This window comes from Macaca fascicularis, chromosome 1 (assembly GCF_037993035.2).
Source record: "Macaca fascicularis isolate 582-1 chromosome 1, T2T-MFA8v1.1".
In the NCBI taxonomy this organism is placed as follows: domain Eukaryota; kingdom Metazoa; phylum Chordata; class Mammalia; order Primates; family Cercopithecidae; genus Macaca; species Macaca fascicularis.
The window spans coordinates 130,800,982-130,924,737 of NC_088375.1; the positions used below are offsets into that span (position 1 = coordinate 130,800,982).

At 35.6% G+C, this 123,756-nt stretch overlaps 3 protein-coding genes, 2 long non-coding RNA genes and 1 pseudogene across 12 annotated transcripts; 2 read left to right on the forward strand and 4 right to left on the reverse strand.

Moving 5' to 3' along the window:
• Positions 1-22,161: 22,161 nt before the first annotated feature.
• On the reverse strand, positions 22,162-30,373 carry LOC102123076 (pancreatic alpha-amylase). 2 transcript variants are annotated; one of them, XM_005542560.4, is made up of 10 exons: positions 30,192-30,373; positions 29,699-29,845; positions 28,689-28,886; positions 28,009-28,239; positions 27,139-27,272; positions 26,231-26,353; positions 26,036-26,135; positions 23,943-24,061; positions 23,707-23,832; positions 22,162-22,383 (listed from the first exon to the last, which is right to left on the reverse strand). In XM_005542560.4, the coding sequence occupies exons 1-10, from the start codon at positions 30,357-30,359 to the stop codon at positions 22,194-22,196; spliced, it is 1,536 nt and encodes a 511-aa protein (XP_005542617.3). In that variant the 5' UTR covers positions 30,360-30,373; the 3' UTR covers positions 22,162-22,193. The 2 variants fall into 2 exon arrangements, 1 of the variants encoding a protein (XP_005542617.3); XR_012429021.1 differs by lacking the exon at positions 23,943-24,061.
• Positions 27,406-33,378, forward strand: LOC141409288 (uncharacterized). Its single transcript, XR_012429032.1, has 2 exons — positions 27,406-27,575; positions 28,098-33,378. It is a non-coding gene; the product is annotated as an uncharacterized lncRNA (long non-coding RNA).
• A 10,540-nt stretch (positions 33,379-43,918) lies between these two features.
• On the forward strand, positions 43,919-112,556 carry LOC107126868 (uncharacterized). Of its 2 annotated transcripts, XR_010588498.2 has the most exons (4): positions 43,919-47,468; positions 47,655-47,753; positions 49,437-49,635; positions 112,308-112,556. It is a non-coding gene; the product is annotated as an uncharacterized lncRNA (long non-coding RNA). The 2 variants fall into 2 exon arrangements; XR_001483849.4 differs by lacking the exon at positions 112,308-112,556 and having other exon boundaries at positions 49,437-52,098.
• On the reverse strand, positions 63,521-72,591 carry LOC123567609 (pancreatic alpha-amylase-like). Of its 2 annotated transcripts, XM_045366280.2 has the most exons (10): positions 72,410-72,591; positions 71,917-72,063; positions 70,902-71,099; positions 70,219-70,449; positions 69,362-69,495; positions 68,451-68,573; positions 68,256-68,355; positions 66,173-66,291; positions 65,937-66,062; positions 63,521-63,742 (listed from the first exon to the last, which is right to left on the reverse strand). In XM_045366280.2, the coding sequence occupies exons 1-10, from the start codon at positions 72,575-72,577 to the stop codon at positions 63,553-63,555; spliced, it is 1,536 nt and encodes a 511-aa protein (XP_045222215.2). In that variant the 5' UTR covers positions 72,578-72,591; the 3' UTR covers positions 63,521-63,552. The 2 variants fall into 2 exon arrangements, 1 of the variants encoding a protein (XP_045222215.2); XR_012429023.1 differs by lacking the exon at positions 68,256-68,355.
• On the reverse strand, positions 72,577-115,277 carry LOC101866053 (pancreatic alpha-amylase). Of its 5 annotated transcripts, none has more exons than XR_012429016.1 (10): positions 115,096-115,277; positions 114,603-114,749; positions 113,596-113,793; positions 112,914-113,144; positions 112,044-112,177; positions 111,134-111,256; positions 110,940-111,039; positions 80,989-81,123; positions 80,295-80,315; positions 73,418-73,645 (listed from the first exon to the last, which is right to left on the reverse strand). XR_012429016.1 is itself a non-coding variant. In XM_045366267.2 (10 exons), the coding sequence occupies exons 1-10, from the start codon at positions 115,261-115,263 to the stop codon at positions 107,090-107,092; spliced, it is 1,536 nt and encodes a 511-aa protein (XP_045222202.1). In that variant the 5' UTR covers positions 115,264-115,277; the 3' UTR covers positions 107,058-107,089. The 5 variants fall into 5 exon arrangements, 3 of the variants coding, with proteins under 3 accessions (XP_065404901.1, XP_073883476.1, XP_045222202.1); XM_045366267.2 differs by lacking the exons at positions 73,418-73,645; positions 80,295-80,315; positions 80,989-81,123 and adding exons at positions 107,058-107,279; positions 108,606-108,731; positions 108,842-108,960; XM_065548829.1 differs by lacking the exons at positions 80,295-80,315; positions 80,989-81,123 and adding an exon at positions 72,577-72,623 and having other exon boundaries at positions 73,511-73,645.
• Positions 115,278-116,079: 802 nt separating this feature from the next.
• On the reverse strand, positions 116,080-117,434 carry LOC135971985 (actin, cytoplasmic 1-like; annotated as a pseudogene).
• Positions 117,435-123,756: the final 6,322 nt, after the last annotated feature.

Genomic DNA, 123,756 nt, shown 5'->3' on the forward strand with positions numbered 1-123,756 from the left:
AGATAAGGTCTCTTCATCCTAGAAAATATCAATAGTCCCTTTCACCAGAAGTTTAGCTGACAAAGAGACTAAACCACTTAGTCTTCCTTCTAGTCTTACTCCTGGGCCATTTGCTGATAAAGAGATTGAATAGATTGCAGACCAACTGTTTTAATTACTTCCTCACACTGCTGATTGAAGTTTGTTCAACAATTGCCAAGCTGATCATCAAACATATTCTTTGTTATTGCTTACAACACTTCCTGACTTCTAAAATTAGATTTGCATATAGCTTTAAGGCCCACCATATCCCAGTAGCTCACTGTTCAAAGTAATAAATATTTGATTAGGTCTTTAAGGCTAAAGACCTCAAAGTTTCTAAGAAGTTTGTGCCATGGACAAAATTTGTTGGTTATTTTCTTTATACATCAGTCCAGATTTTACTGTATTAGTATTTCTATACTGGTTCTTAAAATGTATTTGGATTGGAAATTTCATAGTTTTAACATAGATGAAGGGGTTATTTTCGTATAGATTTTGCTCTTTTTGTTATTTTCTGTTTTTATTAAAGAAAGAGTTGGAGTGGAAATACTTTTGCTCTGCATCTTCAAACATAAAAAATGAAACACTTCAAAAGACTTACCACGCCATAACTAAAATTTCTGTGGTTTGAAGAAGTCTACCAAAAAAAAATTCACTTCAATTAGATATGTTTGACTTTTGTGACTTAACTAAAACTTTTGTAAGACTCTATATTAACTTTGGAAAGATGCAAAAAGCTTTTGAAAAGCAAATGATTATGTTTTTAATTATGGTTTTGGATTCTAAAAGTATATGAATGACATAGGCAAGTATAAGGGTAAAAAAGGGGGTAAGAAAAGGAAAAATGAATCTTTATGTTCACTTTTAACTATTTAAATAAGAATCTATGGAGTCAAATTTTATTGTCAGTAATAAGGAATTTAACTCACTTCAAGGGCACAGCGAAAAATGCTGCATTAGAATATGTGGGTCTTTTAAAAATACATACTTTGGATTAATATTTTTATGTATTTTGGATTAACAAGAGAATCAAACTTAAAATTATCCTAAGGCATAAGAAATTATTGGCCAGTTTCCACTAAATGATAAGTTTTCTGGAGAAATACAATACCTAATTTATCTTTTTACCTCTCATATCTACTATTACACCTTGCTGGTGGTGTGCATTGTACTGCTGTCAATTTGTGATATAAATATTTAAACAATGTCTTTCAATTAATATACTCCCAATTAATTAGCATATCTCAATTACAATTTCAGTGTTTTCATTTGTATCACGTCATTTATCACTAAAGACTGTGAATATTCTTTCCAATGAGGTTAAAAAAAAAAAAACTATTCTCTATTGAAACATGAATAGCAAATTTTCAGCAAAATAATACTTGTCAAACACAAAGACAGAAAAAGAAATCCTAGTCAATTTAAAATATAGAGGACTGACATTGATGAAACACAGTGTCTAAAATAGAATTATACAGAATTCCTACAGTAACACCCAATTTTTGTAAAATATACCACCAGGAACAGAGGCTACATTTTAGATCTCATTGTGTCTGAAAAGCAATCTTTCTTAGCAAAGTTCCAATATTCCTCTCCAATTTCAATATGACATTGTATTCTAAAGTTAATAGGTATTAGTAATATATCGAACCACAGAATATTAGCTACAAAAGAATAAACATAGAGTAGATAATTCTGTGCCTTTGATTTTATTGTAAGAATATCAGAGGAATCAGTTTGAATTGACTGTAAGATCTTCACACTTTAACACATTCAGTTCTAAATAAGGAAGTGCCATTGTGAAAAACTTTGATGAGTTCAGGTATGATAAGGTAAGTTACTAAATATTAATAATAATCACAGTACTGCATTAAGGCATATATCTCAAAATGTGTCTTGACATTTAAACATTGTAACAAGTGCTATATATTCTGACAAAATAATAAATACATTTGGATGACTGAGTGAAACATGTCAGTTCCAGCAAAGTTATTTATATGTGTGTGCTGGAGGACAGGGAGCTTGGAGCAGTGTTAGGCACTAAAGCAAGTTTAAAGCAACAACCCAAGACAGTCCAAAAAGGAGACAAAAAATGTATCTTTTTTAGTCTGTTTGGGCCACTATAACCAAATGCCATCAACTGAGTGGCTTATAAAAGCAGAAATTTATCTTCCACAGTTCTGGAGACTAAGTTCAAAATCAAGCAGATTTTGTGTCTGGTGAAGGCTAACTTCCTAGTTCATAGAGGGTAACTTGTGGCTGTGTCCTCATTTGCTGGAATAGGCAAGCATCTTATTCATAACAGCACTAAAAAGAGTTCCACCATCGTGACCCAAGTTCCTAATACTATGACCTCAGGTGTTAGAATTTCAACGTATTACTTTTGGGGGTGTACGTTCAGACCATAACAATGTTTGATTATTGAAATAATTCTAATAGTGTGGTAATTACTAGCAGCTAATGATGGATTCATTGAGAAATCTGAAGTGTTCCTGCTTGCCTACATGGTTTACTGTAATATATATATACTGTATATATACTGTAGTATATATACTGTAATGTATATAGTAATATATTTCTTGTTGTGAGAATAAGACAAGATTATGAGGTTGCATCCTAGAACTAAATTTAATGCATATAAGCATCCAAGAAACTGAATACATGTAATCAGAAATGGTTTATTTATTTATGATGGAATTCTCGACATGATCAGAAGGTGTACTGATGATGTAATTCAACTAATGAGAAAGACTGCAAGAGGCAAGAACTTTCTTTTTCTCAAGAGATTGGGAAACCGTGTGGAAAAAACTCATAAAGAAAGAAAGGCAAAACTTTACCAAAGGATAAAGGACAACAAATGATTCTGAGATCTAAATATTTCCTCTAGACCTCAGACTTTTTGTTGTTGTTGTTTAACAAGTCCACAGATTGATGGTTAAGGTCAGAGAAGGAAATTATGGAAATTATACAAAGAAGCTGAAAATCTTTGTGATAAATTTGGATTAAAAGGCAGCAATGATTTGAGAACTAATGTAGCACATCACTATCAAGGGAAAGAGATGCTTCACAAACAAAACAAGACTTTGGCATAGCAAGAGCTTCCACACATCAGTAGGTACCTGAGTTCCATCAGTGGTTTTGTCGTGAAAGAAGAACTTCAATACAGCATGGCCTTTTTACAAAAAGCATTAGCATCAGCAGGAAAGAGACTGGTTCCTATATTGATTAAAAGGCAATTTCACCTGACTGCTTAACAGGCACCTTGGAAGCCATAATATACTGAAGGAAAAGAGCTGGTACTGCATGATTCTAAGGAATATGTTCACACATGAGATATGGCACCCAGCCTTTCAGATAGAGACTTTGGAGACATCGAAAGCAAACTGTAAGTGCCACAGTAATAAATGGTGTCAGTCTTAGACACACAATGAAGCATGAAATTTGGAACTCATTTTCACTTAAATCTGGAAGTTAATATCTAACTGAAGAAACAAAGCTGCTGTTTAAAGAACACATTCTATTCAATAAGGCTGCACTTTCAGGAAGAATAACGAAGTAATTACTCATGAGTCCAGGATATGATGACAAATTAAGATTACATAGAAATAGAAGACCCCGGAGACATAAAGGGACAAGTATGTGTCAGAGAAGGTGAAAGTGAGTCTAGAGAAAAAGAGTTTTGGACAAAGAATACAAAACAAAAAGAAGAAATTGGTTAGGCAGGGCATGGTGGTTCATGCCTGTAATCCCAGCACTTTGGGAAGCCAAGGCAGGCGGATCACCTGAGGTCAGGAGTTTGAGACAAGCCTGACCAACACAACGAAACCCCATCTGTACCAAAAATACAAAATTAGCTGTGCATGGTGGAACATGCCTGTAATTCCAGCTCCTCAGGAGGCTGAGGCATGAGAATCCCTTGAATCCCTTGAACCCTGGAAGCAGATGTTGCGGTGAGCCAAGATCGGGCCATTACACTCCAGTCTGGGCAACAAGAGTGAAACTCCATTAAAAAAACAAAAAAGCAGTCGGTGTTAGGAAAAATGCTTTAGTTTTTCAATAACAAATACAATCGAACTGACTGAAGTCCAAAGACAGTTTGTTAGCCTTTCTAACTGGGATATGAAGGGATACAACAGGTGAGACCTAACTCCAATACACAGCCTGGAGTAAAGTCCAGGCAAACTGCAATATGAAGCCGAACTGCCCTTAAATAACCTGAATATTTGAGAGTAAGAAAAAAATATATATTGTTTAAAGTTATGGAGAATTTAAGGTTGTTATGTAGCATTATTGCAGCATAAAATTGAATATTAAACATTTTTATACTACTTATGAGTTACATTCAACTCATTTTCAATCAAATGTACAAAAAAAAAAAATGCTTGGGGAAATAGTAACAAAATTTCCACATGTGATTACATTGTTTCACAATACTCTTTTAAAATTTTTAATTTTTTTAACATTTCAAAAACATTTTCCATATAATATATTAAAATAAAATGTATAAAAAATATCACATTTTAAAGCTCTTTTTCTATACCTGAATTTAAAAGCAACATTTTATGGCTGTATAAATGTTATCAAGTCCCCTAGGACAGGGAGGAAAAGGTGGAACAGGCATTGATCTCACCTCCATCCATTGAAACTTAAGACAGAAAACCCCACTGATAGTTTTTGTACATTGGGTTCCACTTAACATGTCAATTTTCCACAGGGCAAGAAGGTGAGATTATTTTTCTATGTTAAAAAGCAAGTTTGTAACCTTCTTTACTATATGGTCATCTTACACAAGAAATTTTTTAAAAATCTTAGTACTAAAAGTAATTTGTGTATATCTTAATTAGATCTTAATATAGTTTAAAAACAATAATTATGCTAAATTAGACATCATAGAGGAAATATCTCCTTTCCTCATAGCCTAGATAATCACAGTATGAATAATGCTTTTTCCTATAACTCCTATAATCATATCATTTCCAGAATATGTCCTGTGTTAAAAATTGTCAGTGTAATCTTGATAACAAATTGCATATTTTAGTCCACTAGAGAAAGAGAGATCTATATCTCCTGCCATCTTTGAAAGTATATATCTGGAATTTTTTCTTTCCAAAGCTGTGATTATTTCAACACACTATGATAATTTAAAAATTACCAATGTGAAATATTTCGGTTCACTGGGAAGGACACACCTTTTAAAATTTTTAATTGTTGTTGGTACCTAGCAGGTGTATATGCTTATAGGGCATATGCCATATTTTGATACAGGCAGATAATGTGTAATAATAATATCAGGGTAAATGGATTATCCATGACCACAAACATTTATCCTTTATGTTACAATCTAATTATATACTTTTATTTATTTTAAAATATATGATTAAGTTATTATTGACTATAGTCACCTTGTTGTGCTGTCAAATACTAGGTCTTATTCATTCTTCTGTTTTTTGTACCATTGAACATTCCCTCTTGCTTCCCATTCCACCCTTCCCAGCCACTAGTAACCATCTTTCTACTCTCCATGTCCATGAGTTCCATTGTTTGGATTTCTTGCTCCCACAAATAAATGAGAACATGTGATATTTGTCTTTCTGGACCTGGCTTATTCTTCTTCACATAATAAGGTACAGTTCCATCTAGGTTGTTGCAAAGGACAGGATCTCATTTTTTTTTGACAGCTGAATAATACTCCATTATATATATATGTACTACATTTTCTTTATCCATTCATCTGTTGATGGACATTTAGGTTGTTTCCAAGTCTTAGCTATTGTGAACAGGGCTGGAATAAACATGGGAGTGCAGATACCATTTCAATATACTGATTTTCTTACTTTAGGTATATAACTAGAGGTGGGATTGCTGGATCAAATCATAACTCTATTTTTAGTTATTTGAGGAACCTCCAAACTGTTTTCCATAGCAACCATACTAATTTACATAACCACCAAAAGTATATGATGGTTCCCTTTTCTCCATATCCTCACCAGCATTTGTTATTGCCTGTCTTTTAAATAAAAGCCATTTTAACTGGGGTGAGATAATATCTCATTATAGTTTTTATTTGTATTTCCGTGATCAATGATGTTGAGTACATTTTAATATGCTTGTTTGCCATACGTATGTCTGCTTTTGAGAAATGTCTATTCAAATATTTTACCCACTTTTTGATCCAATTATTATTATTTTTTTCCTATGCAATTGTTTGAGCTCCTTAGATATTCTGGTTATTAATCCATTGTCAGATGTGTGAAAGGAAAATATACTGGGCTCCCAAAATCACTAAGGAAAACCCAAATGGGAAACTGCTTAGAACTAACTTTCCTCCCATTCTACTCAAAGTCACCCCTCTGCTCATTGAAGCACATACATATCTTATTTTCTTCCTTTGTAAAGGTGAATCAGAAACCCAAAATACCAGGGGATTTCAAGATTTCAGTCTAAACCTTCACCTAGTAAGTGCTTTTTGTCCCCCCAGTGACAGTCATTCATGGCACTGTATGAGAAGATATTTCACCCTGAGTGAATACCCTCCTCTCTCTCCATTTTGGTTGCTTTTCCTTCATGTAAAAACTCAGCACTGCTGAATGAATTTAAACAGTTTAATAATGAGACAAGTTAGTTTTCTACTGCTGGGAGGCATGTATGGTGACAGCCTATTAAACCCCAAACCTCTCTTTCTAACTTCTGCCTGGAAAAACTTTAGAGTCACATATTTTACCTAACATTACAGACCCTACAGACCCTCATGAGACAGGATTTTTTTCTCAGTAAAGAGTCTTTTCGGTCCTTTGCCAAAAACTTCTAGTACCCTGATTTCCTCCGCTTTTGTGTTCCTCTATCAGCAAGCAGTCTCTATGCCCCATTTGTAAGGAAAAACTCCACATTCAACACTTGGGAGGAAGTGAGAGACAAATTCTAGCCTCAGTGCTGTTCCCATCTGATGGAGGACAGCCATTAAATCCATATGTTGTTTTGAGACACCTCTTCTGCTTCCAACTACATTGACATTTAAAAAGAAAGAGAATTTTATGTTTAAAAGTCAATGGGTAAAATTTCCTGGGAATGCATTGCTTTTCCAGGGTCGTAGCTAGAGGAGGCAGGAATAGAGTGAAAACCCTCCCTCCGTTAAAGTGTCTCAGCCAAGTTAAACACTGTACAATCTCCTGGGAGGCCTAGGATCCCAGAAGAGCAGTGAGATGAGGCATTGTGCTGGGAAGCATGACTACTCCTGCCAGCTAGCGCCTCCAGATCCATGGGTGCAATTCATGCTTCAATCCATGGGCAGTGTCTATGATGGTTGCCCGGACCCAAAGGAGATGGGAGGAAAGAGAAAAGGAACACCCCTGCAATCTTTCTCTTCATCCTGGGTCACTTCAAAAGGAGAAAGGAGGCTAAGGAACACCTTCTACTCCCCTCTTTTACTGCATGGGTAACAACCCTTCTTCAAGCCCAAATTTCCCTTGAGTCTAGCCTGGCTATTCTTTAAACTTCAGACCCTGAAGTTCACTCTGGGCAAGCACAAACTTCACTCATATATAGAGGCCTTCCAGGATATAACCCATGTATTTAAACTCTCCTGGAAGGATGTTATGTTACTCTTAAACCCTAACTGCTGCTGAGAGACAGGCAGCCCTACAGGTAGCAGAAATAATCAGAGATGAACAGCATGTCTCCTGTAGGCAGTCAAAATGGGAAAGAGGGTGAGAAAGAGGAAGAATCCCCATTTCCAGTAGGAAAAGAGGCAGTATCCCTTGAAAACTCTAACTGGAAACCTACTAAGCCCACACATGAGTGAAAAAGAAAACACTTTCAGATGGATATGGTAGAAGGATTACAGAGGACCAGAGTCAAACTTGTTAACTACTCTAAGCTATCCATGATAGATCAAAACCTAGATGAAACTCCCTCTGCCTTTTTATAAAGGCTGAGAGAGACTTTGGCAAAACATGCTTCCCTATCTCCTAATTCAGTTGAGGGACAGCTAATCTTGAAAGACAGGTTTACTCAAGCCACTCCTGATATTTGAAGGAAGCTACAGAAACAGGCTGTAGGACCAGAAGGCACCTTAGAAAACCTTGTAAGAGTATCCACCTCAGTGTCTTACAAGAGGTACTAGGAGGAGGCTCAGGAAAAGGACAGACAATACAATAAAAAGTCAGAGAGAGGGTACCTTGGAATGGAATCCAGGCCTGGGACTCCATAAGCCCACTGTTCAAGTCACTCCTGTAAACTGGTCAGTAACAAACTTTCCTGAAGGCCTCCATCTTTTTTTACATCCTTGAGCATAACCTGTAACCATGCGGCAGTACTTTTTTTTTTAGCCATTGCCATTTTACAATGGTGACCCAGGTTCAATCCTGGCTTGGGTAATGAATACTTTCAAGTTAATAGCTGTGTGACTTTTAATCATCTCTTCCTCCTCCATGAACAACTAACTTCCTGTCTTAAATCTTCCTTTCTCTAAATTGCCTTTAAAAGTTCTAGATCTGGTAAAAGCTGCTTACCACCACTTATAAAATATCTTGTATAGTCACAGTTAATTTATAACCTAATTGAGAGTTGTTGTTTCACCTGTGATGTTACTTTTGGTAAAGTTCAAAAGCCAGAAATATTAACTGCTTGGTTTGGCTAAAGTCACGTAGCAGAAGATTTCAAAGGATGTTCTTAAAGAGTGCTCAGCTTGATTAAAAGTGGTTAAGTTATGGTATATTTAAAAGGCCTTTATGTTTTTCTCTTCTTGGAGGATCGTGTTTTTCTTGAAAAGAACTTTCCATTGACTAAATTACTTTTCTCCACTCTGTATTTCCACTCTTAATGCACCCAAGATAACTTCTGGTGGCCTGAAACTTTTTGGGAAGAACAGAAAAGGCACAATTGGATTCCATTTTGGGAGAAACCTCTGTTTTCCTCATGGAACCCCAGAACTTAGGGGCTGATAGATCCCACTCAAAATCTGTTTTTGTCTTACAGCTATACAAGTTTATTAGGCCCTAGAAGTTTCATGGTTTTCGATCCTTGCTCTTAAAGGGCTCCACTGGGAAGCCAATAATTCAATTAGGAAATGGGACAAAAAAAAGTCTTAAAACTACTGGATCTTCTTCTGTTTGATTATGTAGTGTCAAACACTACATAAATGTGTTGTTTGTGATGTCTGTAACAAGAACTCTAATTGATTACCTTAAATAAAAATAAGCACTTAAATCAAATATTTTAGAGAAAAGTTAAAAATGCCTTTTGGTTTATGTGAATTTAATCTTTAAGAAATAAAAATTGCTTTAAAGATTAAATTGATAAAATGCAAATGTCATCAAAATGTAAACAGGAGGTTAAAATCATGTAAGTTAGATACCAGGTTTGTTAAATATTTCAAGGTTGTACGCTGCCTACTTTACAACTTTGTAAGATGTGGGGATATATGAAATTAATCATGCCCCTAACTATACTGAAAAAAGTCATACTTTATCTGCATCTAGTACATAATTAAAACAACTTACCAGGTTTTACATTAAAGTTAAAAATTGTTAAGAGTTACCACTAAAACATGTAAATAAGAGAACTAAAAATAAATGTATATGCAAGGTAGGTAAGAACGGTAAAATGTGTTTGTGGTAAAAGATTATAAAAAGGCATAAAAATGTAAACTTTGCCTATGGAAAGAGGATTATTTTGAAACCAATGTAAGGGTAAAATTTGGCTTTCTTTCCCTTGTACAGATTTTTCATGTAATAGAGAAGAATAACGAAATATTTTGTTTACCTTGTTGGCAGACTGCCAAGGAAAGAAAAGAGTAGACAGGAGACAAACTCTTTGGAAAGCTAAATCCTCCCTCTTAATGAGTAAAGTTTGTTTCCTAGTTTTAAAATTTCTGAGTCATCATTTTGTCAAAATAAATAACTTATGTGTAACCGTGAATTGTATTTCATAATATCAAGTGTTTTAAATCTCTAACATTTGACAAGCTTCCCAAAATCAAACTTCGCATTCAAAATTGTCTCTCCTGAACCCTAGCTTCTTTATGCTGCAGAGGTCCCTGAAGCATCCAGAAGAGAGGTAAACAGAATTTTTTGACTTGTTTAGGCAAGTAGGATTGCCAAAATTATGTTTAACTTTATTCAGGTTATATTTTAGTGATAATATTAATATATGTTCCAAAATTGTATGGGATTTTAAAAATTCTAATGCTTGAGTATATACCATGAATCATAATTAGGATTATTGTATTAAGTTACTGCAAACCACAGAAATAACCAAATATCATTGCCAATCATGTGCTTGACTGTAACTAACCTGAACACTTTGCCATCTACAGATAATTGTTGTCTTGTTTTAATCCTCTGCTAAACATGCTTTACAATCAGCTGTAGGACTTTAAAACGTGCCATCAAATGCAGGTTTCCGATAACTTTGGAAATCATGACATGGGAATAAAAGAAAATGTACAAGAGTCATGAAGAGCTTAACCGTTTATGAATATAAGACAGGGGTTAACTGCATGAACTAAACTAATGTAAGTCTGAATTAATCTTTTTTACTTTTTGCTTAAAACATTGCTATTCTTTGTTTTGTTCTTCAGAGTTAAGGAAATTTTTGTTTTAAGCTATCTATAACTTTTAAGAATTAAGTAAGATATACCCCTATGAACAAAATTTGGAACATATTTGTTTCTTCTGCCGGGTTACTCTGGAATTTGGGAACTATTTGGGAATATTCTTATTTTGTGGCAATATAGTGGCTTGCACCAGTGCAGTAAGAATCCATTTTCTTTTGCAACATGACACAATTGGAGAAACTGGTTGTTTTACCAAGGCTGTGACTGGAAGGGTATGCTTCTCTTTGAGGAATCAAGCTTCACTTACAGAGCCAATAAAAGCCTATTGGGAAATGAGGCCTCCTACCTTGTCTACACAATCTGTGTACAGTGTTTCTAGTATGTGGTGAGTAAAGAATGTCACTATCTAACAAGCCCTGGAACCACATATTCTTGTGACCTTAAGAAGAGAGGAATTCACACAACTCATAGGTATTTGAGGCTACAAACTCATGGCTGGGCTTGGTTTTAAAAATAGTCCTATCTGAGATCCCTTGTGAAACAGAGTTCCATCAAAGCTAACTTTAAAAGACTATGCAAAAATAATTATTTTTTGCTAAACTTTATGCAAATAATCAAGCCAAGTGTAAGCCTAGTTTATTTTGCAAACAACTCAGTCATACCTTTTTTTTAAGAAAACAACTATCATGATTTGTTTTGAACAAAAATGAGGCCTGGAGAGAGAAAAATTTGATTCAAAACTTATCATACACTTGTCATTAAATTCTAATCTCATTAGTTGTTTTTAAGTTTTGCCTATTCTATTAGTCTGTTCTCATGATCCTAACAAAGACACATCTGACACTTGGTAATCTATTTTAAAAAGGATGTTTAATAGACTCACAATTTCACATGGTTAGGGAGGCTTCACAATCATGATGGAAGGCAAAATCATGGAAGTAGACAAGAAAGAGGATGAGAACCAAATGAAAGGGGTTTCCTCTTATAATACCATCAGATGTCCTGAGACTTATTCACTACAATGAGACCAGAATGCAGAAAACCACCCCCCATGATTCAGTTATCTCCCACAACACATGGGAATTATGGGAGCTACAATTCAAGAAGAGACTTGGATGGGGACAAAGTCAAACCATATCACCTACATTTAAAACTAACCCTGCTTTTTCCTGTAAACACACAAGCAATCTCTGAGTGGAACTCACAATAAAAAAAGGATAAGTAGTGTAAAAATCTGGATCAATATTCTAGCTTTGGGCAATTATCCTGCAAATCCTACCAGGTTATGGGAGTATACAGGTACCTATAACACAGAGGTTTCTTTATTTGGGAAAATAAAACCAAGGAAGTAAACCAAAGCCAAGCCTCATGCACCCAGATCTTAGCAGGCATAACTATAGATATGATTCATCTGGGCATGGCTGAAGCCTTGAGATTTTTGAGCTATCATTACCTAGTCCCTTGTTTCATTTTTCTACGTGTCCTCTAATAAACCATTTTTTTTCTTGCCTAACGTGTATCACGCTACAAATGTTGATGCAAATGAAACCATGCATGGAAACACATTTCTTCCAAGGATCCTTAGAAAGGTCCCAGGAGGAATCCTAGCTGCTGTTCCCCCACACAATGCCCCTTTCCAGCAGGAAATAGCAAGAAGAATCAACACCCAACCTCACTAACAGCAGTTAGGGTCTCCACTCCTGTGGGGAAAAATGAAAGAGGAGAAAGAAACAAACCAGTCAGATAGGCAGTTAGGGTGGGTCTTCAGTTGAATTCTTTCAAACAAAAGAACAGCCTAAAAAATTCAACTATAGTCACAGATAAGTAAACTTGCATAGGGGGGTTTGACTAAGACATGCGCACAGCCACACAGATAAGAAAGTCTATACAGGTGACTTGTGCAGACACACTCACAATAAAAAGTTCCATCTCCCATGATATGGTTTGGCTGTGTCCCCACCCTAATCACATCTTTAATTTCAACATGTTGTGGAAGGGACCCAGTGGGAGATAACTGAACCATGGTGGCACGTCTTTCCCATGCTGTTCTTTTCTCAGGGTAGTTAATAAGTCTCACAAGATCTGATGGTTTTAAAAAGGGGATGTGCCCTGCACAACCTCTTTTCTCCTGTCTGCTGCCATGTGAGACATGACTTTTACCTTCTGCCATAATCATGAGGCCTTCCCAGCCATGTGGAACTGTAAATCCAATAAACCTCTTTCTTTTGTAAATTTCCCAGCCTTTGGTATGTCTTTATCAGCAGCATGAAAATGGACTAATTGGGTAAATTGGTACCAGGAGTGGAATGTTGCTAAAATGATACACAAAAATGTGGAAGAGACTTTGGAACTGTGTAAGAGACAGTAGTTGGAACAGTTTGGAGGTCTCAGAAGAATACAGGAAAGCATGCAAAAGTTTGGAACTCTCTAGAGACTTGTTAATGGCTTTGAGTAAAAAGATTTCATTTCTTGTTGTTCCTTCCAACAATAGCTAAAAGAAAGAAAAATTTAGAGAAACCCTCTGAGAGGGTTGGTAGAATATCAGTGGCAAGAGGGTGCAACCTGCATCTCTATCTGACCATCTACAAATTCTCAGGGCATCCAATCTGATGATTGACTGTCTGTACAGCAAGCCCAACATCATGTACCCTGCCACCAGGAGGAAAGCCAAGCCAAGCACTCAAGACACAGAATGAGACAAACAGGAAAGCAATGGCTGTCCCTGGGCGTGAAAGGGTCAATTAGCAATGAATATTCAAGAGAAAATTCACCAGAATCACATTCCAAAGAACTAATTCTTATAGTTGTTTTTCTCCTGCATATCTGAATTTGGGAAAGAAAAAACAGAGTCCTGTATTTGTATTTTTATAGGCAAAATTCCAGGATCTGGTTCAGTAAAAATTTTTACATCAGCTTTGTCAGATCTCAATTCAGCTGCACCCTCTGGAGCAAGTGGGATACCTGCCTGTCCATTCATGGTTGCCTAAGCCACAGGAAAGGAGAAACACTTTTCCTCTTCCCTCCTGGGTTCAGTGTCTGGGACCCTACAAATTAAACTGACCACAGACAAGGAGAAACACTTTTTCTCTTCCCTCCTGGGTTCAGTGCCTGGGACCTTACAAATTAAACTGACCACAGACACGTTAACAAGAAAAAAAATTAATGATGTGCATACACATGGAAATTCACAAAGAAATGTGATGCAAAGAGGCAATTAGAATTCGGGGCGTATATCTTAGATTAGCCCTAGAAAAGAAGTCTGGGGCTGCTTGATGCAGGAAGTAAGTTATGAGAAAGCAGGGGGAAGAAATATGTTCTAAATAAGGATTGTTTAATAAGCCTTCTTATGCAGATAAGTCATCAGCTATTAAGAGTTGTCTATGGAAGGCCGGGCGCGGTGGCTCAAGCCTGTAATCCCAGCACTTTGGGAGGCCGAGACGGGCGGATCACGAGGTCAGGAGATCGAGACTATCCTGGCTAATACGGTGAAACCCCGTCTCTACTAAAAAAAAATACAAAAAAACTAGCCGGGCGAGGTGGCGGGCGCCTGTAGTCCCAGCTACTCGGGAGGCTGAGGCAGGAGAATGTCGTAAACCCGGGAGGCGGAGCTTGCAGTGAGCCGAGATCCGGCCACTGCACTCCAGCCTGGGCGACAGAGCGAGACTCCGTCTCAAAAAAAATAAAAATAAATAAATAAATAAAAAAAAAAAAAAAAAAAAAAAGAGTTGTCTATGGAGTAGTTTTCTCATAAATACGCTAGAGGGAGACACCTTTACATATTGAAATTTATGTCTTGCTTTTAAAAAGGGGAAAGTCAGAGAGCGAATTGCTTTCTGCTCAAAAAAGTTATTATGCCAAAGGGACATATTTTGGAGGGGCATATTTTGGTCCACTTCAGGATATTTTGCTGGATGCAATTCTATATTTTAATGTGTTATAGTGATAGTCATCATAAGATAGGAAAACACTTTATTTCTTCTATCAAGATAGCAGTATCACTAAAATCATTAGTTCCTGGTAGAATATGGGGCTTTGTTTAATTTTATAGCATGCTTGAGTTGTCATTTGACTGGCAATTAAATCAAGGGATAATTCTTTTTTTCCCATCCCCATGATATAAAAATAGTAAGCAGGAAGCAGGTTGTCATAAAAATCAATTATTTCAACATAGGCCAATAGAAGCCTGGAGTGAGAATTGACAAATACAGGTTCATGCAAATCTAAAGCCATTCAAAGGTTGGTAGTCCTTCGTGCTAGTGAGTGAACTATGATGGAGTTTACTTTCATTTAAATTGTAAAGCTGGAGGCTGGGGGAGGAGGGAAGCAAAGTATAAGCACAGTGTACACTAAAACTGAATAAATTAATTCTGTAGTAATATTAACAAAGGGACTGATAATTACTTCCTAGAATTTCTCAGTGATAACATATAACGATCTTGCGTAAATAGAGATATCTTTCATATTCAGAGATGACGTTGCTGGTATGAACATATCAAATCTAATAGGAAAGTCGTGATAGAAAATGGATCCTTCTGTTATTGGATACATTCTAACTTTTCATCATATTTTTGACTAATATTCCATAAATGTGCTTCTCTAGCCTCACTGATTAACTGATCTATTCCCTGTCACTCATTTCATTAATTCCTTTGTGCTTTTATCATGCTTTTTCTTCTTTGGGAATAAATTTCTCTCCTTTCTCTTCCTTACGAATCTCCCTTATCCATCTCGAGACCTTCCTTTATCATTAAGCTTTCCCAGGCCATTTCAGCATGTGTACTATCCCCTTCTGTTGAAACCAAACAACCTATTTCCGTACTTTATTATGCATCGCTTTAACGATTCCTCTGTATTCTTATTAACACATCATATAGTTATATTTCGCCTTGCCAACTATCCTCTGAACTTCAACATGGGTTACATGTTTCTAAGCATCTAAAAGAGTGCTGCAAAAAATAAATATGTGTTTCATTGGTTGATGTGGGTCTTCACTGTAATGTACACATTTATTTAATCCTTGCTTGAGGCCATAGAGCACACATAAGATATCTGGTCATAATACCTAAGCATAACAAACCTGATGCTAAAGTTTAAGAATTAGACTTTCCTATAAATTTCATGACCTAGAACTAAATTAGAAACAACATTAAAGTTAAGACAGCATTTTGTGTCATCTAGCTTTCAGCTAACAGCACACACAGACTGAATATGGCAAGACTTCAAACAAGAATACATTATTTTCTGCTCCAATTCCAATGCTTTGTGATTTTTTTTCTTTGAGTTAGATTTTAGGAGAGTATCAGTACTGTGCTGGCCCAAAGTGCTGAGAATAACAGTTACATGTATTTTTATTATTTATTATTTATTTATTTATTTATTTTTTTGAGACTGAGTCTCACTCTGTTGCCAAGGCTGGAGTGCGGTGGTGCTATCTCGGCTCACTGCAATCTCCCCACCCCATTCAAGCGATTTTCCTGCCTCAGCCTCCCGAGTAGCTGGGACTACAGGCATGCACCACCACTACGGCTAATTTTAGTATTTTTAGTAGAGACAGAGTTTTGCCACGTTGGCCAGGCTGGTATTGAACTCCTGACATCAAGTGATCCACCCACCTCGGCTTCCCAATGTGCTGGTATTACAGACATGAACCACCATGCCTGGCCAACAGTCGTATCTCTACTGAAGAGATGGTGAAGTATGCATTTAGCGAGAACCAGTGGTTAGCATATTATATGTGTTTTCTCATTTAACACAACAAACTGAGAGAGTATATGTTGTTTCCATTTTACAGATGAAAAAGCTAGGTTCAGATAAGTTTTTCAAAAATGTCTACTGAATTGATTGTGAAAAATAATAATTATTCAAAAATATCTTTTAAAATATTAAATAAAAAAGAGTGACTTACATTTGGCGAATTTGTAATTATAGGAAAATAATAAATACTACTTCGTTGAAATCTAAGTGGTGTTTGTCTTACCTAAGAACTTTTCAACACCCCTGTTTCTGCCTAAAAACGGATTACATGAGTGACCCTGAGCCACACTTCTTTCTTTTATTTTCAGAGTTTATGTTCAATGTTACAGGACAAAATGAGCAAATAGATCATGTATACTGTGCATTTGTCCATCTGTTCAATTTCTTGTGAAAGGTCTTTAAAAGTCTTTTAATATACCACTTTTCCTACTGTTTTCTTGAGTATCATTTTTATTGGCACTCATAAATGATTTTTTTCTAAACCTTTATGATTTCTTACCAAAAAATTGTGAATTGCATCTGTTATGTCTAGATTTTTTTATATCTACCTTTGTGTGTGTGTGTGTGAGGAAAGTTGCAAGAGCAAATAAAACAGAAGAAAAATTGAGATTCACTTAAACTAGCTCTTAGTAAGACCCTGAAATTTTTTCCAGTCACTTTCAAAATAAAAGAAGGAATTTACTTTGATATATTCATAAAAATCAAGTGTTCTAAAACCCTTGATTAAAGTGACTAGAGGTTTTTCTATCTTTTCCAGAAACAATCTCATCTTTCTAAAATGGAAAGTGGTCTCTTTAAAGATCTGGCTTATTGAAAATCAGTGTCATTTTGGAAGCTATCATATTGATCTAGCATTTAGGTGCACTTTTTAATAAGCTGATTGATAGTAATGATACTAATTATCATAATGATGAGCTCACTTTGGACAGGTACTGAGCTAATGCCCCAACCATTCTCTGTGGCTAGTCACACTCTATGATTGTAAAGTTTGTTGGTTCAGTTTGACTTATAAATGAAGGTCTAAGTATACATAGTAATGATTTTCAACACAAAGAGTTATTTTCCCTTCTAAGAATAGAGAAATAACTCAGTAATTTCACAGGCAGAATTAGATCTGTAGATAAAATGAAATATCTAAAGGATGAAACTGTTATCACAATTTGGTTTTACAAAGTTCTAAGAACATAGTAAAAATGAATTTCAAATTTATTATATTCAGATGAATGTGGCATCATTTTCCCAATACCATATTAAGAATTCTTCATTGACTTCGTAGGAGTATAGCTCACCAAATAATTTACTGCTGTTATGGTTTACAAATCCTGAAAACACAATGGGTTATTATCAAAGTACTTGACTTCCCCATGATTTTTACGACCTGAGAAATCAGGGTAAACCAGAAGTTAATTACATTTTGGAAGAAATAGGAAAAAAATGAGAGAAACATCTCTATTCCAGGGCTACATCTTCATTAAAAATATTCTCCTTTTCAAAAATAGATACATTTTTCTCTTATTTGTCTCTTTTATTATTATCTCAATTCATTTTACAAATAACTACTGATCTCTTCATAAGACATTCTGGATAATGTCCTGAGACTAAGGATTCAATAAAGAACAAACAGATATTTCCTACAGTACTATGCTGAGTGCTAAGAAGTACAGAGAGTGCTAACAATAATCAGGGGACTTGACCTAATACTAAATAAATATTCATGCAGGATCAGCATTTGAATTAATGTTTGAATGATCAACAGGAGTTAATTAGGAGAAGAAGTAAGAAAATGACATTCCAAGAGAAGAATGTCTCTTGCACTGAAATTAAAGGACTAAAAAGATCTTGTTGAGTTGCAGTAACTAAAAGATTATCATGGTTAGAGATCAGAAATTAGAAAAGAGAATTGAGTGAGTTAGGACTTCAAGTACAGGGTAACAAGTCTTGTTAAAAATTTTGGCTTTTTATCCTAAGGTAAGCGGTAGTGGTCTTCTGATTTGAAAAGATCACTCGGATTCCATGGTAGATAATGGAATGGATGGAGAAAGGACTGAAGTGGATGCTGATGCTGCAGTGAACCCCTCAATAATCAGCATAACTGCATGTAAGCTATTCTAAAAGTTAAAATTTCAACTAATAGACATGCTTGATGTTTTATTCTCTAAGAAAAGCTCTGTAACCTCTTGCACCAAAAAAAAAAAAAAAAAATACCCTTGCAGGAAAGCTGATATCCCATTATAAAACCCCTTTCAAATATCCTTTTTGAAGCTTGAAAGCTTATGTCACTAATGTTTATCTTTTCACTCCTGCTGGGGGTAAAGATATATGTTTACCACTACCTGTTTACCAAGGGCACTCTCCTCTACTCCTCTGCTAACCACTGAAAATTCTTAAAGTGGTTCTCTGGTTACTCTCTTATAAAAATGAAAGAATGTAATTCTGACATATTAAGAAACTAATATGACGTGGTCCCAGTTCCTGGCTTGTGATTACATTCTTTGCTTACATTCTGCAATGCATTTGTTATAAACAATAAAGCCTGGCTTTAAATTAAGAGTCAGTAGTCTTTTTACCATATTGCTGGAGGGGAAATAGGAGATTTTGGTCATTTAAGAAAAGGATTACTAGATAGTAGAAGTAGAAAGAGAAAAGAACCCTGTAACCCCAGAACTTTGGGAGGTCGAGGAGGGCAGATCACGAGGTCAGGAGATCGAGACCATTCTAGCGAACACGGTGAAACCCCACGTCTACTAAAATACAAAAAAAATTATCCGGGCGTGGTGGCGGGCGCCTGTAGTCCCAGCTTCTCGGGAGGCTGAGGCAGGAGAATGGCGTGAACCCGGGGGGCGGAGCTTGCAGTAAGCCGAGATTGGCCACTGCACTCCAGTCTGGGTGACAGAGCGAGACTCCGTCTCAAAAAAAATAAAAATAAAAATAAAAAAAGAAAGAGAAAAGAACATAGTGAAGAAATAGTTAGAAGGCAACAATCTAAGGTATTCAGTGCTTGATTTTTCCTGGGAAATGTAAAAGAAGAGGGTTTCAAACGTGGGCATCAGATTTCTGAACTGCAGGACTGAATAAATGGTAATACTAGTTCCTGAGTTTGGGAGTACTTATAAAAACAGGAGCCAACCATGCTAAGAACTGAGTTAAGAGCATTCCAAAAAAGTGGAAAAACACAAAGAGTCCACAACAGAAAATAAAAATACAGGGCATATTCAATAAAATGATGAAAGATCAGAACACCTAAGGCTATGGGATTGTCAAGGGAAAAGAATAGAACTGAGGCTGGAGAGCTAGGTTCATATCTGATAAGGTGTGGTTTTGTAGGCTACCATGAGTAGTTAGAATTATTCTGAATACAATAAAAATTTAACAGTTTTAAGCACTAACATTTTAGTTGGATTTAAATTGTATGAATATGATGTTGTGGTCTTTAGTAAAATGAAGGGAGAGAGTTAAATAATGGATATAGGAGACCAGTTGTAGGGTCGTTTTGGAATGCAAGGAAGAGACCATTGTGACCCGGATAGAGGGATGACAGAGGATACAAAAGAAGTGCAATAAATCAAGAGATATTTTGAAGATACAATTAATAGTTCATGCTAAGGTTTATATGAAGAGATAATGTTGTTGAGCTAAAGAGAGAGAAGTCAGAAAATCTCCTAGGTTTCTAAGCAGTAAGAAAATAATGTAGTAAAAGGTTTATGCAAGGAAAAAAGTGAAGGCTTCATTTTGAATATGTTAATTGTAAGATGTCTGTGGAACATGGAAATGGTGATAACAAGCATCTGATGGAAATATGAGGCTAAAGTGCAAATTCTGAATTGAAGATACCTAGGTATTCACCGAAAATATTTCATTACAATTCATGGAAATGAATTAAATCACCTAGAGAAGAGAAGATAGAGAAAGAAGATAAATAGATAAAAGTTAAGACTTAGATGGAACAGAATAAGATGACCCAGTTAAAAAAAAAAAAAAAAAAAAAACCTGCAAAAGAGCAATCACTGAGAAAGAAGGAAACCAGGAGAGTAGAATACCACGAACAAAGGAAGATAGAAAGAGAAAGTAACCCACCATCTTGAATATTGGTGTGAAATGGTTTAAGGTGAGGATAGAGAAGAATATTGGACTGGTAACATAAATGTCATTCATGATGTTGATAAGAGCATATTGAATGAAGTAATAATGGTGGAAACTGGACAGTAGAGAGATGCACAATGACGGAGGCTGAGGATGTGGAGACAGTGTGATAAAAGGAGATATTTAATTAGGAGAGGGAGCAAGAAAATAAGCAAATAAATATACCCAGAAGAATATCTGAGGGTGGTCATTGATGTTTTTAGTTGGAAGACTGTAATACATGTAATCTGGGATGACTAATGCAGAAGAAAGGGAAAGACTGCTAAATCAAAAGAGGAAGGATAATCCAAAGTCCTCCAAAAGATAAAAATGGAATGGTATCATTAACATAAGCAGAGAAAATGGCCTTTCTTAGAATGAGGTGTACTTTCTTCATTATAAAAGGAGAAAAAGAGGAAAATGCTAGGAGAAAATGCAGGACAGCTCTCCAAGTGGCCTTGGACCAACCCAGTTTTTCCCCTTCTCTCACTTGTGCTTCTCAAGAATAGCTGTAGAATGAGCTGGGAATGCAACATCCTGAGATAAGGCTCAGACTCTCTTACTGTGTCTCTTAGAACAGCTTTTCCTTGAGTGCTTTAGCCCAGTGATCATGTGATGCCTGGGTTATAAAATACAGGGCAGGCCTCTTTCAAGGGTTCCTCAGCTGTGGTACAAATAGGGCATGTGCAAATGAGACTTTATCACCCTGGGCAAACTGTTTGAATCTTGGGAGGCTGGCTCCTCATGAGCCCCAGGCTTCTGTGTCCCTTGATGCCTATCTGTAAGCAATAAACCTGCTTCATGCAACTTTATTCTTGTATGTTCTAAATCACTGGACTCATTCAAGTAGTAGAAACTGCAGCCCAAGATACAGTGAGCCAAAGTGGTACCAACGCATAGTGAATCTGCTTTGTGGCAGGAACACTTTATAGGTGAAAAGAATAGACAGTTTCTGAGTTGTGGCCTCTATGCTCTCATTTAAGTGTAAACAAAACAGCTGAGAGTTATAAGGAAACCTAGATGAGAGCCCTAATGAATTCCATATTTAAAGTCAAGATGAAGAAGAATGAATAGGTAGAGAATTGGGAAGAAAACTCAGACTACAAGGTGTCGTGAAAACCCTAAGTAAATATCCATATTGTAGAATAAGAAAAAGAACAAAAAGTCATAAACACCAAGTCTAAGCAGTGAGAAAAAAAATGAAAAAGAAGAAAGAATATAAAGTAGGAGAAAATTCCAGCGAGCTCAATAGAATTAAGAACTGTAGATTGTATAATTTAGGTTTCTTCTGTTGTTTAATGTTATTAACATGAAAAGTACTTGCATATTATAAAAACCATACAACCGGGCTAACTTTGCATGGGAATCAACATTAAACCAGCAATTCCTAACTAACTGATAAAAGCACTCTTTGGAAGAATTACAGAATGACAGAAATTAAACGTACACAGCTGGATAAGTGATGCTAATGACAACAAACATATTGGTTAAGATGCTTTTCTGAGTTCATACGTTAAATAGGTTAAAGTGAGTCCTCTAAAGCATAACAATGTGCTGACTTTAATTATCTTATAATTATTTAATAATTAAGTGGGATTTTCATACTGTTGATCTTTTTCTGAATTTTTCAAGTTGACTACTAATTAGAGTTTTGACTAAAAATTAATGAAATATAAATATTGCTGTATATGTAAGAAAAGAAACACACTTGGCTATTGTTTTGAGGATATGCATTTAATTTTAAATTTTATAATTTAGATTCAACATGAATTGCAATAAATGGATCTTCAGCAGAGTTACTAATAGAAAATTGAGCTTTGCCATCATTAGAAACGTAGATTTTAATGCCTGTGCAATTGCCATCAATTTTATCTCCAGAAATGACATCACAGTATGTGCCAGCAGGAAGACCAGTTTGCAAAGTTAAAGAAAATGACCTGGAAAATAAAATTTAAGATTAAACTTCAATACATTGAAAAACAGGAATACTGACTAACCATTAATAAACAATATAACTTTATGTTGTAGAATCCTAAGCAGTCAAGGTCTCACTAAGAAGAAAATCCATATGCCTCTCTAGTAGTTGTAAATAGCTTTCTCAGGACCAAAAGTCACCTTACAGCAAACAGAGCAAGTTCGTGGCCATGTGGTGCAAACATTACGAAAAAATCAAAGTTGAAGAATATCAGTGAAGATTGGCAGGAACGGTCACACTTTGATAAAAGTGCCACCTTAGTAAAATCAAATTTGTTCTCAACTGAACTTAATACCAACTACATTTAATAATTTCAAGGGTATTATTTTTTTAACCTCCTTTTTTCCCCATGAGGATAAAAAGAATTTGGGGTGTACATGCAAACAATCTGGCATTTCTATGAAGAAGTGATTTTTTGAAATATAAAGCTTTTTCACAAAAATTTTTTTGATATTTTCATCCACAAAAGAAAGAAATTAAAGAACTAGACATGGGCTTTTTTGGCAGGAAAGAGATCGACTTGACTTATATATTTATGTATTTATTTTTCATCAGTGAAATATAATTTATACTAGAATGAGCTAAGTATGAGTATCAGTTGGCCTTGGACAGGGACAATTCAACTGTTTGCAAGGAAGTCTTCTGAGCTATATGTTAGGGAATCATTTATACCACAGGCAAAGGATATAAAAATCACAGATGAAAGGCCAATAATGAGAAGTTTCAGAACTAAAACTCAAATCTCCTGAAGCAAGTCATTAACCACAAGATACATATTATTTATACATACACTTTAAAAATGTTGTTTGTCACAAGGAGAAAGAGAAGTGAAGAAAGTATACCAAAACACTAGGTAGAGCAATCATTGAGGAAAAGAGTTAGAAATAAAGACACTTTAGTACTGAGGCAGCATTTTCCCATGACTAAAAGAGCAGGACTACAAAACACGTTCTTTTAATGATTTCACAATCCTTACATTAATTGCTTTGTGTATTTTGTGGCATGTGTAGGTGAGCATATGCATGTTAATTCTATGTATGTATAAGATACTGCAAGGGTACACAGAAAGGACTCTGCTTACAACAGAAAGCCCTTATGAAAAGAGGAGAATGAAGGAGTAAGAACCATCATCCTTTAACTTCTGCCCATTTTTGATCTCTATTGTCTTCTTGCTCCACTGACTAAATGATTTTTCAAATATGATAAAAGTAAATGAACAGAAAAAAAAAGAATGAATCAAGAACATACTGATACAAAATATTATTTCTAATTGATATTTACTTACCAGTCATCATTGTTGAAAACAATGAATCCTTTGTTTCCTCTTCCAAAAGCCACTTGGTTGCTCCCATTATCATACCAGTTTGTAAAAGGCTCACCATCCACTACATTGCGGAAAGCAACCATGTTCCTACAAACACAGTAACATAAAAAAGTTGATATTCTTAAACTTCAGCTGTTTTAAATAAAATGCTAAAGAAAGTTTCCTATTAGAGGACATGTCAAAATAAATATTCTCACCTTATTTGGCGCCATCGATGTTCACAGACCCAGTCATTGCCACAAGTAGTGTCTGGATTAATAGTAACTTCTTTAGTTACTCCATTATTATTTGGTGGCCCAACCCAGTCATTAACATCCTTAATTGGGGGGGAAAAGCCAAATTTTAACATACATGTATTTACCTTTTCCTTCTCCTTTACAACAAATCCAACCTATCCTGTTATTTGTGTCTCTGTAGTCAGTGACTTGATCCAGAATCCAATGCCTTCAGTAATTTTTATAGCCCTTTACTGGGTCTTCATCATTTCTCTATTCTCTGATTCTCTTTTATCATATTTCAAACTAAGGTAACAAATTTTTATCCTATCCTTTTCATTCCAAGGACCCGCAAAGGCTTCTTTGCTCTGTCACCCAGGCTGGAGTACAGCGGCATGGTCATAGCTCACTGCAGCCTTGATCTCCCAGGCTCAAGCGATCCTCCCATCTCACCTCCCAAGTAGATAAGACTGTTGGTGCACACAGTCTTGTTGGTTGTGCACCAACAGTCTAATTTTTTTTTTCTTTTTTTTTTAAACGAGGTCTTGCTAGCTTGACCAGATTTGTCTTGAACTCCTCAGGTCAGGTGATCTTCTCGCCTGGCCTCGCAAAGTGCTGGGATTACAGCTGTGAGCCACTGCACCTGGCCTGCAAGGGCTTCTTAACATCACTGTAAGCCATGTAATGTCATTGTAGTGGGCAGGGCATTAGTAACAGAAACACCAAGATTCAAACACGGGCTCTATTACTAGTAGCTAAGAAAACTTAATCAATATATATAATTCACTGTGTCTCAGTTTTGTCATTTGTAAAATGGGAATATTGTTTATCTTTGCTCTAAAAATTAAGTAGTATATCTGAAAATGCCTTGAACGTGACATGTGCTAAATAAATCTTAGAGTCCTTCATGCTTCTTTTCAGATAAATGTACAAAACAATACATCTGAACATTTTTTATTAATTGACCACATTTTTAATATTATGTTTTTCTGATTGACACTTTAAAAAATATTAATTAAAAAAAAAAAAAAACAGAGTAACCCTAGGAAGGTTTTCAGTGTTGACCTTAGAATCATGTCATATGGTGAAAAGTGAACAATACTTAGAGTTTTTAGCATGCAGCAGTCCTGGCAAAGTGGAAACGTTATAGTAATAGGAAAAATAAAAATACTCTCTGACTCCTAACGTCAGAAATAAGACCAATTAGTAGAAATTATAAGAAGTTGGCTCGATATAAAAGTACACCTTCTAAATATTAAAGCTGTTTAACAATAGAATCAGCTGCCGTACAAAGTAGCCGACTTCTCAAACTGAAAGGAATCTAAAAGAAGCTAGCTAGATATCAGTGTGACTCATAGGAAGGAGGAATTTCTGCTTTAGACATGAACTCTCTGATGCTGTTTCTGAACCCTTTGTTTAAAAGAAAACCTTCTACTAGCTTTTCAAATATCTTTACACTCTTATTTCTCTGTTCCTTTTTGAAACTACTCGTCAGATTAATGTCTTCACCACACTCCCCAAAGTTTTTCTCATTCTTACCTTTCTTGGAATACTCTATAAATTTCTATTCTTTAGTACATATAATTTCCATCCTCTTATAGGACACTTTGCCTGTTTAACTTAGCTCAACTGACTCATTTCCTTGTATTCCATATAACTTTTTAAAAATACTTAACAAACACGTTGTTCTCACTACGGGCAGATGATGTTTTAAGTTCTCTACAAGTGTTGGCATATATAATCTTGCTATCAACGCTGAGGTAGATACTTATTAGAAATATGTTGTTCACTCCCTGTGTCTAGCTCTTATTTTTAAGTGTTTTTTTTTCCTTTTTCCTGTTGGCTAGGGGGATGTTTGTCATATCTCTGAAACAGCTTGCATACTCTTTTTCAATGAGGAATATAAATTTTACTCCTTTAATATAACCTGCCTAAAATCAGAGCCCTGTATCAGGTTTACACATAATTAAATATTTGTTGAATAAATACATAATTAATAGTTGTCATATTAAGTTAGAACAAGATTGCCTCTTTTTTCTGGAGAAAGGGATATTTTGAACAACTCCAAAACTTACTTTTCCATTTTGAAAATTTCTTGGCCAACGGTAGCTTGACATTACTCGTGTAAATCCATAAGGATGAGCAAGCATAAATCCAACTGCCATTTTATACAGCCTGAAAGTTACATAATTATATGATCATAGAATATCAGAATATTCTTACCATCATTAAAAGATGTGTTAAAAAAAATAGAGAACTTTGTTTTCTACCTGGCGTCCCAGAAGGTAAGAATAGAGGCTCCTCCAGCCCCATGTCCTCGTTGATTGTCATGGTTATCCACAAAGACAAGTGCTCTGTCAGAAGGCATGAAACCCCAACCTTCTCCCCAGTTCCTATTTTTGAAAAATAAGATATACTTTGATGTATCATTTCACAATCGTTTTAGAGTAACTTAACTGTGCATCTCTTTCTGTAGGGCATGGCATCTGAAGATTAATTCTCTCTCTAATTAAATGGTTAGTCTGCAAGATATATATTTACACACACACATATATATATACACACACTCCATACACACTCATGTGTGTGGTCTACATATATAGACCATATTTGTATATACATGTTTGGAATACTTATGTTCATATTACTAAGATTTCTGATATTTAAAAAGGTTCTTTTAGAGGTTTCAGCACATTATAATTTAGAGGCACTCCAGAAGGATCTATGTCCATATCACATTATACAGAATGTCAAACTAGATTAAAATAAGGCTTCAATACTGTATTGTTACCATATATATATTTTAATATTTTAAATTAATATATGTAAATTCTACAGTATGGACACATTGTGCATACTTTGTAAATGATAGAATCATTTTAATAATAACCTGGCTTTAAAGATTATATGCAAACATCAGTCAAATCTAGCCTGTTCATCTCGTACTTAGATGAAAATTCCTAGGGAATGTTTAGGGTTCCTAGGCATGCTGTCTTGTGACAGACACTCTAAATACAAAAGATGATTGATTCGAGTTTAGGGCACTAGAATACTTATCATTAAAAATTGACTCCTTGATAGTTGTCTGAATAAGAATGATCCAGAACATAACTCACACTGGGGTAGTATGACTAATAGATCTATGAAATAATTCAGGGGAAAAGTTGTATTTAATTACTTTAAGTAAGACATCTTCTCTCCATTCCACTTGCGAATAACTGTGCCGAGTTTTGCACCATACTTGAATTCTGTCACCCGGCCATTTCCAAAGTACTCACTGCTTTTAATTGGCTCACCACCCAGGTCAATTACCTAGTAGAAATTTAGGAAAAAATAACATTTTGCATGAGGACTTTAAAGCATTTTAACCAACAAGTTAATATTATATAACAAATAGCTTTAAGCTATTATTTGTTATTGTTTTGTTTTGTTTTTTGGTGACAAGGTCTTGCTATATCGTCCAGGATGACCCAAACTCCCAGCCTCAAGCAATCCTCCTGCCACAGCCTCCCAAAGTGCTGTAATTCATGAAATCACAGCATGAGCCACCACGCCCAGTGCTATTTGTTATGTAAAATGCTCAAAATGGTTTTCTTATTCTTATTATCTCAACAGGTAATATTCTTATATTCTTTTTTTGATACAGTATACACTAAAATATTGAAAGACACATAATGTCAAAGTTACCTGCTGTCCTGTGAGAATACTTACCTAATTTTTAGTCTTGTACATCAATGATAATAAGAGCTCACACTAATACAACATTTACTATCTCATTGACATATCTTAATAAATATAAACTCGTTTCTTTTTCCAAAGAAAATAAAGACATAACTATTATCAGTATCCTACATTCTGTGTACCTCCATAAAACCTGTTGTGATAAAGAATTAGATATGCTGTATCTGAAGAAGAGGAGGTTAAAGAACAGTGTTTTACATAAATGATTCAGTCCTTATCCTACAGAAATTGCATTTTTAATTGAATCTGCCATTAATTTTCTAATGAATAAGATGATATTTTATATGCATATACGTATTGAATGTACCTCCTGGAAAATGAAAGGTTTACTTCCTTGAGGAAACCAGTTACTGTTGAGATTATGCAGTTTGTCCAAAATTGCCTTTATGTCTCCAGGCCACATGTGCTTGGAAGCATCAAGTCTGAACCCTGCAACTCCCATGTCAATGAGCTTGTTCATATATTCGGCAATCTTGGAACGCACATAATCCTTCTCCAGCGCAAGATCAAGAAGACCAGTCAGACGACAATCTCTGACCTGTTGAGGTAAAAATGTTATGACTGATTCATAAAACCTCACTTTTCACCTGAGAATCCATTTGCTTATTCATGTATTCAGTAATTCCTCAATAGATGTTCTACAGGGACTTCCTTGCATTGGGCACTGGGGATGCTCACATTCTACTATAGATGTATCTTTGAAATATTTTGTAGTAGAAAATAGAGAATTTAGGAAATAAAGGCTATGAGCTTTTGAATTTGTTGGGAGCTTTTTAAAAGGGGGAAAATGCGTATTGATTAAAAACTTGAAATTAATATTTAAAAGTTTTTAAATATGGATTTGAGTTTCTTAAAGTAGTCAAACTTGTAAACCTGTGTCCCTAAGAGATCTAAATTAGTATTTAAACTGAAGTTCAATTAGTTACATGTCTATAATAAAAGGCATATATCACTCTTTATTCAGATCATACTCTCAAAAAAAATTACCTGAGTAGCATCATTATAGTTCTCAATATCTCCACTTGAAGTTTTACATTTACCATCGTTAAAATCCCATCCAGAATACGGGACTGCTGGAAAGTCCCTACTTCCAGGGTTGAAGTAACTTCCACAAGTACTGCTTGTTCCTGCACTCACGGCATTACCACACATATGATTAATTACAGCATCCACATAAATACGAACCTAGAAAGCAAAGTTTCTACTTCAGTGTGACTTACAGAGAGGTAGACGCTTAAAGCATTATTGATTAAAGTTTATAGTATGTTAACAAAACTCCATAATATTTCATTATATCTTATAACTATTTTCCTACAAGATCAAAAGTCAACTGTGAAAGGAAAGTAACATGAACTAAACACCTACATTCATTCTAGACACTTGGTCAAATATTTAGAGTAATGATAAATTGAGAGAACCAGAAACTACCATAAATAGGAGGAAACACAAAAAGCCCATTTCGGGGAGACAAAACACAGATGACACTGGAAAGATGACTGTTTTGGAAATGTCAGTGGGTCACCAGGAGAAAGCCTGTACTCCCTACTTAGTGTTTGAAGACAAATAAGGTAGATATTAGTCTCAAATTATGCTGCTCATTAAATAGAGAAGCGAGGTATTCACCACAAAAAACCCAGGAATTAATGATGGAGACACAAGTCACCTAAAAATTATAGCAAATATTGTAACTGGAATTATAATTCCTAACCAGAAAAATCTTTCCAGGATATATGGATAGTTATAAGGGTTAAAATTTGATGTTTTGCTTTAGAAGTAAATTCTGCTCTAATCTTTAACTTATCTCTCTAGTAGATAGACAGCACATACACAAATATTTACAAAAGTTGAACATAAGGCAACAGTTAATTTTGAGTTTTAAAGTATGAAGTAAAATTTTAAAAAAAATATGGAAAACTGTCTACTTAAAAGGAGCAAGAAAGAAGAGAGAGAAATCATTTTCCTATCTGTTATTTTAAAGGAAACTAGAATTCACTTACCCCAACATTGTTACATCTAGTCACCATGTTTCTAAATTCATCTTCATTTCCAGATCTTGTGCATAATTTATAGCTAACTGGTTGGTATCTTTCCCACCAAGGTCTTGAAGGATTGTAAATTGCAACATTTTCATTTGGTGGAGAGACCTACAAATGTAACAGTCTTAATAAGCACCAAATTGTGTCTTACTGTATTTCATTGGATGTTCTAGAAACTAATCAATAATATAAAAATATTCTTGAATCTTTGTATATGCAGCTATCTTTTGAAAATATTAACAGTACATTGGAGGATTCTCGTTGAAGAAAGATTATCTCAGAAATAAAATATAAAGTTGCCAACAATACTACATTGTTTTGCCCTCAGAAAACTGTTTTACTTAGAATATTTAACTGTGAAGTAAAATGTTGCCCAAGCTCAACAGATAAAATCAGAATACTCTTTACTACAATCACAGTGAATTCTGCAATTTATATTATGAATAATACCCACCTGAACCCCTCCAAACCCCTTGGGAGCTAAATATCGCTCACATTCAAGAGCAATATCAGCCCATCGCCATTCAAACAGATGAACGATAGATGTCCGTCCTTGTTGTGTATTTGGGGAATACTGAGCCCAGCAGAACCCAATGGTTAAAAGCAACAGAAAGAACTTCATTTTGCTGTGAAGTTGTCAGTGTCCTTTCCAGAAACTATTTATATTCTTGTAAGAAGCACATTTTACAAAGTAAATATTAACATTAATAAATACTTGAGAGCAAACTGTTTATTAATAATATGAAAAGGATTATCAATCATAATCTTAACAAGTGAAGAACCATAAAATGTCTCTCACGGAAATAATCTAAATGACCTTTTCGAATTAATGTTTTGTTTTGTTTTGTTTTTTCTTATATCAGCACTTTTATTTTTCCTTACACAATGGTGTGTTACTGGGCCCTAATGTTCTCACATCACAGTAGAAAACCAAAATATGTTTTCATCTCTTTAAAGATTGAGAATTGCATATGAAAAACCTTTAAATAAATTAAAAAGAGGAATACATTTACAGGTATAAATTGAACTGCTTCCAACTCAAGGCAAGTAACAGCCCACAGGGTTCTGGCAGACAACATAAGCTAAGAAAGGAAACTGGGTCCTATGGCTTGGACTTTCCAACCCTGACAGATTGACAGACAGAAACAACTGGTTCAGGAGTTCTTGTCAGCCTCTAGACAAATCCCAGAACACTCAGCCCTGACACATTAATAACCTGCACACATCAGAGACTGCTGGCCATGCAGACTCACCAAGCCACAGACTTGTCTTCCACAAGCACGTTTTTAGCCATGAAGTGACCAAGCCACATGTACTAAAGACTGAAATCCAAGATATGTACAGATACCAAGGGGAACAGTTAACTTGAATGCAAGCTCAAAATCAGCAACCATTTCTACAGTCCAGTGCTGATATCAGATACAAGCTTCAAGGACAACTTCTTTTCGAAGGCTTATTCCAGTTTGGTGATGCCAGCATGAGGTGTATTTTTTAATTAACCTGATCAAATGCACATATGGAGAACACTTTCTTTTTTTAATTGTCTCTATACAAGCAGAAGTTGAGTCTTTTAAAGGATTGAAATAAAACAGAATATTCTAATTGGACCAAGATCATATAGTATGCGCTTGTTAATATGAACATTTACTTCCCAATATTTTGTTGTTATAAGAAATGTTATAATGAATATCTGTACACATGTTTACACATGGGTAGGTAATTCTGCAGGCTAGATAAACATATGTGAAACTTGAAGCATATTTTTATATTACATATTATGCAAAATTGCACTTACAAAGGTATCAATTTTTACTCTCTAGTTGCAATATACTATAGATCCTTTTGCCACACTCATACCAAAAATTAATATTTTCATAGGTCTAATTTTTGCCTAGTAGATTAAAAATGATTTGATTTTTCCCAATTACTCATGAAGCTGAACATCATTTCACATTTTTTTGGCCTTTGGAGTTTTGTTCTGAAATTTGCTTCTTCCTTTTCCCATCTAGTTTTGCTTTAATTGTTATTTTTTATCTTACTGAATGTTTGGAGTTCTTACGTTGTTATCATTTGTCATGTATTGCAAATATATTGTCCTAATAGATCACTGTTTTTGAAGTCTTTCCAGTGCAAATTTAAGCAATCATGAATGCTGGTAAGAATTAGGACAGTGCCAAAGGTATGCCTGCATTATTATTTTTTGTCCAACTACAGTCATGCATTGCTTAATGACAAGAGTATGTTCTGAAGAGAAAGCCCTTAGGTAATTAAGCCACTGTGCAAATGTCATCGAATGGACTTCCGTAAACCTGCATGGCATAGCCTATTCCTCCTAGGCTACAAACCGGTAAAGCATGTTATTGTAGTGAATACTACAGGCAACTGTAACACAATGTACTGGTGTATCTAAATATATTTTAACATAGGAAACTTCCGATAAAAATGTGGCATAATAAACTTAACTGGATCACCATCATATATGTGGTGCAAAAGATTTTAATTTTTATAGTGATTTTTTTTAAACTACAGTGGTTCCTTGTCCCTCCATATCCATGAGGAATTGGTTCCAGGACCCCCCATGGATACTTAAAGCAATAACTGCTTGAGTCCTTTATATAAAATGTAGTATTTGCATATAACCTTTACATCATCTCAGATTACTTATAATAACTAATGCAACGCAAATGCTATGTCAAACGTTGTTATACTATGTTGTTAAGAAAACAATGCCAAAAACAAGTCAATACATGTTCAGTATAGATACAACTATCCTTTTTCTTGTCTTATCCTTAGATCTTGTTTAATAAGATTAGATTTAAGACTAAGTGGTAAGGAGGATGGGAAGAGAGACAGAGGAACAATGTATTAATGACAGCTTTTTTGTTGTTGTTGTTGGGGTCTCCCTATGTTACCAAGGCTGGAGTGCAGAGATGCAATCATCGTTCACTGCAGCATCCAACTCCTGAGCTTAAGTGATCCTCCCTCCTCAGCCTCCCAAGTTGTTGGGATTACAAGCATGACCCATTATGCCCAGCAGTGGTAGGGTTGTTTTGTTTTTTCTCAAAGTTTAATGTCATTATTCTTTTATATTGAAATATATTTTAATACTTTTTTTGAAATATAACTGATTACTTAGAACCCCAATTCTGGAAACCTTTGAAAAAATTTATTCCAATAGTCTCTTTCACTGTTAGCATTCTCTGATCCTATGACTTATTCTTCTCTTGACTTTCTACATCCTAATGGAAATATGAAAATCAAAGAGCTTAAGGAAATTTGTGGCTGTATCCATCAGGACAGAATAGGTTACTCTGCAGTAATAATAATAAAAAAAAAAACAACTAAAATTTTTCAGTAGCTTACAATAACCAAGTTTCTCATATTCAACTAGGATCAACAAAGGCACTCTTCTTAGTCACTTTGTAATGTCACAAAAACTTCACTTTGACACATGCTTTAGCAATCAGGAAGTCCCCAAAGTAAAACATTATTTTTGCTCACATTTCACAGCCAAAGCAAATCACATGGACATTCCCAAATTCAACAGGATGGGAGTATTTCATTTGCAGGGAGGATCAGTAATATTTGTGAACAATAGTACACTGCATATATGAGGTCAGAAAAAAACAGGAAAAATAAAAGAATTTTCATTGGAGTGAACATTTGAAAAACAAGAAATGTGAGTTTAAATATATATTTTTTTAAAGAAAAATACAATATATACAGAGCTTCCCACACTCAACATCAATCTCTTACACCTCCATCCTTTCCTTCGATAGCAAGACATTCAATTTCTTCCGCATTTATATGATCATTTGTATGCATGTTTTTGTGAATTACTTCATCTAATGTTTCCATAAACAACATATAATGGTATTTTATGTAGTTACCTTTTTTTAAGCTTTGAAAAGTTTCATAAAATTGCTCACATCTTCTTAAATTTTGGATATTCAAATATCCTTGCATATAAATACCATATTAAGTGCTATTTTATAATTTACACAAAATTAAAATAAAATTTCTTATGTAAAATATATATATATTTTTAATCTTACTCCATCACCCAGGTTAGAGTGCAATGATGCAATTTCAGCTCACTACAATCTCCCCCTCTGGGTTCAAATGGTTCTCCTGCCTCAGCCTCCCAAGTAGCTGGGACCACAGGCACGCACCGCCATGCCCAGCAATTTTTTTTGTATTTTTAGTAGAGACAGGGTCTCACTGTTGTGGTCAGGCTGGTCTCAAACTCTCAACTTCATGTTGATCCACCTGCATTGGCTTCCAAAAGTTCTGGATTACAGGTGTGAGCCACTGTGCTTCACCTCTTTCCATTTCTAAGTGATACCTTTTAAATGGATATAACCACCTCAAGTCTATTCGGGTCTCTTGCTCATGTTTTAATCAGGTTGTTTTCTGATTATGAGTTTCTCATATATTTTAAATATTAACCCATTATCAGATACATGGTTTGCAAGTATTTTCTACCATTCCATGGGTGACCTTTTTATTTTATTTTTGTTTTACTGTGCAGCAACCTTTTAGTTTGATGTAGTCTCATGTGTTTATTTTTGTTTGTTGCCTATACATTGGGATTCATATCCAAAAAAATCATGCCAAGGTCAATGCCATGTATGATTTCCCCTGTTTTCTCCTAGGGATTCTTTGGTTTCAGATGCTATGTTTAAATTCCTTTTCAATTTTCAGTTTATTCCTGTGCGTAGCATAACAGTCCAATGTCATTCTTTTGCATGTGGGCCTCCAGTTTTTGCAATGCTGTTTATCCTGTCTCCATTAGGTGTTTGGGCATGTTATTGAAGATTCTTTGACCGTAGTGGTGTAGGTTTATTTCTAGGGTTTATATTTTGTTCCATTCTTCTATGTGACTGTTTTCATGCCAGCATCATATATTTATATATATCTATTTATATATGTGTATATATACACACATATATAGCATATATATGTGTATATAAATGTATATTTAATTACTGTAGTTTTGAAATATAACTTGAAAGTAAGAACTGTGGTAACTCCTGCTTTGCTCTTCTCGCTCAAGATCACTTTAGGCAATTAAGGTCTTTTGTAATTTCATACAAATTTTAAGGATTTATTTCTGCTTCTGTGAAAAATGCCGTTGAACTTTTGATAAGGATTACATTGAATCTGTAGACTGTTTTCTATAATAGCATTTTGACAATATTGATTTATCCCATTGAATACAGAATATTGAACACAGAATATCTTTCAATTTCTATTATTTTTCTACTCTCTGTTTATTTTGCTTTGATCTTTCTTATTTTCTGTCTTATATTAACTTTGGGCTTGATTCACTCTTCTTTTTCACTGGTTCCTTGAGGTTTAATGATACATTGTTTATTTGAGGTCTTTCTTTTTTTGAATGTACGTGTTTGTCATTATAAATTTTCTTCTTAGCACTGTCTTAATGCTTCCCACAAGTTTTGGTGTATTGTGTTTTCACTTTTGTATCAAGATTATTTTTATTTTCCTTTTCATTTCCTCTTTAAACCACTAGTTGTTAAGAATTGTGCTATGTTCACTTATTTTTGAATTTTCCAGTTTTCCTCCTGTTATTGACTTGTGGTTGTATACTATTGTGGTCAAAAAAGACACTTGATACAATTTCAATCTTCTTAAATGTATTAAGACATTTTTTGACTTAAAGTATGCTCTACTTTGGAGGATGTTTCCTGTTAGCTTGAGAAGAACACCTGTTTTCCTGTTATGGATGAAATGTGCACATACATCTGTTAGGTCCATTTGGTCTAAAGTGTAGATCAGGTCTAATTTTTTTTTCCTTACAGATTATCTGTCTAAATGATCTATCCATTGTTGTAAGTGGAGTATTGATAATTGCAACAGTATCAATAGGGTTACCTATATCCCTAATATTATTGATTGCTGCATATCTCTCCCTCCAGATATTATTGTTTGCTTTATATTTTCAGGTGCTCCAATGTTAAGTGTGTATTTATTTAGAATTGTTTCATTCCTTTAATCAACTCATCCCTTTATCATTATATAATGACCCTCTTTATCTCTTCTTACAGCATTATCTTAAAGTATATTTTGTCTGATATAAAGATAGCTATCCATGTTTTTTTTGTTTGTTTGTTTTAATTTGCATGGAATATCAAATTTTCTCATCTCCTACATTCACACCATATATGTCCTTGAAGCTGAAATGAGTCTCTTTTAGGCAGCATATTGTTGGGTCTTCCTTTGTAATCCATTCAGCCATTCTGACTTTTGACTATAGAATAGATTGAATTTATCTTCAAGGTAATTATTGATAGGTAAGAACATACAATTGTCATTTTGTTCATTGTGTTTTAGCTTTTTAACATATTACTTGTTACTTTATTTCTCCCTTGCTGCCTTTCTTTGAGATTTTATGATTTTCTGTAATGTCCTGCTTTGATTTCTCTTTATCTTTGGGTATCCACTATAGGTTTTCACTTTTTGATTAGCATGGAGCTTATATACAATATCTTGTAGTTGCAGAAACCTATTTTAAACTGATAACTTTTATTATATTCAAAACTCTATACTTTTTTACTCAGTCCACCATATTTTATATATTTGAGGTCACATTATTTATTTTTAATATTGTATATTTATTAACAAATTATTGTAGCTATAATTATTATTACTTTTGTATTTTAACTGTCATACTAGCAGTGAAAGAGATCTAAACACCACTATTACACTATTTGAGTGTTCTGTATTTTTTATATATTTACCTTAATCAATGAGTTTCATACTTTCATGGGCTTTCATGTTGCTCTTTAGTAAACTTTTGCTGCAAATTCAGAAATTCTTTAAAACAATTATTTTGAATTCTTTGTCATGAAATTTATAGATTTTTTGTATTTTGTATAATTTTTCATGTCAAATAATTGTTTTAAAGGAGAGTTATGAGGTACAAGAGAATAAATAAGCAATTCAACTAAAATGAAAAAAAAAAAAAAAAAAAAAAAACACAAACAAAATGAAAAGTTCAATAGAGAGATGGAAAAACATAGAACCCAAACTAAAATTCTGGAGCTAAAGAATAAAATAAATGAAATAAAGAATATAAAATGAAGAATCAACAGAAAAATTGATCAAGAAGAAAGAATCTGTGAAATTGTTTCAGCCAGGAACAACCTGCAAAGGGTATTATAGAGATAAGGGCTCTTCATCCTAGAACATATCAGTAGTCTCTTTCACCAGAAGTTCAGCTGACAAAGAAATTAAACCAGTCCATCTTCCTTCTACTCTTATTCCTGGGCCATTTGCCAACAAAGAGTGTGAATAGATTGCAGGTCAACTGTTTAATTACTTCCTTACATTGCTGAATGAAGTTTGTTCAACAATTGCCAAGCTGATCATCAAACATATTCTTTGCTATTGCGTACAACACTTCCTAACTTCTAAAATTAGATTTATGTATAGCTTCAAAACCTACAATATCCCAGTAGCTCACTGTTCAAAGTACTAAATATTTGATTAGGTCTTTAAGGGTAAAGACCTCAAAATTTCTAAGAAGTTTGTGCCATGGACAAAATTTGTTGGTTATTTTCTTTATCTATCTGTCCAGATTTCACTGTTATTAGTATTTCCATAGTGGTTCTTATAATTTATTTGGGCTGGAAATATCATAGTTTTGACATAGATGAAGGGGTTCTTTTTGTATAGATTTTGCTCTTTTTGTTACTTTCTGTTTTTATTAAAGGGGAGTTGGAGTAGAAATACTTTTGCTCTGCATCTTCAAACATAAAGAAACGTTTCAAAAGACCTACCGTGCCATAACTGAAATTTCCGTGGTTTGAAGAAGTCTACCAAAAAAAAATTGCTTCAATTACATATGTTTGCTTTTTTTGTGTGTGTGAATTAGCTAAAAGATTTGTAAAACTCTATATTAACTTTTGAAAGATGCAAAAACCTTTTGAAAAGCAAATGCTTACATTTTTAATTATTGTTTTGGATTCTAAAACTATATGAATGACCCAGGCAAATATAAGGGTAAAAAAAGAGGGTAAGAAAAGGAAAACCAAAACTGATCTTTTCGTTTGCTTTTAACTATTTTAAACAAGAATCATCTATGGAGTTAAATTTGATTGTCAATGATAAGGAATTTAATTCACTTCAAGGAGACAGTGAAAAATACTGCGTTAGATTATGTGGGTATTTCAAAAAATATATACTTTGGGTTACTATTTTTATATATTTTGTATTAACAAGAGAATCAAATGTAAAATTATCCTAAGGCATAAGAAATTATTGGCCATTTCCACTAAATGATAAGTTTTCTGGAGAAACTGCAATACCTAATTTATCTTTTTACCTCTCATATCTACTATTATACCTTGCTGGTGGTGTGCATTGTACTGCTGTCAATTTGTGATAGAAATATTTAAACAGTGTCTTTTAATTAATATTCTCCTCATTAGTTAGTATATCTCAATTACAATGTCAGTGTTTTCTTTTCATTTATAGCATGTCATTTATCACTAAAAACTCTAAATATTCTTTCCAATGAGTTAAAAGAAAGAAAAACTATTCTCTGTTGGAACATGAATAGCAAATTTTCAGAAAATAATACTTGTCAAACACAAAGATGAAAAAAGAAATCCTAGTCAATTTAAAACACAGAGAGGACTGATATTGATGGAACACAAGTGTCTAAGATAGAATTGTATGGAATTCCTATAGTAACACCCAATTTTTGTAAACTATATGTCCAGGAACAAAGGCTCCATTTTAGATCTCACTGTGTCTAAAAAGCAATCTTTCTTAGCAAAGTTCCAATATTCCTCTTCAATTTCAATATGACATTTTGTTCTAAGGTTAATAGATATTAGAAATATGTCCAATCACAGAATATCAGCTACAACAGGACAGTAAACATAGAGTAGATAATTCTGTGGCTTTGATTTTATTACTAGACTATCAGAGGAATCAATTTGGACTAGATGTAAGATCTTCATCCTTTCACACATTCAGTCCCAAATAAGGCAGTGTCGTTGTGAAAAAACTTTGAGTTTAGGTATGGTAAGTTATGCTACTAAATATTAATAATAATCACAGTACTGCGTTAAGGCATATACCTCAAAACATATCTTAACATGTAAACATTGTGACAAGTGCTAAGTATTTTGACAACATAATAAGTACATTTGGATGACTGAGTGAAACATGTCAGTTCCAGCAGAATTATTTATATGTGTGTGCTAGAGGACAGTGAGTTTGGAGCAGTGTTAGGCACTAAAGCAACTTTAAAGCAACAACCCAGGGGAGTCCAAAAAGGAGGGAAATACTGTGTCTGTTTTAGCCTGTTTGGGCCACTATAACCAAATACCATAAACTGAGTGTCTTACAAAAGCAGAAATTTATTTTCCACAATTTGGAAGACTAAATTCAAAATCAAGCAGATTTTGTGTCTGGTGAACGCTAACTTCCTAGTTCAAAGAGGGTACCTGTGGCTCTGTCCTTATTTGCTGGATTAGTCAAGCATCTTATTCATAATAGCACTAAAAAGAGTTCCACTCCCAAGTTCCTAATACTATGACCGCAGGTATTAGAATTTCAACATATAAATTTTTGGGGTGAATTCACCCTAACAATGTTTGATTATTGAACTAATTCTAATAGTGTTGTAATTACTGACAGCTAACGATGGATTCACTGAGAATTCTGAGGTGTTCCTGCTTGCCTACAGGGTTTACTGTAATATATATATGTATATATATATACACACACACATATATAGTATATAAACTGTAGTGTGTATATATATACACACACACTGTAATGTATATAGTAATATATTTCTTGTTCTGAGAATAAGACAAGATCATGAGGTTGTATCTTAGAACTACGTTCAATGCCCATAAGAATCCAAGAAACTTAATACATGTAATTGGAAATGTTTTATTTCTTCATGGTGGAATTCTCGACATGATCAGAAGCTGTACTGATGGTGTAATTCAACTAATGAGAAAGACTGCAAGAGGCAAGAACTTTCTTTTTCTCAAGAGATTGGGAAATCATGAGGAGAAAAAACTCATAGAGAAAGAAAGGCAAAGAACTTTATGAAAGGATAAAGGACAACAAATGATTCTGAGATCTAAATACTGCTTCTAGACCTCAGTCTTTTTGTTGCTGTTGTTGTTGTTTGACAAGTCCACAGATTGATAGTTAAGGCCAGGAAAGGAAAGTATGCAAGTAAACTGAAAATGTTTGTGGTAAATTTGGATTAAAAGGCAGCAATGATTTGAGAACTAACGTAGCACATCACTGTTGAAGGAAAGAGATTCTTCGCAAACAAAACAAGACTTTGGCATACCAAGAGCTTCCACCCATCAGTAGGTAGCTGAGTTCCATCAGTGGTTTTGTCGTGAAAGAAGAGCTTCAATACAGCATGGCCTTTTTACAAAAAGCATTAGCATCAGCAGGAAAGAGACTGGTTCCTATATTGATTAAAAGGCAATTTCACCTGACTGCTTAACAGGCACCTCGGAAGCCATAACATACAGAAGGAAAAGAGCTGGTACTGCATGATTCTAAGGAATATGTTCACACATGAGATATGGTACCCAGCTTTTCAGTTAGAGAATTTGGAGACATTGAAAGCAAGCTGTAAATGCCACAATAATAAACGATGTCAGTCTTAGACACACAATGAAACATAAAACTTGGGACTTGTTTTCACTTAAATCTGGAAGTTAATACCTACTTGAAGAAACGAAGCTGCTGTTTAAAGAACACATTCTATTCAACAAGGCTGCACTTTCAGGAAGAATAACAAATTAATTACTCGTGAGTCCAGGATATGATGACAAATTAAGATTGCGTGGAAATAGAAGACCCTGGAGATATAAAGGGACATGAGGGACATGTATGTGTCAGAGAAAGTGAAAATGAGTCCATACAAAAACAGTTTTGGAAAAGACTACAGAACAATAGAAGCAATCGGTTAGGCTGGGCAGAGTGGCTCACGCCTGTAATCCCAGCACTTTGGGAGGCCGAGGTGGGCGGATCAACTGAGGTCGGAACTTCAAGACCAGCCTTATCAACACGAAGAAACCCCGTCTCTACCCAAAATACAAATTAGCTGGGCTTGGTAGTGCATGCCTGTAATCCCAGCTATTCAGGAGGCTGATGCAGGAGAATCCCTTGAACCTGGGAAGCGGACTTTGCGGTGAGCTAGGATTGCAACACTGCACTCCAGCCTGGGCAACAAGAGTGAAACGCAATCTAAAAAAAAAAATAAATAAAAGAAAAAGAGCAGTCGGTATTCGGTGTTAGGATAAATGCTTTGACTTTTGAATGACAAATACAATCGAACTCGCCAAAGACAATTTGTTAGCCTTTCTAACTGGGACGTGCAGGGATGCAATAGATTAGATCTAACTCCAACACACAGCCTGGAGTAAAGCCCAGACAAACTGCAATATGAAGCAGAACTGCCCTTAAATAACCTGGGGATTTGGGAGTAAAAAAAATTGTTTAAAGTTACCAAGAATTTAAGATTGTTATGTAACATTATTGCAGCAGAAAATTGAATATTAAACATTTTTATACTACTTATGAGTTTCATTCAACTCATTTTCAATTAAATGTACAAACAATGCTTGGGGAAATAGCAACACAATTTCCACATGTGATTAGATTATTTCACAATACTCTTAAAAATTTTAATTTTTTAATCTTTCAAAAACATTTCCCTTATAAGATATTAAAATAAAATGTCTAAAAAACATCACAATTTAAAGTTTTTTTTTCTATACTTGAATTTAAAAGCAACATTTTATGGCTGTTGAACAACTCTAACTTCCTTTCTTAAAACTTCCTTTCTCTGAATTACCTTTAAAGATTCTAGATTTGGAAAAAGCTGCTTACCACCACTTATAAAATATCTTGTATACTCACGGTTAACTTATAACCTAATTGAGAGTTGTGGGTTTCACCTATGATGTCACCTTTTGTAAAGTTCAAAATCCAGAAATATTAACTGCTTGGTTTGGCTAAACTCAGGTAACAGAATATTTCAAAGGATTTTCTTCAAGAGTGCTCAGCTTGATTAAAAGTGTATATTCAAGTTATAGGTATATTTAAAAGGCCTTTATGTTTTTCTCTTCGTGGATCACGTTTCTCTTGAAAAGAACTTTTCTGTTGACTGAATTACTTTTCCCCACTCTGGTCTTTCCACTCTAAATGTACCCAGGATAACTTCTGGTGGCCTGAAACTTTTTGGGAAAAATAGAAAAGGCATGATGGATTCCATTTTGGGAGAAACCTCTATTTTCCACATGGAACTCCAGAATTTACAGGCTGATAGATCCCACTCAAAATCTGTTTTGTCTTACAGCTATACACGTTTATTAGGCCCTAGAAACTTCACGGTTTTCTATCCCTGCTCTTAAAGGGCTCCACTGGGAAGCCAATAATTCACTTAGGAAACAGGACAAGAAAAAAAATCTTATAAATGCTGTATCTTCTTCTGTTTTTCTGTGTAGCGATATGTGTTGTGTGTGATGACTGTAAGAAGAGCTCTAATTGATTGCCTTAAATAAAAATAAGCACTTAAATCAAATATTATAGAGGAAAGTTAAAACTATAATGTGTTTAGTTTATGTGACTTTAATCTTTAAGAAATAAAAATTGTTTTAAAGATTAAGTTGGTAAAATGCAAATGTCATCAAAATGTAAATAGGAGGTATAAATCATGTAAGTTAGATACCAGGTTTGCTAAATGTTTCAAGTTGTACACTGCCTGCTTTACAGCTTGGTAAGGCCGGGAGACATAAGAAATTAACTATGCCCCTAACAATGCTGAGAAAAGTCAGACTTTATCTGCATCTAGTACATAATTAAAACAACTAACCAGGTTTCACAGTAAAGTTGAAAATTGCTAAGAGTTACCATTAAAACATGTAAATAAGAGAACTAAAAAGAAATTTACATGCAAGATGTGTAAGAACAGTAAAATGTGTTTTTGGTAAAAGATTATCAAAAGGTATAAAAATGTAAACCTTGTCTATGGAAAAAGGATTATTTTGAAACCAATGTAAGGGTAAAATTTGGCTTCTCTCCCTTGTACAGATTTTCATGTAATAGAGAAGATAGTGAAATATTTTGTTTGCCTTGTTGGTAGACTGCCAAGGAGAGAAAAGGTTAGATAGGAGACAAACTGTTTGGAAAGTGAAGTCTTCTCTTTTAATGAGTAAAGGTTATTGCCTAGTTTTAAAATTTCTGAGTCATCATTTTGGCAAAATAAATAACTTACGTGTAATCGGGAATTGTATTTCATAATATCAAGTGTTTTAAACCTCTAACATTTGACAGGCTTTCCAAAATCAAACTTCATATTCAAAATTGTCTCTCCTGAAACCTAGCTTTTGTATGCTACAGAGGGTCCTGAAACATCCAGAAGAGAGGTAAACAGAATTTTTTGGCATGTTTAGGTAAGTGGGATTGCAAAAATTATGTTATATTTTAGTGATAGTTTTAATATATCTTCCAAAATTGTATGGGATTTTAAAAATCCTAAACCTTGAGTATATGCTGTGAATCATAATAAGGATTATAATATTAAGTTGCTGCAAACCACAGAAATAACCAAATATCTTTGCCAATCATGTTCTTGACTGTAACTAACCTGAACACTTTGTCATCTACAGAAAATTGTTGTCTTGTTTTAATCCTCTTCAAAAGATGTTTTACAATCAACTGTAGGACTTTAAAAACATGCTCACAAATGCAGGTTTCTGATAACTTTGGAAATCATGACATGGGAATAAAAGAAAACATAAAAGAGTCATGAAGAGCTTAACTGTGAATATCAAACAGGAGTTAATCTCATGAACTAAACTAATAGATGTCAGAAATAATATTTTTTACTTTTTGCTTAAAACATTGCTATTCTTTGTTTTGTTCTTTAGAGTTAAAGAAACTTTTAAGCTGTCTACAGCTCTTAACAATTGAGTAAGGTATACATACTCCTGTGAACAAAATTTGGAGCACATTTGTTTCTCTCTGCTGGGTTACTCTAGAATTTGGAAACTATTTGGGAATATTCTTAACTAATGATAATATAGTTATTTGCACCAGTGCAGTAACAATCCATTTTCTTTTGTAACATGACACAATTGGAGAAACTGGTTGTTTTACCAAGGTTTTGACTGGAAGGATATGCTTCTCTTTGAGGAATCAAGTTTCACTTACACAGCCAAAAAAAGCACACTGGCAAATGTAGCCTCCTACCCTGTCTACACAATCTGTGTACAGGGCTTCTAATCTATGGTGAGTAAACAATGTCACTACCTAACAGGCCCAGGAACCACACATTCTTGTGACCTTAAGAAGAGAGGAATTCACTCAATTTGTAGGTATTTGAGGGTACAAACTCATGGCTGGGCTTGGCTTTTAAAAAGTCCTATCTGAGATTCCATGTGGAACAGAGTTTCATGAAAGATAATTTTAAAAGACTATGCAAAAATAACTATTTTTGCTTCACTTTATGCAAATAATCAAGTCAAGTATAAGCCTAAGTTTATTTTGCAAACAACTCAGTAATAGTTTATTTTTAACAAAGCAATTATCATGATTTGTTTTGAACAAAACTGAGGCCAGGAGAAAGAAAAATTTGATTCAAAACTTATCATACACTTGTCATTAAATTCTAATCTCATTAGTTGTTTTTAAGTTTTGCCTACTCTGTTAGTCTGTTCTCATGATCCTAACAAAGACACACCTGACACTGGGTAATTTATTTAAAAAGGAGGTCTAATGGACTCACAATTTCACATGGTTAGGAAGGCTTCACACTCATGATGGAAGGCAAAAACATGGAAGCAGACAAGAAAGAGGATGAAAACCAAATGAAAGGGATTTCCTGTTATAATACCATCAGATCTCCTGAGACTTATTCACTACCATGAGAACAGTATGGGGAAAACCACCTCCCATGATTCAATTATCTTCCCTAGATCCGTCCCACAACTCATGGGAATTATGGGAGCTACATTTTAAGAAGTGACTTGGGTGGGGCAAAGCCAAACTATATCACCTACATTTTAGACTAACCCTGCTTATTCCTGTAAACAAATGAGCAATCTTTGGCTGAAACTCAATATAAAAAAGGGATAAGTAGTGTAAAAATCTGGATCAATATTCTAGTTTCGGGCAATGATTCTGCAAATCTCACCAGATTATGAGAGTATACAGGGTACCCACAACCAAGAAGTTTCTTTGTTTGGGAAAATAAAACAAGGAAGTTAACCAAAGCCAAGTCCCTTGCACCCAAATCTTAGCAGGTATAAATATAGCAAACATTTATCTGGGTATGGCTGAAGCATTGAGATTTTTGAGCTATCATTATTTATCCCCTTGTTTCATTTTTATACATGTCCTGTAATAACTCATTTTTTTCTTGCCTAAAGTCTATCAAGCTACAAATGATGATGCAAATGAAACCATGCATGGAAACACATTTCTTCCAAGGATCCTTAGAAAGGTCACAGGAGGAACCCTAGCTGCTGTTCCCCACACAATGCCCCTTTCCAGCAGGACATAGCAAGAAGAATTATCACCTACCTCCTTAACAGCAGTTAGGGTCTCCACTCCTGCAGGGAAAAATGAGAGAGGAGAAAGAAACAAACCAGTCAGGCAGGCAGTTAGGGTGGGTCCTCAGCTGAATTCTTTCAAACAAAATAATAGCCTAAAAAATCCAACTATAGTCACATAAATGTAAACTTGCATAGTGAGGTTTGACTAAGACATGCCCACAGCCGCACAGATAAGAAAATCTACACAGGTGACTTGTGCAGACATACTCACAATAAAAGGTTCCATCCCCCATGATATGGTTTGGCTGTGTCCCCACCCTAATCCCATCTTTAATTTCAACATGTTTGGGAGGGAACCAGTGGGTGATAATTGAACCATGGTGGCACGTCTTTCCCATGCTGTTCTTTTCTCAGGGTAGTTAATAAGTCTCACAAGATCTGATGGTTTTAAAAAGGGGAAGTTCTCTGCACAACCTCTTTTCTCCTGTCGGCTGCCATGTGAGACATGCCTTTTACCTTCTGCCATAATTGTGAGGCCTTCCCAGCCATGTGACACTATAAATCCAATATTCCTCTTTCTTTTGTAAATTTCTCAGTCTTGTGTATGTCTTTTTCAGTAGCATGAAAATGGACTAATACCATAAATGGGTACCAGGAGTGGAGTGATGCTAAAATTATACACGAAAATATGGAAGTGACTTTGGAACTGTGTAAGAGACAGAGGTTGGAACTGTTTGGAGGTCTCAGAAGAATATAAGAAAGTGGGGGAAAGTTTGGAACTCCCTAGAGACTTGTTAATGGCTTTGAGTAAAATGCTAATAATGATATAAAATCCAGGCTGAGGTGGTCTCAGATGAAGATGAGGAACTTGTTGGGAACTGGAGCAAAAGTGACTCTTGTTATGGTTTAGCAAAGAGGCTAGTAGCATTTTGTCCCTACCCTAGAGATTTGTGAATCTTTGAACTTGAGAGAGATGATTTAGTGTATCTGGCAGAAGAAGTTTCTAAGCAGCAAAGCATTCAAGAGGTAACTTAGGTGCTGTTAAAGGCATTCAATTTTAAAATGGGAAACAGAGCATAACAGTTTGGAAAATTTGCAGCCTGATATGATTGAAAGAACAAATCTCTTTTTCTGAGAAGATATTCAAGTCAGCTGCAGAAATTTGCATACGTAACCAGGAGCCAAATGTTAATCTCAAAGACAATGGGGAAAATGTCCCCAGGGCATGTCAGGGGTCTTCACAGCAGCCTCTCCTCTCACACGCCCAGAGGCCTAGGAGGAAAAAGTGATTTCTTGGGCTGGGCATAGAATCCCTGTGCTATGTGCAGCCTAGTAACTTGGCGCCCTGCATTCCAGCCACTTCAGCCATGGATAAAATGGGCTAAGGAACAGCTCAGGCTATTGCTTCAGAGGGTGGGATCCCCAAGCCTTGATATTTTCCATGTAATGTTGAGCTGGGGGTACACAGAAGTCAAGAATTGAGGTTTGGGAACCTACCCCTAGATTTCACAGGATGTATAGAAACACCCAGATGTCCAGGCAAGAGTTTGCTACAGTGGCAGGGCCTTCATGAAGAAACTCTGCTAGGTTCATGCAGAAGAGAAATATGGGTCAGAGCATCCACACGGGGTCCCTACTGGGGCACCACCTAGTGGAGCTGTGAGAAGTGGGCCCCCCTCCTCCAGATCCCAGAATGCTAGATTCCTTGACAGCTTGTCCGTGCACCTGTAAGAGCTGCAGACACTCAACACCAGCCAGAGAAACCAGCCAGGATGGGGCTGTATTCAGTGAAGCCACAGAGGCAGAGCTTCCCAAGGCCATGGGAACCCACCACTTGCATCAGTGTGACCTGAAAGTGAGACATAGATTCAAAGGAGATCATTTTGGAGATTTATGATTTGACTGCCTTACTGGAATTCGTACTTGAATGGGGACTGTAGTCCCTTTGTTCTGGCCAGTTTCTCCCATTTGAAACAGCTGTATTTACTCAATGCCTGTACCCCCATTGTATCTACGAGGTAACTAACTTCCTTTTGATTTTACAGGGTCATAGGCTTACCCTGTCTCAGTTAAGACTTTGGACTGTGAACTTTTGAGTTAATGCTGAAATGAGTGAAGACTTTAGAGGACTGCTGGGAAGTCACGATTGATTTTGAAATGTGAGGACATGAGATTTGGGAGGGGCTGGGGCAGTGCGATAGGGTTTGGCTGTGTCCCCATCCAAGTCTCATTTTGAATTTCCAGGTGTTGTGTGAGGGACCTTATGGGAGGTAATCAAATCATGGGGGCAGGTCTTTCCTGTGCTAATGAATAAGTCTCATGCAATCTGATGTATTTAAAAACAGGAGGTTCCCCACACAAGTTCTCTTCTCTTGTCTGCCAACATGTGAGATGTACGTTTCACCTCTGTCATGATTATGAAGCCTCCCCAGCCACATGGAACTGTAAGTCCAGTAAACATTTCTTTTGTAAATTGTCCAGTCTCAGGTATGTCTTTATGAGCAGCATGAAAACGGACTAATACACCTTGACACATGAGCAGTAAAGGGAACAAAGCAATATGGAGTAACTAAAGCTATGGGTCACATGTAAATTAGGACAAGGTGAAGCTACCAGAAATTTCTACTGTATGCAAATGAGATGCCTAGCCCTTATCAGGTTTTTGATAAAAGGGTTTGCATTCAACTGTAAAGATGACAACCTTCTTTTAAGCCCCCTTTCCACAGTGGAGAGCTTTCTTCTTTTGCTTATTAAACTTTCATTTCTACCTCACTTTGGTGTCCACACTTCTTAATTTTCAAGGTCATGAGACAAAGGACTCCAGGTGATGCCTCAAATAAGAGACTGCCACATGGTAGTGCATTGGTCGAACTGTAATATTTGGAAACCCCTTGCCCTTTGTTTACCTTTTCAATTACTTAAACCCAGGATACACTTAAAGGTTCTGTATGTTTGTGTGTGTGTATAGATGTGTGTGTGTGTATAGATGATGTATGTGTGTGTATATACATATACACATGTATACATACATATATGTATTCATATATATACATGTATTTTTATATATATATATGTATACACATGTATTCATACATATATATGAAAATCTGTAAGACCATACATTCAAAACATTTCTATGTGGTCTCTCTTAAATTAATCCCCTGCAAAATGCAGTTTGATTTTACACAAAACATTCCCTTTCTCAGAAAAAGTTCTGGTAATGTATTATTTTCTCGTTTTATTTCTTCATTTTTAAGCTGTTTGTGATAAAAGGATACAAATTAAGTTTTTGATTCAATATTTTAGAAGAAAATGCAGAAAAATGTTTATACTAAGTAATGTTTTTCTCTCTGAAACAAAATTTTTAAAAATTTGGCCGAGTGTAATCCCAACACTTAGGGAGGCTGAAGCAGGAGGATTGCATGAGCCCAGAAGTTCAAGACCAGCTTTCCCTATTTAAAAAAAAAAAAAAGAAAAAAGAAGTTTATTTTAAAAAATATTAACAAATAAAAACATAAATAAAAAACTTACAGGCTTATTTTTCATTGAAATAGTTGTAAGGGAGGATAAGTTACTTTTTCTCTACCTTCTTTGGTTTAATGGTGGGGATATATGAATCAAATAAATAAAAGCTTAATAAGAGAGGGAAAAACATATTGAATTATGTAGATAGCCAGGAACATAAGAGGCATCCACAAAGAGTGCAAAAATGAAATCCTTAAGCTATGGAGTTTCTCCCAACAGTAGCCAAAAGAAATAAAAATTTAGACAAACCCTCTGAGAGGGTTGGTAGAACACCAGTGGCAAGAGGGTGCAACCTGCATCTCTATCTGACCATCTACAAATTCTCAGGGCATCCAGTCTGATGATTGACTGTCTGTACAGCAAGCCCAACATCATGTACCCTGCCACCAGGAGGAAAGCCAAGCCAAGCACTCAAGACACAGAATGAGACCAACAGGAAAGCAATGGCTGTCCCTGGGAGTGAAAGGGTCAATAAGCAATGAATATTCAAGAGAAAATTCACCAAAATCCCATTCCAAAGAACTAATTCTTATAATTGTTTTTCTCCTGCAAATCTCAATTTGGAAAAGAAAAAACAGAGTCCTGTATTTGTATTTTTGCAGGCAAAACTCCAGGATCTGATCCAGCAAAAATTTCTACATCAGCTTTGTCGGATCTCAGTTCAGCTACAGCCTCTGGAGCAAGTGGGATGCCTGCCTGTCCATTCATGGTTGCCTAAGCCACAGGAAAGAAGAAACACTTTTTCTCTTCCCTCCTGGTTCAGTGTCTGGGACCCTACAAATTAAACTGACCACAGAAAGGGTAACAAGAAAAAAAAATTAATGATGTACATACACATGGAAATTCACAAAGAAATGTGATGCAAAGAGGCAATTAGAATTTGGGGTGTGTATCTTAGACTAGCCAAAGAAACCAAGTTTAGGGCTGCTTGGTGCAGGAGGTAAGTTATGGGAAAGCAGGGGGAGGAACTGTATTCTAAATAAGGATTGTTTAATAAGGTTTCTTATGCAGATAAGTCATCAGCTATTAAGAGTTGTCTGTGGAGTAGTTTTCTCACAAGTACGCTAGAGGCAGACACCTTTACATACTGAAATTTAATTATTGCTTTTAGAAAGGGGAAAGTCAGAGAGCTAATTGCTTTCTGCCCAAAAAGTTATTATACCAAAGTGACATATTTTGGAGGGGCATATTTTGGTACACTTCAGGATATTTTACTGGATGCAATTCTATATTTTAATGTATTATAGTGATATTCATCATAAGATAGGAGAACACTTTATTTCTTCTACAAATACAGCAGTAGCACTAAAATCATTAGTTCCTGCTAGAATGCGGTGCTTTATTTAATTTTATAGCATGCTTCAGTTGTCATTTGACTGACAGCTAAATCAAGAGATAATTCTATTTTTCCCTACCCATGGTATAAAAATAGTAAGCAGGAAGCAGGTTGTCATACAAATCAGTAATTTTGACATATGCCAGTTGAAGCCTGGAGTGAACATTGACAAATACAGGTTCATGCAAATCTAAAGCCATTCAAAGGTTGGTAGTCCTATGTGCTAGTGAGTGAACTATGATGGAATTTAGTTTCATTTAAATTACAAACCTGGAGGCTGGGGGAGTAGGGAAGCAAACTAAACGTAGTATACACTAAAACTGAATAAATTAATTCTGTAGTAATATTAATAAAGGGACTGATAATTACTTCATAGAATTTCCCAGTGATAACATATAATTACCATGCATAAGTAGAGATATGTTTATATTCAGAGATGACGTTGCTGGTATTAATATATCAAATCCAATAGGAAAGTCTTGATAGAAAATGGATTCTTCTGTTATTGGATACATTCTACCCTGTCATTGTATTTTTCACTAGTATTCCATTAATGTGCTTCTCTAGCCTCACCGATTAACTGATCTATTCCCTGTCACTCGTTTCATTAATTCCTTTGGGCTTTTGTCATGCTTTTTCTTCTTTGGGAATCAATTTCTCTCCGTTCTCTTCCTTACAAATCTCCCTCATCCATCTCAAGACCTTCCTTTATCATTAAGCTTTCCCAGGTCATTTCAGCATGTGTACTATCCCCTTCCATTGAAACCAAACAACCTACTTCCTTACTTTATTATGCATCACTTTAACTATTCCTCTGCATTCTTATTAACACATCATATAGTTATATTTTGCATTGCCAACTATCCTCTGAACTTCAACATGGGTTACATGTTTCTAAGCACCTAAAAGAGTGCTGCAAAAAATACATATACGTTTCATTGGTTTGATGAGGGTCTTCACTGCAATGTACAGATTTATTTAATTTTGCTTGAGGTCATAGAGCACACATAAGATATCTGAGCACACATAAATACCTAAGCATAACAAACCTGATGCTAAAGTTTAAGAATTAGACTTTCCTATAAATTTTATGACCTAGAACTAAATTAGAAACAACATTAAAGTTAAGACAGCATTTTGTGTCATCTAGCTTTCAGCTAACAGCACACACAGACTGAATATGGCAAGACTTCAAACAAGAATATATTATTTTCTGCTCCAGTTCCAATGCTTTGTGATTTTTTTTCTTTGAGTTAGATTTTAGGAGAGTATCAGTACTGTGCTGGCCCAAAGTACTGAGAATAACAGTTACATGTTTTTTTTGTTTGTTTGTTTGCTTTTTTTTTTTTTTTATTTTTGAGATGGAGTCTCACTCTGTTGCCAAGGCTAGAGTGCAGTGACACTATCTCGGCTCACTGTAATCTCCCCGACCCATTCAAGTGATTCTTCTGCCTCAGCCTCCCAAGTAGCTGGGACTACAGGCATGCACCACCACTATGGCTAATTTTATTATTTTCAGTAGAGACGGGGTTTTGCCATGTTGACCATGCTGGTCTTGATCTCCTTACTCAAGTGACCCGCCCACCTCAGCTTCCCAAAATGTTGATATTACAGGCATGAGCCACCGTGACTGGCCAACAGTCATATCTTTACTCAAGAGATGAGGAGGTATGCATCTAGCCAGAAGCCGTGGTTAGTGTATTATATACGGTTTCTCATTTAACACAACAGACTGAAAGAGTATATATTGCTTCCATTTTTCAGATGAGAAAACTAGGTTCAGACAAGTTTTTCAAGAATGTGTACTGAATTGATTGTGAAGATATAATAATTTTTCAAAATATGTTTTAAAATATTAAAGAAAAAATAGTGAGTTACATTTGGCAAATTTGCAATTATAGGAAAATAATAAATACTACTTTATCGAAGTCTAAGTGGTGTTTGTTTTACCTATAAACCTTTCAACACACCTGTTTCTGCCTTAAAACAGATTACATGAGTGACCCTGAGCCACACTTGTTTCTTTTTTCAGAGTTTATGTTCAATGTTACAGGACAAAATGAGCAAATAGATAGTGTATACTGTGCATTTGCCCATAGGTTCAACTTCTTGTGAAAGGTCTTTAAAAGTCTTTTAATATATCACTTTTCCTACTGTTTTCTTGAGTATCATTTTTATTGGCACTCATAAATGATTTTTTCTAAAACTTTATGATTTCTTACCAAAAAATTGTAAGTTGCATCTGTTATGTCTAGATTTTTTTATATCTACCTTTGTGTGTGTGTGTGTGTGTGTGTGTGTGTGTGTCTGTGTGTGAGGAAAGTTGCAACAACAAACAAAACAGAAGAAAAATTGAGACTCACTTAAACTAGACCTTAGTAAGACCCTGAAATTTTTTCCAGTCATTTGCAAAATAAAAGAAGGAATTTACTTTGATATATTCATAAAAATAAAGTGTCCTAAAACCCTTGGTTAAAATGATTAGAAGTTTCTCTATCTTTTCCCCCAAAAATCTCATATTTCTAAAATGGAAAGTGATTTCTTTAAAGATTGTCTTATTGAAAATCAGTGTCAAGTCAGGAGCAAGATGGCCGAATAGGAGCAGATCCAGCCTCCAGCTCACAGTGCAAGCATCACAGAGGATGGGTGATTTCTGCACTTTCAACTGAGGTACCGGGTTCATCTCACTGGGGAGTGCCAGATAATCAGTGCTGGTCAGCTGGTGCAGCCCAACCAGCAAGAGTTGAAGCAGGGCGAGCCATCATCTCACCTGGGAAGTACAAGGGGGAAGGGAATCCCTTTTGCTAGCCAAGGGAAACTGAGACACACAACACCTGAAAAATCGGGTAACTCCCACCCTAATTCTGTGCTTTACCAAGGGTCTTAGCAAATGGCACACCAGGAGATTATATCCCACTCCTGGATGGGAGGGTCCCATGCCCACGGAGCCTCCCTCATTGCTAGCACGGCAGTCTGAGATCTAACTGCAAGGCAGCAGCAAGGCTGGGGGAGAGGCACCTGCCATTGCTGAGGCTTAAGTAGGTAAACAAAGCCACCGGGAAGTTCGAACTGGGTGGAGCCCACTGCAGCTCAAGGGGGTCTGCCTGTCTCTGAAGACACCACCTCTGAGGACAGGGCATAGCTAAACAAAAAGCAACAGAAACCTCTGCAGATGTAAATGACCCTGTCTGACAGCTTTGAAGAGAGCAGTGGATCTCCCAGCACAGGGGTTGAGATCTGAGAATGGACAGACTGCCTGCTCAAGTGGGTACCTGACCTCTGAGTAGCCTAACTGGGAGACATCCCCACTAGGTGCACACCGACACCTCACACCTCACACTGCGGGTACACCACTGGGATGAAGCTTCCAGAGCAAGAATCAGACAGCAACACGCACTGTTCAGCAATATTCTATCTTCTGCAGCCTCTGCTGCTGATACCCAGGAAAACGGGGTCTGGAGTGGACCTCAGCAATCTCAAACAGACCTACAGCTGAGGGTCCTGACTGTTAGAAGGAAAACTAACAAACAGAAAGGACACCCACACCAAAACCCCATCAGTTCATCACCATCATCAAAGACCAAGGGCAGATAAAACCACAAAGATGGTGAAAAAGCAGGGCAGAAAAGCTGGAAATTCAAAACATCAAAGTGCATCTCCCCCTCCAAAGGAACACAGCTCATTGACAGCAACAGATCAAAGTTGGATGGAGAATGACTTTGACAAGTTGAGAGAAGAAGGTTTCAGTCAGACAAACTTCCCGGAGCTAAAGGAGGAACTACGCACCCAGTGCAAAGAAACTAAAAATCTTGAAAAAAGAATGGAAGAATGGATAACTAGAATAATCAATGCAGAAGGCCATAAACAAACTGACAGAGATAAAAACCATGACACTAGAAATACGTGACAAATGCAGAAGCTTCAGTAACCTACTCGATCAACTGGAAGAAAGAGTATCAATGATTGAATATGAAATGAATGAAATGAAGCGAGAAGAGAAGTCTAGAGAAAAAAGAGGAAAAAGAAATGAACAAAGCCTCCAAGAAATAAGGGATTATGTGAAAACACCAAATCTATGTCTGATTGGTGTGCCTGAAAGTGAGGGAGAAAATGGAATCAAGATGGAAAACACTCTTCAGGATATCATCCAGGAGAACTTCCCCAACCTAGTAAGGCAGGCCAACATTCAAATTCAGGAAATACAAAGAGTGCCACAAAGATACTCCTTGAGAAGAGCAACTCCAAGACACATAATTGTCAGATTCACCAAAGTTGAAATGAAGGAAAAAATGTTAAGGGCAGCCAGAGAGAAAGGTTGGGTTACACACAAAGGGGAGCCCATCACACTAACAGCAGATCTCTTGGCAGAAACTCTACAAGCCAGAAGAGAGTGGGGGCCAATATTCAACATTCTTAAAGAAAAGAATTTTCAACCCAGAATTTCATTTCCCGCCAAACTAAGTTTCATAAGTGAAGGAGAAATAAAATCCTTTACAGACAAGCAAATGCTTAGAGATTTTGTCACCACCAGGCCTGCAATATAAGAGACCCTGAAGGAAGCACTAAACATGGAAAAGAACAACCAGTACCAGCCACTGCAAAAACATGCCAAAATGTAAAGACCATCGATGCTAGGAAGAAACTGCATCAACTATCGAGCAAAATAACCAGCTAATATCACAAAGACAGGATCAAGTTCGCACATAACAATATTAACCTTAAATGTAAATGGACTAAATGGTCCAATTAAAAGACACAGACTGGTAAATTGGAGAAAGAGTCAAGACCCATCAGTTTGCTGTATACAGGAGACCCATCTCACATGCAGAGACACACATAGGCTCAAAATAAAGGGATGGAGAAAGATTTACCAAGCAAATGGAGAACAGAAAAAAGCAGGGCTTGCAATCCTAGTCTCTGATAAAACAGACTTTAAACCATCAAAGATCAAAAGAGACAAAGAAGGCCATTACATAATGGTAAAGAGATCAATTCAAAAGGAAGAGTTAACTATCCTAAATATATATGCACCCAATACGGGAGCACCCAGATGCAAAAACCAAGTCCTTAGAGACTTACAAAGAGACTTAGTCACCCATGCAATAATAATGGGAGACATCAACACCACACTGTCAACACTAGACAGATCAACAAGACAGAAAGTTAACAAGGATATCCAGGAATTGAACTCATCTCTGCGCCAAGCGGACCTAATAGACATCTACAGAACTCTCCACCCCAAATCAACAGAATATATTTTCTTCTCAGCACCACATCACACTTATTCCAAAATTGACCACATAGTTGGAAGTAAAGAACTCCTCAGCAAATGTACAAGAAAAGAAATTATAACAAACTATCTCTCAGACCACAGTGCAATCAAACTAGAACTCAGGACCAAGAAACTCAATCAAAACCGCTCAACTACATGGAAACTGAACAACCTGCTCCTGAATGACTACTGGGTACATGACAAAATGAAGGCAGAAATAAAGATGTTCTTTGAGAACAAACATACAACATACCAGAATCTCTGGAACACATCTAAAGCAGTGTGTAGAGGGAAATTTATAGCACTAAATGCCCACAAGAGAAAGCTGCCATCTAAAATTGACACCCTAACATCACAATTAAAAGAACTTGAGAAGCAAGAGCAAACACATTCAAGAGTTAGCAGAAGGCAAGAAATAACTAAGATCAGAGCAGAACTTAAGGAGACAGAGACACAAAAAACCCTCCAAGAAATCAATGAATCCAGGAGATGGTTTTTTGAAAAGATCAACAAAATTGATAGACCGCTAGCAAGACTAATGAAGAAGAAAAGAGAGAAGAATCAAATAGATGCAATAAAAAATGATAAAGGGGCTATCACCACCAACCCACAGAAATACAAACAACCATCAGAGAATACTATAAACACCTCTATGCAAATAAACTAGAAAACCTAGAAGAAATGGATAATTTCCTGGACACTTACACTCTACCAAGACAAAACCAGGAAGAAGTTGAATCCCTGAATAGACCAATAGCAGGCTCTGAAATTGAGGCAATAATTAATAGCCTACCAACCAAAAAAAGTCCAGGACCAGACAGATTCACAGCCGAATTCTACCAGACATACAAGGAGGAGTTGGTACCATTCCTTCTGAAACTCTTCCAATCAATAGAAAAAGAGGGAATCCTCCCTAACTCATTTTATGAGGCCAACATCATCCTGATACCAAAGCCTGGCAGAGACACAACAAAAAAAGAGAATTTTAGACCAATATCCCTGATGAACATCGATGCAAAAATCTTCAATAAAATACTGGCAAAGCGGATCCAGCAGCACATCAAAAACCTTATCCACCATGATCCAGTGGGCTTCATCCCTGGGATGCAAGGCTGGTTCAACATACACAAATCAATAAATGTAATCTAGCATGTAAACAGAACCAAAGACAAAAACCACATAATTATCTCAAGAGATGCAGAAAAGGCCTTTGACAAAATTCAACAGCCCTTCATGCTAAAAACGCTCAATAAATTCGGTATTGATGGAATGTATCTCAAAATAATAAGAGCTATTTATGACAAACCCACAGCCAATATCATACTGAATGGGCAAAAACTGGAAGCATTCCCTTTGAAAACTGGCACAAGACAGGGATGCCCTCTCTCACCACTCCTATTCAACATAGTGTTGGAAGTTCTAGCTAGGGCAATCAGGCAAGAGAAATAAATCAAGGGTATTCAGTTAGAAAAAGAAGAAGTCAAATTGTCCATGTTTGCAGATGACATGATTGTATATTTAGAAAACCCCATTGTCTCAGCCCAAAATCTCCTTAAGCTGATAAGCAACTTCAGCAAAGTCTCAGGATACAAAATCAATGTGCAAAAATCACAAGCATTCTTATACACCAGTAACAGACAAACAGAGAGCCAAATCATGAATGAACTTCCATTCACAATTGCTTCAAAGAGAATAAAATACCTAGGAATCCAACTTACAAGGGATGTAAAGGACCTCTTCAAGGAGAACTACAAACCACTGCTCAGTGAAATAAAAGAGGACACAAACAAATGGAAGAACATACCATGCTCATGGATAGGAAGAATCAATATTGTGAAAATGGCCATACTGCCCAAGGTAATTTATAGATTCAATGCCATCCACATCAAGCTACCAATGACTTTCTTCACAGAATTGGGAAAAAACTGCTTTAAAGTTCATATAGAACCAAAAAAGAGTCTGCATTGCCAAGACAATCCTAAGTCAAAAGAACAGAGCTGGAGGCATCACACTACCTGACTTCAAACTATACTACAAGGCTACAGTAACCAAAACAGCATGGTACTGGTACCAAAACAGAGATATAGACCAACGGAACAGAACAGAGCCTTTAGAAATAACAGCACACATCTACAGCCATCTGATCTTTGACAAACCTGAGAAAAACAAGGAATGGGGAAAGGATTCCCTATTTAATAAATGGTGCTGGGAAAATTGGCTAGCCATAAGTAGAAAGCTGAAACTGGATCCTTTCCTTACTCCTTATATGAAAATTAATTCAAGATGGATTAGAGACTTAAATGTCAGACCTAAAACCATAAAAACCCTAGAAGAAAACCTAGGCAATACCATTCAGGACAGAGGCATGGGTAAGGACTTCATGTCTAAAACACCAAAAGCACGGCAACAAAAGCCAAAATTGACAAATGGGATCTCATTAAACTAAAGAGCTTCTGCACAGCCAAAGAAACTACCATCAGAGTGAATAGGCAACCTACAGAATGGGAGAAAATTTTTGCAATCTACTCATCTGACAAAGGGCTAATATCCAGAACCTACAAAGAACTCAAACAAATTTACAAGAAAAAAAACAAACAACCCCATCAAAAAGTGGGCAAAGGATATGAACAGACATTTCTCAAAAGAAGACATTCATACAGCCAACAGACACATGAAAAAATGCCCGTCATCACTGGCCATCAGAGAAATGCAAATCAAAACCACAATGAGATACCATCTCACACCAGTTAGAATGGCAATCATTAAAAAGTCAGGAAACAACAGATGCTGGAGAGGATGTGGAGAAATAGGAACACTTTTACACTGTTGGTGGGATTGTAAACTAGTTCACCATTGTGGAAAACAGTATGGTGATTCCTCAAGGATCCAGAACTATAAATACCATATGACCCAGCCATCGCATTACTGGGTATATACCCAAAGGATTATAAATCATGCTGCTATAAAGACACATGCACTTGTATGTTTATTGCAGCAGTATAGACAATACCAAAGACTTGGAATCAACCCAAATGTCCATCACTGACAGACTGGATTAAGACAATGTGGCACATATACACCATGGAATACTATGCATCCATAAAACAGGATGAGTTCCTGTCCTTTGTAGGGATACGGATGCAGCTGGAAACCATCATTCTCAGCAAAGTATTGCAAGAACAGAAGAGCAAACACCGCATGTTCTCACTCATAGGAGGGAATTGAACAATGAGATCCCTTGGACATCGGAAGAGGAACATCACACACCGGGGCCTATTATGTGGAAGGGGGAGGCTTGAGGGGGGAGGGATGGCATTGGGAGTTATAACTGATGTATATGATGAGTTGATGGGTGCTGATGAGTTGATGGGTGCAGCACACCAACATGGCACATGTATACATATGTAACAGACCTGCATATTGTGCACATGTACCCTAGAACTTAAAGTATAATAACATAATAATGAGCTCACTTGGGACAGGTACTGAGCTAATGCACCAACCATTCTCTGTGACTAGTCACACTCTATGATTATAAGTTTGTTGGTTCAGTTCAACTTATAAATGAAAGTCGAATTATATGGTAATAATGATTTTCAACACAAAGAGTTATTTTCCCTTCTAAGAATAGAGAAATAACTCAGTAATTTCACAGGCCGAATTAGATCTATAGATAAAATGAAATATCTAAAGGACGAAACTGTTAGTACAAATTGGTTTTACAAAGTACTAAGAACATAGTAAAAATGAGTTTCAAATTTATTATACTCAGATGAATGTGGCATCATTTTCCCGGTACTGTTTTAAGAATTCTTCATTGACTTACTAGGTTTATAGCTCACCAAATAATTTACTGCCATTATGGCTTAAAAGTCCTGAAAACATGATGGGTTATTGCCAAAGTACTTGACTTCCCCATGATTTTTATGACCTCAGATCAGGGTTAACCAGAAATTAATTAAATTTGAGAAGAAATAGGAAAAAATGAGAGAAATATCTCTATTACAGGGCCACATCTTCATTAAAAATGTTCTCCTTCACAAAATAGATACATTTTTTCTCTCAATTTTCTCTTTCATTATTATCTCAATTCATTTTACAAATAACTATTGATCTCTTCATAAGACATTCTGGATAATGTCCTGAGACTAAGGATTCAATAAAAGAAAAAAGCAGATGTTTCCCACAGTACTACGTTGAGTGCTAAGAAGTACAGAGAGTACTAACAATAATCAGGGGACTTGACCTAATACTGAATAAATATTCATGCAGGATCACCATTTGAATTAATGTTTGAATGATGAACAGGAATTAATTTGGAGAGGAGGTAAGAAAAGAACATTCCATGTAGAAAGAGCGTAATGTCTCTTGCATTAAAATTAAAGAACTAAAAGATCTTGTTGAGTGGCAGTAACTAAAAGATTAGTATAGTTAGAGATCAGAAATTAAAGAGGAGAATTGAGTGAGGTAAGACTTCAAGTACAGGGTTACAGGTCCTGTTAAAAATGTTGGCTTTTTATCCTAAGGTAAGCGGTAGTGGTCTTCTGATTTGAAAAGATCACTCGGATTCCATGGTAGATAATGGAATGTTTGGAGAAAGGACTGAAGTGGATACTGATGCTGCAGTCACCTCCTCAATAATCAGCATAACTGGATGTAAGCTATTCTAAAAGTTAAAATTTCAACTAATAGATATGCTTGATGTTTTATTCTGTGAGAAAAGCTCTGTAACCTCTTGTACAAATACATTCCCTTGCACAAAAACTGATATCCCATTATGAAACCCCTTTCAAATACCCTTTTTGAAGCTTGCTAGTTTATGTCTCTAATGTTTATCTTGTCTCTCCTGCTTGGGATAAAGATACATGTGCACCACTACCTGTGTATCAAGTGAACTCTCCTCTACACCTCTGCTAACCACTAAAAATTCTTAGAGTGGCTGTCTGGTCACTGTCTTATAAAAATGAAAGAATGCAATTCTGACATGTTAAGAAACTAATATGAAGTGGTCCCAACCCCTGGCTTGTGTTTACATTCTTTGCTTACATTCTGCATTGCATTTGTTATAAACAATAAAGTCTGGCTTTAAATTAGGAGTCGGTAGTCTTATCACCATATGGCTGGAGGTAAAACAGGAGATTTTGGTCATTTATGGAAAGGATTACTAGATAGTAGATGTAGAAAGAGAAAAGAACATAGTGAAGTAATAGTTAGAAGGCAACAATCTAAAGTATTCAGTGCTTGATTTGTTCTGGGAAACGTAAGAGAAGAGGGTTTCCAACGTTAGCCCCAGATTTCTGAATTGCAGGACTGAATAAATGGTAATACTAGTTCCTGAGTTTGGGAGTACTTATAAAAACAGGAGCCAACCATGCTAAGAACTGAGTTAAGAGCATTCCAAAAAAGTACAGAAACACATACAAAAGTCCACAACATAAAATAAAATACATGGCATGTTCAGTAAAATGATGAAAGACCAGAATACCTAAGGCTACGGGATTCTCAAGGGAAAAGAATAGAACTGACTGGAGAGCTAGGTTCATATCTGGTAAGATGTGGATTTGTAGGCTACCATGAGTAGTTAGAATTATTCTGAATGCAATAAAAATTTAAAAGTTTTAAGCATTAACATTTTAATTGGAATTAAATTATATGAATATAATGTTGTGGTCTTTAGTAAAATGAAGGGAGAGAGTGAAATTATGGAAATAGGAGACCAGTTGTAGGGTCGTTTTAGAATGCAGGGAAGAGATAATTGTGACCTGGATAAAGGCATGACAGAGGATACAAAAGAAGTGCAATATAACAGAGATATTTTGAAGATACAATAGTTCATGCTAAGGTTTATATGAAGAGATAATGTTGTTGAGCTAAAGAGAAAGAAGTTAGAATATATCCTATGTTTCTAAGCAGTAAGAAAATAATGTAGTAAAAGTTGAATGAAAAGGAAAAAGTGAAGGTTCCATTTTGGATATTTAATTGTGAGATGTCTGTGGAACATGGAATTGGTGATAATAAGCATCTGATGGAAATACGAGGCTGAAGTCCAAGTTCTGAATTGAAGATACCTAGGTGTCCACAGAAAATATTTGCTTAAAATCCACGGAATTTTTTCCAATGACCTAGAGAAGAGAAGGTAGAGAAAGAAGATAAATAGATGAAAGTTAGGACTTAGATGGAACAGAATAAGATGATCCAGTTAAAAAACAAAAACAAACAAACACAAAAACCTGAAAAAGAGTAATCAGTGAGACAGAAGGAAATCAGGAGACTAGAAAAACAGGACTAGAGGAAGATAGAAAGAGAAAGTGACCCACCATCTTGAATACTGGTGTGAAATGGTTTAAGGTGAGGATAGAGAAGAATATTGGACTGGTAACATAAATGTCATCGATGATGTTGTCAAGATCAGATTGAATGAAGTAACAATGGTGAAAACTGGACAGTAGACACATGAATAATGATGGAGGAAGAGGATGTGCAGAGAGTGTGATAAAAACAGGTATTTAATTAGGAGAGGGAGCAGGGAAATGAGCAAAGAAATATACCCCGAAGAATATCTGAGGACGGTCATTGATGTTTTTAGTTGGAAGACTGTAATACATGTAATCTGGGATGACTAATGCAGAAGAAAGGGAAAGACTGCTAAATCAAAAGAGGAAGGATAATCCAAAGTCCTCTAAATGATAGAAATGGAATGGTATCATTAACATATGCAGATAAAATGGCCTTTCTTAGAATGAGGTGTACTTTCTTCATTATAAAAGGAGAAAAAGAGGAAAATGCTAGGAGAAAATGCAGGACAGCTCTCCAAGTGGCCTTGGACCAACCCAGTTTTTCCCCTTCTCTCACTTGTGCTTCTCAAAAATAGCTGTAGAATGAGCTGGGAATGCAACATCCTGAGATAAGGCTCAGACTCTCTTACTGTGTCTCTTAGAACAGCTTTTCCTTGAGTGCTTTAGCCCAGTGATCATGTGATGCCTGGGTTATAAAATACAGGGCAGGCTTCTTTCAAGGGTTCCTCAGCTGTGGTACAAATAGGGCATGTGCAAATGAGACTTCACCACCCTGGGCAAACTGTGTGAGTCTTGGGAGGCTGGCTCCTCATGAACTCCAGTCTGCTGTGTCCCTTGATGCCTATCCGTAAGCAATAAACCTGCTTCATGCAACTTTTTTCTTGTATGTTCTAAATCACTGGACTCATTCAAGTAGTAGAAACTGCAGTCCAATTGCAGTGAGCCAAAGTGGTACCAACGCATAGTGAATCTGCTTTGTGGCAGGAACACTTTATAGGTGAAAAGAATAGATAGTTTCCGAGTTGTGGCCTCTATGCTCTCATTTAAGTGTAAAAAAAAACAACTGAGAGTTATAAGGAAACCTAGATGACAGCCCTAATGAATTCCATATTTAAAGTCAAGATGAAGAAGAATGAATAGGTAGAGAATTGGGAAGAAAACCCAGACTACAAGGTGTCGTGAAAACCCTAAGTAAATATCCATATTGTAGAATAAGAAAAAGAACAAAAAGTCATAAACACCAAGTCTAAGCAGTGAGAAAAACAATGAAAAAGAAGAAAGAGTATAAAGTAGGAGAAGATTCCAGCGAGCTCAATAAAATTAAGAACTGTAGATTGTATAATTTAGGTTTCTTCTATTGTTTAACGTTATTAATATGAAAAGTACTTGCATATTATAAAAACCATACAACCGGGCTAACTTTGTATGGGAATCAACATTAAACCAGCAATTCCTAACTAACTGATAAAAACAATCTTTGGAAGAATTACAGAATGACAGAAATTAAAGGTAGACAGTTGGGTAAATGATGCTAATGACAACAAACATATTGGTTAAGATGCTTTTCTTAGTTCATATGTTAAATAAGTTAAAGTCAGTCTTCTGAAGCATAATGATGTGCTGACTGTAATTATCTAATAATTATTCAATAAGTAAGTGGGATTTTCATACTATTGAGTTTTTTTCTCAATTTTTCAAATTGATTACTAATCGGAGCTTTGTCTAAAAATTAATGAAATATAAATATTACTGTATACGTAAGAAAAGAAACACACTTGGCTATTGTTTTGAGGATATGCATTTCATTTTAAATTTTATAATTTAGATTCAACATGAATTGCAATAAATGGATCTTCAGCAGAGTTACTAATAGAAAATTGAGCTTTGCCATCATTAGAAACGTAGATTTTAATGCCTGTGCAATTGCCATCAATTTTATCTCCAGAAATGACATCACAGTATGTGCCAGCAGGAAGACCAGTTTGCAAAGTTGAAGAAAATGACCTGGAATAAAATATTTGAGATTTAACTTCAATACAATTAAAAGCAGGAATACAAACTAACACAAATAAACAGCATAACTTTATGTTGTAGAACCCTAAGCAGACAAGGTCTCATTAAAGAGAAAACCTGTATGCCTCTTTAGTAGATGTAAATAGCTTTCTCAGGACGTAAAAGGACCTTACAGCAGACTGAACAAGTCCCTGGTCAGTAGTGAAAATATTACCAGAAAATCAAACTTGAAGAATATCAGTGAAGATTGGCAGGAACGGTCACACTTTGATAAAAGTGCTACCTTAGTAAATTCAAATTTGTTCTCAACTGAACTTAATACCAACTACTTTTAACAATTTAAAGGGTATTATTTTTTAACCTTCTTTTTTTCCTCATGAGGTTAAAAAGAATTTGGGTGTACATACAAACAATCTAGCATTTCTATGAAGAAGTGATCATTTGAAATATAAATCTTTTTCACAAAAATTTATTTTGGTATTCTCATCCACAAAAGAAATTAATTAAAGAACCAGACATCAGCCTTTTTGGCAGGAAAGAGATTGACTTGACTTATATATTTATTTATTCCTTCATTTTTCATCAGTGAAATATAATTTATATTAGAATGAGCTAAGTGTGAGTATCAGTTGGCCTTGGACAGAGACAATTCAACTGTTTGCAAGGAAGTCTTCTGAGCTATATGTTAGGGAATCATTTATACCACAGGCAAAGGATATAAGAATCACAGATGAAAGGCCAATAATGAGAAGTTTCAGAACTAAAACTCAAATCTCCCGAAGCAAATCATTAACCACAAGATACATATTATTTATATATATGCTTTAAAAATGTGATTTGTCAAAAGGAGACAGAGAAGTGAAGAAAGTATACCAAAAAACTAGGTAGAGCAGTCCTTGAGAAAAACAGTTAGAAATAAAGGTATTTTAATACTGAGGCAGCATTTTTCCATGATTAAAAAAGCAGGACTACCCCATCAAAAAGTGGGCAAAGGATATGAACAGACATTTCTCAAAAGAAGACATGCATACAGCCAACAGACACATGAAAAAATGCTCATCATCACTGGCCATCAGAGAAATGCAAATCAAAACCACAATGAGATACCATCTCACACCAGTTAGAATGGCGATCATTAAAAAGTCAGGAAACAACAGGTGCTGGAGAGGATGTGGAGAAATAGGAACACTTTTACACTGTTGGTGGGATTGTAAACTAGTTCAACCATTATGAAAAACAGTATGGCGATTCCTCAAGGATCTAGAACTAGATGTACCATATGACCCAGCCATCCCATTACTGGGTATATACCCAAAGGATTATAAATTATGCTGCTATAAAGACACATGCACTCGTATGTTTATTGCAGCACTATTCACAATAGCAAAGACTTGGAATCAACCCAAATGTCCATCAGTGACAGATTGGATTAAGAAAATGTGGCACATATACACCATGGAATACTATGCAGCCATCAAAAAGGATGAGTTTGTGTCCTTTGTAGGGACATGGATGCAGCTGGAAACCATCATTCTTAGCAATCTATCACAAGAACAGAAAACCAAACACCACATGTTCTCACTCATAGGTGGGAACTGAACAATGAGATCACTTGGACTCAGGAAGGGGAACATCACACACAGGGGCCTGTCATGGGGAGGGGGGAGGGGGGAGGGATTGCATTGGGAGTTATACCTGATGTAAATGACAAGTTGATGGGTGCAGCACACCAACATGGCACAAGTATACATATGTAACAAACCTGCACGTTATGCACATGTACCCTACAACTTAAAGTATAATAATAATAAATAAATTAAAAAAAAAAAAAGCAGGACTACAAGACACGTTCTTTTAATGATTTCACAATCCTTATATTAATTACCTTGTGTATTTTGTGGCATGTGTAGGTGAGCATATGCATGTTAATTCTATGTATGTATAAGATACTGCAAGGGTACATAGAAAGGACTCTGCTTACAACAGAAAGCCCTTATGAAAAGAGGAGAATGAAGGAGTAAGAATCATCATCATTTTGCTTCTGCCCATTGTTGATCGCTATTGTCTTCTTGCTCCACCGACTAAATGATTTTACAGATACCATAAAAAGTAAATGAACAGAAACAAAAAGAATGAATCAAGAACGTACTGATACAAAATATTATTTTAATTGATATTTACTTACCAGTCATCATTGTTGAAAACAATGAATCCTTTGTTTCCTCTTCCAAAAGCCACTTGGTTGCTCCCATTATCATACCAGTTTGTAAAAGGCTGACCATCCACTACATTGCGGAAAGCAACCATGTTCCTACAAACACAGTAACATAAAAAAGTTGATATTCTTAAACTTCAGCTGTTTTAAATAAAATGCTAAAGAAAGTTTCCTATTAGAGGACATGTCAAAATAAATATTCTCACCTTATTTGGCGCCATCGATGTTCACAGACCCAGTCATTGCCACAAGTAGTGTCTGGATTAATAGTAACTTCTTTAATTACTCCATTATTATTTGGTGGCCCAACCCAATCATTAACATCCTTAATTGGGGGGGAAAGCCAAATTTTAACATACATGTATTTACCTTTTCCTTCTCCTTTACACCAAACCCAACCTATCCTGTTACTTATGTCTCTGCAGTCAGTGACTTTATCTAGAATCCAATGCCTTCATTAATTTTTATAGCTCCTTACTTGGTCTTCATCATCTCTCTATGCTCAGGTTCTTTTCTGCCGTATTAAAAACAAACGCAACAAATTTGTATACTCTCGTTTTCATTCCAAGGACCTGCAAAGGCTTCTTTGCTCTGTCACCCAGGCTGGAGTACAGCAACACAATCATAGCTCACTGCAGCCTTGATCTCCCAGGCTCAAGCGATCCTCCCATCTCAGCCTCCCAAGTAGCTAAGACTGTTGGTGTGCACCACCACACCCAGTGCATTTTTTTTTTTTTTTAATTTTCGATACAGACAAGGTCTTGTTAGCTTGCTCAGATTTGTCTTGAACTCCTCAGGTCACGTGATCTTCTCGCCTGGCCTCACAAAGTGCTGGGATTACAGCTGTGAGCCACTGCACCTGGCCTGCAAGGGCTTCTTAACATCACTGTAAGCCATGTAATGTCATTGTAGTGGGCAGGGCATTAGTACCAGAAACACCAAGATTAAAACACGGGCTCTATTACTAGTAGCTAAGAAAACTTAATCAATATACATAATTCACTGTGTCTCAGTTTTGTCATTTGAAAAATGGGAATATTGTTTATCTTTGCTCTAAAAATTAAGTAGTATATCTGAAAATGCCCTGAACGTGACATGTGCTAAATAAATCTTAGAGTCCTTCATGCTTCTTTTTAGATAAATGGACAAAACAATACATCTGAATATTTTTTATTAAATGACCACATTTTTAATACTATGTTTTCTGGATTGGAACTTTAAAAAATACAAATTAAAAAGAAAACACAGTAACCCTAGGAAGGTTTTCAGTGTTGACCTTAGAATCATGTCATATGGTGAAAAGTGAACAATACTAAGAGTTTTTAGCATGCAGCAGTCCTGGCAAAGTGGAAGCGTTATAGTAATAGGAAAAATAAAAATACTCTCTGACTCCTAACGTCAGAAATAAGACCAATTAGTAGAAATTATAAGAAGTTGGCTCGATATAAAAGTACACCTTCTAAATATTAAAGCTGTTTAACAATAGAATCAGCTGCCGTACAAAGTAGCCGACTTCTCAAACTGAAAGGAATCTAACAGAAGCTAGCTAGATATCAGTGTGACTCATAGGAAGGAGGAATTTCTGCTTTAGACATGAACTCTCTGATGCTGTTTCTGGAACCTTTAGTTTAAAAGAAAACCTTCTACTAGCTTTTCAAATATCTTTACACTCTTATTTCTCTGTTCCTTTTTGAAAGTACTCATCAGATTAATGTCTTTACCACACTCCCAAAAGTTTTTCTCATTCTTACTTTTCTTGGAATACTCTATACATTTCTGTTCTTTAGTACATATAATTTCCTTCCTCTTATAGGACACTTTGCCTGTTTAACTTAGCTCAACTGACTCATTTCTTTGTATTCCATGTAACATTTTAAAAGTACTTAACAAACATTTATGTTGTTCTCACTACGGGCAGATGATGTTTTAAGTTCTCTACAAGTGTTGGCATATATAATTTTGCTATCAACCCTGAGGTAGATACTTATTAGAAATACATATTTTACTCCCTGTGTCTAGCTCTTATTTTTAAGTGGTTTTTTTTTTTTTCCTGTTGGCTAGGGGGATGTTTGTCATATTTCTGAAATAGCTTGTGTACCCTTTTTCAACAAGTAATATAAATTTTACTGCTTTAATATAACCTGCCTAAAATCAGAGCCCTGTATCAGGTTTACACATAATTAAATATTTGTTGAATAAATACATAATTAATAGTTGTCATATTAAGTTAGAACAAGATTGCCTCCTTTTTCTTGAGAAAAGGATATTTTGAACATCTTCAAAACTTACGTTTCCATTTTGAAAATTTCTTGGCCAATGGTAGCTTGACATTACTCGTGTAAATCCATAAGGATGAGCAAGCATAAATCCAACTGCCATTTTATACAGCATGAAAGTTACATAATTATATGATCATAGAATATCGGAACATTCTTACCATCATTAAAAGATGTGTTAAAAAAAATAGAGAACTTTGTTTTCTACCTGGCGTCCCAGAAGGTAAGAATAGAGGCTCCTCCAGCCCCATGTCCTCGTTGATTGTCATGGTTATCCACAAAGACAAGTGCTCTGTCAGAAGGCATGAAACCCCAACCTTCTCCCCAGTTCCTATTTTTGAAAAATAAGATATACTTTGATGTATCATTTCACAATTGTTTTAGAGTAATTTAACTGTGCATCTCTTTCTGCAGGGCATGGCATCTGAAGATTAATTCTCTCTCTAATTAAATGGTTAGTCTGCAAGATATATATTTACACACACATATATATACACACACTCCATACACACTCATGTGTGTAATCTACATATATAGTCCATATTTGTATATACATGTTTGGAATACTTATATTCATATTACAAATATAAGATTTTTGTTATTAAAAAAAGGTCTTTTTAGAGGTTTCAGCATAGTATAATTTAGAGGCACTCCAGAAGGATCAATATCCATATCACATTATACAGAATGTCAAACTAGATTAAAATAAGGCTTCAATACTGTATTGTTACCATATAAATATTTTAATATTTTAAATTAATATATGTAAATTCTACGGTATGGACACTTTGTACATACTTTATAAATGATGGGATCATTTTAATAATAACCTGGCTTTAAAAGATTATATGCAAACATCAGTCAAATCTAGTATATTCATCTCGTACTTAGATGAAAATTCCTAGGGAATGTTTAGGGTTCTGAGGCATGCTGTCTTGTGACAGACACTCTAAATACAAAAGATGATTGATTCGAGTTTAGGGCACTAGAATACTTATCATTAAAAATTGCCTCCTTGATAGTTGTCTGAATAAGAATGTCCCAGAAGATAACTCACACTGGGGTAGTATGACTAATAGATCTATGAAATAATTCAGGGGAAAATTTGTATTCATTTACTTTAAGTAAGACATCTTCTCTCCATTCCACTTGCGAATAACTGTGCCGAGTTTTGCACCATACTTGAATTCTGTCACCCGGCCATTTCCAAAGTAGTCACTGCTTTTAATTGGCTCATTACCCAGATCAATTACCTAGTAGAAATTTAGGAAAAAATAACATTTTTCATAAGGTCTTTAAAGCATTTTAACCAGTAATTTAATATTGTATAACAAATAGCTTTAAGCTATTTATTATTTGTTTTTGTCTTGTTTTGTTTTGTTTTTCAGAGACAGGGTCTTGCTATATCGTCCAGGATGGTCCCAAACTCCTGGCCTAAAGCAATCCTGCCACAGCCTCCCAAAGTGCTGTGATTCACGAGCCACTATACCCAGTGCTATTTGTTATATAAAATGCTCAAAATGGTTTTCTTATTCTTATATCTCAACAGGTAATATTCTTATATTTTTTTTGATTAAGTATACACAACAATATTGAAATAAACATAATATCAAAGTTACCTGCTGTCCTGTGAGAATACTTACCTAATTTTTAGTCTTGTACATCAATGATAATAACAGCTCATACTAATACATTTACTATCTGACTGACATTTCTTGATAAATATAAACTCGTTTCATTTCCAAAGAAAATAAAGACATAACTATTGTCAGTATCCTACATTCTGTGTACCTCCATAAAACCTGTTGTGATAAAGAATTACATATGCTGTATCTGAAGAAGAGGAGGTTAAAGAACAGTGTTTTACATAAATGACTCAGTCCTTATCCTATGGACATTGCATTTTTAATTCAATCTGCCATTAATTTTCTAATGAAAAAGATGATATTTTATATGCATATATGTATTGAATGTACCTCCTGGTAAATGAAAGGTTTACTTCCTTGAGGAAACCAGTTACTGTTGAGATTATGCAGTTTGTCCAAAATTGCTTTTATGTCTCCAGGCCACATGTGCTTGGAAGCATCAAGTCTGAACCCTGCAACTCCCATGTCAATGAGATTGTTCATATATTCGGCAATCTTGGAACGCACATAATCCTTCTCCAGCGCAAGATCAAGAAGACCACTCAGACGACAATCTCTGACCTGTTGAGGTAAAAATGTTATGACTGATTCATAAAACCTCACTTTTCACCTGAGAATCCATTTGCTTATTCATGTATTCAGTAATTCCTCAATAGTTGTTCTATAGGGACTTCCTTGCATTAGGCACTGGGGATGCTCACATTCTACTATAGACGTATCTTTCAAATATTTTATAGTAGAAGATAGAGAATTTAAGAAATAAAGTCCATGAGCTTTTGAATTGGTTGTAAGCATTTTAAAAGTGAGTTTTTAAAAAGTGTGTATTGATTAAAACTCTTAAATTAATATTTAAAAGTTTTTAAATATGGATTTGAGTTTCTTAGTCAAACTTGTTAACCTGTGTCCCTAAGAGATCTAAATTAGTATTTAAACTGAAGCTCAATTAGTTACATGTCTATATTAAAAGGCGTATATCACTCTTTATTCATATCACTGTCTTAAAAAAAAATTACCTGAGTAGCATCATTATAGTTCTCAATATCTCCACTTGAAGTTTTACATTTACCATCATTAAAATCCCATCCAGAATATGGGACTGCTGGAAAGTCCCTACTTCCAGGGTTGAAATAACTTCCACAAGTACTGCTTGTTCCTGCACTCACAGCATTACCACACATATGATTAATTACAGCATCCACATAAATACGAACCTAGAAAGCAAAGTTTCTACTTCAGTGTGACTGACAGAGAGGTAGACCCTGAAAGCATTACTGATTAAAGTTTATAGTATGTTAATAAAACTCCAAAATATTTCATTATATCTTATAACTATTTTCCTACAAGATCAAAAGTCAACTGTGAAAGGAAAGTAATGTGAACTAAACACCTACATTCATTCTAGACACTTGGTCAAATATTTAGAGTAATGATAAATTGAGAGAACCAGAAACTACCATAAATAGGAGGAAACACAAAAAGCCCATTTCGGGGAGACAAAACACAGATGAGACTGGAAAGGTGACTGTTTTGGAAATGTCAGTGGGTCACCAGGAGAAAGCCTGTACTCTCTACTTAGCAGTTGAAGACAAATAAGGTAGATATTAGTCTCCAATTATGCTGCTCATTAAATAGAGAAGAGAGCTATTCACCACGAAAAACCCAGGAATTACTGATGGAAACAAAATTTACCTAAAAAAGATAGCAAATATTGTAACTGGAATTATACTTCCTAACCAGAAAAGTCTTTCCAGGATATATGGAGAGTTATAAGGGTTAAAATTTGATGTTTTGCTTTAGAAGTAAATTCTGCTCTAAACTTTAACTTATCTCTTTAGTAGACAGAGAACACGTACACAAATATTTACAAAAGTTAAACATAAGACAACAGTTAATTTTAAGTCTTAAAGAATGAAGTACAATTTAAAAAATATATAAAATATGGAAAACTTTCTGCTCAAAGGGAGCAAGAAAGAAGAGAGAAATCATTTTCCTATCTGTTATTTTTAAAAGAAACTAGAATTCACTTACCCCAACATTGTTACATCTAGTCACCATGTTTCTAAACTCATCTTCATTTCCAGATCTTGTGCATAATTTATAGCTAACTGGTTGGTATCTTTCCCACCAAGGTCTTGAAGGGTTGTGAATTGCAACATTTTCATTTGATGGAAAGACCTACAAATTAAACAGTCTTAATAAGCACCAAATTTAGTCTTACTGTATAACACTGGATGTTCTAGAAACTAATCAATAATATAAAAATATTCTTGAATCTTTGTATATGCAGCTATCTTTTGAAAATATTAACAGCACATTGGAGGATTCTCGTTGAAGAAAGATTATCTCACACACAAAATATAAAGTTGCCAAAAATACTACATTGTTTTGTCCTCAGAAAACTGTTTTACTTAGAATACTTACCTGGGAAGTAAAATGTTGCCCAAGTTTCACAGATCAGATCAGAACACTGTTTACTATAAGCACAGTGAATTCTGCAATTTATACTATTAATAATACCCACCTGAACCCCTCCAAATCCCTTGGGAGCTAAATATCGCTCACATTCAAGAGCAATATCCGCCCATCGCCATTCAAACAGATGAACGATAGATGTCCGTCCTTGTTGTGTATTTGGGGAATACTGAGCCCAGCAGAACCCAATGGTTAAAAGCAACAGAAAGAACTTCATTTTGCTGTGAAGTTGTCAGTGTCCTTTCCAGAAACTATTTATATTCCTGTAAGAAGCACATTTTACAAAGTAAATATTAGCATTAATAAATACTTGAGGGCAAAGTGTTTATTCGTAATCTGAAAAGGTTTATCAATAATAATTTTAACAGGTGAAGAACATTAAAAAGTCGCTCATGGAAATAACTTAAAAGATCTTTTAGAAACTAATGTTTCTTTTTTTTTTTTTTGCTTATATCAGCACTTTTATTTTTCCTTTCACGATGACGTGTTGCTGTGGCCTAATGCTCTCAGATAACAGTAGAAAACAAAAATTTGTTGTCATCTCTTTAAAGATCGAGAATTGCGTACAAAAAACTTTACATAAATTAAAAGGAGGAATACATTTACAGCTATAAATGTGAACTGCTTCCAACTCAAGGCAAGTAACAGCCCACAGGGTTCTGGCAGACAACATAAGCTAAGAAAGGAAACTGGGTCCTATGGCTTGGACTTTCCAACCCTGACAGACTGACAGGACAGAAACAACTGGTTCAGGAGTCCTTGTCAGCCTCTAGACAAATCCCAGAACACTCAGCCCTGACACATTAATAACCTGCACACATCAGAGACTGCTGGCCATGCAGACTCACCAAGCCACAGACTTGTCTTCCACAAGCACGTATTTAGCCATGAAGTGACCAAGCCACATGTACTAAAGACTGAAATCGAAGATATGTACAGATACCAAGGGGAACAGTTAACTTGAATGCAAGGTCAAAATCAGCAACCATTTCTACAGTCCAGTGCTGATATCAGATACAAGCTTCAAGGACAACTTCTTTTCGAAGGCTTATACCAGTTTGGTGAGGCTAGCATGAGGTGTATGCATCTGCCAGGGGCAAATTTATACTTCTGAATTAACCCATGCAGCAAATTCTAGGCATCTGCTCACAGTCCATTTAGAAGCATTTGCGGTGGACGATGGAGGGGGCCAACTCGTTGTACCACTGCTTGCTAATCCACATCTGCTTGAAGGTGGGCAGTGAGGCCAGGATGGAACCGCTGATCCACACCGAGGACTTGAATTCTGCATTAGATTATATGAGTATTTCAAAAATATATAGTTTGGGTTAATATTTTTATATATTTTGTATTAACAAGAGAAACAAATGTAAAATTATCCTAAGGCATAAGAAATTATTGGCCATTTCCACTAAATGATAAGTTTTCTGGAGAAACTGCAATACCTAATTTATCTTTTTACCTCTCATATCTACTATTATACGTTGCTGGTGGTGTGCATTGTACTGCTGTCAATTTGTGATAGAAATATTTAAACAATGTCTTTTAATTAATATTCTCCTAATTAGTATATCTTGATTACAATGTCAGTGTTTCCTTTTCATTTATACTATGTCATTTATCACTAAAGACTCTAAATATTCTTTCCAATGAGTTAAAAGAAAGAAAAACTATTCTCTGTTGGAACATGAATAGCAAATTTTCAGCAAAATAACACTTGTAAAACACAAAGTTAGAAAAAGAAATCCTAGTCAATTTAGAACACAGAGAGGACTGACATTGATGTAACACAAGTGTCTAAGATAGAATTGTACAGAATTCCTATAGTAACACCCAATTTTTGTAAACTATATGTCCAGGAACAGAGGCTTCATTTTAGATCTCATTGTGTCTAAAAAGCAATCTTTCTTAGCAAATTCCAATATTCCTCTTCAATTTCAATACGACATTTTGTTCTAAGGTTAATAAATATTAGAAATATGTCCAATCACAGAATATCAGCTACAACAGGACAGTAAATATAGAGTAGATAATTCTGTGGCTTTGATTTTATTCCTAGACTATCAGAGAATCAATTTGGACTAGATGTAAGATCTTCATCATTTCACACATTCAGTCCCAAATAAGGCAGTGTCATTGTGAAAAACTTTGAGTTTAGGTATGGTAAGGTATGTTACTAAATATTAATAATAATCACAGTACTGTGTTAAGGCATATATCTCAAAACATGTCTTAACATGTAGACATTTTGACAAGTGCTATATATTTGACAACATAATAAGTACATTTGGATGACTGAGGGAAACATGTCAGTTCCAGCAGAATTATTTATACGTGTGTGCTGGAGGACAGGGAGCTTGTAGCAGTGTTAGGCACTAAAGCAAGTTTAAAGCAACAACCCAGGAGAGTCCAAAAAGGAGGGAAATACTGTGTCTGTTTTAGTCTGTTTGGGTCACTATAACAAAATACCATAAACTGAGTGTCTTACAAAAGCAGAAATTTATTTTCCACAGTTCAGGAGACTAAATTCAAAATCAAGCAGAGTTTGTGTCTGGTGAAGGCTAACTTCCTAGTTCAAAGAGGGTACCTTGTGGCTGTGTCCTTATTTGCTGGAAAAGTCAAGCAGCTCATTCATAATAGCACTAAAAAGAGTTCCACTCCCAAATTCCTAATACTATGACCTCAGGTATTAGAATTTCAACATATACATTTTTGGGGTGACCATTCGGATCATAACAATGTTTGATTACTGAACTAATTCTAATAGTGTTCTAATTACTGACAGATAACGATGGATTCACTGAGAATTCTGAGGTGTTCCTACTTGCCTACAGGGTTTACTATAATGTGTGTGTGTGTGTGTGTGTGTGTATATATATATATGTACACATATATATAGTACATAAACTGTAGTGTATATATACACACACATACTGTAATGTGTATACTAATATATTTCTTGTTCAGAGAATAAGACAAGATCATGAGGTTGTATATTAGAACTAAGTTCAATGCCCATAAGAATCCAAGAAACTTAATACATGTAATTGGAAATGTTTTATTTCTTCATGGTGGAATTCTCGACATGATCAGAAGCTGTACTGATGGTGTAATTCAACTAATGAGAAAGACTGCAAGAGGCAAGAACTTTCTTTTTCTCAAGAGATTGGGAAACCATGAGGAGAAAAAGTTCATAGAGAAAGAAAGGCAAAGAACTTTGTCAAAGGATAAAGGACAACAAATGATTCTGAGATCTAAATACTGCTTCTAGACCTCAGCTTTTTTGTTGTTGTTGTTGTTGTTTGGCAAGTCCACAGACTGATGGTTAAGGCCAGAGAAGGAAATTATGCAAATAAACTGAAAATGTTTGTGATAAATTTGGATTAAAAGGCAGCAATGATCTGAGAACTAACATAGCACATCACTGTTGAAGGAAAGAGATTCTTCACAAACAAAACAAGACTTTGGCATACCAAGAGCTTCCACCCATCAGTAGGTAGATGAGTTCCATCAGTGGTTTCGTCGTGAAAGAAGAACTTCAATACAGCATGGCCTTTTTACAAAAAGCATTAGCATCAGCAGGAAAGAGACTGGTTCCTATACTGATTAAAAGGTAATTTCACCTGGCTGTGTAACAGGCACCTCGGAAGCCATAACATACAGAAGGAAAAGAGCTGGTACTGCATGATTCTAAGGAATATGTTCACACATGAGATATGGTACCCAGCTTTTCAGATAGAGAATTTGGAGACATTGAAAGCAAGCTGTAAGTGTCACAATAATAAACGATGTCAGTCTTAGACACACAATGAAACATAAAACTTGGGACTCGTTTTCACTTAAATCTGGAAGTTAATACCTAACTGAAGAAACGAAGCTGCTGTTTAAAGAACACATTCTATTCAACAAGGCTGCACTTTCAGGAAGAAAAACTAATTACTCATGAGTCCAGGATATGATGACAAATTAAGATTGAGTGGAAATAGAAGACCCTGGAGACATAAAGGGACATGAGGGACATGTATGTGTCAGAGAAAGTGAAAATCAGTCCATAGAAAAACAGTTTTGGAAAAGACTACAGAATAAAAAAGGAATCAGTTAGGCTGGGCAGAGTGGCTCAGGCCTGTAATCCCAGCACTTTGGGAGGCCGAGGTGGGCGGATCAACTGAGGTCAGGACTTCATGACCAGCCTGATCAACACGAAGAAACCCGTCTCTACCCAAAATACAAAATTAGCTGGGCTTGGTAGTGCATGCCTGTAATCCCAGCTATTCAGGAGGCTGATACAGGAGAATACGTTGAACAGGGAAGTGGACGTTGCGGTGAGCTAGGATCGCACCATTGCACTCCAGCCTGGGCAACAAGACTGAAACGCAATCTAAAAAAAAAAAAAAAAAAGAAAAGAAAAGAAAAGAAAACAAAAAGAAAAGGAGCAGTCGGTGTTCCGTGTTAGGATAAATGCTTTGACTTTTAAATGACAAATACAGTTGAGCAGTCCAAAGACAATTTGTTAGCCTTTCTAATTGGGACGTGCAGGGATACAATAGATTACATCTAACTCCAACACACAGCCTGGAGTAAAGCCCAGACAAACTGCAATATGAAGCAGAACTGCCCTTAAATAACCTGGGGATTTGGGAGTAAAAAAAAAATTGTTTAAAGTTACCGAGAATTTAAGGTTGTTATGTAACATTATTGCAGCAGAAAATTGAATATTAAACATTTTTAAACTACTTATGAGTTTCATTCAACTCATTTTCAATTAAATGTACAAACAATGCTTGGGGAAATAGCAACAAAATTTCCACATGTGATTAGGTTATTTCACAATACTCTTTCAGAAATTTTAATTTTTTAATCTTTCAAAAACATTTCCCTTATGAGATATTAAAATAAAACGTCTAAAAAATATCACATTTTAAAGGTTTTTTTTTCTATACTTGAATTTAAAAGCAACATTTTATGGCTGTTGAACAACTCTAACTTCCTTTCTTAAAACTTCCTTTCTCTGAATTACCTTTAAAGATTCTAGATTTGGAAAAAGCTGCTTACCACCACTTATAAAATATCTTGTATACTCACGGTTAACTTATAACCTAATTGAGAGTTGTGGGTTTCACCTGTGATGTCACCTTTTGTAAAGTTCAAAATCCAGAAATATTAACTGCTTGGTTTGGCTAAACTCAGGTAACAGAATATTTCAAAGGATTTTCTTCAAGAGTGCTCAGCTTGATTAAAAGTGTATATTCAAGTTATAGGTATATTTAAAAGGCCTTTATGTTTTTCTCTTCGTGAATCACGTTTCTCTTGAAAAGAACTTTTCTGTTGACTGAATTACTTTTCCCCACTCTGGTTTTTCTGCTCTTAATGTACCCAGGATAACTTCTGGTGGCCTGAAACTTTTTAGGAAAAATAGAAAAGGCATGATGGATTCCATTTTGGGAGAAACCTCTATTTTCCTCATGGAACCCCAGAATTTAGGGGCTGAAAGATCCCGCTCAAAATGTGTTTTTGTCTTACAGCTATACACGTTTGTTAGGTCCTAGAAATTTCATGTTTTTCTATCCCTGCTCTTAAAGGGCTCCACAAGGAAGCCAATAATTCACTTAGGAAATGGGACAAGAAATAATCTTATAAATGCTGTATCTTCTGTTTTTCTGTGTAGCGATATATGTGTTGTGTGTGATGACTGTAAGAAGAGCTCTAATTGATTGCCTTAAATAAAAAAAAGACAAATCAAATATTTTAGAGGAAAGTTAAAACTATAATGCCTTTAGTTTATGTAACTTTAATCTTTAAGAAATAAAAATTGTTTTAAAGATTAAATTGGTAAAATGCAAATGTCATCAAAATGTAAATAGGATGTTTAAATCATGTAAGTTAGATGCCAGATTTGCTAAATATTTCAAGTTGTACACTGCCTGCTTTACAATTTGGTAAGACCTAGGGACATAAGAAATTAACCATGCCCCTAACGATGCTGAGAAAAGTCAGACTTTGTCTGCATCTAGTACATAATTAAAACAACTAACCACGTTTTACATTAAAGTTGAAAATTTCTAAGAGTTACCATTAAAACATGTATATAAGAGAACTAAAAATAAATTTACATGCAAGGTGTGTAAGAATAGTAAAATGTGTTTTTGGTAAAAAATTATCAAAAGGTATAAAAATATAAACCTTGTCTATGGAAAAAGGATTATTTTGAAACCAATGTAAGGGTAAAATTTGGCTTTCTTTCCCTTGTACAAATTTTCATGGAATAGAGAAAAATAGTGAAATATTTTGTTTGCCTTGTTGATAGACTGCCAAGGAGAGAAAAGGTTAGATAGGAGACAAACTGTTTGGAAAGCAAAGTCTTCTGTCTTAATGAGTTAAGGTTATTGCCTAGTTTCAAAATTTCTGAGTCATCATTTTGGCAAAATAAATAACTTATGTGTAACCTGGAATTGCATTTCATAATATCAAGTGTTTTAAACCTCTAACATTTGACAGGCTTTCCAAAATCAAACTTCATATTCAAAATTGTCTCTCCTGAAACCTAGCTTTTTTGAGGGCCCTGAAGCATCCAGAAAGAGGTAAACAGAAGTTTTTGACATGTTTAGGTAAGTGGAATTGCAAAAATTATGTTATATTTTAGTGATAGTTTTAATATATCTTCCAAAATTGTATGGGATTTTAAAAATCCTAAACCTTGAGTATATGCAATGAATCATAATTAGGATTATAATATTAAGTTATTACAAACCACAGAAATAACCAAATATCTTTGCCAATCATATTCTTGACTGTAACTAACCTGAACACTTTGTCATCTACAGAAAATTGTTATCTTGTTTTAATCCTCTTCAAAAGATATTTTACAATCAACTGGAGGACTTTAAAACATGCTCACAAATGTAGGTTTCTGATAACTTTGAAAATCATGACATGGGAATAAAAGAAAACATAAAGGAGTCATGAAGAGCTTAACTGTGAATATCAGACAGGAGTTAATTGCATGAACTAAACTAATAGATGTCTGAAATAATATTTTTCACTTTTTGCTTCAAACATTGTTATTCTTTGTTCTTCAGAGTTAAGGAAACTTTTAAGTTGTCTACAGCTTTTAACAATTAAGTAAGGTATACATACTCCTGTGAACAAAATTTGGAGCACATTTGTTTCTCTCTGCCAGGTTACTCTAGAATTTGGAAACTATTTGGGAATATTCTTAACTTACGACCATATAGTTATTTGCACCAGTGCAGTAACAATCCATTTTCTTTTGTAACATGACACAATTGGAGAAACTGGTTGTTTTACCAAGGTTTTGACTGGAAGGATATGCTTCTCTTTGAGAAATCAAGCTTCACTTACACAGTCAATAAAAGCCAACTGGGAAATGTGGCCTCCTACCTTGTCTATACAATCTGTGTACAGGGCTTCTAATCTGTGCTGAGTAAAGAATGTCACTATCTAACAGGCCCAGGAACCACACATTCTTGCGACCTTAAGAAGAGAGGAATTCACTCAATTTGTAGGTATTTGAGGGTACAAACTCATGGCTGGGCTTGACTTTAAAAAAGTCCTCTCTGTGATCCCTTTTGGAACAGAGTTCCATCAAAGATAATTTTAAAAGACTATGCAAAAATAAGTATTTTTGCTTCACTTTATGCAAATAATCAAGCCAAGTATAGGCCTAAGTTTCTTTTGCAAACAACTCAGTCATAATTTATTTTTAATAAAACAACTATCATGATTTGGTTTGAACAAAAATGAGATCAGGAGAGAGAAAAATTTGATTCAAAACTTATAAAACACTTGTCATTAAATTCTAATTTTATTAGTTGTTTTTAAGTTTTGCCTACTCTGTTAGTCTCTTCTCATGATCCTAACAAAGACACACCTGACACTGGGTAATTTAATTTAAAAAGGAGGTTTAATGGACTCACAATTTCACATGGTTAGGCAGGCTTCACAATCATGATGGAAGGCAAAAACATGGAAGCAGACAAGAAAGAGGATGAGAACCAAATGAAAGGGATTTCCTGTTATAATACCATCAGATCTCCTGAGTCTTATTCACTACCATGAGAACAGTATGGGGAAAACCACCTCCCATGATTCAATTATCTCCCACAAGATCCCTCCCACAACTCATGGGAATTATGGGAGCTACAGTTCAAGAAGAGACTTGGGTGGAGACAAAGCCAAACTATATCACCTAGATTTTAGACTAACCCTGTTTATTCCTGTAAACAAATGAGCAATCTCTGGCTGAAACTCAATATAAAAAAGGGATAAGTAGTGTAAAAATCTGGATCAATATTCTAGTTTTGGGCAATGATTCTGCAAATCCCACCAGGTTATGAGAGTATACAGGGTACCCACAACCAAGAAGTTTCTTTGTTTGGGAAAATAAAACAAGGAAGTTAACCAAAGCCAAGTCCCTTGCACCCAAATCTTAGCAGGTATAAATATAGCAAACATTTATCTGGGTATGGCTGAAGCATTGAGATTTTTGAGCTATCATCACTTATCCCCTTGTTTCATTTTTATACATGTCCTCTAATAACTCATTTTTTTCATGCCTAAAGTCTATCAAGCTACAAATGATGATGCAAATGAAACCATGAATGGAAATACATTTCTTCGAAGGATCCTTAGAAAGGTCACAGGAGAAACCTTAGCTGCTGTTCCCCACACAGTGCCCCTTTCCAGCAGGATATAGCGAGAAGAATCATCACCCCACCTCCTTAACAGCAGTTAGGGTCTCCACTCCTGCAGGGAAAAATGAGAGAGGAGAAACAAACAAACCAGTCAGGCAGGCAGTTAGGGTGGGTCCTCAGCTGAATTCTTTCAAACAAAATAATAGCCTAAAAAATCAAACTATAGTCATAGAAATATAAACTTGCATAGTAGGGGTTGACTAAGACATGCCCACAGCCACAGAGATAAGAAAGTCTACACAGGTGATTTGTGCAGACATACTCCCAATAAAAGGTTCCATCCCCCATAATATGGTTTCACTGTGTCCCCGCCCAAATCCCATCTTTAATTTCAACATGTTGTGGGAGGGAAACAGTGGGTGATAATTGAACCATGGTGGCACGTCTTTCCCATGCTGTTCTTTTCTCAGGATAGTTAATAAGTCTCACAAGATCTGATGGTTTTAAAAAGGGGAAGTTATCTGCACAACCTCTTTTCTCCTGTCTGCTGCCATGTGAGACATGCCTTTTACCTTCTGCCATAATTGTGAGGCCTTCCCAGCCACGTGACACTATAAATCCAATATACCTCTTTCTTTTGTAAATTTCCCAGTCTTGTGTATATCTTTTTGAGCAGCATGAAAATGGACTAATACAGTAAATTGGTACCAGGAGTAGAGTGCTTCTAAAATGATACACGGAAATGTGGAAGTGACTTTGGAACTGTGTAAGAGACAGAGGTTGGAAACGTTTGGAGGTTTCAGAAGAATATAGGAAAGAGTGAGAAAGTCTGGAACTCCCTAGAGACTTGTTAATGGTTTGAGTAAAATGCTAATAATCATATAAAATCCAGGCTGAAGTGGTCTCAGATAAAGATGAGGAACTTGTTGGGGACTGGAGCAAAAGTAATTCTTGTTATGTTTTAGCAAAGAGACTAGTAGCATTTTGTCCCTACCCTAGAGATTTGTGAATCTTTGAACTTGAGAGAGATGATTTAGTGTATCTGGCAGAAGAAGTTTCTAAGCAGCAAAGCATTCAAGAGGTAACGTAGGTGCTGTTAAAGGCATTCAATTTTAAAATGGGAAACGAGCATAACAGTTCAGAAAATTTGCAGCCTGATACGATTGACAGGACAAATCTCTTTTTCTGAGAAGATATTCAAGTCAGCTCCATAAATTTGCATAAGTAATGAGGAGCCAAATGTTAATCTCTAAGACAATGGGGAAAATGTCTCCAGGGCATGTCAGAGGTCTTCACAGCAGCCTATGAGGAAAAAGTGATTTCTTGGGCTGGGCATGGAATCCCTGAGCTGTGTGCAGCCTAGTACCTTGATGCCCTGCATCACCGTCACTTCAGCCATGGCTAAAATGGGCCAAGGAACAGCTCAGGCTAAGCTCAGGCTATTGCTTCAGACGGTGGGATCTGCAAGCCTTGACATTTTCCATGTAATGTTGAGCTGGGGGTGCACAGGAGTCAAGAATTGAGGTTTGGGAACCTCCCCCTAGATTTCAAAGGATATATAGAAACACCCAGATGTCCAGGCAAGATCTGCTAGGTTCATGCAGAAGGGAAATATGGGGTCAGAGAACTCACACAGGGTCCCTACTGGGGCACCACCTAGTGGAGCTGTGAGAAGAGGGGCCCCCTCCTTCAGATCCCAGAATGGTAGATTCCTTGACAGCTTGTCCGTGCACCTGGAATAGCTACAGACACTCAACACCAGCCAGTGAAAGCAGCCAGGATGGGGCTATATCCTGTAAAGCCACAGAGGCAGAGCTGCCCAAGGCCAAGGGAACCCACCACTTGCATCAGTGTAACCTGAATGTGAGACATAGATTCAAAGGAGATCATTTTGGAGATTTATGATTTGACTGCCTTGCGGGATGTCAGAATTGAATGGGGCCTATAGTCCCATTGTTTTGGCCAATTTCTCCCATTTGAAACAGCTGTATTTACTCAATGCCTGTACCCCCATTGTATCTACGAGGTAACTAACTTGCTTTTGATTTTACAGGGTCATAGGCTTACCCTGTCTCAGTTAAGACTTTGGACTGTGGACTTTTGAGTTAATGCTGAAATGAGTTAAGACTTTAGGGGACTGTTGAGAAGTCACGATTGATTTTGAAATGTGAGGACATGAGATTTGTGAGGGGCTGGGGCAGAACGGTAGGGTTTGGCTCTGTCCCCACCCAAATCTCATTTTGAATTTCCATGTGTTGTGGGAGGGACCTTATGGGAGGTAATCAAATCATGGGGTCAGGTCTTTCCTGTGTTGTTCTATTCTCGTGATAATGAATAAGTCTCATGCAATCTGATGTATTTAAAAACAGGAGGTTCCCCACACAACCTCTCTTCTCTTTTCTGCCAACATGTGAGATGTGCCTTTCACTTCCTTCCATGATTATGAAGCCTCCCCAGCCACATGGAACTGTAAGTCCAATAGACCTTTCTTTTGTAAATTGCCCAGTCTCAGGTATGTCTTTATGAGCAGCATGAAAACGGACTAATACACCTTGACACATGAGCAGTAAAGGGAACAAAGCAATATGGAGTAACTAAAGCTATAGGTCACATGCAAATTAGGACAAGGTGAAGCTACCAGAAATTTCTACTGTATGCAAATGAGATGCCCAGCCCTCATCAGTTTTTTGATAAAAGGGTTTGCATTCAACTGTAAAGATGACAACCCTCTTTTCAGCCCCCTCTCCAGAGTGGAGAGCTTTCTTCTTTTGCTCATTAAATTTTCATTCCTACCTGACTTTGGTGTCCACACTTCTTAATTTTCAAGGTCATGAGACAAAGGACTCCAGGTGATGCCTCAAATAAGAGACTGCCATATGGTAGTGCATTGGTTAAACTGTAAAATTTGGAAATCACTTGCCCATTGTTTACCTTTTCAATTACTTTGAACCCAGGATACACATAAAGGTTCTGTATGTTTGTGTGTGTGTGTGTATATGTGGGGGTGTGTGTGTGTGCATATAGATGGATGTATGTGTATATATATACACATGTATTCATTATATATGTATTCATATATATACATGTGTATATCTACACACACACAGACACATATGTATTCATACATATATATGAAAATCTGTAAGACCATACATTCAAAACATTTCTATGTGGTCTCTCTTAAATTAATCCCCTGTAAAATGCAGTTTGATTTTACACAAAACATTCCCTTTCTCAGAAAAAGTTCTAGTAATGTATTATTTTCTCTTTTTGTTTCTTCACTTTTAAGCTGTTTTTGTTAAATTGATATATATTAAGTTTTTGATTCAATACTTTTAGAAGAAAATGCAGAAAAAGATTTATACTAAGTAATGTTTTTCTCTCTGAAACAAAATTTTTAAAAGTTTGGCCGAGTGTAATCCCAACACTTACGGAGGCTGAAGCAGGAGGATTGCATGAGCCCAGAAGTTCAAGACCAGCTTTGGCAATATAGTGAAATCCTGTCTTTATGAAAAAAAAAAGTTTAATTTAAAAAATATTAACAAATAAAAACATAAATGAAAGAAATTTACAGGCTTATTTTTCATTGAAATGGTTGTAAGGGAGGATAAAATACTATTCCTCTACCTTCTTTGGTTTAATGGTGGGGACATATTAATCAAATAAATAAAAGCTTAATAAGAGAGAGAAAAAATATATTTAATTATGTAGATAGCCAAGAACATAAGAGGTATCCACAAAGAGTGCAAAAATGAAATCCTTAAGATATGGAGTTTCTCCCAACAGTAGCCAAAAGAAATAAAAAATTAGACAAATCCTCTGAGAGGGTTGGTAGAACACCAGTGGCAAGAGGGTGCAACCTGCATCTCTATCTGACCATCTACAAATTCTCAGGGCATCCAGTCTGATGATTGACTGTCTGTACAGCAAGCCCAACATCATGTACCCTGCCACCAGGAGGAAAGCCAAGCCAAGCACTCAAGACACAGAATGAGACCAATAGGAAAGCAATGGCTGTCCCTGGGAGTGAAAGGGTCAATAAGCAATGAATATTCAAGAGAAAATTCACCAAAATCCCATTCCAAAGAACTAATTCTTATAATTGTTTTTCTCCTGCAAATCTCAATTTGGAAAAGAAAAAACAGAGTCCTGTCTTTGTATTTTTGCAGGCAAAAAATTTTTACATCAGCTTTGTCAGATCTCAATTCAGCTACAGCCTCTGGAGCAAGTGGGATACCTGCCTGTCCATTCATGGTTGCCTAAGCCACAGGAAAGGAGAAACACTTTTTCTCTTCCCTCTTGGTTCAGTGTCTGGGACCCTACAAATTAAACTGACCACAGAAAGGTTAACAAGAAAAAAAACATTAACGATGTACATACACATGGAAATTCACAAAGAAATGTGATGCAAAGAGGCAATTAGAATTTGGGGTGTGTATGTTAGACTAGCCAAAGAAAACAAGTTTAGGGCTGCTTGGTGCAGGAGGTAAGTTATGGGAAAGCAGGGGGAGGAAATGTATTCTAAAAAATGGTTGTTTAATAAGGTTTCTTATGCAGATAAGTCATCAGCTATTAAAAGTTGTCTATGGAGTAGTTTTCTCCCAAGTACGCTAGAGGCAGACACCTTTACATACTGAAATTTAATTATTGCTTTTACAAAGGGGAAAGTCAGAGAGCTAATTGCTTTCTGCCCAAAAAGTTATTATGCCAAAGTGACATACATTGGAGGGGCATATTTTGGTCCATTTCAGGATATTTTACTGGATGCAATTCTATATTTTAATATATTATAGTGATATTCATCATAAGATAGGAAAACACTTTATTTCTTCTACAAATACAGCAGTAGCACTAAAATCATTAGTTCCTGCTAGAATGCGGTGCTTTATTTAATTTTATAGCATGCTTCAGTTGTCATTTGACTGACAGCTAAATCAAGAGATAATTCAGTTTTTTCCCACCCCATGGTATAAAAATAGTAAGCAGGAAGCAGGTTGTCATAAAAATCAATAATTTTGACATATGCCAATTGAAGCCTGGAGTGAACATTGACAAATACAGGTTCATGCAAATCTAAAGCCATTCAAAGTTTGGTAGTCCTTTGTGCTAGTGAGTGAACTATGATGGAATTTAGTTTCATTTAAATTACAAACCTGGAGGCTGGGGGAGCAGGGAAGTAAACTATAAACGTAGTATACACTAAAACTGAATAAATTAATTCTGTAGTAATATTAATAAAGGGACTGATAATTACTTCATAGAATTTCCCAGTGATAACATATAATTACCTTGCATAAGTAGAGATACGTTTATATTCAGAGATGATGTTGCTGGTATGAATATATCAAATCTAATAGGAAAGTCTTGATAGAAAATGGATTCTTCTGTTATTGGATACATTCTATCTTTTCATTGTATTTTTCAGTAGTATTCCATAAATGTGCTTCTCTAGCCTCACTGATTAACTGATCTATTCCCTGTCACTCGTCTCATTAATTCCCTTGTGCTTTTGTCATGCTTTTTCTTCTTTGGGAATCAATTTCTCTCCGTTCTCTTGCTTACAAATCTCCCTCATGCATCTCGAGACCTTCCTTTATCATTAAGCTTTCCCAGGCCATTTCAGCATATGTACTATCCCCTTCCATTGAAACTAAACAACCTATTTCCATACTTTATTATGCATCGCTTTAACTATTCCTCTGCATTCTTATTAACACATCATATAGTTATATTTTGCTTTGCCAACTATCCTCTGTACTTCAACATGGGTTACATGTTTCTAAGCATCTAAAAGAGTGCTGGAAAAAGTACATATACATTTCATTGGTTGATATGGGTCTTCAATGTAATGTACAGATTTATTTAATCTTTGCTTGAGATCATAGAGCACACATAAGATATCTGATCATAATACCTAAGCACAACAAACCTGATGCTAAAGTTTAGGAATTAGACTTTCCTATAAATTTTATGACCTAGAACTAAATTAGAAACAACATTAAAGTTAAGACAGCATTTTGTGTCATCTAGCTTTCAGCTAACAGCACACACAGACTGAATATGGCAAGACTTCAAACAAGAATACATTATTTTCTTCTCCAATTTCAATGCTTTGTGATTTTTTTTTCTTTGAGTTAGATTTTAGGAGAGTATCAATACTGTGCTGGCCCAAAGTACTGAGAATAACAGTTACATGTTTTTTTTTTTTTTGAGACGGAGTCTCACTCTGTTGCCAAGGCTAGAGTGCAGTGGTTCTATCTCAGCTCATTGCAATCTCCCCGCCCCATTCAAGTGATTCTTCTGCCTCAGCACACCGAGTAGCTGGGACTACAGGCATGGACCACCACTACAGCTAATTTTAGTATTTTCAGTAGAGACGGGGTTTTGCCATGTTGGCAAAGCTGGTCTTGATCTCCTGACATCAAGTGATCCGCCCACCTCAGCTTCCCAAAATGCTGATATTACAGGCGTGAGCCACCATGATGGCCAACAGTCATATCTTTACTGAAGAGATGAGGAAGTATGCATCTAGCCAGAAGCCGTGGTTAGTGTATTATATATGGTTTCTCATTTAACACAACAGACTGAAAGAGTATATATTGTTTCCATTTTTCCGATGAGAAAACTAGGTTCAGACAAGTTTTTCAAGAATGTCTACTGAGTTGATTGTGAAAATATAATAATTATTCAAAATATCTTTTAATATATTAAAGAAAAAATAGTGAGTTACATTTGGCAAATTTGCAATTATAGGAAAATAATAAATGCTACTTTATCAAAGTCTAAGTGGTTTTTGTTTTACCTACAAATCTTTCAATACACCTGTTTCTGCCTAAAAACAGATTATATGAGTGACCCTGAGCCACACTCGTTTCTTTTATTTTCATAGTTTATGTTCAATGTTATAGGACAAAATGAGCAAATAGATAATGTATACTGTGCATTTGCCCATAGGTTCAATTTCTTGTGAAAGGTCTTTAAAAGTCTTTTAGTATATCAGTTTTCCTACTGTTTTCTTGAGTATCGTTTTTACTGACACTCATAAATGATTTTTTCTAAAACTTTATGATTTCTTACCAAAAAATTGTAAGTTGCATCTGTTATGTCTAGTTTTTTTATATCTACCTTAGTGTGTGTGTGTGAGGAAAATTGCAACAGCAAACAAAACAGAAGAAAAATTGAGACTCACTTAAACTAGCCCTTAGTAAGACCTGGAAGTTTTTTCCAGTCATTTGCAAAATAAAAGAAGGAATTTACTTTGATATATTCATAAAAATAAAGTGTCCTAAAACCCTTGGTTAAAATGATTAGAAGTTTATCTTTTCCTCGAAAAATCTCATTTTTCTAAAATGAAAAGATATTCTTTGAAACCAATGAGAACAAAGATACAACATACCAGAATCTCTGGGACACATTTAAAGCAGTAAGTAGAGGGAAATTTATAGCACCAAATGCCCACAAGAGAAAGCAGGAAAGATCTAAAATTGATACTCTACCATCACAATTAAAAGAACTAGAGAAGCAAGAGCAAACACATTCAAAGGCTAGTAGAAGGCAAGAAATAACTAAGATCAGAGCAGAACTGAAGGAGATAGAGACACAAAAAACCCTCGAAAAAATCAATGAATCCAGGAGCTGGTTTTTCGATAAGATCAACAAAATTGATAGACCGCTAGCAAGATTAATAAAGAAGAAAGGAGAGAAGAATCAAATAGATGCAATAAAAAATGATAAAGGGGATATCACCACCAACCCCACAGAAATACAAACTACCATCAGAGAATACTATAAACACCTCTACGCAAATAAACTAGAAAATCTAGAAGAAATGGATACTTTCCTGGACACTTACACTCTCCCAAGACTAAACCAGGAAGAAGTTGAATCCCTGAATAGACCAATAGCAGGCTCTGAAATTGAGGCAATAATTAATAGCGTACCAACCAAAGAAAGTCCAGGACCAGACGGATTCACAGCCAAATTCTACCAGAGGTACACGGAGGAGCTGGTACCATTCCTTCTGAATCTATTCCAATCAATAGAAAAAGAGGGAATCCTCCCTAACTTATTTTATGAGGCCAACATCATCCTGATACCAAAGCCTGGCAGAGACACGACAAGAAAAGAGAATTTTAGATCAATATCCCTGATGAACATCAATGCAAAAATCCTCAATAAAATACAGGCAAACCGAATCCAGCAACACATCAAAAAGCTTATCCACCATGATCAAGTGGGCTTCATCCCGGGGATGCAAGGCTGGCTCAACATACGCAAATCAATAAACGTAATCCAGCATATAAACAGAATCAAAGACAAAAACCACATGATTATCTCAATAGATGCAGAAAAGGCCTTTGACAAAATTCAACAGCCCTTCATGCTAAAAACTCTCAATAAATTTGCTATTGATGGAACACATCTCAAAATAATAAGAGCTATTTATGACAAACCCACAGCCAATATCATACTGAATGGGCAAAAACTGGAAGCATTCCCTTTGAAAACTGGCACAAGACAGGGATGTCCTCTCTCACCACTCCTATTCAATACAGTGTGGGAAGTTCTGGCCAGGGCAATCAGGCAAGAGAAAGAAATCAAGGGTATTCAGTTAGGAAAAGAAGAAGTCAAATTGTCCCTGTTTGCAGATGACATGATTGTATATTTAGAAAACCCCATTCTCTCAGCCCAAAGTCTCCTTAAGCTGATAAAAAACTCCAGCAAAGTCTCAGGATACAAAATTGATGTGCAAAAATCACAAGCATTCTTATACACCAGTAACAGACAGAGAGCCAAATCATGAATGAACTTCCATTCACAATTGCTTCAAAGAGAATAAAATACCTAGGAATCCAACTTACAAGGGATATAAAGGACCTCTTCAAGGAGAACTACAAACCACTGCTCAGTGAAATAAAAGAGGACACAAACAAATGGAAGAACATACCATGCTCATGGATAGGAAGAATCAATATTGTGAAAATGGCCAGAATGCCCAAGGTAATTTATAGATTCAGTGTCATCCTCATCAGGCTACCAATGACTTTCTCCACAGAATTGGAAAAAAACTGCTTTAAAGTTCATATGGAACCAAAAAAGAGCCCACATTGCCAAGGCAATCCTAAGTCAAAAGAACAAAGCTGGAGGCATCACGCTACCTGACTTCAAACGATACTACAAGGCTACGGTAACCAAAACAGCATGGTACTGGTACCAAAACAGAGATATAGACCAATGGAACAGAACAGAGCCCTCAGAAATAACAGCACACATCTACAGCCATCTGATCTTTGACAAACCTGAGAGAAACAAGAAATGGGGAAAGGATTCCCTATTTAATAAATGGTGCTGGGAAAATTGGCTAGCCATAAGTAGAAAGCTGAAACTGGATCCTTGCTTATTCATTATATGAAAATTAATTCAAGATGAATTAGAGACTTAAATGTTAGACCTAAAACCTTAAAAACCCTAGAAGAAAACCTAGGTAATACCATTCAGGACATAGGCATGGGCAAGGACTTCATTTCTAAAACACCAAAAGCAATGGCAACAAAAGCCAAAATTGACAAATGAGATCTAATTAAACTAAAGAGCTTCTGCACAGCAAAAGAAACTACCATCAGAGTGAACAGGCAACCTACAGAATGGGAGAAAATTTTTGCAATCTACTCATCTGACAAAGGGCTAATATCCAGAAACTACAAAGAACTCAAACAAATTTACAAGAAGAAAACCAACAACCCCATCAAAAAGTGGGCAAAGGATATGAACAGATATTTCTGAAAAGAAGACATTCATACAGCCAATAGACACATCAAAAAAATGCTGGTCATCACTGGTCATCAGAGAAATGCAAATCAAAACCACAATGAGATACCGTCTCACACCAGTTAGAATGGCAATCATTAAAAAGTCAGGAAGCAACAGGTGCTGGAGAGGATGTGGAGAAATAGGAACACTTTTACACTGTTGGTGGGACTGTAAACTAGTACAACCATTGTGGAAAACAGTATGGCAATTCCTCAAGGATCTAGAACTAGAAATACTATATGACCCAGCCATCTCATTACTGGACGTATACCCAAAGGATTATAAATCATGCTGCTATAAAGACACATGCACAAGTATGTTTATCGCAGCACTATTCACAATAGCAAAGACTTGGAATCAACCCAAATGTCCATCAGTGACAGACTGGATTAAGAAAATGTGGCACATATACACCATGGAATACTATGCAGTCACAAAAAAAGATGAGTTTGTGTCCTTTGTAGAGACGTGGATGCAGCTGGAAACCATCATTCTCAGCAAACTATCACAAGAAAAGAAAACCAAACACCACATGTTCTTACTCATAGGTGGGAATTGAATAATGAGATCACTTGGACTCAGGAAGGGGAACATCACACACCAGGCCTATTATGGGGAGAGGGGAAGGGAGAGGGATGGCATTGGGAGTTATACCTGATGTAAATGATGAGTTGATGGGTGCTGACGAGTTGATGGGTGCAGCACATCAACATGGCACAAGTATACATATGTAATATACCTGCACGTTGCCCATGTACCCTAGAACTTAAAGTATAATAATAAAAAATAAATTAAAAGAAAAAATGAGCAAGAGACCTGAATAGACATTTTTTCAAAGGAAGACTTACACATGGCCAACACATGAATTAAGAGGTGCACAACATAACTAAACATGACGGAAATATAAACTGGAATCAGAATGAGAAGTCACATTACATCTTTTAAAATGGCCAATATCAAAAAGCCAAAAGATAAAGAGTGCTGACAAGAATGTATCAAAAAGAGAACCCTGATAGTTTTGGTGGGAATATAAATTGGTACAACCATTATGGAATACAGCATGGAGGTTCCTCCCATAATTAAAGACTTACCATATAATACAGCAATTATACTTTTAGGAATAAAAGTATATACCTGCGGGTACGATGCCTCATGCCTGTAGTCCCAACACCTCAAGAGGCCAAGGCAGGCAATTACCTGAGGTTAGGAGTTTAAGACCAGAGTCGCCAACATGACGAAACCCCATCTCTACAGAAAAATACAAAAATTAGCCAGGCATGACGGTGGACACCTATAATCCCAGCTACTTGGGATGCTGTGGCAGGGACAATTGCTTGAACCCGTGAGGCAGAGGTTGCAGTGAGCCAAGATCTCGCCATTGCACTCCAGCATGGGCATCAGAGCGAGATTCTCTCCCATTAAAAAAAAGGTATGCACCTTTTATATACTTTTCTTTTTATATACAAAGGAAATAAAATAACTATCTTGAAGAGATATCTGCATTCCTGTGTTCATTACAGCATTATTCACAAGAACTAAAATATGGAAACAACCTGTGTTGATAGACAAGTAGGTATGTAAATTGTTATATCTATCATCTATCTATCTATCTATCTATCTATCTATCTATCTATCTATCTATCTACAATTAATTATTATTTGTTTTAAAATGAATGAAATCCTTCTATTTGCAACAAAATGAATGAGCCTAGAGGACATTATGCTAAGTGAAATAAGCCAGGCAGAGACAGAAAAATACTACAGGTACAACCACGCAAACTTGCTATTATAAGATGAATAAGTTCTGGAGATCTAATGTACACCATGGTAATTATAGTCAATAATAATATATACTTCAAGTTCACTGAGTATAGATCTTAAGTATTCGCCTTCCTCACCACATCGTAACTATGTAAAGAGATGAATATGTTAATTAGCTTGATTGTGAAAACTTTTAAAAACATTTTTGATGGGGTCAGGGTGAGAGGAGAGTGAGGGTCAAAACACTACCTGCTGGGGACTATGCTCACTAGCTGGGTGATGAAATCATTTGTACACCAAACCCCAGCAACATGCAATTACCCATGTAACAAACCTGCACATATGCCTCCTAAACCTAAAATAAAACCTGAGAAAAGAAAAAAAAAATCAGATTCCTATAGGGTGCTCCAGGTTTGTTTCAAACATTAGAGAGACAGAGCAAGGATTAAATACGTAAAAGTGTAAGCACAACTTAAACTATGTGTAAGGCAATCAATTCTATATATTTCAGCAACTCCTAGGGTTATTATCAAATAAAATCACTGACGTGTCATAAGTTCTAAACTAAAAACAACACAAATGCCCATCCAGAGTAGAATGAATAAATAAATTGCTTTTGCTTCCCACAGTGGAATACCACACAACATTTAAAAACAATGGACTGCTGCTACACACAACATAGATGATTCTCACAAATTTCAACTGAGCAAAAGAAGTCAGACTCAAAAGAACACCTATAGCAAGTTTCCATTTATATGAAATTGAGGAGTAGGAAAATCCATCATGATAGAGTTCATGATAATGATGACTTTTGGTGAGTAACTGGTTTAGAAAGGGCAAGAGAGACAGGTGTGGGAGCTGGAAGTAGTCCATATCTTGCTTGATTTGGGTGGTGATGATAGGGTTATATAAACTTATAAAAATTATAGTGCTATATGGTTAAGATTTATGTATTTTACTATACGTAATATATTAGTTGAAAAAATGTTGCAGTGTAAAGAAAATCAGTAAAAACATGCTACTTACAATTGTAGCTTTTGTTTATCAAACAAACATTTGAATAGTCTATTGATTGGTAGTTAGCAAGTTTATATTAAGTAGCATTGCCCTGAATACTTTTTTGTATGTACCAGTAAGCATTTACCTTTCTCAACTAGGGCTAATTAAAAAAAAAAATCAAAACTTCACATTGTACACATTGAATATATATAATTTTTATTTGTGAATTGTACCACCATAAAACTAAAAATCAAATTTAAATAGGTTTAAAGAAATTTTAGGGACAATAGGATAAAGAAAATTTCGAGCTCAAGAATACGCATAGATAAAAAATAAAATGTTGATAGAAATATTATTGTTATATTTCAGAAAATCATATAAAAAGTTTTGCTAAAAGTTTCCAGAAAGAGAGAATAAATAGTTCTCCTGTGGTGGATTAAAATGAGATTAGCATTGGAGTAGTAGTTTAAAACAACAGAGTCTGGAGTCAGATCTCAAAAATACAATGTATTTGCTAAGTAATGTGAGACAAGCTATTTAAATTTTTTGGACCTAAACTTCCTATCTGTAAGTTTGTTGAAAAAAAAAAAATAGGCTAATAGAGAACTTAATTTACAGGGAATGCTAAATTATTACCTGTTATTAGAAAACTTGATAGCAGTGACATTAAAAGCTTGAGTACTGTAGAACGAGATTCTAAAAATCATTTTTTGAAATTATATACATATTAATATTACTTCAATAATTTGCACAATATAGTAAGAAAAGCTTGCTTTGCACAGGTAACATTGTGCCAAATAACCTTTAAATCATCATGATTTCTCAATTGATCAAATTAACAATAATAAAATTTTACTGTAGAAGAGGAATTTTTTTTCATTAATATATCTGTGCATGTGCATGGGGTATACGCAATATTTTGTTACCTGCCTAGACTTTGTGATCATCAAGTCGAGGTATCTGGGGTGTCTATAACCTCAAGTATTATTTCCATATGTTAAGAACATTTCAAGTCCTCTAGGTATTTTGGAATATACAATACATTGCTGCTTATATTTAGTAATCTTACTCTGCTATTATACATCAGAACTTATTTCTTCCAACTAATTGTCTGTTTGGACCTATTAACAAACCTTTCTCTATTCCTCTCACCCTCAGAAACTCTTTCCAGCCCCTGGTATCTATCTATTATTCTATTCTCTAACTCCATGAGATAAATCTTTTTAGCTTTCACGTAAGAGTAAGAACATTTGATACTTGTCTTTCTGTGCCTGGTTTACTTCATCTAACACAATAAGTTCCCAGTTCCATCCATCTTGCTGTAAATGATACAATTTCATTCTTTTTTTGTGGACAAAAAGTATTCTACTGTGTATAAATACCACATTGCTTTTATTCATTCGTCCATTGATGGACACAGGTTGATTTCATATATTTGCTATTGTGAATAGTGCAATAAATATGAGAGTGTGGTTATCTCTTTGATATATTCATTTATTTCCTTTGGATAAATAGCTAGTAATGAGATTCTTGGATCATACGATCGTTCTATTTTTATTTTTTTTATTTTTGAGAAATCTCCACACTGTTTTCCATAGTAGTTGTACGTCCCCACCAACAGTGTAGAAGAGTTTCCTTTCTTTCCCCACATTCTCACCAGCATCTGTTATTTTTTGTCTTTTTAAGAACAGTCATATGCCTGTGGGTAAGATAGTATCTCACTGTGATTTTGATTTGCATTTCCCTGATTATAGTGATGTTGAGCATTTTTTTTCATATACCTACTGACCATTTGTATGTCTTCTTTTGAAAAATGTCTATTCGTGTTCTTTTTCCAGGGAAATAATTTCCAACTTAGAACTGTGTAGCCAGGCAAACTATAAGTCATGGTTTCTAGGATAAAATAGATATTCATCATATGCAAAAACGTAAAACAATATAACTTTCATGTACCTTTTCTCCCCCAAATGAGTATTTAACTCACTAAGAGAAAAATAAGTTTCCTGAGATAGAGACACTCCAATATAATAGTGAGGCTAAGAGAATTATCTATATAATGACAATAGGGTTCCAGCAGCTAGAGGCAGACCAATAAATATTAGATCAAGACTATAGTAGACTTTGAGAAAAAGCTGTTTTTTAAAACATGTAAAATAAAGTTGATATATTTTGTGACATGTTTGACCATATGAATAATTGAAAGGCATTTTAAAAAGCTGTTGGAAGTTTGGAAAAACTTAGGCAGATTTGAAGCTAAGCAAATAAAAATGTAACTTTATAAAAAGCAAAAATTATTGTCTAAGAAAGGCAATGAAATATAATCATGCATCATCACATAAGTACATTTTGGTCAATGATGGACTGCAATAGAATGATAGCTATACCATATAGCCTAGGTTTATAGTAGGCAACACAATCTAGGTTTGCGTAAGTGCACTCTATGATGCTCATACAATGAAGAAATCACCTATTGCATTTCTCAAAACATAAACCAGTTGTTAAGCAATGCATGGCTGTATTGGCATAATATTTAGCTCTGAATAAAAAATGTTTATGTAGCCATAACACTGAAGACAGTAAATTTGAATTTGAACTAATAAAACCATTAGGGAGAATAAGAAACAGAAAATATTTATGAGGGATATATTGGAGTGTTAAATTATAATCTTCTAAATTTGGAATTTGATTCATAATACCTACAACAGAGAGAGAGAGAGAGAGAGAGAGAGAGTCAGGAAGAGAGAGAGAGAGAGAGAGAGAGAGAGAGAGATTTTCATAGCAATTTTCTCCTGAAGAAAGAGAAGAATCCTTTTTCTGTACCACACATTAATTTATAATTATCAAAGGTCACCAGAATTGGAGTTCCAAAGGCAGTTCTAGGTTCTAACTTTTAAAATTACTAACTACTGAAGTAATTTTGGAAGCTACCTTGTTTGTAATTAAAAAAAGAAACAAGCAAAAAGGTAAATTGCATATAAATGCAAGGGATTCTAACAAAGTTTTGTGCTTGTATTATGACTTTTTATGACATTTTTTCTTTTACAAAATACAATTATTTTCCAAAATATATTTTTTACCAATTTCAACTTTTCTGAAGTTACAGGTGTAGATTATTTGCCTATTGCAAATCTGTCTTAGGTCAAACCCTAGGCAGTCCTGCTGTAGTCACTCCATGGTGTTAATAGATTTTGGAAAATGAGGGGCTGTCTCTCACTGCACCTTGGGGATTTGAAGAAACAGATATTCTACAGCTTGACCAACATGATGGGCAGAGCTTAATTTTACTAATAAGTGTTATATACCTGTACTATGGCACTTTGAAGAAATAGGTGCTCCTACAGAAGGGCAGACTAGATGGTGGACTTAATCTTTAGGAATAAGGTATGTTAGGGGACAAAAAACTATTTGTTAAATATCTGTTCTGTATTTTTCTTTGGACTATGTGGTAAATTAAGCTTACTGTCTTAAATTTCTCATCTCCTATTTTTGACTCTAGTTCCTCCCATCCTTTAATAATGATAAAATGCACATAAGGAAGATAAGATTCAGAGCAACAAGAAGTAAGAGTGGCCAGGGCTTTCTGTTGCCACATGAGTGGAAGAGCAGTGTTCTTCAAAAGAATTATGGAATGTGACAAATAGGGAAGAAGTGAATGGTGGCCCATAATGGAGCTAGAGGCAGTGAAAATGAGTATCTATATGGTAGACTATTCAGGAATATATATTAAATAGATGTGCTTCCATATATACCAGATAATGGTAGTGCTTATGTTTGGAGGTATAATAAAATAGTCCCTATAAATATTTTGTACTCTCTTTTCATCTCACATGCTTCAGATAATACCTTATTTCACTTTGTCTTTGATGTAGAAAGAGGTACACAGGCCAATATGGGGTCCCAGTGTGAGTTTCAGTTCATTCCTGGAAGCAAAGATTTCTCTAAACTCACCTAGAAGTTTAGACACAAATCAAAGTAGGTCCAACAAGGTGTCTGACCTTGTGTCTCCCATCAAATTAGTTGAACAAGGTGCTCTTGACTTTGTATCTTCCATCAAATTAGTTGAAGTAGATTTGGAACAGGTTTGTATTATCTAAGTCATCCTTGGTAGATTATTAGAGACAAAACTGTATTCTAATACATGAGTTTTGAATCTTAAAAAATATGGTAAGTTTATTTTGAGAAAAATAAATGATTTATCCTGGGAATATTGGCTGCTCATAGAATTAAATCATCTGCATTATGTGAATACCTGATTGCTGCTAGGTCAGGTATATCCATGCTTTTATTGCCAAGTCCGTCATTACGTGTCATCCAAAAGCATGCTTACATGTTGCCAATTAAGGAGAGTCTTCCTGTCACTACTGTTCTAGATTTTATTGCTTTGGGAGGAATTCTGTACAAGCATGAATCAACATTATGGGAATCATTAAAAAAAAAAAAAAGCGAAGAAAATATATTCAATATAATTTTGGTCAGGCAAGGCTACATTCTCAGAGTTCCAGAAATTTTGGAGAAAAAAAATTAAATGAGGAATTTGACAATGTATCCAAGGGGGGAATATCTCAGAGAGTTGTTTAAAAAAATACTTTCAAAATTTATTATTGAAAAATCATTGTATTAATATCAATTTTGTTATATCCATAAATATTATAATAATTTGAGAAAAGGCCATCAAATAAGCAACTGTTGAGAAAGACAAGTCTTCACAATTATTCAAATACTTATTCACATCTAAGTATACATTAAATCTTTAGCACCTAGTATGCTATCTGATACAAAATGGCTTTAAATAAAAATGTGTTGAATGAATTAATGAGTAATTAAAAGAAAATATGTTTCCCCATCAGATACTAATATACAACCTCTGAAAAACAACCTACATGCACATCAATATAAATACATCGTGCAAAAATATTGATAACTGAATTGGAATAACCAGTTTTTCACATTGGTAAAAATAAGGGTTTTTGAGTGAGACAGACCTAGGTTTTTCGAATTGAATGTCTGCAACTCGGTTGTGTGGCTGTGGAGAATTTATTTAACTTCTCTATGCCTCAGTATCCTTAGCTAATAATAGTAGATTATATTTATCTCATAGAGAAGCTGTAGAAATGGAGTAAGAGAGTGCAATGCCTACCTTTGTGAACATGCAACACATTATCGTTCTTATTCCAATAAAACCTTTTCATCTTGACTACAAATATTAAGTAAATATGTAATTTTATAACTTGAGATCAAAACGTGTTTAATTACTTCAAAAGATCCTTTTCCTTAAATATCTCGAAGTTTTCAATTTTATAAAGTAGATTTATATGTATTGAATTACAAATGTAAATAAATAAAAATTGACTACATAGCACTAAAAATTTAATTTAGCAATTATATTATTATGCAGCACTTTGAACTGTAATTTTTAAAAGTAACAAATTGTAACTATACATAATCACATTGTCATGTAAACACAAGGAACAATCAATTAAAATGTTGAAAAAAAATATAAATTAAATACATTATTTAATATCTTGAATATCATTTGATTCAATAAAGAAAATTATTTTAGTGAGTTGTATAAATAATGATTGTGTTTATCAGGAAGATCGATGTAGAGTGGAGTGATAGAAAGGTCACTGGAATGATAATTCAGCAACTCAAGTTGCACTCCGGGCTCTGATACTAATTGGCAGTATGATCCTGGGAAAGTAATTTCACTCTGCATGTCTCTGGATGTTCGATTGGATGATCTTTAAGGTACTTGATAGGGCCTGACTTGAATGGAGCCTACTTTACAGCTAAGAAATTAATCCCCAAGCCATAGAAATTGAGTGATAAGACTAATAGTTATGTGAAGGTGGAAATACATTATTTTAGCATTTTGGCATCTGAATGTTCTCATAGATAATACGCTTCTCTTTGAGAAGATATCTTGAAAAGCCACAAGGGAATAGAGAGTGAGAATCAGAAACAACCTATGGAGAGTAAACATTTTTTCTAGGTCTGTGCTAGAAAAGAGTGAATATTTTTTATGAAAGGAAATGAAATTAGGAACTAAAGAGAGAAGTGAGTTACAAAGAAATGCCAGTGAAACATTGTGGGGTGATCATGAGGACGTGATCCCATTCCTTCCTTACAAACTATTAACAGAAATTATACTTTCCAAATAAAGTTGGGAATTTTACTAACATCTAGCTTTCAAAGAGCAAAGAGCCCTACATGGCATCTGGATTACATTTTATGGGCCTCTATACAATCGCATGAACTAAAGCTTTTCACCCCACTGAATCTTAAAGTAAGTCACCCCTCCAAATTCAGCCAGCAGTAACAAAGTGTTGGACACATAAATAGTGTAGGAGGTTTGAATTAATTCTGAAAAAAACACTTAAAAGTCATATGACTATTGTTGAGGCTATTTTGTAGGTGGTCTATGCAGGCTTATAGGTAAAGAAAAGTCTTGAGAGTTGATGTTTAACCTAGCTCTAATAAACACATGCTTTCTTAAAGGGTTAGAGTATTGCTCAAAGATGGTACTTAACATATTGTTTGGATGGGTTAACGTCTCCATCATACTTCATCCACGTTGTGCTGCTCTAATATAGCTGAGCAGTAGAGCCCCAGGGAAGGCTACCTGCAGCTAGTAGCTAGAGATATTTCCAAAAATGCCATCACAATGGTATAGGAGTGGAAGTCTTGGGAGTCAGAAAATCAAAGAATAAATATAGAAGGTTTACAGGGTATGACAAATTAGACATGTTCCCAGAGGAAACAGTGTTTCAGTTTCTGTCACCAATTGCATGACAGCATTTGATTGGTTAGTGTAAGATTCACTTTCAAATGTCTGACAATCACAAACAGGAGTGAGACTGCTCTATTTTCTATATACATCTATTACATCTGTGACTTAATAAGAGAGATAAGTAAGAACTGTTAATTAATTAATTAATTAATTAATTAAATTTTTTTTATTTTTTTTTGAGACGGAGTCTCGCTCTGTCGCCCAGGCTGGAGTGCAGTGGCCGGATCTCAGCTCACTGCAAGCTCCGCCTCCCGGGTTCGGGCCATTCTCCTGTCTCAGCCTCCTGAGTAGCTGGGACTACAGGCGCCCGCCACCTCGCCCGGCTAGTTTTTTGTATTTTTTAGTAGAGACGGGGTTTCACCGTGTTAGCCAGGATGGTCTCGATCTCCTGACCTAGTGATCCGCCCGTCTCGGCCTCCCAAAGTGCTGGGATTACAGGCTTGAGCCACCGTGCCCGGCCAGAACTGTTAATTTAAAAAAAGAAAATAAGCATTGTGCTTTTAGTGAGGAAGAGGATTCTGCTTAGGTTGGAAAACTTAAGATGTTACTAGTGAAAAACGGAGAATCTCAACATAGCGCTGTGAGGGTATAAAACAAGAGAATCAGCTTAAATGTATTCAGGAAGTATAACAGAGTGTGTTCCGATGAATGTTCAGGAAGAAGGATTTGAGTGGAGATAACAATCAGAGGCGAATAAAAATTGGAGTAAATAATAGAGTATTAAAGGTAAATGAAATGGAAAAATATGATATTTAAGATTTGAACACATGACTTTCCAGGTAGAGACTTTCAGGGGGTAGCGGGATATTTAGATTTAGACTTTATAAGAAAAATGCTTGCTGTATATATCTATCTGGAGATTTTAAATGTATCCATGGTAGTTAAGGCCTTAAGGGAACTTTACTTATATTTATAGAAGAAAGAGGGACAGAAGGAATAGGGAAAAGGGATTAAAACATGCGAACAAAAACAGTGAAAGGAAGAAAAAAGGAGGTAGTAGAGGGGATAAGACATGACCACAAAGGTTAGAACAAAGTATTTTATTAATGTAACAAAAATAAAGGAGTTAAAACAATTGAAAGGGCTCACAGAAGACATTGGGGGGAGAAAGTTTGAATAAAATAATTGGTTACTCTGCCATTGGTGACCATGGCAATTTCAATGGAGAAGTGGAACTGGTAATCTCCTATTTGAGAATCAGATGGGGAAGATAAAAATCTCAAATAACCATTTTTATAAATGTGGCACATATACACCATGGAATACTATGCATCCATAAAAATGGATGAGTTCCTGTCCTTTCTAGGGACATGGATGCAGCTGGAAACCATCATTCTCAGCAAACTATCACAAGAACAGAAAACCAAACACTGCATGTTCTCACTCATAGGTAGGAATTGAACAATTAGATCACTTGGACATGGGAAGGGGAACATCACACACCGGGTCCTATTATGGGGAGGGGGGAGGGGGAAGGGGAGAGGGGTCAGGGAGGGCATTGGGAGTTATAACTGATGAAAATGACGAGTTGATGGGTGCTGATGAGTTGATGGGTGCAGCATACCAACATGGCACATGTATACATATGTAACAAACCTGCACATTGTGCACCTGTACCCTAGAACTTAAAGTATAATAATAAAAAGAAAATCAGTGTCATTTTGGAAGCTATCATATTGATCTAGCATTTAGGTGTACTTTTTTATAAGCTGATTGATAGTAATGATACCAATAATCATATTGAGCTCACTTGGGACAAGTACTGAGCTAATGCCCCAACCATTCTCTCTGACTAGTCACACTCTATGATTGTAAGTTTGTTGGTTCAGTTTGGCTTATAAATGAAAGTCTAATTATACGGTAGTAACGATTTTCAACACAAAGAGTTATTTTCCCTTCTAAGAATAGAGAAATAACTCAGTAATTTCACAGGCCGAATTAGATCTATAGATAAAATGAAATATCTAAAGGACAAAACTGTTAGTACAAATTGGTATTACAAAGTACTGAGAACATAGTAAAAATGAGTTTCAAATTTATTATATTCAGATGAATGTGGCATCATTTTCCCAATACTGTTTTAAGAATTCTTCATTGACTTACTAGGTATATAGCTCACCAAATAATTTACTGCCATAATGGCTTACAAATCCTGAAAACATGATGGGTTATTGCCAAAGTACTTGACTTCTCTGTGATTTTTATGACCTGAGAAATCAGGGTTAACCAGAAATTAATTAAATTTGAGAAGAAATAGAAAAAAAAAATGAGAGAAATATCTCTGTTCCAGGGCCACATCTTCATTAAAAATGTTCTCCTTCTCAAAATAGATACATTTTTTTCTCTCAATTTTCTCTTTCATTATTATCTCAATTCATTTTACAAATAACTATTGATCTCTTCATAAGACATTCTGGATAATGTCCTGAGACTAAGGATTCAATAAAGAACAAACAGATATTTCCCACAGTACTATGCTGGGTGCTAAGAAGTACAGAGAGTGCTAACAATAATCAATAATCAGGGAACTTGACCTAATACTGAACAAATAATTAATGCAGGATCAGCATTTGAATTAAGATTTGAATGATGAACAGGAATTAATTTGGAGAAGAGGTAAGTAAAGAACATTCCATGTAGAAAGAGCAGAATGTCTCTTGCATTAAAATTAAAGAACTAAAATGATCTTGCTGAGTGGCAGTAACTAAAAGATTAGTACGGTTAGAGATCAGAAATTAAAGAGGAGAATTGAGTGAGGTAAGACTTCAAGGGAGTACAGGGTTACAGGTCCTGTTAAAAATGTTGGCTTTTTATCCTAAGGTAAGCGGTAGTGGTCTTCTGATTTGAAAAGATCACTCGGATTCCATGGTAGATAATGGAATGGTCAGAGAAAGGACTGAAGTGGATGCTGATGCTGCAGTCAACTCCTCAATAATCAGCATAACTGCATGTAAGCTATTCTAAAAGTTAAAATTTCAACTAATAGATATGCTTGATGTTTTATTCTCTGAGAAAAGCTCTGTAACCTCTTGTACAAATACATTCCCTTGCACAAAAACTGATATTCCATTATGAAACCCCTTTCAAATGTCCTTTTGGAAGCTTGCTAGCTTATGTCTCTAATGTTTATCTTGTCTCCCCTGCTTGGGATAAAGATACATGTGCACCACTACCTGTGTATCAAGGGAACTCTCCTCTACACCTCTGCTAACCACTAAAAATTCTTAAAGTGGCTGTCTGGTCACTGTCTTATAAAAATGAAAGAATGTAATTCTGACATGTTAAGAAACTAATATGAAGTGGTCCCAACCCCTGCCTTGGGATTACATTCTTTGCTTATATTCTTCATTGCATTTGTTATAAACAATAAAGTCTGGCTTTAAATTAGGGTCGGTAGTCTTTTGGCCATATGGCTGGAGGTAAAACAGGAGATTTTGGTCATTTATGGAAAGGATTACTAGACAGTAGAAGTAGAAAGAGAAAAGAACATAGTGAAGTAATAGTTAGAAGGTAACAATCTAAAGTATTCAGTGCTTGATTTGTTCTGGGAAACGTAAGAGAAGAGGGTTTCCAACGTTAGCCCCAGATTTCTGAACTGCAGGACTGAATAAATGGTAATACTAGTTCCTGAGTTTGGGAGTACTTACAAAAACAGGAGCCAACCATGCTAAGAATTGAGTTAAGAGCATTCCAAAAAAGTGCAGAAACACATACAAAATTCCACAACATAAAATAAAATACATGGCATGTTCAGTAAAATGATGAAAGACCAGAATACCTAAGGCTATGGGATTGTCAAGGGAAAAGAATAGAACTGACTGGAGAGCTAGGTTCATATCTGATAAGGTATGGTTTTGTAGGCTACCATGAGTAGTTAGAATTATTCTGAATGCAATAAAAAATTAAAAGTTTTAAGCATTAACATTTTAATTGGAATTAAATTATATGAATATAATGTTGTGGTCTTTAGTAAAATGAAGGGAGAGAGTGAAATAATGGAAATAGGAGACCAGTTGTAGGGTCGCTATAGAATGCAGGGAAGAGATAATTGTGACCTGGATAAAGGCATGACAGAGGATACAAAAGAAGTGCAATATAACAGAGATATTTTGAAGATACAATTAATAGTTCATGCTAAGGTTTATATGAAGAGATAACGTTGTTGAGCTAAAGAGAGAGAAGTCAGAAAATATCCTATGTTTCTAAGCAGTAAGAAGATAATGTAGTAAAAGTTTTATGCAAAGGAAAAAGTGAAGGTTCCATTTTGGATATGTTAATTGTGAGATGTCTGTGGAACATGGAAGTGGTGATAACAAGCATCTGATGGAAATACGAGGCTGAAGTCCAAGTTCTGAATTGAAGATACCTAGGTGTCCACAGAAAATATTTGCTTAAAATTGATGGAATTGTTTCCAATCACCTAGAGAAGAGAAGATAGAGAAATAAGATAAATAGATGAAAGTTAGGACCTAGGTGGAACACAATAAGATGATCCAGTTAATAACAAAAACAAACAAACAAAAAACCTGAAAAAGAGTAATCAGTGAGACAGAAGGAAATCAGGAGACTAGAAAAACAGGACTAGAGGAAGATAGAAAGAGAAAGTGATCCACCATCTTGAATACTGGTGTGAAATGGTTTAAGGTGAGGATAGAGAAGAATATTGGACTGGTAACATAAATGTCATCGATGATGTTGTCAAGATCAGATTGAATGAAATAACAATGGTGAAAACTGGACAGTAGACACATGAATAATGATGGAGGAAGGGGATGTGCAGACAGTGCGATAAAAAGAGATATTTAATTAGGAGAGGGAACAAAGAAATGAGCAAAGAAATATACTCCAAAGAATATCTGAGGACAGTCATTGATGTTTTTAGTTGGAATACTGTAATACATGTAATCTAGGATGACTAATGCAGAAGAAAGGGAAAGACTGCTAAATCAAAAGAGGGAGGATAATCCAAAGTCCTCCAAAAGATAAAAATGGAATGGTATCATTCACATAAGCAGAGAAAATGGCCTTTCTTAGAATGAGGTGTACTTTCTTCATTATAATAGGAGAAAAAGAGGAAAATGCTAGGGGAAAATGCAGGACAGCTCTCCAAGTGGCAATGGACCAACCCAGTTTTTCCCCTTCTCTCACTTGTGCTTCTCAAAAATAGCTGTAGAATGAGCTGGGAATGCAACATCCTGAGATAAGGCTCAGACTCTCTTACTGTGTCTCTTAGAACAGCTTTTCCTTGAGTGCTTTAGCCCAGTGATCATGTGATGCCTGGGTTATAAAATACAGGGCAGGCTTCTTTCAAGGGTTCCTCAGCTGTGGTACAAATAGGGCATGTGCAAATGAGACTTCACCACCCTGGGCAAACTGTGTGAGTCTTGGGAGGCTGGCTCCTCATGAACCCCAGGGTTCTGTGTCCCTTGATGCCTATCTGTAAGCAATAAACCTGCTTCATGCAACTTTTTGCAGGTATGTTCTAATTCACTGGACTCATTCAAGTAGTAGAAACTGCAGTCCAAGATGCAGTGAGCCAAAGTGGTACCAACGCATAGTGAATCTGCTTTGTGGCAGGAACACTTTACAGGTGAAAAGAATAGACAGTTTGCGGCCGGGCGCGGTGGCTCAAGCCTGTAATCCCAGCACTTTGGGAGGCCGAGACGGGCGGATCACGAGGTCAGGAGATCGAGACCATCCTGGCTAACACGGTGAAACCCCGTCTCTACTAAAAATACAAAAAACTAGCCGGGCGAGGTGGTGGGCGCCTGTAGTCCCAGCTACTCAGGAGGCTGAGGCAGGAGAATGGCGTAAACCTGGGAGGTGGAGCTTGCAGTGAGCTGAGATCCGGCCACTGCACTCCAGCCTGGGCGACAGAGCGAGACTCCGTCTCAAAAAAAAAAAAAAAAGAATAGACAGTTTGCGAGTTGTGGCCTCTATGCTCTCATTTAAGTGTAAACAAAACAGCTGAGAGTTATAAGGAAACCTAGATGACAGCCCTAATGAATTCCATATTTAAAGTCAAGATGAAGAAGAATGAATAGGTAGAGAATTGGGAAGAAAACCCAGACTACAAGGTGTCGTGAAAACCCTAAGTAAATATCCATATTGTAGAATAAGAAAAAGAACAAAAAGTCATAAACACCAAGTCTAAGCAGTGAGAAAAACAATGAAAAAGAAGAAAGAATATAAAGTAGGAGAAGATTCCAGCGAGCTCAATAGAATTAAGAACTGTAGATTGTATAATTTAGGTTTCTTCTATTGTTTAACGTTATTAACATGAAAAGTACTTGCATATTATAAAAACCATACAACCGGGCTAACTTTGCATGGGAATCAACATTAAACCAGCAATTCCTAACTAACTGATAAAAGCACTCTTTGGAAGAATTACAGAATGACAGAAATTAAAGGTGGACAGTTGGGTAAATGATGCTAATGACAACAAACATATTGGTTAAGATGCTTTTCTTAGTTCATATGTTAAATGAGTTAAAGTCAGTCTTCTGAAGCATAATGATGTGCTGACTGTAATTATTTTATAATTATTCAATAATTAAGTGGGAATTTAATACTATTGAGTTCTTTTCAGAATTTTTCAAGTTGATTACTAATTGGAGCTTTGATTAAAAATTAATGAAATATAAATATTACTGTATACGTAAGAAAAGAAACACACTTGGCTATTGTTTTGAGGATATGCATTTAATTTTAAATTTTATAATTTAGATTCAACATGAATTGCAATAAATGGATCTTCAGCAGAGTTACTAATAGAAAATTGAGCTTTGCCATCATTAGAAACGTAGATTTTAATGCCTGTGCAATTGCCATCAATTTTATCTCCAGAAATGACATCACAGTATGTGCCAGCAGGAAGACCAGTTTGCAAAGTTGAAGAAAATGACCTGGAATAAAATATTTGAGATTTAACTTCAATACAATTAAAAGCAGGAATACAAACTAACACAAATAAACAGCATAACTTTATGTTGTAGAACCCTAAGCAGACAAGGTCTCATTAAAGAGAAAACCCGTATGCCTCTTTAGTAGGTGTAAATAGCTTTCTCAGGACGAAAAAGAACCTTACAGCAGACTGAACAAGTCCCTGGTCAGTAGTGAAAATATTACCAGAAAATCAAACTTGAAGAATATCAGTGAAGATTGGCAGGAACGGTCACACTTTGATAAAAGTGCTACCTTAGTAAATTCAAATTTGTTCTCAACTGAACTTAATACCAACTACTTTTAACAATTTAAAGGGTATTATTTTTTAACCTTCTTTTTTTCCTCATGAGGTTAAAAAGAATTTGAGTGTACATATAAACAATCTAGCATTTCTATGAAGAAGTGATCATTTGAAATATAAATCTTTTTCACAAAAATTTATTTTGGTATTCTCATCCACAAAAGAAATTAATTAAAGAACCAGACATCAGCCTTTTTGGCAGGAAAGAGATTGACTTGACTTATATATTTATTTATTCCTTCATTTTTCATCAGTGAAATATAATTTATATTAGAATGAGCTAAGTGTGAGTATCAGTTGGCCTTGGACAGAGACAATTCAACTGTTTGCAAGGAAGTCTTCTGAGCTATATGTTAGGGAATCATTTATACCACAGGCAAAGGATATAAGAATCACAGATGAAAGGCCAATAATGAGAAGTTTCAGAACTAAAACTCAAATCTCCCGAAGCAAATCATTAACCACAAGATACATATTATTTATATATATGCTTTAAAAATGTGATTTGTCACAAGGAGACAGAGAAGTGAAGAAAGTATACCAAAAAACTAGGTAGAGCAGTCCTTGAGAAAAACAGTTAGAAATAAAGGTATTTTAATACTGAGGCAGCATTTTTCCATGATTAAAAAAGCAGGACTACAAGACACGTTCTTTTAATGATTTCACAACCCTTATATTAATTACTTTGTGTATTTTGTGGCATGTGTAGGTGAGCATATGCATGTTAATTCTATGTATGTATAAGATACTGCAAGGGTACATAGAAAGGACTCTGCTTACAACAGAAAGCCCTTATGAAAAGAGGAGAGTGAAGGAGTAAGAACCATCATCATTTTGCTTCTGCCCATTGTTGATCGCTATTGTCTTCTTGCTCCACCGACTAAATGATTTTTCAGATACCATAAAAAGTAAATGAACAGAAACAAAAAGAATGAACCAAGAACGTACTGTTACAAAATATTATTTCTAATTGATATTTACTTACCAGTCATCATTGTTGAAAACAATGAATCCTTTGTTTCCTCTTCCAAAAGCCACTTGGTTGCTCCCATTATCATACCAGTTTGTAAAAGGCTCACCATCCACTACATTGCGGAAAGCAACCATGTTCCTACAAACACAGTAACATAAAAATGTTGATATTCTTAAACTTCAACTGTTTTAAATAAAATGCTAAAGAAAGTTTCCTATTAGAGGACATGTCAAAATAAATATTCTCACCTTATTTGGCGCCATCGATGTTCACAGACCCAGTCATTGCCACAAGTAGTGTCTGGATTAATAGTAACTTCTTTAATTACTCCATTATTATTTGGTGGCCCAACCCAATCATTAACATCCTTAATTGGGGGGGAAAGCCAAATTTTAACATACATGTATTTACCTCTTCCTTCTCCTTTACACCAAACCCAACCTATCCTGTTACTTATGTCTCTGCAGTCAGTGACTTTATCTAGAATCCAATGCCTTCATTAATTTTTATAGCTCTTTACTTGGTCTTCATCATCTCTCTATGCTCAGGTTCTTTTCTGCCGTATTAAAAACAAAGGTAACAAATTTGTATACTCTCGTTTTCAATCCAAGGACCTGCAAAGGCTTCTTTGCTCTGTCACCCAGGCTGGAGTACAGCAACACAATCATAGCTCACTGCAGCCTTGATCTCCCAGGCTCAAGCGATCCTCCCATCTCAGCCTCCCAAGTAGCTAAGACTGTTGGTGTGCACCACCACACCCAGTGCATTTTGTTTTTTTTTTTTTTTTAATTTTCGATACAGACGAGGTCTTGTTAGCTTGCTCAGATTTGTCTTGAACTCCTCAGGTCACGTGATCTTCTCGCCTGGCCTCACAAAGTGCTGGGATTACAGCTGTGAGCCACTGCACCTGGCCTGCAAGGGCTTCTTAACATCACTGTAAGCCATGTAATGTCATTGTAGTGGGCAGGGCATTAGTACCAGAAACACCAAGATTAAAACACGGGCTCTATTACTAGTAGCTAAGAAAACTTAATCAATATACATAATTCACTGTGTCTCAGTTTTGTCATTTGTAAAATGGGAATATTGTTTATCTTTGCTCTAAAAATTAAGTAGTATATCTGAAAATGCCCTGAACGTGACATGTGCTAAATAAATCTTAGAGTCCTTCATGCTTCTTTTTAGATAAATGGACAAAACAATACATCTGAATATTTTTTATTAATTGACCACATTTTTAATACTATGTTTTCTGGATTGGAACTTTAAAAAATACAAATTAAAAAGAAAACACAGTAACCCTAGGAAGGTTTTCAGTGTTGACCTTAGAATCATGTCATATGGTGAAAAGTGAACAATACTAAGAGTTTTTAGCATGCAGCAGTCCTGGCAAAGTGGAAGCGTTATAGTAATAGGAAAAATAAAAATACTCTCTGACTCCTAACGTCAGAAATAAGACCAATTAGTAGAAATTATAAGAAGTTGGCTCGATATAAAAGTACACCTTCTAAATATTAAAGCTGTTTAACAATAGAATCAGCTGCCGTACAAAGTAGCCGACTTCTCAAACTGAAAGGAATCTAACAGAAGCTAGCTAGATATCAGTGTGACTCATAGGAAGGAGGAATTTCTGCTTTAGACATGAACTCTCTGATGCTGTTTCTGGAACCTTTAGTTTAAAAGAAAACCTTCTACTAGCTTTCCAAATATCTTTACACTCTTATTTCTCTGTTCCTTTTTGAAACTACTCATCAGATTAATGTCTTTACCACACTCCCAAAAGTTTTTCTCATTCTTACCTTTCTTGGAATGCTCTATACATTTCTGTTCTTTAGTACATATAATTTCCTTCCTCTTATAGGACACTTTGCCTATTTAACTTAGCTCAACTGACACATTTCTTTGTATTCCATGTAACATTTTAAAAGTACTTAACAAACATTTATGTTGTTCTCACTACGGGCAGATGATGTTTTAAGTTCTCTACAAGTATTGGCGTATATAATCTTGCTATCAACCCTGAGGTAGATACTTATTAGAAATACATATTTTACTCCCTGTGTCTAGCTCTTATTTTTCGGTGTTTTTTTTTTTTTTTTTTTCTTTTTCCTGTTGGCTAGGGGGATTTTTCATGTCTTTGAAACAGCTTGCATACTCTTTTTCAATGAGGAATATAAATTTTACTCCTTTAATATAACCTGCCTAAAATCAGAGCCCTGTGTCAGGTTTACACATAATTAAATATTTGTTGAATAAATACATAATTAATAGTTGTCATATTAAGTTAGAACATGATTGCCTCCTTTTTCTTGAGAAAAGGATATTTTGAACAACTCCAAAACTTACTTTTCCATTTTGAAAATTTCTTGGCCAACGGTAGCTTGACATTACTCGTGTAAATCCATAAGGATGAGCAAGCATAAATCCAACTGCCATTTTATACAGCCTGAAAGTTACATAATTATATGATCATAGAATATCAGAATATTCTTACTATCATTAAAAGATGTGTTAAAAAAATAGAGAACTTTGTTTTCTACCTGGCGTCCCAGAAGGTAAGAATAGAGGCTCCTCCAGCCCCATGTCCTCGTTGATTATCATGGTTATCCACAAAGACAAGTGCTCTGTCAGAAGGCACGAAACCCCAACCTTCTCCCCAGTTCCTATTTTTGAAAAATAAGATATACTTTGATGTATCATTTCACAATTGTTTTAGGGTAATATAACTGTGCATCTCTTTCTGTAGGGCATGGCATCTGAAGATTAATTCTCTCTCTAATTAAATGGTTATTCTGTAAGATATATATTTACATACACATATATATACACATACACACCATACACACTCACGTGTGTAATCTACATATATAGTCCATATTTGTATATACATGTTTGGAATACTTATGTTCATATTACAAATACAAGATTTTTGTTATTAAAAAAGGTCCTTTTAGAGGTTTCAGCATATTATAATTTAGAAGCACTCCAGAAGGATCAATATCCATATCACATTATACAGAATGTCAAACTAGATTAAAATAAGGCTTCAATACTGTATTGTTACCATATACATATTTTAATATTTTAAATTAATATATGTAAATTCTACAGTATGGACACTTTGTACATACTTTATAAATGACGGGATCATTTTAAAAATAAACTGGCTTTAAAAGATTACATGCAAACATCAGTCAAATCTAGTATATTCATCTCATACTTAGAAGAAAATTCCTAGGGAATGTTTAGGGTTCCTAGGCATACCGTCTTGTGACAGACACTAAATATAAAAGATGATTCATTCGAGTTTAGGGCACTAGAATACTTATCATTAAAAATTGACTCCTTGATAGTGGTCTGAATAAGAATGTTCCAGAAGATAACTCACACTGGGGTAGTATGACTAATAGATCTATGAAATAATTCAGGGGAAAATTTGTATTCATTTACTTTAAGTAAGACATCTTCTCTCCATTCCACTTGCGAATAACCGTGCCGAGTTTTGCACCATACTTGAATTCTGTCACCCGGCCATTTCCAAAGTACTCACTGCTTTTAATTGGCTCACCACCCAGATCAATTACCTAGTAGAAATTTAGGAAAAAATAACATTTTTCATAGGGTCTTTAAAGCATTTTAACCAATAAGTTAATATTATATAACAAATAGCTCTAAGTTATTTATTATTTGCTTTTGTCTTGTTTTGTTTTTCAGACATAGGGTCTTGCTATATTGTCCAGGATGGTCCCAAACTCCTGGCCTCAAGCAATCTTCCTGCCACAGCCTCCCAAAGTGCTGTGATTCGTGAAATCACAGCACGAGCCACCACACCCTGTGCTATTTGTTATGTAAAATGCTCAAAATGGTTTTCTTATTCTTATTATCTCAACAGGTAATATTCCTATATTCTTTTTTTGAGAAAGTATACACTACAATATTGAAATAAACATAATGTCAAAGTTACCTGCTGTCCTGTGAGAATGTTTACCTAATTTTTAGTCTTGTACATCAATGATAATAACAGATCACATTAATACATTTACTATCTGACTGACATTTCTTGATAAATATAAACTCGTTTCATTTACAAAGAAAATAAAGACATAACTATTATCAGTATCCTACATTCTGTGTACTCCATAAAACCTGTTGTGATAAAGAATTAGATATGCTGTATCTGAAGAAGAGGAGGTTAAAGAACAGTGTTTTACATAAATGACTCAGTCCTTATCCTACAGAAATTGCATTTTTAATTGAATCTGCCATTAATTTTCTAATGAATAAGATGATATTTTATATGCATATATGTATTGAATGTACCTCCTGGTAAATGAAAGGTTTACTTCCTTGAGGAAACCAGTTACTGTTGAGATTATGCAGTTTGTCCAAAACTGCCTTTATGTCTCCAGGCCACATGTGCTTGGAAGCATCAAGTCTGAACCCTGCAACTCCTATGTCAATGAGATTGTTCATATATTCGGCAATCTTGGAACGCACATAATCCTTCTCCAGCGCAAGATCAAGAAGACCAGTCAGACGACAATCTCTGACCTGTTGAGGTAAAAATGTTATGACTGATTCATAAAACCTCACTTTTCACCTGAGAATCCATTTGCTTATTCATATATTCAGTAATTACTCAATAGATGTTTTATAGGGACTTCCTTGCATTAGGACCTGGGGATGCTCACATTCTACTATAGACGTATCTTTGAAATATTTTATAGTAGAAAATAGAGAATTTAAGAAATAAAGTCGATGAGCTTTTGAATTGGTTGGAAGATTTTTTAAAGTGAGCTTTTAAAAGTGTGTATTGATTAAAACTCTTAAATTAATATTTAAAAGTTTTTAAATATGGATTTGAGTTTCTTAGTTAAATTTGTTAACCTGTGTCCCTAAGAGATCTAAATTAGTATTTAAACTGAAGCTCAATTAGCTACATGTCTATAATAAAAGGCATATATCACTCTTTATTCAGATCACTGTCTTAAAAAAAAATTACCTGAGTAGCATCATTATAGTTCTCGATATCTCCACTTGAAGTTTTACATTTACCATCATTAAAATCCCATCCAGAATACGGGACTGCTGGAAAGTCCCTACTTCCAGGGTTGAAATAACTTCCACAAGTACTGCTTGTTCCTGCACTCACAGCATTACCACACATATGATTAATTACAGCATCCACATAAATACGAACCTAGAAAGCAAAGTTTCAACTTCAGTGTGACTGACAGAGAGGTAGACCCTGAAAGCATTACTGATTAAAGTTTATAGTATGTTAATACAACTCCAAAATATTTCATTATATCTTATAACTATTTTCCTACAAGATCAAAAGTCAACTGTGAAAGGAAAGTAATGTGAACTAAACACCTACATTCATTCTAGACACTTGGTCAAATATTTAGAGTAATGATAAATTGAGAGAACCAGAAACTACCATAAATAGGAGGAAATGCAAAAAGCCCATTTCGGGGAGACAAAACACAGATGAGACTGGAAAGGTTACTGTTTTGGAAATGTCAGTGGGTCACCAGGAGAAAGCCTGTACTCTCTACTTAGCAGTTGAAGACAAATAAGGTAGATATTAGTCTCCAATTATGCTGCTCATTAAATAGAGAAGCAAGCTATTCACCACGAAAAACCCAGGAATTACTGATGGAAACACAAGTTACCTAAAAATGATAGCAAATATTGTAACTGAAATTATAATTCCTAACCAGAAAAGTCTTTCCAGGAAATATGGATAGTTATAAGAGTTAAAATTGGATGTTTCGCTTTAGAAGTAAATTCTGCTCTAAACTTTCTCTCTTTAGTAGATAGAGAACACGTACACAAATATTTACAAAAGTTGAACATAAGACATTTAATTTTAAGTTTTAAAGCATGAAGTACAATTTAAAAAATATATAAAATATGGAAAACTTTCTGCTCAAAGGGAGCAAGAAAGAAGAGAGAAATCATTTTCCTATCTGTTATTTTTAAAGGAAACTAGAATTCACTTACCCCAACATTGTTACATCTAGTCACCATGTTTCTAAATTCATCTTCATTTCCAGATCTTGTGCATAATTTATAGCTAACTGGTTGGTATCTTTCCCACCAAGGTCTTGAAGGGTTGTGAATTGCAACATTTTCATTTGGTGGAGAGACCTACAAATTAAACAGTCTTAATAAGCACCAAATTGTGTCTTATTGTATAACATTGGATGTTCTAGAAACTCATCAATAATATAAAAATATTCTTGAATCTTTGTATATGCAGCTATCTTTTGAAAATATTAACAGCACATTGGAGGATTCTCGTTGAAGAAAGATTATCTCACACACAAAATATAAAGTTGCCAAAAATACTACATTGTTTTGTCCTCAGAAAACTGTTTTACTTAGAATACTTACCTGGGAAGTAAAATGTTGCCCAAGTTTCACAGATCAGATCAGAACACTGCTTACTATAAGCACAGTGAATTCTGCAATTTATACTACGAATAATACCCACCTGAACTCCTCCAAATCCTTTGGGAGCTAAATATCGCTCACATTCAAGAGCAATATCCGCCCATCGCCATTCAAACAGATGAACGATAGATGTCCGTCCTTGTTGTGTATTTGGGGAATACTGAGCCCAGCAGAACCCAATGGTTAAAAGCAACAGAAAGAACTTCATTTTGCTGTGAAGTTGTCAGTGTCCTTTCCAGAAACTATTTATATTCCTGTAAGAAGCACATTTTACAAAGTAAATATTAGCATTAATAAATACTTGAGGGCAAAGTGTTTATTCGTAATCTGAAAAGGTTTATCAATAATAATTTTAACAGGTGAAGAACATTAAAAAGTCTCCCATGGAAATAACTTAAATGACCTTTTAGAAACTAGTGTTTCTTTTTTTTTTTTTGCTTATATCAGCACTTTTATTTTTCCTTTCACAATGATGTGTTGCTGTGGCCTAATGCTCTCACATAACAGTAGAAAACAAAAATTTGTTGTCATCTCTTTAAAGATTGAGAATTGCGTACAAAAAACTTTACATAAATTAAAAGGAGGAATACATTTACAGCTATAAATGTGAACTGCTTCCAACTCAAGGCAAGTAACAGCCCACAGGGTTCTGGCAGACAACATAAGCTAAGAAAGGAAACTGGGTCCTATGGCTTGGACTTTCCAACCCTGACAGATTGACAGGACAGAAACAACTGGTTCAGGAGTCCTTGTCAGCCTCTAGACAAATCCCAGAACACTCAGCCCTGACACATTAATAACCTGCACACATCAGAGACTGCTGGCCATGCAGACTCACCAAGCCACAGACTTGTCTTCCACAAGCACGTATTTAGCCATGAAGTGACCAAGCCACATGTACTAAAGACTGAAATCGAAGATATGTACAGATACCAAGGGGAACTGTTAATTTGAACGCAAGGTCAAAATCAGCAACCATTTCTACAGTCCAGTGCTGATATCAGATACAAGCTTCAAGGACAACTTCTTTTCTAAGGCTTATTCCAGTTTGGTGAGGCTAGCATGAGGTATATGCATTTGCCAGGAGCAAATTTATACTTCTGAATTAACCCATGCAGCAAATTCTAGGCATCTGCTCACAGTCCATTTAGAAGCATTTGTGGTGGATGATGGAGGGGGCCAACTCGTTGTACCACTGCTTGCTAATCCACATCTGCTTGAAGGTGGACAGTGAGGCCAGTATGGAGCCACCGATCCACACTGAGTACTTGTGCTCTGGGGGTGCGATCATCCTTGATCTTCATGGTGCTGGGTGTGAGGGTGGTGATTTCCTTCTGCATCCTGTCAGTGATTCCCGGGTACACGGTGCCACTGGACAGCACCGTGCTGGCCTACACGTCTTTGCAGATGTCCACGTCACACTTCATGATCGAGTTGAAGGTGGACTGAGTGGATGTCGCAGGATTCCATGCCCAGGAAGGAAGGCTGGAACAGCGCCTCAGGACACCGGAACCTCGTTGCCGATGATGATGACCTGGCCATCAGGCAGCTCATATCTCTTCTACTGAGAGGAGGAGGAGGATGCGGCAGTGGCCATCTCCTGCTCAAAGTCCAGTACAACATAGCACAGCTTCTCCTTGATGTAGTGCCTGATCTCCCGCTCAGCAGTGGTGGTGAAGCTATAGTCGCCCCTGGTGAGGATCTTCATGAGGTAGTTGGTCAGGTCCTGGCCAGCCAGGTCCAGATGCAGGATGGTGTGGGGGAGGGCGTAGCCCTCATAAATGGGCACCGTGTGGGTGACCCCATCTCCAGAGCCCATGACAATGCCAGTGGTGCAAATAGAGGTGTAGAGGGGCAGCATAGCCTGGATGGCCACGTAAATGGCCAGGGTGTTGAAGGTCTCAAACATGATCTGAATAATCTTCTCTGTTGGCCTTGGGGTTCAGGGGGGCCCTGGTCAGCAGCACCGGGTGCTCCTCCAGGGCCACATGCAGCTCCTTGTAGAAGGTGTGATGCCAGATCTTCTCCATGTCGTCCCAGTTGGTGACGATGCCATGCTCAATGGGTTACTTCAAGGTCAGGATGCTGCGCTTGCTCATGGCCATGTCGCCCACATGGGAGTCCTTCTGGCCCATGCCCACCGTCACACCCTGGTGCCGGGGGCACCAATGATGGAGGGAAACACAGCTGGGATGTGTCGTCCCCAGCAAAGCAAGCTTTGCACATGCCAGAGCCATTGTCAATCACCAGAACGGCGATCTCTTCTTCCATTGAGACTGGTGGAGGAGTGGGACAGCAGAGTGGCGGGACAACATGGTGCGTGGGCTGACAGAGGTGACCGAGACCCTGTTTTTTTCTTACTGATACAATCTTAACCTTTACAAACCTCTGGCAATGTGCACACACACACACACATATATAACACATAAATGAGGACAGTAAATATATGTTTACACACATAAGGACTATATTTTTATATACATACACACACATATCTATATAGTCCTTGTGTATGTGGGCGTGCGTGTGTGTGTATATATGTATATATATGTATGGTTTGGCTGTGTCCCCACCCAAATCTCATCTTGAATGTGGTTCCCATAATCCCCATGTGTTGTGAGAGGGACCTGGTGGGAGGTCATTGAAATTGAATCATGGGGGCGGTTATCCCATACTGCTGTTTTCATGATAGTGAGTGAGTTCTCCCAAGACCTGATGGTTGCATAAGGGGCTTTTCCCCCTTTTGCTCAGAATTTCTCCTTCCTGCCATCAAGTGAAGAAGGATGTGTTTGCATTTGCTTCCCCTTCCATCATGATTGTACGTTTCCTGAGGCTTCCCCAGCCATGTGGAACTGTGAGTCAATCGAATCTTTTTCCTTTATATATTACTCAGTCTTGGACACTTCTTTATAGCAGCATGAGAACTATATATATATACACACACACACACAGAGTACTATATATATAACAGTACATATATATAACACTGTACATATACTGTCCACATATATAAATTCCTTATATATGTGTATATATATATAAATCCTAATTAAATAAGGACTATATTTTATTTCTGATATCCGTCACTAATGGAAAATAACAATTGAAACCAACTGAATTCTCAAAATATTGCTTCAACTGTATATTTTCAAATTTTTGTCATGCTTCCATTTCAAACAGAAATATTATGTGATATTTCAATTTTTTAAATCAGCCCTGTTTTCCCATCCTTAATTCAAATTTTTTGTTATTTAAATTTCTGCATTAAGATTTAAGAAAACATTTAAAATCTGAAAGCCTATGAATTGGAGAAACTAACTTTTTTCCCCTCGAGCAAGTCATGTGCTTAATATAGTGCATATAGTAGTAGGATTTGTGGTGGTGGTGGTTTTCTCCCTGTAGGCAAATATTTATTGTACCTGATGAAACGCTAAATGAATAAATTTGCATACCTTTTCCTTCTTAATGTAAGTGAAATGCTATGAAAGGGAGTAATAGTACATGTAGGAAAAACTTCATCCATTCAACAAGTGTTAAGTGTGTGTCTGTTTTTTGCTAAGCACTGTAGGTGATGTTCAGGAGACAATGATAAAAAAGACAGGTTTCTGTTCTCAGAGAGCTTACATTCTAGTGGAAAGAAAATATATTAGTAAATAACAGTAATAGCAACAGTACTAATAGTGATGATAAAAATAATTTCAGATAGCAATAAGAACTAGTATAAAATCATAAAATAGAGAGTGACTTTTCTGTCAGTGTATTTTAGACTGGATGGTAAGGGAAGACACCCCTTAAAAGAGTGACTTTATGATGTGATTTAAATGATTAGAAGTGTCCAGTCATTTAGAGATCAGAGAAAGAGCAATAGATAGAGGAAACAGCAAGAGTAATGTCCCAAGAAAGGAAAAAGCTAATACATGAGACACATTAAAAAGAAATCAGTGTGGCTACAGCACATGTGATAAAGGGTGGGATAAAGCGAGATGAGATCAGAGAGGTAGGCCAGATCATGTAGAACCTTGTAGAACATGAAGAAAGAGAGAGCTGTTAAGGCTGTAACACGGGGAACTGAAAGACTAATAGACTTTAAAAAGAAAATCACCCTTGCTTCTGGGAAGAAATCAGATTATAGGAGGATAAGAGTGGAAAGAGGTAGATGTTAGAAGACTTTTACAGTGGCCCAGGAAAGAGGTGAGTGGCTTGCACTAGGGCATAGATAAGGTCTATTTCAGAGGTAAACAGGCAGTAGGTTTATGAATAGATTAGAGCTGAAAGATGAGGAAAAAATATTTAATATATAGGTATTTGGGGGTGATACCATTTTTTAACATGAGAAAAAATGAGTAAGTACCAGCTTTGGTGAAGAGTATCAAGAGAGCTGTGGATCTTAACTATTCCACTCTCGATCCCGATGCTGCCCTTTGGTCCTTCCCCCAGCCAATCCTGTGAACTCTATTCACTGCAAAACTAGAAGTTCCTCATATTTTATATGCAATGTCATACCTCCATGACTTTCCTAATGGTTTTCTTTCCCATATCATCCCCTTCCACATCCAACTTAGTGTGGAAGCAACTAATTTTCCTTCCACATTAAGTTGAAACCACAACTTTATGAAGCTTACCTTTATATTACCAAGCACAGTTAGCTTCTCTGCTGTATGAAAGCTTTTAAATTTATATGACATTAAGCTATATTTGACTTCTATTGTAACTATATTATAAATAATTAACAATTTACTTGTCATTCTGGACCAAGCTTCTTGAAGGCAGACTTCATATCTAGTAATTCCAAATCCTAGTAAAATGATTGACATTGTCTTATGTGCTCAATAAATGGCTATAACATGAAAACTCTAGGTTCCAGGTATTGTGCAAAACATTGGCATAGCATGGGTTATGTCCTCATTGATTTTTTAAAAATCAATGAACTCTATATTAGAAATTGTTCAATACACTCGACTCTAATCCTAGCAAAAGTGTTGTACACATGATGGAACTAAGGCCCAAAGAGATTGAGTAAATTGTCCAGGCTCATGTGGTAAGTGACAAAGACAGGATTTGATAATAAGTCTTATTGCAAGTCAACATTCTCTGTATTACACTAATGTTTCTCCTAGAATTCTAGAGTTGTGATGTCTAATGTGGTAGCCACTAGAAACAATTGGCCACTAACCAGTTGAAATACATGTAGTTTGAACAGAGATGAGTAGTAAGTGTAAAACACACTCTGGATAGTGTGAAAATAAAATGTAAAAAAATATATTTTTATGACGTTTACATGTTGAAATAACATATTGTGATACATTAGGCTAAATAGAACTTACCATTAACATTAATTTCCCTAGTGTCTTTTTGTTTCTTTTAATGCAGTTGGTAAAAAATGTTGAAATACATACATGATTTACATTCTATTTCTATTAGACAGAGCTGTTCAAGAAGTTACGTTCAGTTAGAGAAGGGATACGTCCATATACAAAAACAAACAATAAAGTGAAAGATATGAACATAATTTTAAGAGGGTTACGAGTAAAGTGCTTCAGGATTTAATTGATAGGAAAAGTTCTTTCTGACAGATGAGAATAAGGGGAGACAAAATTGACTTGAAGAACGGGTTTGACATCAATGAAAAGAGATAGGTAAAATTACTTTTAAGAAAGAAAAAATATGTAGAAGAGCAAGGAGAACAACAAGAAGTCAATAGTGTTTTAGAAACTTAAGTGTGAGGGAGCCATGGCAGTTAAATTTGGAAAGGTATATTGGAGACACTCAAAATCAGGGAGAAGAAAAAAATACTTTCCTCAGAAGGTTTTTTGGCTGTTTTAAACAGGAAAGTAATAATAAAAACTTTTAATTATATCAGATGGGCCAGAAAACAGAGATAGGAACATTAGTAAGCAGAACAGTGATGGAAATCTGAACTTGGATTATAGCAGTAAGAATGAAAATTAGGGAAGTGTGATAGATTGTTATATTAAAGGGCATCCAATGAATGACACTTCCCAGTATCCATACCTATATGGAGTCTCTTTCTAAATAGACTATGGAATTAGCTTGATATTTATTTTATCCAACGAGGTATCAGCAAACAAGACACAAGCAAAGTTTGACTGGGATTTGCAGAAGGGAGTTTGATCTCTTGAAACTCTGAGATCATACATTGTGCCGTGAGCATAACTGGGATGAAAGATCACTTGAAGTCTAGTTGTCCCTAGTCATTCCAACAATCTGAGTTGACTCACCAGCTAACAGTCGAGTGATATGCCAGGAAAAAACATGGTGTATATAATCAGCCCTCTATATCCATGGGTTCCACATCGCCAGATTCAACCACGGAAGAACATATTTTTAAAGAAGGATAGTTGTATCTGTGCTGAACATATAGACTTTGCTGTCATCATTCCCTAAACAATGTAACTGTCTGCATAGTATTTGTATTACAGTAGATATTACATCTCTAGCAATATAGAGATGATTTAAAGCATACAGGAGGATGTGCATAGTTTACATGCAAATACTATGCTATTTTATATAAGGCACCTGAGCATCTGTAGATTTTGGCATCCATGGGAGGTCCTGGAACCAATACCCCCCAGATACTGGAAAGATGACTGTACAGGGCTTGGTACTATCTGTGGTTTCAGGCATCTTCTGGGGGTCTTGGAATATATACCCCTGGAACAGGGGGGGAAATGTTTATGTAAAACTGACAGGGGAGATACAACAGACTTGGTGGAGACTGTACAGAAAATGGTGGTTAATCAGATATAAGAGAATAGTGAATATAAAGAGTGAAATGGGGACTCTGTGATTTAAAGTTTGCGTGAATGTTAGAAAGGCCATGTCTTTATGACTGATAGTGCAATCTAAAGGCAGATTTGGTTTAGAGAAACCAATTAACTAATATGGGGACATACTGAGGTAGAGGTACCACTTTTAAAACAAATGGGTATATAAAAACAATTTAAAAAAAGATATGAAGAAAGAAGCAGAGAATTGGGAGTTTTCAACAAGCAATGACTGTGAGAAATGGAACACTAAATACTTAACTGATTTAGCACAGACACTGAACGGAACAGATGCTATCCCTAATCAACTACTATATAGAGGGCAGTGCACACTGGCTGAATTATCAGGCCTGGAGAGTTGCATCCTTGAGGGCTGACAAAATACCAAAAAACATGTTGGGTGAAGCCACCATCTTTACAAATGATGGGTTATAGGGAGTAGGAAGGAGAGAATAAAGAGGTGCCTTCAAAGTAGCAAAGGGAGTTTTATTACCTGAGATGATTTTTAAAAAAACAAATAGGGAAGGAAAATTTGCAGGCAGTACAAGATATTAACTGGATATGGGTGAGTATCAGAATCTAAATAGAAAACTGACTAGATAGTGATACAGGGCTGATGGTGTAAAGAGTTGACAGTTAGAGAAGAGGGGCACCATTTGAACTTTATGCTTGACTCAAGGTTCCAAATGTGAAAATGTAATTGTTAGGAGTTAAAACAAACTATAAATCCTGACTTTTCCATTTATAACCTCTGCGATGCTGGAAAATAACCTCTCTAAATGTATCTATGAACTAGAAAAAGCAATATTTACCTCATAGAGTTATTGTGATTAAACAAATAATGCAAATAAAGCTGTTATCCCATTGCATGGATACAGCAACAGCTCAATATGGTTGATAATGTTATTTTTGTATTGGTATTTTTACTTGGTCCTATTAAAAATCCTATCAACTCATACTGTCTTCCTGCCTTCACTCTACTAACACGTGGCCCTTCTGTCTTCCCATTCTACTTTTCTGAACTTCTAATGTTTTCTACTTCTCAGAATTATTTTCATTTCTACTAAAAGAATGGGCAGAGATGAAAAGGAATCACCAATATTTTATTCCTGCAATATTTTCCTTCCTTCCCTCACACTATTCCCTTACTATTCAATAAGCAATAGCTTATTGGCTTAGGATTTCTGGCATATCCACGTTAGTTTTGAAATATACTTTTCATCTATGCTACATTAATGAACTCTGTTCTTGTAATAACAAATCAGCATTTTTCACAATGCATTTGGAATGTTGGTAAAATAAGGGATAATTTGCAGACATAATTTAGGGAATTAGCACTACATGAAAGGTAGAGTTAAACACACATACAATAAGCTTCTACCACGATCAGGCATTGTCATATATTTTCTCATTCAATCTTAATTTTAACCTCAAACAAGCAATCTGAAGCGCTATATACCCCATAGGAGAAGCATTACAACAGTTTAAGTATATTTATGCCTTCTGAAATAAAAATCTGCACAAACAATTCTTGGCATCTTTGGCATCAAAAACAATATCACCAAAAATAAGGATTTAAAATAGTTGTTATATATACTTTCTGGAATAGTTATTCTAAAAGAGTTATCCTTAGAGAAGCTATCCAGTTATTAGTAATATACAGCATTATTGCCCATATTTTGTACTTCCTAGAATGCGCTACAAAGAGAGAACTTCCCCTTACTCTAAAGCTCTAATGGTTACTATAATGTGCCAAATGACATATCTTGGGAATTCCCTGAGAATATGAAATAGGACATTTGATAATATCCTGACAACAAAGCAATAGTCACTAAAGATTATTTGTATTTGGAGTGTCAAAACATATCCTCTCTTCTCATCTGGGCTCATACAAAAAAAAAAATATATATATATAT

What these genes read in the sequence shown, in the direction of transcription:
- LOC123567609 (XM_045366280.2), bottom strand. Translation starts at nt 72,577, where the DNA reads ATGAAGTTCTTTCTGTTGCTTTTAACCATTGGGTTCTGCTGGGCTCAG. An exon ending in AACCTTTCATTTACCAGGAG is followed by an intron (nt 69,496 to 70,218) that starts GTACATTCAATA and finishes AATTTCTACTAG; the next exon opens with GTAATTGATCTGGGTAATGA. An exon ending in CATCGATGGCGCCAAATAAG is followed by an intron (nt 66,063 to 66,172) that starts GTGAGAATATTT and finishes CTGTGTTTGTAG; the next exon opens with GAACATGGTTGCTTTCCGCA.
- LOC102123076 (XM_005542560.4), bottom strand. Translation starts at nt 30,359, where the DNA reads ATGAAGTTCTTTCTGTTGCTTTTAACCATTGGGTTCTGCTGGGCTCAG. An exon ending in AGGGGTTTGGAGGGGTTCAG is followed by an intron (nt 29,846 to 30,191) that starts GTGGGTATTATT and finishes TTACATTTGTAG; the next exon opens with GTCTCTCCACCAAATGAAAA. An exon ending in GAAATTTTCAAAATGGAAAA is followed by an intron (nt 24,062 to 26,035) that starts GTAAGTTTTGGA and finishes CCCCCAATTAAG; the next exon opens with GATGTTAATGACTGGGTTGG.
- LOC101866053 (XM_045366267.2), bottom strand. Translation starts at nt 115,263, where the DNA reads ATGAAGTTCTTTCTGTTGCTTTTAACCATTGGGTTCTGCTGGGCTCAG. An exon ending in CTAGATGTAACAATGTTGGG is followed by an intron (nt 113,794 to 114,602) that starts GTAAGTGAATTC and finishes TTTGCTTTCTAG; the next exon opens with GTTCGTATTTATGTGGATGC. An exon ending in GAGAAGATGTCTTACTTAAA is followed by an intron (nt 111,257 to 112,043) that starts GTAAATGAATAC and finishes TTTCAAAAATAG; the next exon opens with GAACTGGGGAGAAGGTTGGG.